This window comes from Prunus mume, linkage group LG4 (assembly GCF_029339155.1).
Source record: "Prunus mume cultivar Tortuosa linkage group LG4, ASM2933915v1, whole genome shotgun sequence".
NCBI classification, from domain to species: Eukaryota; Viridiplantae; Streptophyta; class Magnoliopsida; order Rosales; family Rosaceae; genus Prunus; species Prunus mume.
This window is the reverse complement of record NC_142701.1, coordinates 5,701,377-5,845,555: the sequence shown is the minus strand read 5'-3', so window position 1 is coordinate 5,845,555 and position 144,179 is coordinate 5,701,377. Positions and strand designations below refer to the sequence as shown.

The 144,179-nt window shown below is 38.2% G+C and overlaps 10 protein-coding genes, 2 long non-coding RNA genes, 1 other non-coding gene and 3 pseudogenes across 24 annotated transcripts in view; 7 read left to right on the top strand and 9 right to left on the bottom strand.

Annotated features, from left to right (window-relative positions):
• The window catches only part of LOC103328355 (senescence-specific cysteine protease SAG39-like), a 1,128-nt gene extending 1,020 nt beyond the window's left edge, over positions 1–108 (top strand). The window contains exon 2 of the mRNA XM_008230749.2: positions 1–108. This exon is cut by the window's left edge and continues 472 nt beyond it. Coding sequence (XP_008228971.2) covers positions 1–108 — 108 coding nt within the window.
• Positions 109–25,178: 25,070 nt separating this feature from the next.
• On the top strand, positions 25,179–39,284 carry LOC148917755 (uncharacterized). Of its 4 annotated transcripts, XR_016125780.1 has the most exons (7): positions 25,929–26,258; positions 26,361–26,579; positions 26,663–26,820; positions 26,940–27,016; positions 27,110–27,174; positions 27,460–27,612; positions 39,007–39,284. It is a non-coding gene; the product is annotated as an uncharacterized LOC148917755 (long non-coding RNA). The 4 variants fall into 4 exon arrangements; XR_016125781.1 differs by lacking the exons at positions 25,929–26,258; positions 39,007–39,284 and adding an exon at positions 25,179–25,447 and having other exon boundaries at positions 27,460–27,728; XR_016125782.1 differs by lacking the exons at positions 27,460–27,612; positions 39,007–39,284 and adding an exon at positions 27,305–27,436 and having other exon boundaries at positions 26,035–26,258.
• A 687-nt stretch (positions 39,285–39,971) lies between these two features.
• On the bottom strand, positions 39,972–41,504 carry LOC148917754 (uncharacterized). Of its 3 annotated transcripts, XR_016126409.1 has the most exons (4): positions 41,397–41,504; positions 40,575–40,679; positions 40,414–40,500; positions 39,972–40,242 (listed from the first exon to the last, which is right to left on the bottom strand). It is a non-coding gene; the product is annotated as an uncharacterized LOC148917754 (long non-coding RNA). The 3 variants fall into 3 exon arrangements; XR_016126407.1 differs by having other exon boundaries at positions 40,414–40,679; XR_016126408.1 differs by having other exon boundaries at positions 39,972–40,230; positions 40,414–40,679.
• A 4,081-nt stretch (positions 41,505–45,585) lies between these two features.
• LOC103344372 (senescence-specific cysteine protease SAG39-like) lies at positions 45,586–46,741 on the top strand. The gene is made up of 2 exons (XM_008247975.3): positions 45,586–46,027; positions 46,149–46,741. Exons 1-2 carry the CDS (start codon positions 45,601–45,603, stop codon positions 46,739–46,741), a joined length of 1,020 nt encoding a protein of 339 aa, XP_008246197.3. The 5' UTR covers positions 45,586–45,600.
• Positions 46,742–47,730: 989 nt separating this feature from the next.
• On the top strand, positions 47,731–54,001 carry LOC103342641 (senescence-specific cysteine protease SAG39-like; annotated as a pseudogene).
• Positions 54,002–57,168: 3,167 nt separating this feature from the next.
• Positions 57,169–58,342, top strand: LOC103342621 (senescence-specific cysteine protease SAG39-like). Its single transcript, XM_008246255.2, has 2 exons — positions 57,169–57,604; positions 57,713–58,342. The coding sequence occupies exons 1-2, from the start codon at positions 57,169–57,171 to the stop codon at positions 58,297–58,299; spliced, it is 1,023 nt and encodes a 340-aa protein (XP_008244477.2). The 3' UTR covers positions 58,300–58,342.
• A 454-nt stretch (positions 58,343–58,796) lies between these two features.
• On the bottom strand, positions 58,797–63,332 carry LOC103342622 (ketol-acid reductoisomerase). Its single transcript, XM_008246256.2, has 10 exons — positions 62,952–63,332; positions 62,483–62,575; positions 61,667–61,732; positions 61,369–61,509; positions 60,816–61,043; positions 60,618–60,735; positions 60,369–60,508; positions 60,119–60,286; positions 59,788–59,943; positions 58,797–59,352 (listed from the first exon to the last, which is right to left on the bottom strand). The coding sequence occupies exons 1-10, from the start codon at positions 63,237–63,239 to the stop codon at positions 58,984–58,986; spliced, it is 1,767 nt and encodes a 588-aa protein (XP_008244478.1). The 5' UTR covers positions 63,240–63,332; the 3' UTR covers positions 58,797–58,983.
• A 1,075-nt stretch (positions 63,333–64,407) lies between these two features.
• On the bottom strand, positions 64,408–66,873 carry LOC103342623 (ABC transporter G family member 10-like). Of its 4 annotated transcripts, XM_089049596.1 has the most exons (3): positions 66,099–66,873; positions 64,941–65,678; positions 64,408–64,673 (listed from the first exon to the last, which is right to left on the bottom strand). In XM_089049596.1, exons 1-3 carry the CDS (start codon positions 66,766–66,768, stop codon positions 64,561–64,563), a joined length of 1,521 nt encoding a protein of 506 aa, XP_088905722.1. In that variant the 5' UTR covers positions 66,769–66,873; the 3' UTR covers positions 64,408–64,560. The 4 variants fall into 4 exon arrangements, with proteins under 4 accessions (XP_088905722.1, XP_088905720.1, XP_088905721.1 ...); XM_089049594.1 differs by having other exon boundaries at positions 64,941–66,873; XM_089049595.1 differs by having other exon boundaries at positions 65,016–66,873.
• A 29,990-nt stretch (positions 66,874–96,863) lies between these two features.
• LOC148917753 (DNA repair protein XRCC3 homolog pseudogene) lies at positions 96,864–97,745 on the top strand (annotated as a pseudogene).
• Positions 97,746–99,875: 2,130 nt separating this feature from the next.
• LOC103342642 (uncharacterized) lies at positions 99,876–100,367 on the bottom strand. The gene has a single exon (XM_008246274.2). The coding sequence runs from the start codon at positions 100,365–100,367 to the stop codon at positions 99,876–99,878; it is 492 nt and encodes a 163-aa protein (XP_008244496.2).
• A 3,332-nt stretch (positions 100,368–103,699) lies between these two features.
• On the bottom strand, positions 103,700–108,516 carry LOC103342625 (anaphase-promoting complex subunit 13). 4 transcript variants are annotated; one of them, XM_008246258.3, is made up of 4 exons: positions 108,357–108,516; positions 105,351–105,491; positions 105,183–105,236; positions 103,700–103,994 (listed from the first exon to the last, which is right to left on the bottom strand). In XM_008246258.3, the coding sequence occupies exons 2-4, from the start codon at positions 105,424–105,426 to the stop codon at positions 103,933–103,935; spliced, it is 192 nt and encodes a 63-aa protein (XP_008244480.1). In that variant the 5' UTR covers positions 105,427–105,491; positions 108,357–108,516; the 3' UTR covers positions 103,700–103,932. The 4 variants fall into 4 exon arrangements, with proteins under 4 accessions (XP_008244480.1, XP_088907360.1, XP_088907362.1 ...); XM_089051234.1 differs by having other exon boundaries at positions 108,265–108,411; XM_089051236.1 differs by lacking the exon at positions 108,357–108,516 and adding an exon at positions 108,232–108,327.
• A 2,213-nt stretch (positions 108,517–110,729) lies between these two features.
• Positions 110,730–111,857, bottom strand: LOC103342645 (senescence-specific cysteine protease SAG39-like). Its single transcript, XM_008246276.2, has 2 exons — positions 111,413–111,857; positions 110,730–111,322 (listed from the first exon to the last, which is right to left on the bottom strand). Exons 1-2 carry the CDS (start codon positions 111,855–111,857, stop codon positions 110,730–110,732), a joined length of 1,038 nt encoding a protein of 345 aa, XP_008244498.2.
• Positions 111,858–116,470: 4,613 nt separating this feature from the next.
• On the bottom strand, positions 116,471–117,598 carry LOC148917752 (senescence-specific cysteine protease SAG39-like). Its single transcript, XM_089050555.1, has 2 exons — positions 117,154–117,598; positions 116,471–117,063 (listed from the first exon to the last, which is right to left on the bottom strand). Exons 1-2 carry the CDS (start codon positions 117,596–117,598, stop codon positions 116,471–116,473), a joined length of 1,038 nt encoding a protein of 345 aa, XP_088906681.1.
• A 4,961-nt stretch (positions 117,599–122,559) lies between these two features.
• LOC148917751 (senescence-specific cysteine protease SAG39-like) lies at positions 122,560–123,687 on the bottom strand. Its single transcript, XM_089050549.1, has 2 exons — positions 123,243–123,687; positions 122,560–123,152 (listed from the first exon to the last, which is right to left on the bottom strand). Exons 1-2 carry the CDS (start codon positions 123,685–123,687, stop codon positions 122,560–122,562), a joined length of 1,038 nt encoding a protein of 345 aa, XP_088906675.1.
• A 16,453-nt stretch (positions 123,688–140,140) lies between these two features.
• LOC148917749 (uncharacterized) lies at positions 140,141–142,508 on the bottom strand (annotated as a pseudogene).
• Positions 142,018–142,122, top strand: LOC148917750 (small nucleolar RNA R71). Its single transcript, XR_016126572.1, has one exon. It is a non-coding gene; the product is annotated as a small nucleolar RNA R71 (small nucleolar RNA).
• Positions 142,509–144,179: the final 1,671 nt, after the last annotated feature.

Below are 144,179 nucleotides of genomic sequence, written 5' to 3'. Positions count from 1 at the left end.
TGGGGCACGGATTGGGGTGAAGAAGGGTACATGAGGATGCAAAGAGATGTTTATGCAAAAGAAGGTCTATGTGGTGTAGCTATGCATGCGTCTTACCCCATCGCATAAATAAATTTACCATAAAAAGTAATACAAATACCAAGATATACTAGGAGGTGCTATGATGTGTATCAGCTTGTAAGACTTCATAAACACATTGCATCCGTTTAGCTTTGTTCAGCTAGAGCAACTATGAAACTGATGCTCATTAGCAGACAATATATCACAGTGCTTTAAATATTTAGCCTTAAGAACTTTGGCCCAAAGACCTTGGTCATTCTAAAGAAATCTCCAACTGGATTTAGCTAATAACGTTTGATTCATACAAGCAGCCTTCTTTACTCCCAAACCACCAGCACACTTAGACTTACACACAGTTTCCCAATTCACAAGATGCACCTTTGCCTTAACAAAGGCATGCCCTAAAGAAAATTCTTATTTAACTGATCCACCTTGTTACAAACAGAAGCAGGCAACATAGCAGTTTGCATAGAATATATAGGAATAGCAGAGGTGACTGATTGCAATAACGTGAACCTGCCAGCCATAGACAAAGTGTGGCTTTTCATAGAAGAGAGTCATTTTTGGACTTTATCAATAATTTCCTGATAAGTATCTTTGATAACTCTAGTGTGAACTAAAGGAACTCCAAGATAATTAGATAAAGGAGAACCATTAATAGAGGTAATATTCTAAGCCAAAACAGGACAAGTGTTATGGGACACACAAACCATAACTTTTCAAAACTGACCTTCTGACTAGAAAGGGAGCAAAAATCATCCAAACACAGCTTCATCACAAAAGCTTGCTCTATAGAGGCTTTCTCAAACAAAACCAAATCATCATAAAAAAATAAATGAGAGACAAAGGGCCCTCCTTGGCAAATCTGGATAGTCTTTCAACTTTGGTCAAGAATTTTCTGCAGAGCTTCCAAGTTTGGTCTCTTTGTCGTATACCACACTTAGGAGAGAAATCAGTTGTTAACTCATCATTTAAAATAGCTTTATACTGCACAGAACTAATACAATGCATGATGAGCTCCAAACTATTCCCCCAATACCAATTTCACAAACCTGTCTAATAAAAGACAAACTTAAATGATCATAGGCCTAAGAAAGATCAATTTTCCAAGTAACAAAACCCTTTGGTTCTTTAGCAATCTTGAACTTATCAAGCATCTCTTGAACAATCACAATATTATCAACTATATGTCTACCTAGCACAAAGTTGACTGGAGTGGGGCTAACAATTCTAGTCAAAATAGGATGAAGCCTAGAAACTAAAATCTTATAAACACTTTATAAAGAGTATTACATAAACTAAAAGGCCTTAGTTGAGCCATATTAAGAGGCCTTTCAACCTTAGGAAAAAAAGTAATTAAAGTATGATTAAGGTGCTTAGGGAGATAAACTCTGACAAAACAATCCTTAACAAGAGAAAGAATATCCTTAGAGCAAAGATTCCAATACTTTTGATAAAAAAGAGCAGGAAACCCATGAGGGCCATGCGTTTTCAACCCACCAATAGCAAATAAACTACTTTGAATCTCCACATAAAAAACCTCACCAGTTAACCTTGTATAATCAGAGAGTTCAAGCTGAGGAAAATACTGGGGAAACAAAGAATACTCATAAGATAAAGCAGGATCACTAAATAGCCCTTGAAAATAATGAATAACAATCTATTTCATACCTCCTTTCTCAGAAATCCACTCTCCAGCATCATTAGTCAACACTTCTAATTTATTCCGGTGCCTTCTAATAATAGTAGAAAGATGAAAAAAATTTGTATTCCTATCACCTTCCTTAAGTCAGGTGTTTCTAGATTTTTGCAACCAAAACATCTCTTCTTAACCAAGAATGAGATTATACTCTATAGTCAAAATCAGTTTCCAACTGACTAAGGAAAGGATTAAACTGCTTACATAAGCTTTTTTGAATACCAACAAGACGAGCCAAAATCCTTCTTTTCTGGTGAAAAAGTCACCCAAACACCTGTTTATTCCAATGTTGCGAGACTTTTAAACATCATGGCACTGTATTTAATTCCACAAACCATAAATGAACTCAAAAACTAGGATGACTTTTGACAGACTTGTCAGAGACAGAAGCACCACTCTGTGTCTAACCGATGGGCCCAGTCCCTGCTCAGCAGAGCCATCACTTGTAAGATGTGGGCACTCACTTTTATAGTGCCCTGCATGTCACTTGCAGGTAAACAGTCACTCTACTCCGTGACTAGAGGCACTAGCTTGTCCACGCCTCAGGGCAATCCCTCTGCCCATAGTTATGATAGGTGGAACTTCGTCCGCTCGAAGGATCTCTAGTATTGGCCATAGACTGATGTTCCAAGTGCGGCTCCAAAGTCAAGAGCCAAGACCTCCCCGCATGAATCGACCCACGTCCTCCGCACCAACCATTACCAAAACTAAATCGATTCACCTCTTGATGGAACTTGACTCACCACCAAAGCTGATGAATCCTCGCGGCGCCTACCAATACCTGCACCCAAAGCTGTACTTCTTGGCCACTCTATCCGCTTGGGCCAAGGCTCATGGTAGGATATGTGGTGGCAGTGACCACAACCTGAATATCAAACCATAGACCCTTTTCAAAGCGTGTACACTTGTCTTCCTCTGTGGTTACCAACTCAAGTGCAAACCTAGATAGCTCATTAAATTTATGCTCATATTCCAGTACGGACATTTGTCCTTGCTTCATGCAAGAACTCAGACTTCTTCACATTCTTGTAAAAACGTGGGTAGAATTGATCAAAGAATACCCTCTGAAACTTTTCCCAAGGAAGGGCAGATGGTTAGCATACCTTTTGGATGTCTTCCACCGCTGATAAGCATTCCCTTTAAAAGGAAGGCGCCAACCAACCCTATCTCCATCAAGGCCAATAAATCCTCAAATATCCGCCGACATCCGTAAGAACATCGGCCTCGCAGATCTGAACTACTATGGAATCTTTTGCCCCCATATATTTAACCCTCTTTATATCAGGCCCTCAGATTTCGTCTCCCTTGCAAGGTAGACAGTTCGGATGAACTGAGATAATAAATGTTGTAGGTCCAGCTCATTCCCTCCAACAGGTAGAGATGGTGATGGAGGTGGAGGATTTGCTCCCTATCTCGGAAAATGACCCCTCGTCCTAGGACGTCGATGATGCATGATTCTACACAAGGGAAACCATAGAATCATTAGTTTCAATAATGCAACAAAAGCGCAAAAGTCGGAGGAGGAAAGTGAACCTAATGATTCTATGGTTTCCCTTGTGTAGAATCATGCATCCTCGGCGTCCTAGGACGAGGGGTTGTTTCTACGAGATGCGAGCAAATCCTCCACCTCCATCTCCACCACTCTCTCCACCTCCATCACCACCTCTACCATCACATGTCGGAGAGCATGCTGGAAGGAATGAGCTCGACCTATGATATTTATTAACCCATTCACCCGAACCGTATCTACAGACCTTGCAAGGGAGACGAAATACTAAGGGCTTCGATATAAAGAGAGTTAAATAAATGGGGGCAAAAGAGTTCCATGGTAGTTCAGATTCTACTGAGGCCGATGCTTGGCTTACGGATGTCGAGCGGATATTTGAGGTTTTATAGTGCCCTGATGGAGATAGGGTTCGGTTGGCCACCTTCAGAAGGGGAATGCTTATCACTGGTGGAAGGCATGCAAAAGGTATGCTAACCTTGCTGCCCTTACTTGGGAAAAGTTTCAGAGGCATTCTTTGATCACTTGTACTCGCATTCTTAAGAATGCGAAGAAGTCTAAGTTCTTGCATCTAAAGCAAGGACAAATGTCAGTATGGAATATGAGCATAAATTTAATGAGTTGTCAGGTTTGCACCTCAGTTGGTAACCACAGAGGAAGACAAGTGTACACGCTTTGAAGAGGGTCTGTGGTTAGATATTCAGGTGTAGTCACTGCCACCACATATCTACCATGAAAACGGCTCAAGCACCGGATAGAGTGACCAAGAAGTATAGTTTGGTGCAGGTATTGATAGGCATCGCAGGGATTCATCGAACTTTGATGGGCAGTCGAGGGTTCATCAAAGAATGAATCAATTCTAGTTTTGCTGGTAGTGGTTGGCAGGAAGGACGTGGATCTAATTCTAGTTTTGCTGGTAGTGTTTGGCTCTCAACCAGATTTGGGCCGCACTAGACAGCAATCTATGGCTAGTACAACTAAAGATCCTTCAAGGCGGAGGAGTTCCACTGTCATAACTATGGCGTAAGGGACATATGAGGAGGATTGCCTCGGGAGGCGTGGCCAGCTAGTGGCCTAATCACTGTGGGTGACCTATTTCTACTATGGACCGGACAAGGCATTATAAGTGAGTGCCACATCTTACGGTGATGGCTCGCTGGGCGAGAGACTAGGGCCCATCGGGGCAAGCGGAGAGGACAGGTCGGACACAGTGGTGCTTCTTCGTTTGCGTGAGTCCTGCATGGTATCTAAGAAATTCGATTACAACAAAAACAAAGTTCAAAGGGAATTAAATGATGAAAGAGTCCTATGAAGGCTCAAGATTTGGAAGCACATGATCCGGCTCATTGCGGAGCTTAGTCCACTACTGTGGGGGCGCAAAACAGAAAAGTGTGAGTGAAGAAAAATAAAGTTCAGTTCAATGTAAACCAACATAATATAACCCCACCGTTTAAAAAACCATGCAAGAAATCCAAATGCATCCCAAAACAATCAAATACATAGATCAAGTTAAATCAATACCGGAGCCAAGTCCGAAATCCATAAGTAAACTTTGCCAATCAACCATTCAAACTTTATCTTATAAGTCTCAAAACTAAACTCTCGAAACACATGCCCGTTGGCACGACAAGTGAGGAAGTATCCTCATTGAGAAGCAAGAACGAATGAATATATATATATATATATAAATATGATAATTACCTAGTTTACCGGGAAACAATCCAACTGGGGATTGTTTGACTAGTCCACATGGAAGAGTCCTCAATTGACCATGTGGCTAGGGAACGAGCCGTCCAACTGGGGACAAACTCTCGGCCAGAGCGTATGGCGAATCCTCAAGACTTATGCGCTTTGTGTGGCCCTACGCATGCAGACTATCTGTTAAGGGTCCACGAACACCCTGTCAAGAGCATCCGAGTTCCAACATATTCAAGTATCTTCCATTTCAATTCCAAAGTTCCAAATCCAGGGAGGTACATAGGGTAGTGCTTATAGCACTCCAAACTGACATTCTATACTCATTTCTTTCCACCACCTCATCTCAACAACCCAAGTACCCCACACAGAAGCAAATATAGATAGAATTTCTCAAAATCCATACACACATATTCAAGATACTCAAATATGTCAAAACCCAAAATATATTACAAATGCATTATGCATAAATTTTCCATCATAAAACCATGCGTATTATTAAAAAACAAAGTCCACTCACAAGTAGTCCCACGCTGCTTGACCACGAAAGGGTCTCACCTGCTACGTATGCGTGGTCGGAGTATCTATTTCAGAGTATGAATATGAGATTAATACAAAGCGTTTCGTACGAGAACTTTGAATTAAATATCCTAATTTCCCAAGTTTCAAGTAAGTGCACGAGGAATGAGACGTTCTAAGATCCAACTACCCAATTCGGACGATGGAATAGCCTCGAAAGACAGTCGGTCAACTGGCGGTCAAACTTCACAATTCGGAACTAGGCCCGGGGACACACGACCTCCGTTTTACAATCTGGGAGTTCCTAAAGGTTTCACAAGGTCTAGGATTCATGTCCTGCAAGTTTGGTATGAAACGGACGGTCGGATCGCTCAAGATCGCACAACGGTTATTGTAAAACGCAAACTTTAAGGTATTGAATCGGAACATCCAGGGCTCCGATTCACGATCCATGAATTCCTACACGATCATAGGAGTGCCTAGATCAACATATATTACATTCAAGGCGAATCAACGGTTCGAACCTATCAAACCCGGATAACGCACAATGGCGAAATCATTCGGGGTTCAAGCGTTAACCAAATTGGAATCTAAAAGTACCTACACGCCGAGGACCGGAGATCATTTTAGAACATAAAACCAGTCCATTATCTGGACCACGGGCGCTACGCCTTGCAAACGCAGCGTGGGTGCCTTGAGTAATTTCTGGCGCGGAAAAACTCCAAACCGCCGCCAAGCTTCCTACCTAGGTGTAAAACCCCATTTGGAGTCACTTTTGTTCTTGGACAAACCAGAAAAATCACCGGAAGTTGTCGGAATCAGTGGCGAAACCGGCCAAAACTTCTATCGCTTATTTGACTACCAAAACACAGAAATTTCTCAAAACTAACAAAACTAGCAGCAAGAACGAGGTTGAGAAAACATACCAAGTTCGAAAAATTTGGTCGCCGGAATCACCCGAACGAGCTCCGTGAATTTATGGGTAAAACTGCCGGATTTTCGTAAATTCTGGCAGAAAGCGAGGCGGATGGGGTGACGAAGAGTTGGGATGGGAAGACTACGTCGCGCTAGTTCTTTCGGTACCAACCTTGTCGAGTTTGGTGGTCGGATGAGGACGGTGGTGCCTCAAGAGTTGGATGAATAGTGGGGAAGGGGCCTTGCATCGGGAGAGAGAGAGGAGAGAGAGAGAGAGAGAGAGAGAGAGAGAGAGAGAGAGAGAGTGTTTTCAGATTTATTAAAAACTAACTTTGAGGAAATTACGGTTATGCCATTGAACTTGTTTTGATCGTAATTTCTTTGTTACAACTCCGAATCGAGCGCACTACGTGTCTACAGACTCATCTCAGTACGATCAACGTAAAAATACCACTCGCTGCCCCAAAATCCTTCCAAATCAAAAAGTGACCGAATTACACCTACTCCGAGGGCAAAATTGGAGATTCAAATTTTAAAACAATTAATTAAATTCACAAATCCTTTTATTTTGGGTCAGGATGTTACAGACTTAACCACATTGCTTGGAATCTTAAAGGCATAGATTCTGTAGCGGGAAGATGGTTAGAAAAAAAACTTAACCATGATAGGACAATGATCAGAATTCACCCTTAGTAGATGAGATAAGTGAGCTTCAGAGAACAAAAATCTCCGATCAATATTAGAAAGACCTCTATCAAGCTGTCTCTAAATAATATCATCTTCATCCCTTTTATTACACCAAGAAAAATTAGCGCCAGAAAAACCCAAATCAACAAGATGATTCCGATCAATCCACTCAATAAAATGCTGACCACCAACATCCAAATTACCACTTTGCTTTTCCTCACCACAAACAATATTATTTAAATCACCAAGCAACAACCAAGGTAAATTACAAATAGCAGCCAACCCATCTAAATACTTCCAAAGAGAAGTTCTCACACTAGAACAAGGACTAGCATAAACTACTATTAGCAACCACCGTTTAGCATCCATAGTGACTAAAGCAGTAATGGTTTGACTCAAATGCGCAACAACTTGTAAAGAAACAGAACTTCCATTCCAAAGTAGCCACACAACCCTAGAAAAACCAATGAGATCTACAATATGATAATGAGAAAATCCCAAACTCTTTGCAATAAAGAGAGCTCGAGAACCACCAATTCTAGGCTCAAGCACAGCAAAAATATCAATACAATAACCCTTTTTTAAGTCCCTAATGGTACAGGCATACTTTACCTTGCCAACACCTCTCATATTACAAGAAACAATTATCATAAAAATGATATGTAAAAGGAGGACTAAGAGAGGTAAAACCTCATAAAAAACAACCTTTGCTTAGCCTCAACATCGTCGCACATTAAAATCAATTAACGTACTAGCCAAACCAACCGCATCACCAACTGAATCATGCTCATCCTCATTGGAAGCACCAGACGTAACCAAATGAGACTCACCCTCATTCAGCTCCATCTGACCAATATTAGGAGGCTCAGGGTCATGCAACACCACATTAGCACCTCGAAAATCCGCAGATGAAAAAGCAACATCCACATTAAAAGAGAACAAGCCATGAACATCATCTTGCACAAGCCAAATTACTACTATTATGCCAAAATCTACCTTTCCCAGTGTTCTTAGACCCAAAACTAGTCTTCAAACCCACAATACTGCTTTTCTCCAACTTAGCATTAGTAATGTCTTTCAAAGGTTTTTTGAAAACCCACACCTTAGAATCCTTAGCAAGAGAATTTCTCTTCCCAACCTCATTTCTGTTACTGATCTAGAACATATGGCCGAGTTGATTGAGGAACAACTAGACAGGTGCGCATGTCGTTGCACTAGCCGGTCTAGGGTTTCTCATTAGCTTTCCAAGCAAGTCTAGGTTTTCTCATTAGCTTTCCAAGTAAGTCTAAGGTTTCTCTTATGTAAAAGGAATGCGTTGGAGCATCTTAAGATTATTAATCTTATTTACTCAATTTCTCTAGTGGATTCCAGTTTGTTGGTAAATTCTGACATTGTTACTTGTAGGGTTATCGCTCGATCTCCCTACCCCTTATATCTCTCATGTGCCCTTGTGCAATCCCAGTATTGCTGGTGCCTAAGAAAGAGAACACATGGTGTATGTGTGTTGATAGTAGGGCAATCAACAAAATTACTGTCAAATACAGATTTCCAATATCGTGGTTGGAAGACGTGATGGATGTGTTGGACGGTTCTAAAGTGTTTTCGAAGATAAACCTTCGGAGTGGTTACGCTCAGATTCGCATCAAGCCGGGTGATGAGTGGAAAACTGCGTTCAAAAGCAAGGATGGCTTGTACGAGTTGATGGTGATGCCTTTTGGTTTATCAAATGCGCCAAGCACTTTTATGCATCTTATGAACTAGGTTCTTCATCCTTTTATTGGTTCTTTTGTTGTGGTGTATTTTGATGATATTTTAATTTAGGGTATACTAGTGATTTACCCCTTGAACTTGTACCTAACTTTCGATTGACCTCCTATCCTTTTTTTTATATATAGAAAACTAAGGATATGAACTTCTTTTTTTTCGCCAATTTCCCCCTATCGTCTAAATCTGCAACATTTCATCTAATTTGATGTTAAATATGAGGCCAAAATGGTCATTTTATACATTAAAAATAAATAAATAATGAAAAAAAGTAAAAACCAGAAAATTCAAAAAATACTCTCTCTCTCTCTCTCTCTCTCTCTCTCTCTCTCTCTCTCTTTACAGGTTTACAAACGAAAAAAAACCGAGGGGGAGGGTTAAAAAAAATAAAAGGGAGGCCGTGAGGGCAGGGGTGTGGGGTGGGGATTGGTTTGGTAGTGGAGGGTGGTGGTCATGGGGAATGGGAGGAGAAGAACCAAGAGGAGAAGGGTGGATTGGGTTTGGGGATGAAAATCTGAAGAGGAAGGTGGGGAAGGGTGCGTGTTGGTGGGGATTGGTATGGGAGTAAAGGATGGTGGTCATGGGGGAATGGGAGGAGGAAGGGAAGAGATGGAAGGGTTTGGCATTAGGTTTACTCTTTTTCTTCAATCTTTTCCAAAAAAATAAATTTTTAAAACGATTTAACTAAAAATGTAATGAAATGTTGAGAATTTAGATGGTAGGGGGGAAATTGGGGAAAAAAAGTTCATATCCTTAATTTTCTATAAATAAAAAAAAGGATAGGGGGTCAATTGAGAGTTAGGTACAAGTTCATGGGGCAAATCACTAGTATACCCTTTAATATACAGTCAAAACGAGGAAGAGCATTTGGAGAATTTGAAACATGTCCATCGAGTCTTGGAGGAAAACCAACTTTTCATCAACCTAAAAACGTGTAATTTTTGCACCAATTACTCTTTCTAGGTTATGTTATTGGCGAGGATGGCATTCAGGTGGATGACTAGAAGGTGCGGGCTATTACGGACTGAACAAGTAAGTGAGTTGAGAAGCTTTCATGGGTTGGCTACCTTTTATCGAAGGTTTGTTCTTAATTTTAGCACCATTACTGCACCCATCATTGAGTGTTTGAAGTAAGGAAAGTTTTAGTGGGGTGATGGGACAAAAAGAATCTCTCAAAAAGGAACTTTAAAAAAAGAAGCAAAATCTCATTATTGTTGGAGTTTCCACCCTCTTCTCCATCTACAATAGAGATCTTGTTTTATAATTTCCCTGGTCCAAAATGATGTCATTTTAGCCAGGAATTTAAAAAAAAAAATACATACTCGGCACATAGCGCATAGCTCAGCGCAACAAAGGAAAGGAACTCTTAGTGGTCATTTGTCGAACAGGTAAACTGCACAGCGGACTGAGCGGAGAGGCAACTTTCCTGCACTTGCAATGCTTATTCTGACGAGGGGAGGTGCAGCTGCACCTCCTTGCGCCTCTGTAAGTCTGTCACTGATTACAAGTCCCTTACTTGTATAATCTTTATATATGATGAGACCATTATTATTACAAGCTGTAAAATGCCTATCATGTTGTGTGTTCAAATCAAATTTTTATGATTCAAAATATAACTTTGAGGGGTTAAAAAATGGTCATTCTATCAATTCATTTGACGACGGAAATTGTTAATCGTCCTCAAATTGTAAATGGCAGAAAATAGCACTGTTCAAAATGGAAATTTACGAATTACTGCATTTTTGTTGATAGAAAGTTAAAGTGAATTTTAAATCGAAAATGACGAGACCATGACAATTAATAAAAAATACACAGCCTGACCATCATATATTCATATGGGAAGTTCCTTTAATATAACACAGCCTAGAATCCAATACCAGCATTAACGAGAACTCTACATGTCTTGTTTACCAAAATTAGAACTTTTTTTTTCTTCACATAAATTTGAGCTTCCTTTATGAAACAACTATATAAGATCTATTTCCTAAAAACCTCCACAGCCACCACCAACATATCCTCCACCACCATCATGTCCTCCGCCACCAAAATGTCCTCCACCACCAACATGTCCTCCACCACCAACATGTCCTCCGCCCCCATGGTCATGGAGGCCATGTCCACCGCCCCCATGGCCATGGTGGCCATGGTGGCCATGTCCCCAGCCCCCATGGCCATGGTGGCCATGTCCCCAGCCCCCATGGCCATGGTGGCCATGTTCCCCGCCCCCATGGCCATGGTGGCCATGTCCCCCGCCCCCTTGGTCATGGTGGCCATGTTCACCGTCACTTCCATCTCCTCCATCTCCGCCTTCTCCATCTCCTCCATCTTCGTCTCCTCCATCGGTATCTCTATTGTCTTCCTTCTTGCGAGACGATCTACCACAAGAAAGTATTATAGCTGAAATTACTGAAAGGGACATCAGGATCATACAAACCAAGTATAGACCACCACCAGCACTTGGAAGCAATACATCTGCATGACTACTAACACCTAGACCAACAAGGTTCCTAGCCATTACTGGTCGTGTTCTGGGAGCCTAACTTTGGGAGGAGGAATTTATTTATACATTCTAATTCCCATAAAAGATATTTAGAAGTTGAAAAAGAGATTCTATCTCCACCTTATATTACACTCCACATAGATTGCATTCAACCACTAAGGCTTGCGGGTAATTATGTTCACATGTTCGCATGTGCACATGTTTACAATAGACTATATGCTGTAAAGTCAAGAATGGAGTCCATAGAGACCATTACCTAATTGATTGAAGGAAAATGATTGACGTTTGTCTGCCAAACATTCGAGTGAAGTTAAAGGTTTGTGAGTGAACAGCCAATATTTACTGTAGTGCTCTTTGAAACTATGGTCAAATCTCACTTTACCTCTTGAAAGTTAAAAGTGACTTAGGTACCCCCTTAACCTGGTTTTGGTGGTTCACTTTGCCCCCCACTGTTAACACTGTTAAAATTCTGTTAAAAATGCTGATGCGACACAAATAGGGCCCGTTCTTTTATTAATATATATGCCATATAAGTGCCACGTGTGAAAAGAATAATAAAATATTTTATTTTAAAAAATTGTAAAATTACATTACTTCTCTCTTCTCTCCCCCTCTTTCTTTCTTTGTACCCAACTCCCTCTCCCCACCACCACTTGGGGTAGCATCACTGCACCACCAGCTCCTTCATTCCATCTAACCAGCTTCGCCGTCCAAAAATCCTCAAAACCACTCCTTCCGCAACCAAACCGGCCACCTCCAAAATCTCAATTTCTTGTTGAAATTTTCTTGCGTACCAAACGGAACCCAAAAACTCCAAATATTTTCTAAACCATAAAACAAAAATAAATTTTCATTTATAAACAAAAGGAGCGCCCCAACCCTCTTCGTTTTGATTTCTTGAATGGTTTTGGGTATTATCCCTCTTGATTTGTATGATGTTTGAATGGGTTTGGCTTTCGATTTGGGGCTGTGCTTTGCTGCTTAAAATTCAAGCACATAATTTCAGTAATTAAAATTCGGGTTAATTACTTAAATGGTCCTCAAACTTATACCCGATTTACATTTTGGTCCCTCAATTAAATTATTCGCTCAAATAGTCCATCAACTCTATATTATTCGGTCAATTAGTCTTACCGTTACATTTTGTCAATGTTGCCATTAAATATAAGGGCAAATTGGTCATTTTGTAAGTTAAAAATAAATAAATATTAAAAAATGAAATAAAAAGCTCTCTCTCTCTCTCTCTCTCTCTCTCTCTCTCTCTCTCTCTCTCTCTCTCTCTCTCTCCATTCCCCCATGACCACACCCTCAAGCTCCAACACCCAAACCCATCCCACAACCACCTTCCACCCCAGGCCCAGAACCCCAACTCATCCCAACCCTCCACCCAAACCAGCAACTACTGAGAAAAGAGAAAGAAAAAAATTCTTCCATAGACCCTCTCCCAACGAACCCAGAACCCCAACTCGACAACCACCCAAACCCTCTCCCCCTACCCCTTGATTTCCCTTCGTTGTTGAGAGACAACCACCCACCACCCACCACCCTCCTCCCTACCCAACAACCACCTTTCATCCACCAAAACATATTCTCAAAACGCCCAAAAATCCACACCCCATTACTATTTAATTTTTTTTCTTGATGTTGTAGTTTTGATCTTGTTGATGGTAATAGTTTACCAAACGAGTTGAAAGAGAGTGGTTGGGTCTTCGTGGTTGGTATGGTGGTGGGTGTGGGAGCCCAAAATAGTAGAGCCCACTACCTAATTGATTGAAGAAAAATGATGATGCTTGTCTCCCAAGCATTTGAGTGAACCAATAGGCTTGTAAGTGAACGACTAATATTTTGGCCTATAAATAGACACCTCCATCAATAGAGAATGGATCTCTCTAGAAAAAGAATGAGAGCACACCAAGTGAGAAAGAAAGAAAGTGATGGCAAAGAAGGGAAAAAGGAAGAGTGAGAGGAGAGAGCTGAGAGAAAAATTAGTGAGCTAGTGAGACTGTAAACACTAAAGATGTAGGCCTATTATTTTGCATAGTGAAAAGTTATTATTGCAGCTCTCCGAGGACGTAGGCATGGCCGAACCTCGTCAAATATTGTGTCCCATTCATTTTACGTGCAGCTCAATATTCCACATATTTCGTTCATTTTACAACACTATATGATTTTATGTGCTTAAAATTTTTTCTTCTATCCTTGCATGAGTACATACAAAAATTCGACATTTTTTTATATTGAAAAAAAAAAGTCCTAGTAATGTATCAGAATGGATTGAAAACCGTGTTCCAATTTAAATCCTAAAATATCTGGAATTCAGTATAACTTTCTATTCCAATTCGGATGTTTTTGGAATTTCAAATCTTATTCTAATTCAAAAAATTTGAATACGTCGGAAAAATTGAAAATTTTCAGAAAACATTAATATTGATGATTTTATATACTTAACTATGCTTTTAGCAAATAGCTCAACTGGACATTTTGTTAAAAGCCCAAATTAGGGAAATAAAAGAAGCCTAAAACGATTTTGACATTTGAAATTAGTACTTAGGTGACGAGGATTTAAATAATATTCAAACAAGACACGTCAAACTTCACACACTTTTGACCTTGACCATATACTCTTATGACTAGTCAACTGTCAGACATGAATTACTACAACCAAGAACATACACGAAGCATACCAAGATGTACCTGCAAGCCTAGAGAATTACTAGTGACACCCTAGGCACTCAGAAGGAGCCGTCATCTAGGCATTCCCTGTGCTAGCAACAACTATGGTGAAAGTGTGTGAAGACATAATAATCAAGTAAACACCTAATAGTAGAAAATGATGACTAGTCAACCGCAAGAACCCATACCCAGAAATACATGAACATCATGCGATGACTAGTCAACTATTAAGAACACAAGCCCAGAAAATTACCGAGATGCAAACTATAAATTATTTACCCAAAAACCCACCATTGGGAAAAATTGGGGGTCATCAACCGACTAAGCAATCCACTAAGTAAAAAGATTCTTAGAAACACTAGCAAGCTCAAGAAATCCTAGGTCTATTTAGAAAGATGAGCTATACCTCCTTTGTGCAATCTTCTTCTCCAGCTTAGCAAAACCAGCAGCTTAGTCCTTCATGGCAATGGCAGCTCATTCATCCCATGACACCAGCTAACTAGCTCTAACTCAGACAAAAACGAAATTTGGATTGAATGAAAAAATTACCAATTTCTTTAAGAAACCATACTCTTAAAGAAATCAATCTTGAATCTGACCTAGATATATATGAGAGAGTGTTTGATCTAGCAAGATGAAGATTTCATATTTCAAATGCAGTTTTTGAAATATCAATTTGGAAAACTCAAAGATGAAAAATATGAAGGTTTACTCTTGAGGAAGAAGAAGAGAAAGTTCTCTAAGAAGCTTTCCAAAACTCACCCACAAAAGAGACGGCTTCCAAATGAGGAATACTCACGTTTTTACACCAAAATTCCTAGGTTAGAATCATACAAGGTAGCAGGGAATTTCGCAGAATAGGACAAAAAAGATGGGTAGGATCTAGCTAGAAACAGTGAGCTGGAAAACCTACTAACGCAAAGGTTCAGTCATATGAAGGAAAGATGACTAGTCATAATGTTTAGGAATTTAGTGAATGCAATGTAATGCAATTTAAAATTTACCTTTATCAAATGCGTTGTTGTCCATCATAATGTAGCCAGATAAGAATACCTAGAGATGTAATTCTTAATCTAAACTAGACCCTGGGAAAATACAATGATTGTCCTATTACAAACTTGTGAAGGAAAACCAAAAGAAAATCACAAAATGTATACACTTACAACATTTCAAGCCTGCGTACAGTAGTAGGCTAGCCTTATGTGTTGGTAAAACTATGCTGAGGTGAAGATGTTTATAGAGTTGAAAGGATCTGAAGTTATGTTTGCAGTCAATGTGGGACTAGAACCACTCACAAAAAACTCCAAAAGCCATTGTTTGTTCAAATATCTCACGAGAGAATATTCACTTTTAGATCATTTACCCTTTGAACTTCCTTCTCTTTCTTCCTCGGTCCCTGTAAAATAAAACTTGAGTAAAAGACCACACCCAGCGAGTGTTGGCCATAGGCCTTCGGATGCCTAAGTTGGTTCAATTGAATCCTTAAGAAACAATAGCTAAAAAAGGGTACGAAGTTTTCTCTATAGGAACACTGGGTGGCTTGAGCCATATGGAGAAAATATGGAGAGAGGGGAGACAGCAAGAGAGAGAGAGAGAGAGAGAGAGAGAGAGAGAGAGAGAGAGTGTGTGTGTGTGTGTGTGTGTGTGTTTGTGTAGGGTTCTCGGGTAGAAATTGGATTACCTTGTGTGTTGAATGAAGATATGCATTTATAAGGGTCTAGGCATCTAGGTTTTTCAAAGAATATCTTGTTATTTGGAAGGAAGATATTCTTTCCCCAAATTGTAGAAATTGAGTCAATTAGGGATTTGATTGGGATCAAATCACTAATTGATGACGATATCTCCGAATTAGGATAATATCTTAATTCGGAGAACAGTCTCCCTTTAGGTCAAAGAATAGTCTCTTAATTCGGAGAAAGATAATATCCCATATTTAAGATAATATCCCTATTCTTCTTGTCCACTTGGAGCCTTGTGATTAGAAGCCAAATTATTTGAGCCTTGTGATTAGAAGCCAAATTATTTGAGCCTTGTGATTGGAAGCCGAATTCTTCTTGTCCACCGGCGCCCTATTCTTTGGGCTTTCCAACTACATCCGGCTTTCTCTTTGAGTTGGACTCCTTTCGCAAATCAGGCTCCCACTTGGAGTAGACTTTTGACTTTTCTTGGAGTTGGGCTCCTACGGGAACAGTCTTGTGATTCCTCCTTAATCTAGGATGCCCAACCTATATAAATACAAGGCTTCTCTTCACTCTTCTTCAAATTACAAACTTGCCTTCTCTACTTTCTTTCACTCTTCTTCAAATTGCAAACTTGTCTTCTTTACTTTCTAGCTTGAGAGAGATCTTATAGAATTTGTACTGCTTGTCGAAGAGAGGAGTTGTTGTGTATCCCAAGTTAAGTCGAGCATTTTTTTTTCTTCTTCTATTCTTATTCGCGGTGAGCATTGTTCGGGTGGGCCTGGCCTATTGTAGTTGTGATGACGGTGGTGCCGAGGTGGCTGTCACGGTGGCAATGGCTACCATGATTTATTCCTTTTCTTTTCTTTTCTTTTTTTCCTACTACGGTGAGGACTGGATGGTGTGAGCTACTGGTTGTCCTCGTGAGGGAGCGACTTCTACAAAAGGATGTGTTGTTTGTGTTTGATGACGAATGTGAGAAGGCGTTCAATCACCTCAAAGAATTGTTAACTTCAACACCTATCATTGTTCCACCAGATTGGAGCCTTCCGTTCGAGCTTATGTGTGATGCATCAGATTATGCTTTAGGGGCTGTTTTGGGACAACGGAAGGACAAGAAGCCACACGTCATCTACTACGCATCCCGAACCTTGAATGATGCTCAATTGAATTACTCCACCACTGAAAAAGAACTTCTTGCTGTTGTGTTTGCTTTAGATAAGTTTCGTTCTTATTTACTTGGTACTAAAGTTATAATTTACTCTGACCATGTAGCTTTGAAGTACTTACTCACAAAGAAAGAAGCCAAACCAAGGCTTATTCGCTAGATGCTTCTTCTTCAGGAGTTTGGACGTGGAAATTAGGGACAAAAGGATGTGAAAATGTAGTGGCTGACCACTTGAGCCGTTTGGTACATGAAGAAGACCTTCTACCTATTCCAGAGGCATTTCCAGATGAACAAGTGCTGACCATTGAGGTAAGTAAGCCATGGTATGCTGATATTGTGAATTATATTGTGTCTAAACAAGTTCCAAGCACCATAACTAGGCACCAACACGATAAACTTAAAAAAATTGCACGGTTTTATGTATGGGATGACCCTTATTTGTGGAAATATTGCCCTGATCAAATTATTCGTAGATGTGTGCATGATTCTGAGTTTAATTCAATCTTAACCTTCTGTCACACTTATGCATGTGGGGGTCACTTTGGTACACAACGCACAGCACTTAAGGTTTTATAATGTGGATTTTATTAGCCTACTATCTTTAAGGATGCTAGAACTTTTGTATGACTTGTGATCGTTGTCAAAGAACGGGCAATATAGGTGCAAAAGATCAAATGCCGCAAACCCCAGTATCTTTTCTGTTGAGATTTTTGATGTTTGGGGTATTGATTTCATGGGCCCTTTTCCTTCTTCACATGGTTTTAATTATATCTTACTTGTTGTGGATTATGTTTCAAAATGGGTGGAAGCAAAAGCCACCCGTACCAATGATTCCAAAGTGGTTGCAGATTTTATTAAAACTAACATATTTGCAAGATTTGGAATGCCACGAGTACTTATAAGTGATGGGGGCTCTCACTTTTGTAATCGGACCATAGAGGCACTACTTAAGAAGTATAATGTCACGCATAAGGTTTCAACACCTTATCATCCCCAAACAAGTGGACAAGCCAAAGTTTCCAACCGGGAAATCAAGCAGATCTTGGAAAAGACAGTTGGACCAACTCGAAAGGATTGGAGCTTGCGTTTGAATGATGCATTGTGGGCATATCGTACTGCCTACAAAACACCAATTGGAATGTCTCCTTTTCGGCTCATTTATGGGAAACCATGTCATCTTCCTGTTGAGTTGGAGCATCGTGCACATTGGGCAGTCAAGACTTTCAACATGAACATTGATGCCGCTGGACTTCATAGGAAATTGCAATTGAATGAGCTTGAGGAAAATTCGGACTGAAGCTTATGAGAACGCTCATATTTACAAGGAGAAAACAAAGGCTGCCATGACAAGATGATTCGTAGTAAAACATTTTCTGTGGGGCAGAAAGTGTTACTTTTCAACTCTCACCTTCGTTTGTTTCCGGGTAAGTTGCGTTCTAAATGGGGTGGTCCTTTTGTTGTTACTAATGTTTTTCCCTATAGTGCAGTCCAAATTCAAAGTTTTAAGACGGGACATGAATTCAAAGTGAATGGACACCGTTTGAAGCCATACTATGAGTCTTTTGAGGAGCATGTAGTGGAGGATGTACCCCTCCATGCCATTGCCCCTAGTAAAGCTTAAAGGGAGGTACCGTCCGGCTGGAAGACGTTAAAGTAAGCGCTTCTTGGGAGACAACCCATGTGTTCAAATAGAAAGAGAACAGAATCTCCGGGCTCTACAACTAGATTTGCTCTCTTTTACTCTTCTCTTTATTATGTTTACTTTGCTATGATTGTCTTGTTTGCTAGTTGTCTCTTATTACTTTCTTGTTTAAAGTTTTCTTTTGAAACATTGAGGACAATGTTTAGTTTAATTGTTGGGGGGGTAAACAGAGTGCTTTTCGTGATTTATTTTCAAAATTCACAACCTATCACTACTAATGTTGTTATTCACTATTTTAAAAAGTGTTTTCGTGCTTCATTTAAAAAAATTTTAAAAAAAAAAAAAACCAAAAGAGTCAAGAGTCGTTTTTGTTGTTTGTTTGTGTCTTAGGGTACCTTCCAACACAATGATGAGGATTTGGTTTTTAATTGCATGACTTTTAAAGAAAGTTACAAACATGGGTGGAAGTCTGATATGCTCTTTGGTTAATACTTAGTTATAGTTGTCAATTACGAATTCACATGTAATCACACAAAAAAAAAAAAAGATCATCAGTTTTTGTAACATGCTGGAAGGAAGGAACTCAAACTAACGCTACAACCCTGAGAGACTTGAGCCTGTTCTTTGTTTGGAGAGTTATTAATCTTGATATTCTTGTTTTCTAAAGTCGTTGCATGATCTCATTATTTCTTTGCTTGGTTGCTACTTAGAATGCTTTTTCATCTCTTTAGTTCCAAATACTAGAACTCATGCCCGTTCCATTCAAAGCATCAAATTGATTGCGTAACAAATAACAAGATGAAGTTGTTTAGTTACCATTCAGAGCCAAAAAGCCTTATCCCTTGCATATGCATTGTAGGTTTAACCCTTTTGAAGCCTTATTTAGCTTATTTTCTTTGTTAGCTTGCATTATCCCTACCAAGCCTAGTATAAGAATATCCATACCCTTGTTCTTAAAGAATAGTCAAGCATGACTTGTTGGGAATTCCTTTTGATTTACGATTTGCAGAAAAAAAAAAAAAAAACAAGTGTGGGGGAAGGATTTGTTCCTTTGGATTAGTGTTGTTAAAAAAAACAAAACAAAAAAAAAAGTGAGAAAAAAAAGAAGAAGAAGGAATATGTGAATCTGACCCTAAAGTTGTATAAATCTCCCCTTTGTGCTAAAAATTGGGTGCTGCAATCACAAGTTGAATTCCAAGTGTTGATTTCATTGCTCTGTTTACTATTACTTTAAGAACCTTTGTTTATCCTTAACCTTTCTTTGTTAGCCAATACCTTAGCCCCAATACAACCCTTAGACTTCTATCTTGATTGTTATGTGTTTCAATATGTGGAGTTTGAAATTGGTATGAGCTTATGGAATCCCTGGTTCTCGCTTCTAAGTAGTAGCATTCTGTTCATGAGATCATATACATGTTCGTATTAATAATTCCAGAAAGTGCTTTCTTTGTTATAACATATGTGAGTGCTAGTCTACACATTTACATCAATCTTCTCACATATACTTAGTATAGGGAGTGTAGTCAGAAAATCTGTGTGAAAATAGAGAGTACATCGAGTGAGGAATTGAGTGAATTCTCTAAGGCATGTTACCACTTTCAAATGTTGTTTTAATTGATTAAATGTGAGCTAGTGAGTGTTTACTGTGATTAAGTATGAGCTCGAGGGTAAGGATGGCTCAAATCTGTGTGAGTAGTGATTTTTAACATGTCATGTTTCATTGGAAATCCCTGAGGCAATTGTTGGAAGGTTTAGGTTTTGTTTTGTTTTCTTTGTTCTGCTAGGGACTAGCAGAAGCTAAGTGTGGGGGAATTTGATAGGAGCATATTTATGCGACTTTGCTATCTTATTTCTTTGCATTTACTTAGTTAATTCCCATTTATTAGAGTGATTTAGCTTATTTTCGTACTATTGTAGGTCCAAATGGCAAGATTGGCAAGAAAGGGCATTTTGGAGCATTTTAGAGCAGTTTTGGACTTGGAATGGATAGCATATGCATGGGCCAAGATGGATGGACGTTTTTGAAGTTCGAATAGGCTAGGAATGTGCTAAAAAGATGGGGAAATTAATTCAAGAATCAGCTTCTGGGAAGTAAAAACCCTAACTGATTTTATTTTATTTTACCTTATCCTAATCCTATTCGACCTAAATTCCAGCTGGAAAAGGGGGGGATTAATTTCATATTAGGAAACCTAAAAACCATAATTTCGTGGGTTTCTATTGGGCCCTATAATGCCGAAAGAAATATGCCAAACAAAACCCTAATTTCATGGGTTTCTGCTGGGCCGTTTACCCTAGATCTACCACATATATAAAGGAGGGGTTGCTGCAGGAGAAGGGGGTTCTTTTGGTGCCGTAGCAAGAAAGGAGAAAGGGAGAAGAAGAACTTGGCGCCGGAACCTGCTGCATCCATTGGGTTTTTCAGAGTTCTTCCCTTGATTAGTTCAAATGTTTATTCTAGATTGCTTTTCAATTATTATGAACATGTGTAACTGAATTTCTTCTTAGTTAGAGGTGAATTCGAAGCCATGGACATATGTTTTACATGAATTGATTACTTCCAGTTATGGTTTCATAAAGTATGAATGTGATTTACTTTTCTGTTTTATTGAGGACTTATTCTTGCATGTTTATTAAGGATGCATACTTAGTTTGTATGCAGGGATTTGATGCTAGAATATAAGGGAATTTCACCTAATCGTTATGAACTTATATTCATAAGTAGTAAAAGTCACTAGTCATGATTGCGTTAAGTAAATTCTTGGCAGGAGTATCATGCTTTTCATAGTTACAATTGCCTTGTCAAGGCTTATGATTTTCATAGAACTTAATGATCTTTGATATGTATCTCTATCATGTTGTTCATATAGGGAACTTGATAAGGATAATTTGATTGCGTCGCTGAGTCCAATTCAATGAACTTAGGAAAATCTGAGAGTTAATTAGTGCATTCACAATTAATTTGGGGCTTTGTCATTCATACTTTATAGAAAGAGTAACTGGAGATTGATTTGTGTGCATATGTTCCATGTGTGGAGAAGAATCCTCTAGCTATCCCTTAATCCATATTTCATTCACAACTTAGTTGTTTGCTGCTGTCAGTTTTACTTTAGTCTAAATCGTCCAAATTCCCCCCAATCATTGTTCCCTTAACTTAGTTTCCAGTTTAATAAGTATAATTTGTGTTGATTAGCATCCCTCCTAATCCCCGGAATAGAACGATCCCTACTTACTCGTATTACGATTACATAATTTATAGGGTTTAATTTGTGCGTTAGTTATTTCTCACGCCAAAATAGGACAAGTGTTAGGGAACACACAAACCATTAACTTTTCAAAACTGACCTTCTGACTATAAATGGAGCAAAAATCATCCAAACACTACTTTATCACCAAAGCCTGCTCTATAGAGGCTTTCCCAAACAAAACCAAATCATCAGCAAAAAATAAATGAGAGACAAAGGGTCCTCCTTGGCAAATCTGCATAGTCTTCCAACTTTGGTCAAGAATTTTCTGCTAAATTATATGGGCGAGCTTCTAACTTTGGTCTCTTTGTCATATACCACACTTAGGAGAGAAATAAGTTGTTAACTCACCATTTTAAATATCTTTATATTGCACAGAACTAATATAATGCACGATGAGCTCCAAAACTCTTCCCCCAATACCAAATTCACAAATAACCTCTCTAATAAAAGACTAACTTAAACGATCATAAGCCTTAGAAAGATCAATTTTCCAAGCAATAAAACCCTTTTCCCCTTTAGCAATCTTGAACTTATGAAGCATCTCCTGAGCAATCACAATATTATCAACTATATGTCTCCCTAACACAAAACTGACTCGAGTGGGGCTAACAATTTTTGTCATAATGGGACGAAGCCTAGAAACTAAAATCTTATAAACCACTTTATAAAGAGTATTACATAAACTAATAGGCCCAAGTTGAGCCATATTAAGAGGCCGTTCAACCTTAGGAACCAAAGTAATTAAAGTACCATTAAGGTGCTCAGGGAGATAAGCTCGGACAAAACAATCCTTGACAAGAGAAAGGATATTCTTAGAGCAAAGATTCTAATAATTTTGATTAAAAAGGGCAGGAAACTCAAGAGGATCAGGCATTTTCAACCCACCAATAGCAAATAAACTACTTTGAATCTCCACATCAGAAACCTCACCATTTAACCTTGTACAATCAGAGAGCTCAAGCTGAGGAAAATACTGGGGAAACAAAGAGTACTCATCAGATAAAGGAGGCTCACTAAATAGCCCTTGAAAATAATGAATAACAATCTGTTTCATACCTTCTTTCTCAAAAATCCACTCTCCAGCATCATTAGTCAACCTTTCTAATTTATTCCGGTGCCTTCTAATAATAGTAGAAAGATTTAAAAAAATTGTATTCCTATCATCTTCCTTAAGTCATGTGTTTCAAGATTTTTGCAACCAAAACATCTCTTCTTGATCAAGAATGAGATATACTTTGTAGTCAAATTAGTTTCCAACTGACTAAGGAAAGGATTAAACTGCATACATAAGATTTTTTGAATACCAACAAGATGAGCCAAAATCCTTCTTTTCTTTTGAAAAAGACACCCAAACACCTATTTATTCCAATGTTGCAGATGCCAAATAAGACTAGTAGAATTTTGAACAACATGGCATGTACTAGAATTCCACAAACCAGATATGAACTCAAAAAAACTAGGATGACTTAACCACATTGCTTGGAATCTGAAAGGCATAGATTTTGTTGCAGGAAGATGGTTAGAAAAAAACTTAACCATGATAGGACAATGATCAGAATTCACCCTTGGTAGATGAGATAAGTGAGCTTCAGAGAACAAAAATCTCCAATCAATATTACAAAGACCTCTATCAAGTTGTTTCTAAATAATATCCTTGTCATCCTTTTTATTACACCAGGTAAAATTAGCTCCAGAAAAACCCAAATCAACAAGATGATTCAAATCAATCCACTCAATAAAATGCTAACCTCCAACATCCAAATTACCACCTTGCTTCTCCTCACCACAAACAACATCATTAAAATCACCAAGCAACAACCAAGGTAAATTACAAACAGCAGCTAACCCATCTAAATACTTCCAAAAAGAAGTTCTCTCACTAGAACAAGGACTAGCATAAACTATTGTTAGCAACCAACTTTTAGCATCCATAGTAACTAAGGCAGTAATGGTTTGACTGGAGTGCACAACAACTTGTAAAGAAACAGAACTTCCATTCCAAAGTAGCCACACACCCCCAAAAAAACCAATGGGATCGACAATATGATAATGAGAAAATCCCAAAACCTTTGTAACAAGGAGAGCTCGAGAACCACCAATTCTAGGCTCAAGCACAGCAAAAATATCAATACCATAAGCCTTTTTTAAGTCCCTGATTGTATCGACACACTTTACCTTGCCAGCACCTCTCACATTCCAGGAAACAATTATCATAAAAGTGATATGTAAAAGGAGGACAAGGAGAGGGAAAACCTCATCAAAAAGCAACCTGCCCAGCCTCAACATCAGAGGCATCAAAATCACTCAACATACCAACCAAACCAACCTCACCAACTGAATCATGCTCATCCTCAGTGGAAACACCAGACTTAACCAAATGAGACTCACCTTCATTCGGCTCCATCTGACCAATATCAAGAGGCTTAAGGTTATGCAACACCACATTAGCACCCCGAAAATCCGTAGGTGAAAAGCAACATCCACATTAAAAGAGATCAAGCCTTGAACATCATTTTGCACATTAGAGCCTCGAACTTGCATACCCACCACTCCAACATTCAAATTACTATGATTATGCCCAAACCTAGCATTCCCAGTGTTCTTAGACCCAAAACCAGGCTTCAAACCCACAGTACCGCTCTTCTCCAACTTAGCATTAGTAATGTCTTTCAAAGGTTTTTGAAAATGCACACCTTAGAATCCTTAGCAAGAGAATTTCTCTTCCCAACCTCATTTCCGTTACTCCAGTAGACTTAGCAAAACCACTAGTAGGAGTAACCACTTGCTTCATAGGCTTATTAACCTCGTACTTAAAAGGATTCACAACTGGCTCATTTGCAAATTCAGTCTCTTGAGTAACATCACACATCTCATGGGTACGAGTTCTTTTCTCACCAATACACACTCCATCTTTACCAGATCCACTAGATCCAGCAGAAAAAACAAATTCCAACAACGGAGCTGCCACCATGAATGGTGGTACCTACCACTAGAAGCAACAGTAGAGCAAGGTGCGAGAGAAAAAACGTCTGGCTCTCAGAGCCCGAGAGACTCTTTTTCGAGGGAATCAAAATTGGTGGTGCATTTTTGAGTAAGACTGACTCACACACCTATTTTTACACCACCCATTTTGTTGTAGTAAAGGTTGTTTCTTTATCATCGCTTTATTGGCAAGCTCATAATAATCTCCACTCTTCTATCTCCACATTGTTAGTTTAGATTCAAAAGAAGCAGAACAAGGACTGAAGTAACTTGCGATACACTAAACAAAATTCCTAAGTCTTTGAGGGGTGTATTCAATTAGGATTCTAGAGTGTTTAAAAAGATTTTGTTTAAGTGCCAGATTTCATAGAACTTGATGGAACTTTAGAATTCGAATAGAACTTGATAGACTTTCAGAAGACTTCTATATAAATGGGAAATAGCCCCTAGTGCCACCCATTTTATAATCTTAACTAAAAATATCACCCCTTCCTAATTTTTGTACAACTACTACCTATAAATATAAAATTATTGTCCACTTATTGTACCCATATCAGTTTTTCAAAAATTGGCTTCTCTCTCTAACTCTCTTCGCTCTATCTCTTCGGCCTGTCTCTCTCCCACGTGAACCTCTCTCTCTTCGACGCAATCGTCTTTCTCCCTCAACGATGGCTGTTCATCCAAGCTTAACTCCATCGTTGACATCCACGAGGTACTGTTCATAAACACTTTCTTTGAAATTTGGGGTTTATGGATTTGTATGAAATTGGTTTAGGGGTTTCTTCCAAATTGGTTTAGGGTTTATGGGTTTGTAGGAAATTGGTTTATGGGTTTCTCTAGAGTCTAGGGTTTGGAATTGATGAGATATCTGATATGGGCTTCAGATTTCCCTAATTTATTTTTCTTTATTGTGATTGTGATTTTAGGAAAGGATTGGGTGATGGGTTTTTATTTTGGGTCATCTGATATGATTTTGAGATTGGTTTCATATCTATGATTTTGGGTGGTGGTTTTAGTCGAAGAGTACCATGTGAATAGGAGGACAAGGAAAATGGCCAGCAAGTGTGAAGGCCAAAGGTTGCAAAAAGGAGGAGCTTTCATTTAGCTCTTGCAATAATTGCAAGGGATTTAGCATCTTCAGAGTTGGTACTATGAAACGAATGTGTTGTGTGTGTTTACATAAAGGCAAAGATCATCCTAGTATTGTTGAAACCACCGACAAATTTGAGCCACATACAAATTTGTGTGTGAGCATTCTAATGGTCCATTTGTAAGAGGAGAGCCACATAAAAGTTTATGGACGAGTTAGTTTGTTTCAATTTGTTATCTTTGTTATCTTCTTCTTCTTCTTCTTCTAGGGATGAGTTAGTCCACACAATCCACTTGGGCAGAAATTTTTACAGAAATATATTGGAGGGTAGAGTGTAGTTACGTCAAGAACTTTTCTGGTCGAGGAGGGTCCTTACTACTATTGTATGCTTGAAATCTTGTTTGGGAGACTCTCACGACCTCTCTATAATCAGGTTTCTGAGTTTTTGACTTGAAAGACTCAAATTTTTATTATATATAATGGTTATACTTTTCAGCATGACAATTTTGTAAACTCTTCCTCAAATCACTGGCAGGCTTTGAAGAAGATCTCCAAGTTTGTGAAGACAAATATTCTTCCTGGGGCAATTGCAGAGGTTGGACTGCTTTGTTGTGCCTGCGTTCATTCTAACCCAGAAGAGGCAGTTACTCAACTTGTTAAGCCAATTTTATTGTCTGTTATATCTTCTTTAGAAGGAACACCAGCTACAGGATTTGGAGGTAGAGGAATGTGCGATGCCTCAGTTTCAACAAAGGTAGTTTCTCTTATGAATGTTTTAAACTATTTGCTTCTGTCTATGCCTAGATTTTTATTATGAACTTAATGCTTTCTTTCCAGGTCAAACCAACAATTTCTCCAGCTCTTGAAACAGCAATTGACTATCAATTAAAAGTATTATCAGTTGCTATATAAGTTATGGAGGTCCTGCACTTCTGCGCTACAAGGATCACTTCAAAGAGGCGATTATTTCTGCTTTTTAGTCCCCATCTTGGAAGGTCTTGTTACTTTGATGACTATTGTTCTCTCATGATCAACTGTTTCTTCCTATACATGTGTCTCTACATGCAATGCTCACTGAAATTGTTCAATGGTTTGAATGATTTTTTTTGGACAGGTCAATGGAGCTGGTGATCATCTTCTTCGATCCCTTCTTGGAAGCCTGATTCTTTATTATCCTATTGATCAATACAAGTATATTAACTTTTCTTGCTAGTTACATAATTGTGTGAGTACATACATTTTAAATTTGTCTGCCAAAGAAGAAAAATAATATTATTTCTTTAGGTGCATTTTGCATCATCCAAATGCTGCTGCATTAGAGGAATGGATCAGCACCAAAGATTATTCAGGTGATAACCCAATGGTGGCTCCCAAGTGTTGAAGAAGTTGAATTTGCAAATGAACTTTTGGACCTTCATTTTCGGTTGGCTTTGGATGATCTTTCGAGAATATGTGAAACTAAAGTCCATTCTGATCCAGGTAATTTTTTATGGTGTTATCTTCTTATTCTCGGAATACGATGCCTGCAAAATGAAATAAAGGAGCTTTTCTGGTAATGAACTTTACTTTTGGACACACACATGCACAATGAACTTTACTGTCTTTGATGTCATTTTGTGTTATTTGTTTGATAGGAAGGTGATGCTGCTGTTGCCGTCGCTGAGGAGGTGAAGAAGAACAACCATGTAGTAAGAAAGTTGGAGAAGCGTCAACAGATTTGCACCCTTTACCAACATATTGAAGAGCAATTTGGTGGTGGTCGTCTGTTGGCTTGTATTATAGCATGGGTGTTCGAGTGCTTAACAGTGTTTATCATGATTGCATCGCATGCCTTAACTCCCTCAGTTCTCTCTGGCAGCTGTCAGATTGTTTGAAAATAATTGTCCACTTATAATTTGTTGAAGACTCACCTTGTTATATGTCCATTGCCTTACATGGCACATAATGTGAGGACCGCCCAATTTCCCAAAAGCAGGCGGACCCGTCTTAGTGCCGACATCACACTGATGTCGGGCCCGCTACTAAAAATCCAAGACATCCTACCAACATTTTGGCGAGTCTTCTCTGTAAAATGCTCAAACCCAACAATATTCAACCTGCATAATCTACATCATAAATATATTCCAACTGCCAGCATGCTTTTAACATACAACAATCCAACATAAAATGGCCTCCGACCTCAAGTAGCAACCTAACATGGGCGATCACAGAGCATCTACAGAATTTGTTTACAACAAATAGTGGAGTAGAAAGAATTTACACAGACCCTAACAAGCGGCGAAAAGTTTGGAGCTCGCAACTGCTCGCCAACGCCTTCCAAAAGTGACTATTGCCTGGGGGGCGCAAAACAGAAATATGTGAGTGGACAAAAATAAAGTTTGCACTTTAAATCAACATAGTAACCCCACCATGAAAAAATAATGCTCTAGCATGCAGTTTCACAATTCATAATCAAATACTCTAAACACATCATCCCAAAATCCAATAAACCTCCAAATCTCAAATCCACAACTCATTTCCCAATAATATGCAACTCTCATCAACCCGTAAATACCCATATATAAATATATATATATATAGCTAGGACTTTAATATAATATATACTTCTCTCCATACTAATGTACCGGGGAAACAATCCAAGGGATTGTTGGTACGCAGGATTCGAACACTAACCCGCGTCCGGGGATGAGTAGTCCAACCGGGGGACGGAACTCCATAGCTCACACGCTGCACGCCAACGACACGTGTAGCTCACAAATCTCATAACAAGTCCTACGCGCAGACAGTATCACCACCCCACCGCCGCCAACGACGTGTGTGATGATACTTAAGCAATATACATACTCTTCCCATACGCCGGCACGCCAACGACACGTATGGAAAGTGTCTCACACACCGACATCGCCAACGACATGTGTGAGACCGCAATCTCATGGCCTTCCCACCCCACCGCACGCCAACGGCGTGTGTGGGAAGCCTAGTAACTAGGGAATGGTACTCCCTAACATACTCATACATTTCACAACCATCCCTCAAACCCATATTCTTCCACAATCTCACCACAACAACCTCTCATACTCTATACATAGACAATATAGATAGACATCCCAAAATCCATATCAACATATTCATCATACTCAAATATATATATATATATATATATCCATACTCAAAATATATTGCCAATACGTATAAGAATATTCAAATCCATCAACCAAATAATTATTAAATCAAAATCACCATTTAAAATATATGCACAAATCTTTCATCAATAAAACCATGCATATGCTTAAAACAAAGTCCACTCACAAATAGTCCCAAGCTGCCCGGCCCCGAGAGGGTCCTGCTCTGCGAATGGTCAATCGAAGTACCTATTTGAGATACGAACCCTTGATTAATATAACGTACTTCCAAAATAGAAGTTCACAAAAGGAAATACTTAAATCCCCAAGTTCCCGGTGCGTATACGTCCAAAGGAATATCCTAAGGTCGGGTTACAAGTTTGGGAATCGCTTCCCAATCGTACAGTAATCGCGATTTCCCAAACTTCAAATTATTGAATCGGAACATCCGGGACTCCGATTCACGATCCGCGAATTCCTATAGGTTTCTAAGAGTACCTAGATCAACATACTTCAGTTTGGAAACGATCCAACGGTTAGAACTTATCGAACCCGGATAACGCACAATATGCGAAATCCGTTCGATAGTCAAACGATATCCAAATTGAGATCCGCAAAATCCTACGCACTCGTGACATCCTAAGGATCTCATCAAGATGAAAAACAACTTCACCAGCCTTGCCCACGCGCCGCCACACGCGCCGGGGTGTAGAGAAATTTCCGGACGGACGGAAAATCTCCAATTACGAACCACCCTTCCAATCCTAGATACTACTCGACGAATGGAGCAACTTTTTCAACTACGGCAAGCGTCCAATTCGGACGGCAAGTGGCCGAATTTCACATTGAAAACCGGTCAAAACCTAGGTTCCAAATTCGTGAATTTAAATCAGAATCGATCAATTCCTATGCCACTGACCGGCTAGAACACGAAAATGGATGAGAAACCTCACCTTACAGCCGGAAATGGTGGTCGGAGGAGAGAGATCGAGCGGTGGAAGTTCACTCCGCAGCTTTTCTGCGTTTTCCGGCGAATCCAGAAGGTTCCGGAGCTATGCTTTGGCCGAGGAAGAAAGAGGAAGAGGTGGCGGTTCGAGCGGAACCGGTCTCGTCGGACGGGTGGTGGAAGTGGTGGCATGTGGTGGTTTTTTCTGTGAATAGTAACAGGAGGGGAAAATTGCAAGGGAGAAGGGGAGAAGAGAGAGAGAGAGAGAGAGAGAGAGAGAGAGAGAGAGAGTGAGGTGAAAATCGTAAATCTGATTTTTACTAAACCCTTCAAAATATTTACGGTTTCGCCACCGAACATATTGTGATCGGCAAAACTTCGTTAAATCTCCGATTCAAGCCTCTGCTTTGTCTACGGTTTCGTCTCAGTACCACCTACGCAACCACACCACTCGTGGTCCCAAAATCTTCCCGGATAAGAAATTGACCAAAATTACCCTTAACCCAAGAGTAAATTAATATTTTCTCTTAATTAAATTAAAATAGGAAATAATTGGAGTCGGGGTGTTACATTCTACCCTCCTTATAAAAATTTCGTCCCCGAAATTCACATACCTGTCAATGGAAGAGATAAGGATACTTGGCCCGCATTTGCTCTTCGGGTTCCCAAGTAGCTTCTTCAACAGTTTGGCTTCTCCACAAAACTTTCACTACCGGGATGGATCTAGAATGCAACTTCTGTTCTTTCCTATCCAAGATCTGTCTGGTTGTTCCTCATACGACAAATCTTCTTCTAACTCCACAGGTTGGTATTCTAATACATGGGAAGGATCTGGCATGTATTTCCGGAGCATAGATACATGGAATACATCATGAACTCGAGATAGTTCTGGGGGTAAGGCAAGTCTATAAGCAACAGGTCCAATTCGCTCCGTGATCTCATAGGGTCCAATGTAACGAGGGCTTAACTTCCCACGTTTCCCAAATCTCATCACACCCTTCCAAGGAGATAACTTCAGAAACACCCAATCCCCAACTGCAAACTCAAGATCCTTGGACCATTATGTCCGTGATAACTCTTGTCGGTCTTGGGCAGTTTTCAACTTTTCTTTTATCACCTTCACCTTCTCATTTGTTACTCGGATACTATCCACTTTTTCCAATTTCTTGTCACCCACTTCATTCCAACAAATAGGAGTCCTGCACTGCCTCCCATACAACGCCTCATAAGGAGCCATCCTAATACTCGAATGATAGCTGTTATTATAAGCAAACTCCACCAGGGCAAGGTGAACATCCCATGCATCTTTAAACTGTAACACACAGGACCTCAACATGTCCTCCAGTCTGGATAGTCCTTTCCGATTGTCCATCGGTTTGTGGGTGAAAAGCGGTACTGAACTGCAATCTAGTACCCATAGCTTCTTGTAAACACCTCCAAAATCGAGAAGTGAACCTAGGATCCTGTCCGATACAATGGACACAGGTGCTCCATGCAATCTGACAATCTCATCCACAAAAAGTTTTGCCAACCTTGTCAAAGGATAGGTCTCCTTGATGGGTAAGAAATGAGCAGACTTGGTAAGTCTATCCACTATCACCCAAATTCCATCATGACCCTTTGAAGTACGTGGAAGCTTAAAAACAAAATCCATGGCAATACGCTCCCACTTCCATTCAGGAATCTGAAGTGGTTGCATGAGTCCCGATGGCTTCTGTCGCTCCGCCTTCACTTGTTGACATATCAAGCATCTGCTCACATACTTAGCAATGTCTCCCTTCATATGCGGCCATGAATAATATGCCCGTAGCGTCCGGTACATCTTCGTGCTACCCGGATGCATAGTGTAAGTGGAACAATGAGCTTCCTCCATGATTTCTCTTTTCAGCTCAACATTCTTACTAGGTACACATAAACAAGCTCCTTTTACCAAGGCTCCGTCTCCCCTTATGGCATAATCCTTCCGTGTTCCATTTTCTACTTCTCCCCTTATCCTACAGAGTGTAGGATCTTTCAACTAGCCTGCAATTACCCGTTCCACCATAATGGGTCTCACGTGCAAGCTAGCAAGGATTCCACCTTGTTGAGTCATCTCTATTTCTACTCCATCTTTCCGTAGTTCCACCAACAACGGAAGATAGGCCGCCTTAATATGGGCTAAGTTCGCAGTAGTCTTCCTACTCAATGCATCTGCAACCACATTAGCTCGGCCTGGGTGATACTCAATCGTACAATCATAATCCTTGATCGATTCCAACCAAAGCCGTTGTCTCATATTCAGCTCCTTCTGGGTAAAGAAATACTTGAGGCTCTTATGATCCTTAAAATCTGACAGGTCTCACCATACAAGTAATGTCGCCAAATCTTCAGAACAAACACTACTGCAGCAAGTTCCAAGTCATGGACTGGATAATTTCGCTCATGCTTTTTGAGTTGCCTCGAGGCATAAGCAATCACCCGGTCATGTTGCATCAGAACACATCCCAATCCTTGCAAAGATGCATCATTCTAGATCACAAAGCCCCCCGAGTTATCAGGAAGAGCCAAAACAGGTGCGGTGGTTAACCGCTTCTTCAACTCCGAAAACTCTGTTCGCACTCTTCCGTCCACTCAAATGCAACGTCCTTCCTTGTCAACCGCGTGAGAGGTGTTGCTATCGAAGAAAACCCTTCCACAAATCGACGATAGTAGCCTGCTAACCCCAGAAAACTCCGTACTTCCGTCACACTTGTGGGTTGTTCCCAATTCACAATAACCTTAACCTTCTGTGGGTCCACATAAATCCCTTCCGTTGAGATTACATGTCCAAGGAACACCACTCTATCCAGCCAAAACTGACACTTGCTAAATTTGGCATAAAGTTGCTTCCTCCTTAACGTCCTCAATACCAACCTTAGATGCCTCTTATGCCCTTCCAAGGTCTTAGAATAAACCAAGATATCATCTATGAAAACAATCACAAAGTGATCCAAATAAGGTCGAAACACTCTGTTCATGAGATCCATAAATGCTTGCTTTGGAGCATTCGTCAATCCAAACGGCATCACCAGAAATTCATAATGGCCATACCGCGTTCTGAATGCGGTCTTGGGGACATCCTCCTCTCTAATCCTCAACTGATGGCATCCTGACCTCAGATCAATTTAGAGAAATACTTGGCATCTTTCAAGTGATCAAACAAATCATCAATCTGCGGCAAAGGATACCGGTTACGTCACTGTCACCTTATTCAACTGCCGGTAATCAATACATAACCTCATGGTCCCATCCTTCTTCCTCACAAACAACACCGGTGCACCCCATGGGGAAACACTAGGTCGGATGAAATCCATATCCACTAATTCCTGCAACTGAATCTTCAGCTCCCGAAGTTCAGCTGGTGCCATCCTATAAGGAGTTAGATAGATAGGATTGGTGCCTGGAAGAAGTTCAATAGTGAACTCAATTTCCCTTTCAGGAGGTAACCCAGGAAGATCATCTGGAAAGACATCAGGGAACTCACTGACAACGGGAATATCTTCCAGATTCAAGGTGATCTCTCGAGTGCCGATGATATGAGCTAGAAATCATTCACACCCTTTCTTGAGTAACCTCTTAGCTGTAATGGCAGAAATAAGGCAAGTAGGAGAATTCTACGTTCTCCCGGAAAATCACTTTAGGTGTCCCTGGACTCCAAGTGTCACTTCTTTACAGTAACAATCCAAGGACGCATGATGCTTCTCTAGCCAATCCATCCCCAAAATAATATCTAAATCCACCAATTCTAAAGGGATCAAATTGGCTCCCAACCACGCATCTTCTACTTGAACATAGCATTCTCTGAATACCCGGTCTGCATACATGACTTCCCCTGTGGGTAGAGAAATACTAAAACTTCCTGTCATGGGTGTCGGTCTCACACTGACATAAGGTACGGTTGTGTGCTACTGAAAGAATGTGTGGCCCCGGGTCAATTAAAACACGAGCGAGATAACCAAAAATAGGGATCATATCGGTAATCACGTGCGAGTGGCATGTGCCTCCTGTGGGTCATAGAGAATACCCTAGCCTGAGTGGTAGAACGCCCGGTGACCCCTTGAATTTCTGCCACTTCTTCCCTAGAAGATGACGGTGCCCTGCCATCTTGGAAGATCCCGCCGCAGAGGAAGTAGCACCACCCGACTCGATGTCTTGACCCATAATACCTTGCCCTGCTGGCCCGATCCCAGATCGGTGTATCACTGTGGTAAATCGATGGCAGATCCTCTTAGTATGCCCCACTGTCCACAAAAGTAGCATATTGGGCCTGCTCGGGCTTGGTTTACCTTGAATGGAATTAGGGCAATCCTTTGCAAAATGCCCCACCGCCTGCAATCGTAGCATGTCAACCCACCGGAGGAGTCCTAGGCTGTGCTAGACGCAGTCTGCTGCTCTGGCGAGTCCATCTTTGCCGGACGAGAACCGGATCTCCCACTACGAGGCGGATCCTCGTCCACCCGACCATCCACCACTAGCGAGTGGAACTAGATCCTCCTCTCTTGGATGGGCCCTGACTTGGGCCACCCAATCCTGCGCATCTCTACGGCGTCTTCCGTACCCATAGCACATGTCCTAGATACTGCACGGCAGAGCCAAAGCTCTCATGTTGGGATACGTCTTTGGCGGTGACCACGGACTGAATCTCCCATCACAAACCGCCTTCAAAATGTCTCGCACCGATCCTCTTGATAGCCACTAATTACGGTGCAAACCTCGATGATTCATTAAACTTATGCTCATATTCGGCCACCGACATTGATCCTTGCTTCAGATATAGGAACTCTGTCTTTTTGGCATAGCGATAGGAAGGTGGATAGAATTGATCGGAAAAGATTCTTTGGAATTCCTCCCAGGTAATAGCAAAGCTGGATTCTCATAACCCCTTTTTGCAGCTTTCCACCAATGATAAGCATTCCCTTTAAGCAGAAAGGTAGCCAAACGGACTCTATCTTCATCTGGGCACTCCAGTACCTTAAAGATCCGCTCCACATCAGTAATCCAACACTCAGCCTCTGCCGGGTCTGGGCTACCCATGAACTCTTTGGCTCGAGTTCATTCACCCTTTGATTTCGAACTTTCTGCACTCGCCTCCCATAAGCGGTAGTCATCATCTTGGGTAAATTGGCTCGGCACATGGCGCAAGTCCAAGGCATTCTCTCCGGCAGGTGGAGATGGTGGAGGAGATGGGCGGAGGTGAAGGAGGTGGTGACGGAGATGGTGGTGGAGGATTTGGGCCCCATCTCGACCACGACCTCGTGTTCTTGGTCGGCGAGTTGCCATGGTTCTACACAAAGAAACCATCAAATCATTATATCAACAATGCAGCAAAAGTGCAAATGTCGAAGGAAAATGAACCTAATGCTCTGATACTGTGACAGGACCCGAATTTCCCTAAAACCGGCGGACCCCATCTTGGTGCCAACATCACACCGATGCAGGGCCGCTTACTAAAAATCCAAGACATCCTACCAAAATTTTGGCAGAGTCTCCTCTGTAAAATGCTCAAACCCAACAATATTCAACCTGCATAATCTACATCATAAATATATTCCAACTGCCAGCATGCTTTTAACATACAACAATCCAACATAAAATGGCCTCCGGCCTCAAGTAGCAACCTAACATGGGCGATAACAGAGCATCTACAGAATTTGTTTACAACAAATAGTGGAGTAGAAAGAATTTACACAGACCCTAACAACTGATGAAAAGTTTGGAGCTCATAACTGCTCAACGCCTTCCAAAAGTGACTATTGCCTGGGGGCGCAAAACAGAAATATGTGAGTGGACAAAAATAAAGTTTGCACTTTAAATCAACATAGTAACCCCACCATGAAAAAATAATGCTCTAGCATGCAGTTTCACAATTCATAATCAAATACTCTAAACACATCATCCCAAAATCCAATAAACCTCCAAATCTCAAATCCACAACTCATTTCCCAATAATATGCAACTCTCATCAACCCGTAAATACCCATATATAAATATATATATATATAGCTAGGACTTTAATATAATATATACTTCTCTCCATACTAATGTACCGGAAACAATCCAAGCGGGGGATTGTTAGCTGGTACGCAGATTTCGAACACTAACCCGCGTCCGGGGATGAGTAGTCCAACCGGGGGACGGAACTCCATAGCTCACACGCCGGCACTGCCAGCGACACGTGTAGCTCACAAATCTCATAACAAGTCCTACAGCGCGCAGACGGTATCACCACCCCACCGGCACGCCAACGACGTGTGTGATGATACTTAAGCAATATACATACTCTTCCCATACGCCGGCACTGCCAACGACACGTATGGAAAGTGTCTCACACACCGACACTGCCAACGACATGTGTGAGACCCGCAATCTCATGGCCTTCCCACCCCACCGGCACTGCCAACGACGTGTGTGGGAAGCCTAGTAACTAGGGAATGGTACTCACCTAACATACTCATACATTTCACAACCATCCCTCAAACCCATATTCTTCCACAATCTCACCACAACAACCTCTCATACTCTATACATAGACAATATAGATAGATATCCCAAAATCCATATCAACATATTCATCATACTCAAATATATATATATATATATATATATCCATACTCAAAATATATTGCCAATACGTATAAGAATATTCAAATCCATCAACCAAATAATTATTAAATCAAAATCACCATTTAAAATATATGCACAAATCTTTCATCAATAAAACCATGCATATGCTTAAAACAAAGTCCACTCACAAATAGTCCCAAGCTGCCCCGAGAGGGTCCCGCCTGCTGCGAATGGTCAATCGAAGTACCTATTTCGAGATACGAACCCTTGATTAATATAACATACTTCCAAAATATAAATTCACAAAAGGAAATACTTAAATCCCCAAGTTCCCGGTGCGTATACGTCCAACGGAATATCCTAAGGTCGGGTTACAAGTTTGGGAATCGCTTCCCAATCGTACGGTAATCGCGATTTCCCAAACTTCAAATTATTGAATCGGAACATCCGGGACTCCGATTCATGATCCGTGAATTCCTATAGGTTTCTAAGAGTACCTAGATCAACATACTTCAGTTTGGAAATGATCCAATGGTTAGAACTTATCGAACCCGGATAACGCACAATATGCGAAATCCGTTCGATAGTCAAACGATATCCAAATTGAGATCTGCAAAATCCTACGCACTCGTGACATCCTAAGGATCTCATCAAGATGAAAAACAACTTCACCAGCCTTGCCCACACGCCGCCACACTCGCCGGCGTAGCGCGCGGGTGTGTAGAGAAATTTTCGGCGACGGAAAATCTCCAATTTACTACTCGACGAATGGAGCAACTTTTTCAACTGACAGCGTCCAATTCGGACAGCAAGTGGCGGAATTTCACATTGGCCGGCAAAAACCTAGGTTCCAAATTCGTGAATTTAAGCGTAAATGGATCAATTCCTATGCCACGACCGGCTAGAACACAGAAAATGGATGAGAAACCTCACCTTACCCGTCGGAAATGGTGGTGGAGGAGAGAGATCGGCTGGAAGTTCTGTCACTTCGCAGCTTTTCTGCGTTTTCCGTCGAATCCGAAGGTTCGGAGCTATCTTTGGCGGGAAGGGAGAGGAGAGGTGGCGGTTCGAACGGAACCGGTCTCGCGGACGGGTGGTCGGAAGTGGTGGTAGCGTGGTGGTTTCGTTCGTGAGCGATGCGAAGGAGGGGAAAATCGCAAGGGAGGAGGAGAAGCGCGGGAGAGAGAGAGAGAGGAAGTGAGGTGAAAATCGTAAAATCTGATTTTTACTAAACCCTTCAAAATATTTACGGTTTCGCCACCGAACATATTTTGATTGCCAAAACTTCGTTAAATCTCCGATTCAAGCCTACCGCCTGTCTACGGTTTCGTCTCAGTACCACCTACGCAACCACACCACTCGTGGTCCCAAAATCTTCCCGGATAAGAAATTGACCAAAATTACCCTTAACCCAAGAGTAAATTAATATTTTCTCTTAATTAAATTAAAATAGGAAATAATTGGAGTCGGGGTGTTACACATAAACTGTTTCCATTTTGAAGTTGAACTATTTCGTACACCTCCATATATAAACATAGTTGCTCTTTATGAACGTATAACAGTTTACTTGTTTGAAACGACGTGTTCGTTTCCACTGAATTCTACTCATTTTTGTATCCATTGTTGACATTTAGTCTCTGTGGTTTTCTTTGCAATTTATGTGATATAGGTATATTTCATTTCCTGCACTGAGAATCTGTTAGTGGACTTAGTGAAGCATACAGCTTTCTTATGATTTCTCAAATTAGTTTTGACTTTGTTCCTTTTAAATAATTTCTGCAGCAATTCTACTTTTGTGCTTAGCATTCTGTTGTTATTGGAATTTGAAACCTCATAATGTTTAGAAAGGGGTAAGATATACTTTACCCCCATGAACAAATGTGAAAAATCACTTAACACGCTTCCACCACAATATTAGAAAAATAAGTCCCTCGTTTGTTTAGAAATTTTCATTAATAGCTATTCTGTCAGTATATTTACCATTAGTACAGTTTTAAGGCCAAGTTCGTATGAGCAGATGATTAATTTGAAATATGTAATCGATCATTTTGCCCTCTGACTCAATCTTTGAAACATTGGTGTGGTGATTAATAGATGCGCAGATGTGCAATGCGCAGAGTGCATGTACAAATAATTGTACAGATTCGTTTGTTTACTTCCATGTGTTAGAAATCATGGTAATTTAACAGTTTTATCACAGAAAAATGAAGGTTTGGAATGCATAGAAGCCTGCAATATACACTAAGTATAGAGATGGTTGCCAAATATCATGTTGAGCACTGTGACCCGTGCAAAGTTAAACTGCATACATTAGTTTACTAGTTCTTTATCTTTTTGAAGATTCATTAGTTGTTCCAAAAATTAGTTATCCCTATTAGATCACATAATGTTTGAACTAATGGTCATCAACTCAATCTTGCCTTTGCTTGCTTGGAAAAGCTCTGCTGTTTACTTTGTTTTGCCAAAAAGTTTAATGGAAAGCTATCTATCCATTCCAAATTAAATTCACGTGTTCTTTGTTTTCCTTACAGGAAAATGGAGGTCAAACAATGGACATATGTCAAAAATGAAAAACAGAGGAAGTGTATAATTTGTTTATACCTAAAACGCAATAAGCTGGTGATATGTTGGTGATACAGTGGCAATACAGACACGATAAAATGGTGCTAGAAATTGATGTTTCTGTTTATTTTGGGCTTCTTCTTTTGTTTCATTTCATTTACTTAGCTTTAATAATTGGATGATTACGAGATGAATTTGTGTCAAGTATTAATACGACAATTACATATATGAAGATTAAGACAAACAACATATCGTATCACCAAACATAATCAAACCACCAAATGTAATCATCCTTTTCTTCAACCCATCACCAAGCATTTGCATATTTATTCATACCTTCCTTTTTTTGTAAATTTTTTTTAGTTGTTATTATTTTATAAAATAATTTCTTAAAATGTCTTACGGTGCAATTATAATGCACCTGACTGTCTGTTTTTGAAAGGCACGTTGTTTCTTTCTCGTCGTCATCTTCTTTTTGAATGAAGTAGGGCCTAAACCGTAAACCCATTGATGAGCCGTAGTCAATATACATACAATATAATAGCAATATTAGGCCAATATACATCCACTAGAGAGGTAATATTATGGCAATATAATAACAATACAACAACAATAGCATCACAATATACATGCAATAGGGTGGCAATATGCATACAATATGTATGCAATACAAAGGCAATATTAGTACAATACACATGCAATAGGACAACAATATTAAGTCAATCTACATACAATACACACACATCCATTACAGACTACAATTTAGACATGCAAAATAAATCGCTACGAACCCTAACAATTCAGACTACATTTTATTATCTTTAAATCTGTCGTCTAATACGTTCACAAGCTGTTATATAGGTTTTTGTTTCCTATGATTCTATACAATGATTTTAACTAGAAAACCAATTATAATGCTTTATTAACAGATATATATGCTCAAAAATTATTTCTTTCATAACACTTGAAAATTCAATTGTTATTACATAGTCAACCAATCTTTGCTCTATTACATACATACTTCCTACCTATAATTATAAATAATGGAGAGATCACAAATTCTACTAATTTGATCTTAACTTCATCAATTTGTTCTTCGGTGTATGAGTTAGCTCTCTCTTCTTGCACATTTTCCAAGCTGTTCTATTCTCCTCCCGCGTAGCAATATCAGCAACAACAAGTTATCTACATATCTAAAATCATAACTGCAGATGATTCTCAATTAACAAAGGGGAAAACCATTTTCTTTTATAACTTTGGTTCTGAAATATATAACAAAATGCAAAGACCTTTGCTTCTGAAAAGGAGCAAAAGTTTGTCAACCAATTCATAGTAAAAAAGAAGAAACTAGTGAACCTAACCAGAGAAATGCTAACCTGCAAAACCAACTCCAATACTTTAACCACAACATTAATACTTGAGATTTTCTTCTCATGGATTATGATTAGAGGATTTTCCAATTCCTATCAGCACATACACAAGTTTGAAGATAATCAGCATCAAGACATAGTTATCGCTGAGTCAAACCAAAACTTACACATTTCTGATTGTTCTGGTTGGTGATGAAATAAGGGGATATGTAGCCCCTGTCTAGCTTCATTCCCTTAACAACCTCCAACTCATTCTCCAATGTTTTCTCATCCTGCAAAAATTAACATAGTGTGAAGCTTACATGTTTTGGGTATCATTTAGGAATAAAAAAACTAAAATAAAATTATTTGCCCTCCAATATATTTCTGTAAAAATTTCATAAGACCCATACATACCTCACTTTAAAACAACAATAAAAAGAAGCTGTTATCATCTAGATTTCAGCCCTTGCAATACGGTAACTACACTAATATGCCTATGACAAATCTCCTAATACCAAATGCAAGAATCAATCGACAAAGAACAAACACATTTGTTGTTTCAGACAAACAAAATCAATCACAATACTTCAATTTCTACACAAAATACAGACGAAATCAATCACAATTCCAATTTCAGTAATCAAATTCAATTTAACATCAAAACTTACATATTCCCAACAATTAATTTTCTGGAGAAGCTGTTCTTGAAGAGGGCATGTAAACCCAGACTTCAAAACACCCAAAAATTGGACCAAAATGCTCAAACAATGGCCACCTAATGCCAAGACATGCTGTCATATTCAGAAAAGATGGTTTTGTTTGGGTTTGTTTAGGTTTGCAATCAGAACCCACAGCAGACTCTACAGTTGGATGAAAGGACCTTAGGCACCTCCCTTCACAACTGCATTAGAGCAAAATTGTTATTCACACCATAAATTATACGAAATTAATTTCTTTAGAGAATATATCCATCATAATCATAAGAATCAGTTAACACCATAGCATACCACAAGAGATCACCACCATCATCGCAGAAAGCACAGACAAAGCTAAACAGGCTATCAATGTCACTGGACTCATTTTCTGCATCATCAATCATATCATGTTTTATATGATCATCCACAAATATGAGATCTTTTGAATGCCCTGAAAATCAAAAGAATACACTTGTTCAAGACATTATAATTTGAACACAAAAGAATAAAAACAGAATTAATAAAACTCGGAGACAAAAGTCTACCAAAGGAAGGGAAAGAGATAAGCTGGAGAATATGACCTCATCAGATAGTTGCCTCTTTGCGGGCTTCTCTCCAAGAAAATTCACCAAAAACTCTTAAATCACAATTTGTCATTACAGTTAACTGTGCATACAGAGAAATATAGCATATATATTTCTATCAAATTCATTTTGATATAATAGCCAATGGATCACAGACAGGAAATAATAACCGACTGAAAATAAAACAAAGACAAGAACCAAGTGAAAGAAAAAACAAAGTAAAGAAAAGTTCTTAAGTTTCAACAAAGTTCACATAATGGAAAACTCGATTCATGCTGGTAAGATTCGGATGTTCAATCAAAGAATAAGCAGGTACTGAGCTACTTAGAGCTCAATATGTTAACGTAAAGGGTCGGAAATGAATGTTTTTCAAATAAAAAGTAAAACTTAAACATGTGGGAATAGAATGAAATAGTTATTTGCCTAATCCTCCAATTATAAATATTTAACTAGAAGTCTTAATCTGGTAAGTACCAACCATGAGGACGACAAGACCACACAACGTTCTCAACAGAAAAAACAATGATAGCTACCAATCACTGGGATATTATTGTTCTGCTCGAACAATTTGATATGATTGAGTCTTGATGAGAAGTTTCCGGCAGCTTATCTCAGGCCACAATCTCTGTGCACTCAAGAGGAATGGGAAAACTTGCAGCGGAACTATTAACTTAAATATCAAAATGAATGCATAAGATCATTTTAAGAAAGAAAAAACACGCACAGCCTCATTTTGGTGGTCCACTCTGTTTCCATCTAAATGGAAAGTGGTGTCTAAATAAACTAGGAATTTATTATTTCATTCCAGACATGCTGTTTTAGGAGTAAAGAATTATGACCAAATTCATTTTCAATCAATAGATGTAAATTAGATACTCTGGATAATAAAGTTAATGATGTATCCTGAATTATATGGAAAATAAATAATGATATGAAAAGCTTAAACATGACTGAAATACATGTTACAATTCCAATGACAATAAAAGAAGCCACACAGACCTTGGACCTTGCTAAGGTATCATCCCGTTCAACAGAATCACGTACCACAGAATGTGATCCAGCAGATCATTATGAGAACGCCTGACGTCATACAAGCTGAACATTGAGTGAAAATTGTCAAACTCTGTTCTAAGAAAACTAGCAAATAGAAGTATCAGATGTTTAAAGTTTTGCAAGTTACCTGAAAACTTTGGACAAGTGAGTACACAACGATTTGTAGGATGTTTCAGGATTTCTCTTCACATAATGAAGGAATTGAACCGTTATCAAGATTGACCGCACCGTGTCCTCAAAGCTCTTCCTCGGCTTCAGAAGCCTAAGCCGATTATTTTCCTTGGAGAGTACAAAAATCTCGGGCTTTCCTTGGAGAGTACTAAAACGCTAAACCAAATTCACAAAAACCCCAAATTTCAAAGAAAAGGTATATGAACAGTACCTCGTGGATGTCAACGGTGGAGTTACGCTTGGATGAACAGCCACCGCTGAGGGAGAAAGATGATTGCATCGAAGAGAGAGAGGTACACGAGGGAGACAGACGAGCCGAAGAGATAGAGCCAAGAGAGTTAGAGAGAGAAGCCAATTTCTGAAAAACTGATATGGGTACAATCAGTTCACAATAAAGATGTATTTATATGTGGTAGTTGTAAAAAAATTGGGAAGGGGTGGTATTTTTAGTTAAAATTAGCAAATGGGTGGCATTGGAGGTCATTTCCCATTTTTTAATAAACTTTCTTAAGATTTGAGGGGTGTATTCAATTACCGTGACGAAAAAGCATGGATCCTAGTAACAAAGAATAAACCCTAACCCCAAGCTAAACCCTAATAACAAGTAAAACCTGTAACCCCAAACTATACCCTAATAACAAGAAAAACACGATGAAGAAAAATCATGGAAAAAGAAAACTCAACGAGGTATTGATCAAAGAAAAAATAGGGAGCATACCTTCACAGATGGAGGAAGGAGGCTGCTCATCTTATGTTGCAGAGAGAAAAGCTAGGGCGAGAGAAAAACATCTGATGAAATACTTGGGGGGAGGTTGGATTTATTATGGTCATTGTTATTTCTAGCTCTCCCCTTAAAACCTACGAAAATTTATCACTTAATGTAATCCTTCCAAATATACGACCTTTTGAATACACCTAGATTTGATTCAACTTTTTTTATAATCCCAATTGAATACACCCATATTTGAATGGACTTTTTAAAAGTTCATACAAGCCGGAATTGAATACACCTAGACTTGTAAAACCTCTTTTAAAGTTTGTATAAATCCAATTTGAATACACCCGGATTTTAAAAATCTTTTTATACGCTTCATAATCCTAATTGAATACACCCCCGCTTTGTTTCAATTAACTTCTTTTAACTACCACAAAATTTCGTTCGATGTAGATGGCATAGTAGCACACTTGCAGGGAAATATGGAAATACCTATGTATCAATATAAATTCGGTTAGTTTACGGCTCTGATTGCAAAACCCATAAAATCCATTCAACTCAATATTTAATGATGGTGCACTCATTCAAACTAGAGGTGTCAAACGGGCTGTGCCGGGCCGGCCCATCCCATTTAAACTCGTGCTTTTAACGTTTTCGTGTCGGGCTGGACCGGCCCATTTAGTAAAATCATTGATCCCGGGCCGACCCAAAGCCCATGTCCATATTGAAACGGGCCGGGCTGGGCTCGTGCTATGCCCGTGCTCATGCTCATGCCATACTCGGGCCCAAGAACCAATTCATTTAATTTGAATTTTTTTTCACTTGATTTTTTTCACTAGATAATTCAAATTATAAACATTAAAAATATAATTAGAGGCAAGAAATGATGAACTATTTGAAAACATTAATCAATCAAACATCCAAACAATATGAAATGGCGAAGGGCAAAAAGTGTCCAACTCCACAAAGCCCACTTCAACTTTTCATCTTTAAACAACTTATTATTTTATATGTGAAAAAATTTCTTGCTTTGATTATAAGAGAAGCGCATACATCATATGTACTTGATTAGATATTAAGTCCAATGTTGTTTAATTAATTTGTAGTTGATATGTTTAATTAATTAAGGACCCAAGTAATTTCCCTAAAATGAAATACATCAAATATATATTTATGATTAAAAATATATATATAAACAATGACATTAAATGTCAAATTATTGCATTTTGACTTTTGAGAAAGAAAAAAATGTTAAGTGGGCCGTGCTTGAAGCGTGCTCGGGCCAAGCCGGCCCATGTCGGGCCATGGGCTGGCCCGGTCCATTGGACCTCATTTTTGATCCCGGCCCAGCCCAAGTTTTCGTGTTGTACTTAGCATGACCCATTAATATTCGTGCTCGTGCCGTGCCGTGCCTCATTTAAACGGGCTAGGCTCGTGCCGTGCTGGGCCGGCCCATCCCGTTTGATACCTCTAACTTAAATGGGGCTACCTCCTTAGGGCTAAAAAATTTATGCTTAGGGCCCAAAAAGAATAACAGGGCTAGCTGCCAATTTTCCTTACCAGGACAAACAAAAAATAGGCTCAAACTTAGCAGAAATCGTTATCTTCGAACGTAACAAAACAATAGTCAATGAGTTCTGCATATATAATTCTCAAATTATTGAAATTCAACAACAATAATGTGAAATAATTAAGTTTAAGATCCCATATAGTTTATGGTCCATTGTATATATATTTTATATATAATATCAAAATGAATTAGAGGTCAAATATGTGAGCTATATTTTAAAAATTAGAGGTCCATATCTGAACATTTTCTAGGGCACGTAGATTGCAGATCATTTTTGGGGGCACGGAGAGGGCATGGCATGGCCATTCAGTAGAATCAATATACTCTATAAATTGTGACCAGTCTACCATTTCGGTACACCTGCTCCTATCATTTACTTTATCAAATTCAAACCCCAGCTGCTTCTAGTACACCAGCTATATCATGGAGCTATGGAAATGTATTGGTTTCGGCTTGATCCTCATGTTCGGGGCTTGGTCTTGTGAAGCCACCTCTCGCAGTCTCCAAGATGCATCTATGTATGGGAAGTACGAGCAATGGATGACTCGTTATGGTCGCGTATATAACGATGTTAACGAGAAAGAGAATCGTTTCAAGATATTCAAAGAAAATGTGGCGTTTATAGAATCATCGAATAACGATGTGAACAAACCCTACAAGTTGGGTGTTAATCAATTTGCAGACCTTACGAATGAAGAGTTCAAAGCCTCAAGAAATGGATTCAAGGGGCATGAATGTTCCACAAAGACGACTTCTTTCAAATATGAAAATGTTAAGGCGCCAGTGCCAGCTGCAATGGACTGGAGAAAGAAAGGAGCTGTAACCCCCATCAAGGACCAAGGCCAATGTGGTAATTAATCGTCTAGGTTCATTATTATTAATCATTTATAGTAACACTATATACTCTTCTTTTGGAGTTTAGTAATATTTTTATGTTATTCTAACTACTATTAATTGCAATGAAAAAATAGGATGTTGTTGGGCTTTTTCGGCAGTGGCAGCGACCGAAGGCATTACTCAGCTTACAACTGGTAAACTGATCTCTTTGTCTGAGCAAGAGCTAGTTGACTGTGACACCAGCGGTGTAGACCAAGGTTGTGAGGGTGGCTTGATGGATGATGCCTTTCAGTTCATCCAACAAAACCATGGGCTTAGTACGGAAGCTAATTACCCCTACAATGGTGTTGATGGTTCATGCAATACCAAGAAAGCAGCAAGCATTGCAGCCAAGATAACTGGCTATGAAGATGTGCCTGCAAACAGCGAAAAAGCCCTTCTAACCGCTGTTGCTCATCAACCAGTTTCTGTTGCCATTGATGCTGGAGGTTCCGATTTCCAGTTCTATTCAAGTGGTGTCTTTACAGGATCCTGTGGAACGAGCCTTGACCATGGGGTTACCGCTGTTGGTTATGGCGTTAGCGATGATGGGACTAAGTATTGGTTGGTTAAGAACTCATGGGGGACAGAATGGGGTGAAGAGGGGTACATAAGGATGCAAAGAGATGTTGAAGCAAAAGAAGGTCTATGTGGCATTGCTATGGAAGCCTCTTACCCCACTGCTTAGCTTAAAATTAAACCAATGCCTACTATTTGGTTTGTAAGTAGTATGATATGTACTTGTATGTGTAAAATACTTTATAAGATATATGTACTGTGGCTGTAAGAAAACTTAGCCATTTGTGAAAAGCTTAATTTTAAAACATCAACAAATATTCCACTATCAAGTTACACTTAATTTTAAAACATCTATGAAAACTGCTGCACTCATTAAACATTTCATAGTTGAACCCTAACCTAATCATAACCCATTCCCTCGCCTACACTTACTGAGCTTAATTTTTGGTGCAATGAAGTACTTATTGCTTATTTAACAGTTCCCTCCAAGTTATTAGAGAAGAGAAATAGACAATTGAACAACGTAAATACTTTTGTGTGTTTTTAGCATTTGAGTATTGAAGACAAAAGGAATTTGCCAAAAAGAGACCGAAGAATTCCAAAAAACAATGAAGAAACCATCAGAGCATCTTGGACTTGTACGGCTCATATCAGAACTTAATTTTTCTGGTTGACCAAATAAGTTAGCATATAGTATTTTCTTTCTATTCAGAAAAGTTTAGGGGGAGGAGAGGCTACCACATCCCAGGATAGGGCATACCAATGCCTCTTTGAGGACTTACAGAGTAGGTCTTAGCCATTTTTTTGGTTTTTACAATCACCCACAAAGAGGAATTGTCAGCAACGGGACTCAAAGTCAAAAGAAATTTGCCATAAAGAAACTGAGGAATTTGTGAAAACAATGAAGAAACCAAGCGCATTTTCGACGTTTGCTATTGTCCTTCATAGCTTTGGGTCTATCAGCACATAGTATGAAACCATTTATTTACTATTAATCTGACAGCAGGGTTCATATAAGAACTTTTACGGGGCGACAAAATAAGATTGCAGATATTGTTTGGGGACTCCGAGATAGTAAGGTCATCAAATCACTATTTATATTGCACTTTGATTCATTTACTTTACCAAACCCTAGCTTCTCCCAGTACTAGCTATACAATGGAGTTCATTAAGCAGCTATGGAGATGTGTTTGTTTGGTCTTGATCCTTATGTTGGGGAATTGGTCTAGTGAAGCCACTTCTCGTAACCTCCAGGATGCATCAATGTACGAAAGATACGAACAATGGATGGTTTGTTATGGACACAAGTACAATGATGTTAATGAGAAGCATAAGCGTTTTGAGATATTCAAGAAGAATGTGGCATACATAGAATCCTCTAATAGTGATGTAAACAAATCTTACAAATTAAGTGTTAATCAATTTGCAGACCAAATGAATGAAGAAGTGAACGCCTCAAGAAATGGATTCAGAGGGCGTGAGTACTCCACAAAGACTACTTCTTTCAAATATGAAAATGTGACTGTAGTACCAGCTACCATGGATTGGAGAAGCAAGGAGCGGTAACACTATTGGTTTTTGGTATATTGAAAAACGTTTATGCAGAAGAGAGAAGAAAAACCAGAGAGAATGAGAAAATGTTATGTATTTTTCTATATTCAGGTCTTAGCAAAAACCTGCTCATATACATGACATAAAGGTGCCAAAATCAGGATCCTAAATTTTAGGATACAAGGACTCATCTCCTACCATTCATAATGATTGGAGGCTACGATTCTTACACCTAGGCTAGAGTCTGTTAACACAGACAGCTAAGAAACAGACAAAAAGAAACCAGCTGTAGAAATTATCCCAAAATAGCTAGAATAGCTAACGGCTACTTTCCAAAAGTGAAAGTTCTTCAATTCTTCATTCTTCTCAGGAACAATCTGCAGGATTGTCATCTGCAGTTTCTTATTAAGCTCAGTGAGTAGCTTAATTCTCAACAGCCTCTCCTAAGTTGCTTACTGGCTTAACTCCGAGTTTCAACCTTAGTTGATTACATCTGTCTTTAGGCAATGCCTTTGTAAAAATATCTGCAAGTTGTTCTTCACTTCTGCAGAATTTCATGTCAATCACTTCTTCTTGTAGAGCCTCCCTTATGAAATGATACCTCCTGTTTATGTGTCTAGTCCTTTGATGAAAAACTGGATTCTTGGCCATAGAAATTGCTGACATATTGTCACAGAAAAGAGGTGTTGCCTCAGTTTGCATTTCACCAAAATCATCAAGGACAAACCTTAACCAAATAGCCATGTGCTGTTGCCTCAGCTGCTGAGACATACTCAGCTTCAGCTGTTGATAGTGCCACTATATTTTGTTTCATAGAGGCCCAAGAGAATGCTCCACTTCCAAAGCTGAATGCATAGCCAGAAGTGCTCCTGCTATCATCCTCACTGCCTGCCCAATCTGCATCACAGAATCCAATGATAATTGTAGACTTATCCTTCACATACTCAATGTCATAGTTGAGAGTTCCTTGCACATATCTTAAGACCATTCTTGCAACTCCCATATGCTTCTTTGTAGGACTAGAAATAAACCTTAACAGCAAACTGGCAGCATATATCAAATCTGGTCTAGTTGCTGTTAAGTATAGTAGACTTCCTACTATCTTTCTGTAGAGTCCTTCATCAGCTAAGTTACTTCCATCCACTTTCTTGAGTCTCTCACCAGTAGGCAATGGAATGGATACTGGTTTGCAATCTTCAAGCCCAAACTTCACAAGCAAGGATTTGGCATACTTGCTTTGATGAATGAAAACCCCTTGATCAGTTTGTAGTATTCCCATGCCCAAGAAGTGATGAAGGAGTCCAAGGTCTGACATTTCATATCTCTGCATCATCTCCCTTTTAAACTCAGCAAGCATCCTCTCACTGTTTCCAGTATAAACAATGTCATCAACATAGATTGAGACAATGATTAAACCTCCTTCATTATCAGATCTAGTGTACAGAGTAGCTTCACTAATGCTTCTTTTGAACTTGCACATAGATAAATATGCATCAATCTCACTGTACCAGGCTCTAGGAGCCTGCTTAAGTCCATACAAGGCTTTTTTCAGCTTGTAAACCTTGTGACTTGCATTTTTCAGTTCAAAACCACTCAGGCTGCTCTACATATACTTCCTCATCAAGCACACCATTTAGGAATGCTGACTTGACATCTAACTGAAACAACTTCCATCCCTTTTGTGCTGCAAGAGCAATGAGAGTTCGAATTGTGCCTAACCTTGCAACTGGTGCAAAGGTTTCATTGTAGTCAATTCCAGGTTTCTGTGCATACCCTTTTGCTACAAGTCTGGCCTTATGTTTTTGAACTGTTCCATCCAAATTAAGCTTGGTTTTAAACACCCACTTCACACCTATAACAGGTTTATCTGCTGGTCTCTCAACCAATTCCCAGGTATTGTTCTTCTCTATCATTTCCAACTCAGCATTCATAGCTTCTTGCCAAGCTAAATCACCAGCTGCTTCTTGATAGTTCTCTGGTTCAATGATACACATGTGGCATCTTGCATATATGTCTTCCAGAGTTCTCAACTTCACTAGAGTAGAGCTAGGTGTAGAAGCTTGACTGTTATTTCCTACTGAAACACCAATAGTTGTGTTTGAGTGAGAGCTGCCACCATTATCAAACTGAGTTGTTTCAGTTTGTTCTTCACCAAATTCAATTTCTGTTTCATTTCCTCCAAGGTTGAATGGTATTGGAACAGATTCCTCTTGATCACTCTTCCAATTCCATGCCTTGTCCTCATTGAAAATTACACTCCTTGAGAGCACAATTTTCTTAGATTGCAGGTCATACACTCTGTAACCCTTTTCACAGCTTCCATATCCCATAAAAACTCCCTTTCTAGCCTTGTCATCAAACTTCTGCCTCAAGGGTGATGGAACATGAGTATAACAGATACAACCAAACACTTTCAGATGCTTGATTCCTGGCTTTCTTCCTGTGAGTGCTTCAAATGGTGTTTTGCTTAGTACAGATGTTATAAAACATTCTGTTTTGGAGATACACATTTGTACTTACAGCTTCTGCCCAAAAAATCACAAGATTGCTTTCTCTGTCATCATGGATCTTGCCATCTCACATATTGTTCTATTTCTCCTCTCAGCAACTCCATTTTGCTGAGGAGAGTAGGCAATGGTTAATTGCCTCTCCATTCTCATGCTTGCACAGAATTCTTGAAACTCATGTGAGGTATATTCACCACCTCTATCACTCTTTAGTTTTTTCAAACTAAATCCACTTTGCAATTCAACAAAGGCTTTGAATTTCTTGAACACATTAAAGGTATCAGATTTGTTTCTGAGAAAGTATACCCAGCACATTCTTGAAAAATCATCAATGAATGTGATGAAGTACCTATTTCCACCAATTGACTCATTTTGCATTGGTCCACACAAGTTTGTGTGCACTAATTCCAATGGACAGCTTGCTCTCCATGCTCCCTCTTTGTCAAACTTCTCTCTGTGATGTTTTCCTGAAACACAACCTTCACACACATCCTTCATTTCAGTTAACACAGGTAGTCTAGCCACCATTTCCATCTGCTGCATTTTTTTCATGCTAACAAAATTCAAATGTGCAAGTCTTCTATGCCAGATCCAAGAATCTTCAGTCACTGATGCTTTCCTAGCTGCAGGTGTCATAGATTCTAGTGAGATAGGGAAGCATCTATTTCCTCCCATGTCCACTTTAGCTACAACATTGTTGAGGCTGCCATCATCAAAAATAACTACCATGTTACCCCCAAATAGGACATAGTAACCATGCTCCATCATTTGGCCTACACTCAATAGATTCTCATCCAAGCCCGGAACAAGCAACACTTCATGTATATACCTTCTCCCATGTTGAGTTTCAACTACTAGAGTGCCTTTTCTAGTTGCTTTACAAGATCTCCAGTGCCCATTTTAACTTTGCAAGTCACAGTCCTGTCAATGTTTATTAACACAGACTCTTGAGAAGTCATGTGGTTGTTGCAGGCGCTATCCACAAACCATACACTTCCATTTTTCACACTTGCAGAGTGGCAAGCATAGAACATGGTGCCTCTGATTACCTCTTCCTCCTTTGCACAGTTAGCCACCTGCTTGTTGCCTTCACAGTCTTTTGAAGTATGACCAAACCTATTACATTTTCCACATCTAGGTTTGCCTTTGTGCCTGCACACACCAAAATGATACTTCTGACAGACTTGGCATTGTGGTTTCACACTTCCTTGATTGCTGCTACCTTGCTTGTTCTGAGAATTGAAACTATTGTTCCAATTTCCTCCAGCATTGTTATTCCAGCTTGAGCCATTGTTATTTTGAGACCAATTTGATCCCTTTTTGTCTTGTCCCTGCCACTTTTGATTTGGTCTACTCTGTGAGCCCTTATTAGAGCCATGAACTTGGTTATTTCCAACCTTGAGGCTACTAAAAGCTCTCTCAATTCCAGTCACTTTATCTCTTTCATCATGCAAGTCTTCCCTTTTATCATAAACTTTGATAGAGGCAATGACCTCTTCAACTCTAAGAACATCAAGGTCTCGAGTTTCTTCAATAATAGACACAATGGATTTATATCTTCTACTTAGACTCATCAAAAGTTTTTGCACAATTCTTGTTTTAGTCACATCTTCACCAAGAGATTTCAGATTATTCACAGTTCCAAAAAATCTAGCCAAATAGCTATCTAAGCTTTCACCATCAGTCATTCTCATATACTCAAAATCTGCTCTAACAGCTTGAAGTTTTACAGCTCTTACCTTTTTATCTCCTCTGAACTCTCTCCTCAAGACATCCCAAGCTCCTTTTGCAGTCTTTTCATTTCTGATGCGAGGGAAGAGCTCATCAGTTAAGGCTCCTTGAATGAGACTCAGTGCCTTGGCATTTTTGATTCTGTCTTCTCTGGAGATAGTAGGTGCTTCCGCTGGAATTTGCTCAGCTTCACTTCCTTCACCTCCAGAGTCTTCTTCCTCCTCAATAACTGGCTGAGGTTGTACTCCGACCTCAACTACATCCCATAGATCATGTGCTATGAGGATGGTCTCCATTTTGACAGCCCAAAAATCATAGTTTGCACCATCAAACTGTGGAGTTCGTAGATCTCCACCTGAAGAACCTGATCCCACCATTTTCCTAGTGAGTCTTAGTGAACCAAACAATAAAAGAGCAACCTTTATCCCTTTTGGGAATTTTTCAGGAAGGCTCTCTCTCTCAGAGCTCACGCCCCTCTCGAGTCAAACCAGGAGCTCGATACCATGTTGGTTTTTGGTATATTGAAAAACGTTTATGCAGAAGAGAGAAGAAAACCAGAGAGAATGAGAAAATGTTATGTATTTTTCTATATTCAGGTCTTAGCAAAAACCTGCTCATATACATGACATAAGGTGCCAAAATCAGGATCCTAAATTTTAGGATACAAGGACTCATCTCCTACCATTCATAATGATTGGAGGCTACGATTCTTACACCTAGGCTAGAGTCTGTTAACACAGTACAGCTAAGAAACAGACAAAAAAGAAACCAGCTGTAGAAATTATCCCAAAATAGCTAGAGTAGCTAATGGCTACTTTCCAAAAGTGAAAGTTCTTCAATTCTTCATTCTTCTCAGGAACAATCTGCAGGATTGTCATCTGCAGTTTCTTATTAAGCTCAGTGAGTAGCTTAATTCTCAACAAACACCCATGAAGGACCAAGGCCAATGTGGTAAGCCTCTAATTTTTTATTTATAAGACAATTATTCTTCTTCCGGAATACTTTCAATTGTTTTTGTTCTAGATACTATTTAATTGCAACAAAACTTATATGTGCAGGAAGCTGTTGGGCTTTGCAGCCGTGGCAGCCGTTGAAGGAATTACACAGCTTACAACTGGTAAATTAATCTCTTTAGAGCAAGAGGTGGTTGATTGTGACACCAATGGTGGAGACCTAGGATGTGGCGGTGGCTGGCCTGACGGTGCCTTTGAGTTCATCAATCAAAACAACGGCCTTAGCTCCGCGGCTAGTTACAACTACACGGGTGTTGACGGTAGATGCAACACCCAAGCTACCCACGCAGCCAATATAACTGGCCACGAAGATGTGCCCGCAAGCAATGATGAAGCCCTTCTTAAGGCTGTTGCTAACCAACCTGTTTCTGTTTGCATTAATGCTGGAGAAAACGATTTCCTATACTATACAAGTGGAGTCTTTGCAGGATCATGTGGACTAGAAATGGATCATTGTGTTACCGCAATTGGTTACGGCGTCAGTGATGTGGCACAAAGTATTGGTTGCTGAAAAACTCATGGGGCATGGATTGGGGTGAAGAAGGGTACATGAGGATGCAAAGAGATGTGTATGCAAAAGAAGGTCTATGTGGTGTTGCTACGCATGCGTCTTACCCCATCGCGTAAATAAATTTACCATCAAACTAATACAAATACCAAGATATCCTAGGAGGTGCTATGATGTGTATCAGCTTGTAAAACTTCATAAACACATTGCATCCGTTCAGCTTTGTTTAGTTGAACTAATGGTATTTCAATTATATTGAATTTAACCTTTTTTTAGGATCTCTATATAGCAAAAAGCTTTTTCCTATCAAAAGGGAAAATATACGACCCTACTTTTTTTGGTCAATCGCAGTTCATTCATGCCCCAAAACTATAGGGAGAAAAAACACAGAGATTACAAGAGCCGAAAAGGCCAATATGAACAAAGAACAAGAAGCACATGTGGGATGGCAGTTCAAACTAAAAACCAGTATAGTCTAGCAAAATGAATCTTCCTCATCACAAAGCCAAAACAAAATACAAAACAAAAGCAAACAAAACCATGCAAAGGGAACAAGGACGACACCAACATAGCCACAAAAGATACACTTCCCTCACACAAATCAGCACCTCTGCACAAACAAACCCACCAGTTTGCGGCCGAGAACAAAATTTCTCCAAAGTGCAAAAGTTCATCAACACAAGAACATCCATCCAAGACTCACAATCTCCATCAAGGCCGAATCCGCCTATGTACCATAGAGAAAACAACAACCATTCCAACCATGGTATATCCCAAAAGACCAAAACCAAGGGTGGAAGATGGTGGTGCAAACACCAAAGCAGGAGCCATAGCAAGAGCTCTATACACTTTCCAATAAATATGCGAAACTTCGCTTGTAGAAGTAGTTGTTGTAGCCCAATGGAGAGGACTGATCCAGAATAAGAAGGCAAGAAGAGGAGGGGATGTAGAGGAGGAAGTAAATCTGTTTGTAGGGGGTGTTTGGCGAGGAACGGGGGACTCAAACTCTGATTGAGACATTTAAGCTCAGTTCTGAGCACAAGGCTCAAACAACCACCACTATGGGGAGGGGCCACCAACTCTTAAGAGAGCCACAGGCACAGCCAAACAGGCTCTTGCCAAAAATAAAAACACCCACACCAAGAGAAACCAATGTAGGAGAGATAGAGAGGTAGCAGAGCAAGAGAAACCATTATATTCTTATGTCATTTTTCATTACATCTCTTGCCTTGAACATTAGTTAGTATCATTACAATTCATCACCTAAATCAATCCCAAATGTGCTGTCCAATCTAGGTTAGAAATCAAATGGTTTCATCTTATGTTACGAAATGTGGTCTAAGACAAGAAACCTCCATCAAATCTACAGCCTAATATTGCACAAAAACTATGAAACGCGTTGCTTAGTACACAAGCTAATTAAAGCTAAGGAGATTATCCTATTTCAGTTATTTCATTCGTTGAAGACTCTCTGAGAAAATCAACAAATATTCCACCATCAAATTAAACATAATTTAAGAGTTATCTACACTCATCAAACTTCCGATTGGTTAAAATGGAAGGAATTGAAACATTGACGTAACTTAATCCTAACTCAAACTTTAATTGTTGCCAAATGTTGCATTGTCTTATGAAAATCTTGCTGTATCCTTCATTTATATCTAATAAGATAGTGAATAATGTGGTGAGCCCTCAGCTCAGTATTATTGAAGAATGAAACGGTTAAGGGATGGCCACTGTTTTTGAGGTTGGAAAGAAGCTTCATTAGTACGGATTTCGAACTCAATTTTTGGTGCAATAAAAAACTTCTTGCTTATTTTAACAGTTCCCTGCAAAGTTATTAGAAAAACGAAGTAAGCCAATTGAACAATGTAAATAGTTTATTTTGTTTTTAGCGTTTGAGGCCTTCACTGCAACTTCCTTCACGACAAAAAAAAAAATCGACAAAACAAATTTGAGCATTCTTCTTGAAGACAAAAGGAATTTGCCAAAAAGAGACGGAGAATTCGGAAAAAGAATGAAGAAACCATCAGAGCATTTTGGATATATATTGTCCTTCACAGCCATCAGCACTTATCATTACTTAATATTCTTCTGGCTGCACGGCTCATATATATCAGAACTTTATTTTTCTTCTGGCCTACCAAATAAGTTAGCAGATAGTAATTTCAATTACTATATAAGCTGTGATCAGTCTCTACTATTTCATTATACCAGCTGCTCTTTAATTCATTGACTTTACCAAGTCCTAGCTGCTTAGCTAGCTACAGGCTATACGATGGAGTACATTAATCAACTCTCTGGTAATGTATCTGCTTGGCATTGATCCATTGAACCTCACTTTGTCAGCCTCCAAGATGCCTCAATGTATGGATGGTTTGTTATGGACACGTATATGCTGCCATTAATGTGAAGGAGAAACGTTTTGAGATTCGATACCTTCAAATATAACACAAGATTTGTTCAAAGAATTCAGCATATAATTCTCAAATAGTTGAAAAGTATAACAAGAGAATGAAAAAAGCAATGTAATGGTCCCCAATAAAAAAATTCTAGCTCTGCCCTTGTCGTTTGGTATATAGCTAGAGTTGGTGAATAAAATGGTGAGTAGAAGCTTTATTTGGTGTAATGGGACAATTTAATGATTACAATGACCTAGGCTTTTGAGGCTTTTGAAGTTGGAACTTAATATTGGTATAAAGATGCATTTGAGGGTAATGCTCATTATGTCTATTGATTAGGTGTATTTTTCTTTGTTTATTAATGAAATTCACTCGTACCGTCGAGTTTTTAATGTAAATTTCGCCCGGATGGCTTTCGAATTTTGATCCACCACTCATATTGGGTGCAATATTCCAAAACTTGTTGCACATTCAACAGTTTCCCTGCAATGTTATTTGAATACAGAAACAGCCAATGAAATAATGAAAATAGTTCATATATTTGGTGGTTGCTGTCTAGATCATTTCACAACTTCACTGGAAATGTCTTCTTCAAGTCAAACGGAGTTTGCCAAAAAGAAAGTGAGGGATCTGTGAAAACAATGAAGAAACCATGCGCATTTTGGACGTGTGCTATTGTCCTTCATAACTTTGGGTTCCATCAACACATAGTAGAAACCATTTATTTACTATTAATCTGACAGCAGGGTCATATAAGAACTTTTACTGGGGGACAAAATAAGATTGCATATATTATTGTTTCGGGTCACCGAGGTAAGTGAAGTCAATCAGTATATAAACTGCTCTCTGATTTATTTACTTTACCAAACCCTAGCTGCTTCACAATGAACTTCATTAAGCAGCTGTGGAGATGTGTTTGTTTGGTCTTGATCCTTATGTTGGGGACTTGGTCTAGTGAAGCCACTTCTCGTAACCTCCAAGATGCATCAATGTACGAAAGATATGAACAATGGATGGTTCATTATGGACGCGAATACGATGATGTTAATGAGAAGCAGAAGCGTTTTGAGATATTCAAGAAGAATGTGGCATACATAGAATCCTCTAATAGCGATGTAAAGAAATCTTACAAATTAAGTGTTAATCAATTTGCAGACCAAACGAATGAAGAAGTGAAAGCCTCAAGAAATGGATTCAAAGGGCGTGAATACTCCACAAAGAATACTTCTTTCAAATACGAAAACGTCACAGTAGTACCATCTACCATGGATTGGAGAGGCAAAGGAGCTGTAACACCCATGAAGGACCAAGGCCAATGTGGTAAGCCTCTAATTTTTATTAATAAGTCGGAATTATTCCTCTTTTTGAATATTTTCAATTGTTTGTGTTCTTGATGCTATTTAATTGCAATAAAACTGATATATGCAGGAAGCTGTTGGGCTTTTGCAGCAGTGGCAGCCGTTGAAGGAATAACACAACTTACAACTGGTAAATTAATCTCTTTGTCAGAGCAAGAGGTGGTTGACTGTGACATCAACGGTGAAGACCTAGGATGTGGCGGTGGCTACCCTGACGGTGCCTTTGAGTTCATCAATCAAAACCAAGGGATTAGCTCCGAGGCTAGTTACAACTACACAGGTGTGGACGGTAGATGCAACACCCAAGTGACTCATGCAGCCAATATAACTGGTTACGAAGATGTGCCTGCAAGCAACGAGGAAGCCCTTCTTAAGGCTGTTGCCAATCAACCTGTTTCTGTTTGCATTGATGCTGGAGAACACGACTTCATGTACTATAAAAGTGGAGTCTTTGCAGGATCATGTGGACTAGAAATCGATCATTGCGTTACTGCAATTGGTTACGGTGTCAGTGACGATGGCACAAAGTATTGGCTACTGAAAAACTCATGGGGAACGGAATGGGGTGAAGAAGGGTACATGAGGATGCAAAGAGATGTTTATGCAAAAGAAGGTCTTTGTGGCGTAGCTATGTTTGGATCTTACCCCATCGCATAAATAAATTTGCCATCAAACTAAATACAATGCCTAGCAGCTGCTATGATGCGTATCAGCTTGTAAAACTTCGTAGTCCGTTAACAAACTACCAGTTTCTATGACTGGAAAAATAAAGTTGTCGAGCTTCTCATAAGTTCAATTAAAATTTAATAAAATTGAATCTAACCAATTGTGCTTTAGGCAGATTCTTCCGTCATTTTCATTACAACTCATGACCTGGGCCAATCTAGGAAAAAATCAATAACTCCCGGGCTTCTTGTGTATGAGCCTACTAACTCAACGGTATTAATGGCACTTGCAACAATAAGAAATGCAACTTTTTAGCAAGTCAACTTCCACTTGACTAATAAACTAGGCCTTCAAAGGAACCATGGCCTAATTTGGTGGCCTTTTCTCTTCCTCTCCTCTCTGAAGCTGCATCATAATCCAATAACCAGACCTTCAAAGGAACCACCATGTGCAATAACATCAACTTGGACTCGGAAAGGCAAACACCATTAATAATTTAACTACTTATTATTACGCACAATCATTAAAACAACATCCAGCATCAAACACAACTTGCAATCCGATAAAAGTACACATCATGATGAAAACACAGAAACTAGGTAGAACTACATCACACCTTAATATTTCGCCAAACAGAAATTTGTAGGCCAACACGGGCAGTAGGTTCTTCAAGTTCTAATTGCTAGATTGACGCAACTCTGGTCGCACAAAGTCTGCATCAGCAGGCACTGAAATATCAACTGTAGGTCTCAGTTCGGCGCATACTTTAATGGCTCCATGTACTGGATCTGACATGAAGTTGCTGATGAGGTCTTGGTTGATGGGTGCACCATTATCCACAGAAACCAAGGCCTGCTGAGTAAGAATGTAATCAAATCTTGGAGCCCATTTCCTAGATCCTAACCGAGCTGTTGTTGAACAATTGTCAACCATGAAGGCAACTCCCCGAGCATGCATAAAAGGATTCAAAGAATCCACAGACTCAATAACGCTTTCATTAATGATCTCTGAATATGAATGACCCTTCTTCCTCAAGACTTCGATCTGGATGTTCATAAAGCAAGGGAAAGAAATAAGAGTTCAAAACACATACAGCAGAAATCCTCCCAAGTTACTAACAACAGCATTTATTTCTCCACAAAAAGCAACAGCATTAACAGAACTCTAACCAACCAATCAAAGTTCCCTTGAAGAACTATATAATGGAGGTTAAAGTTCCAAGACACCAAAGAACCAACGATTTACATCATGATTCATCAAATCTATGCGTTCATCATTCACCACAGAACCAACAGTTGATAACCTTAAATAAGCATTTGAGGATAGATTTTTTATTTTATTTTTACTAGATATACTACACTTTGAGATCAGGACAAAAGGAATATCCTCTTAACATTCAAGCAATTTTCAGTCATCAATTCCTTTATCTCCTGCTTTAAACCTTACATTCTTACTGAATCAAGGGGGTTAGGCTCATACCTGCGCCATCATTAAGGCAACAAAAACACCAGCAGTGAAAGGGTATAATGGGCCTAGGTCACCAGCTGGCCGTGTTGCTCTGACACGCTCCCCGACTTTCCACATGCGGGTCTGATCAATTTTACCCATTGGGAATGCAGGCAGACCATCCTTCTCCTGTAAACAAAGGTAACTTCATTATCATTTGCATAACAACAATATTACTTCAATTATATTCCAAAGAACTAGGAGGATCATAAACTTCAAAATAACAACAGTCAAAATTCAACTTAGAAGAAAAATCAAGCTGTCATCACAATAACTAATAGTGAAAACATATGGGCGAACGTACATAAAAGCGACGCCCAGCCAAGACAACACTACGGATCTCACTACCACTGGCTACATCTTCATAGCATTCATACAAGATGTCCATGCAAGGATAGTATGAGGCACTATATGCAGTCTCAAATTCCTTTTTGCCATCTTCAGACAAAGAGTTGTATATCTCCAGCATGCCCTGTTGGGGAAAATAATAAAAACAATCACTTCAAATTCATATACAAAAGCAAGCATGAATGAAATTCAAAAGTGGGCAGAACCTTAGTCGAGATGGTCCTTGACACAATTCCAGTTACGCATTCTACAGTGTTTTTATAAGCCAAATCTTCACTCATTCCATTTTCAGTGTATCTTCTAAACAGGGACTCCACAATTCCATGAACAGCACCAAGTAAAATGCCTACAATACAGAGAAGCAGAGATAAAAATAACATGAGGAATCAAGTATACTGGATTCAAAACATAAGAAAAAAAGAAACAAAGATACAATGTAGGAAAACCAAACTTACCTCGCTCGCCAAAGATGTCACTTTTGTATTCCTGCTCTAGCGTAGTAGCAAATGTGAAAGGAGAACCAAGGGCAACCGACCAGCCAAGGGCCACATCTGTGGCTCTGCCATCAACATCCTGTACAAACACAACACATTTAGTATCTAAGAAATTAGTTATATGAGAGAGAGAGAGAGAGAGAGAGAGAGAGAGCTGACCTGGTGGACTGCAAAACTGGAATTAATTCCCGCACCATTTATCTCTTTTCCTTGGACATAAAGTCGCCTTACAGATGGACCCATCCCCTTTGGACATACAGCAATTACACTGATGTTCTTGGGGAAGTCAAGACCCACTGACTGCAAATGCCCTAAAAGGAAACCATGGGAAAGGCCCAGTATACTATTGGGCTTCATGTGTGAAAATACTTTCTCGTAATTATCAGCCTGCAACATGAGACGAAATTAAACGCTGTTAGCAGATACAGGATGCGATATTACATCACAAAAGGCCTTCAAACAAAAAAGACATGGACGCGTAATGCATTATGAATTGTAAGAGGAATCAGTATTTTACTTCAATCTTAATCCTTTTTCCTAAGTGACTCATCAGTAAGTACAACCAGTAAGAATTCAGAGATGGGGAGACAGTTGAAAATGGTAATGGAGTAGTAGACCCAAAATTATTTTAGCAAAATGATCAGAAGCACCAGCCCAACTACAAGTTACAGCCAATAGCAGGAATAAAATTTCAAAAGTACAATCAACAGACCTGAGCAGAATCAGAAATGAGTAGCAAAACGAGATCACTGCCCGAGACTGTTTCCCATATATCACCCAATGTCCCATTCTCCTCGGAGAAACCAGATGCACGAGCTTCAGCAAAAGAACGGGAACCCTTCCTGAGCCCAATCTGTAGGTAGCAGGAGATATAAAATTTATATATATTATATTAGAAATTTAGTTTACTGCAAAAAGATTGGAAAGCAATTCAATAATTTTAAAAATAAAATAAAAAACCTTTTTTTGTACAAAATGGAATTTTATGAGTAAAACAGGAAAGAAATTACCTTGACCACAATATCAGACTTTGCTTCAGCTAGAGAATCTCTTAAATTCTGAGCTTGAGCAGGTCCCTAAAGAAAAGAAAGATAGGTTAAAGACCCAAATAATGTATATTGACAGACAGGAACAATAAACATTCACATTTTACAACAGTGAAAAATGCATGATTAATTACGACCCTGGTCGCCCTTGTTCCTTAAGCCCAGGTTATTTGAAAGAGGCAACATCAAGGTCAAACACTATGCTAGAGCAGAGTCCGTAAGCAATGTAGAATCTATGTTCCATCACACTACACTGAAACACGACCCCATAAAACCACATGCACCATAGTCTCAGTCAGTTAAACAATCCCACACTGGCTCACAAACTATTCCTACAATCCAACCTAATTATGGCCCATCCATTACACCTCCATCCTCGCCCCATAAGGCCACTATTGATAAGAGGCAACATTAAGCTTATATACAATAACAGGGTTCTAGCTTGTAATACAGGATTTCGACAGCAAATAAATATATTGATACTGGATTATCAAACGAAATATATTTGTACAATAGTAAAAGGAAAAAGGGAAAAAAGTGACACCTATTCGACATGCATCTCTTTATCTGCAACTCATGATAAAAACACCAACAATTTCCAGTTACTCAAAGTAAGTGGTTTCAGTTTTCACTTTCAAACTTAACCTTATGGGTGTACGCACATAGGGAGAATAAAAAATAAAATAAAAAGCAATGCAGACCCCAAATATTAATCATGCAACTTCAACAAACAATACCATTTAGTAAATAGATAAAAGGAAATGAGAGCAATCCATTCACCTGAGAACCCCAACCGATAACACCAATCTGTTTAATACCCTTGAAAGCATCGGGCAACAAATGGAACAGATCTCGCCCTCCTCTCACAATAAACTGCAGTCAGAATGAACCCAAACGATCATTCAGGAAACCCATATGGAAATCATTTCTCAAACAATATGAATAATATGCATGTATCAACAATAAATACATAAATGTGCATATATTCATATATGTGGAGCAATACTTTAGCATTTTGCCCTCCTTTTCCATTCTAGAGAGCGTATTTTTTGGTCGACCATTGAGGGATTTCCTTTTTCTTTTTTACTGATAAGTATAGAGAACATGCAAACAAATGCTCAGGCGCTATAAAAAATTTCCCTTTTCTCTTTCCCAAACTCATTTATCAAAATCCAAACATAACCCAACCACCCAATATGTAGATTAACTAAACAAACTCAGAAATGTATTTTATAATTAGAAGAGAGACCTCGTCGTGACCAGCGAGATTGATCTTCTCCTTCTTGAAAACAGAGGTCTCGAAATCGAGAGACGCCGGGGGCTTAACAGTCGGCATTGACACCATACGAGCTCCGAGAGCCGAGCCGCCGCCGGAGACACTGTTAACACCGCGTGTAGCTTTGGCTATGAGAGGGTTTAGAGTCTTCGACACCACAGAAGAAAACCCTAGGCTGGACGGAGCCTCGTGGGTTTTGGATGCTGACGACAATTGTAGAGCAGAGAGGGCTGGGGAGAAGGTGGAAGTAGCCGCCGACATTGAAGACTGGTACACACAGCAAAAATGAAGCAGAGAGGCAGGGAGGGTGAGAGTGGGTACTTAAGCACGCTTTTATAGTCGAGGCGTTCGTCTGTTTGATGTGGCTAACGTGCGCCGGATGCTTAAAAACGTTTTTGCTTTTGTCTTTTTGGGAACGGGTGGTTACGGGATAAAATAAAACTCCTCCACCTCATGTGTGCTATTTAAATTCCACACTTTTTTTTGTTTATCTCGATACTTCAATATTAAATTCTTAAATTTTATTATTGTGTAAAAAGAAGAAAAAGGTCATCCAAAAAAACTCTTAAGTTTTAGAGTATCTCCAAGTGAGATGTCAAATACCAAACATCAAATTTAAATTTGATGGTGATGTGTGACATTTACACGCTTTTTCAAGCTTTGTCTATTTTTGATTATTCGAGTTTGCAATCTTAGTTGGGATGCCTATGCTAGAGTTTATTCGATCATGCGTGATCGTTAGTGGAGGCGCACCAGATTGTCTTAATTTTGTTGTTCGACCGCTCCGTTATTGTAATCGCCTTTGGCTAGTTTGTTTTAGCCTTGTGGTAATAGTTTTTTTGAATTATGAATCTGCAATCATAGAATTTCTCAACCAAAAAAAAAAAAACTAAACCAAACCCAAATAAACACCTAAATATATTAGGTCCCGTTAAAATGGAACTCATTTCGCATCTATGCATTTCAAAACCATTCATTAGTCCAACTGTTTGGCAAAACAAATGGAAGTTATTGATTTTAATTTAGGAATTCTATTTAAGAGTTTAAACAAACATTTTTTATTTATACAAGTTTGATTGAAAAGGGAGTATATATGATCATTGATTTGCAAATTAATACACATAAATTGTGCCCACGGTCTACAAAATAGGCTTACAACCCATATGCTCACATAAACCTTATAACACTCGTAAATTAGACATTATTTTGCATCAGACATAACCATTGAACCAAAAATTAAAGACAATGACATGAGATTGAAGAAGTAGTAAACGACAGAAATGTCTAAATTTGACAAACCACAAACCATTGATTGGAGAAATCCCAAGAATTGTTCTTACAAATAACAGAAGATAAATGAATTAATCCAAGAAGAAGATGCAAATTACTAAATGAATGATGATCTACATCGACAATTACAGAACGCAGAATTCATTAAAAAAAGGACAATAAAATTGCAAAAATAAAGTTGAGAAATCAAAATAATCCAACAGAATCAGAAACGATGGAACAGAGGACTCTGTTTTTTGTGTCATGTGTTCCGAGAAGCAAACTTCCTTGCTCATGCCTTAGCTAATATAGATTATGGGCTGTCCCCTTCCTTTCTTTGGGAGACTGGGCTCCCTCTTTCTGTTGCTCCTGCTCTCTTTTTTACCTCTTTGCCTGCGTGCCCGCGAGGTTTTGGTTTGTAACTATCTTTTTCGCATAAAAAACAAAAGAAAAAGAAATGCAGGTGAAGTGAACATTCTGGGAAGCTGTGTGAAATGAAGATTAAGCACCCAAATAAAACAAAGTATACCAGGCATATGCAATTGCTTACAAACACCAACATACTTTATTAAGTTCCAAAAAAAGAAACAAACAGATACATTATTTTTTTTTTGGTGGAAACAAACAGATACATTAGTAAACAGAACAAGATTTGTATTTTTTTTGGTCAACAAAAGACTTGTAACTACTTACTGATTCTGTAAGATCTGTACCACAGAATCAGAAAACCAAGCCATCTGTAACCAATGATGAAACCCAACATTATACCTAAGTTGATCCACTTCTGTGATGGTTTCAGACCTTGCTGCATCAAGAACCAGTCACCATACAGAATGCAGTCTCCTCCAACACTCTGCAAACATCTCCTTCTTCCCTGCTCTCCCCCATACTCATTTATCAGGAAACACTCAAGTGGGTACTTAAATAAACTCAAGTAGTGCATGAAAGTCCAGTAGCTGGGAATGTCCTCCTTTGGGATGAAAAACCCAGAAAATAGAAAGAAGGAACCCATAAGCCCTGCCACTAAAGATGTTCCCATGATGAAGTTCGGCACTAGAGCGCTGAAGCACGCAACCAAAGAATTCGACATCAAAATGACCATCCACACCACCAGTGAAAAGTAGAGAAACCCATCAATTTCCCTTCTTAATCCAACCAACCAGTAGACTGGGGTAGCATAGAGAAGAGCCACACCTAATAGGAAAGGAAGGAATACTAGAGTGTTTGATATGACATAAGAAGAGATTCTATAAGCACCTCTTGAGGTTTCCCTCATCAATATTCTCCTCTCTTGCAGGTAAATTGGTAGTCCTTCAGTTGCGGAAGACATCAAGAAGGTGAGGCTGAAGGCAAAAAACCCAATTTGTGTTTGTAATTTAGCTCTTCTTGGGTCATTAGCAGCATTCATAAAAATAGTACCCAGCACAAATCCTGCAAGTAAAGCTTGCATTATTCTCGCAGCGAAAAGCTGTTTGGTTCTACAAATAATGTTGGAGAATCTATGGCCCAGTATGAAAACTTCCTTGAACAGAGGATTGGCATAGAGGACTTTGTCTTCATGAACGTTACCTATGATTGAATTTGGTCTAACATGCTTAAATTCTCCTTCTATTTCAACATATTCTATTTCACTTTCTTCAACATGTATGATCAAGTCTTCCATAACTTCAATAGCAAACTCAAGCACATTAACTTGCAGAGGAATGGAATGACCTGCATATCTAAGCCGTTGCTCTAGCATATGCAGGGGTCCATTGTGAATCACAGTTCCATTTGATAGTAATAGAATTTGATCTATTAGCTCAAGAATTCGAAATCCAGGTTGGTGGATGGTTAAAACAACTGTCTTACCTTGTGTTGAAGCCATAGTTTTAAGCAACAAGGCTACATCAAGTGCTGACGACGAGTCCAATCCTGATGTAGGTTCATCCAGCAAAAGAACAGCCGGATCATGTACTAGGTCAACTCCAATGGAGACTCTGCGTTTTTCACCGCCTGATATGCCGCGGTTAGATTCACTACCAATTCTTACATTGGCAACATGTTGTAGTCCAAGCTCCCTTAGTAGCTCACTCACTCTAGCCGTGGCCTTTTGGTGCCCACCATGGAACCTTAAACGAGCACTGTACAAGAGTGTTTCTTCCACAGTAAGAAGTGGGAAGAGGGCTTCTTCTTGAGTGACATAACCTGATACTCTCCGAAAATGTTGAGCATTCATTGGCTGGTCATTGACAATAACTTGGCCAGCAGTACTACTACTTAGAGGGATCATACCAGCTACTATTTCTAGCAATGTTGTCTTTCCTGCTCCGCTTGCACCCGCAATAGCTGTGATCTCTCCCGGTCTAGCTTCAAAATCGACATTCTTCAAAATGTATGCTTTAGGGGTCACCTCCCTCTTGAACAGCCACTTGAACTGATCAACTGTGGAAGATAATCTGTAACAAAGTTTCTTGGTCTTAATTCTGTATTGGGTTTTCTTGTCAGTCATGGTATTCTGTGCCTTTGTTAGTAACACCATTGAGAAAGAGAAGAGGTAAGCTCTGAGATGTGTGGAAGAATTAGAGTAGAAAAGATGAGTTAAAACACTGAACTAGCTTTTCTTTGTACACGCCACTCTCATTGCCCAAATATGTAAGTATGCATGTTGTATGGTTAACTTCTTAACCCTTTTGTAGTATTTTCCCTTGTTAGAGAATAATTAGATCAGTTAAGGAAAACTGGTAGACTATTATATTCTTTACTAAACTAGGCGTAGAGGAACATTAGTGACTAATAAAACTTCCTATGTATTTTTGACAGTTTCAAAAACGCTTTTTTCAGGTGAAGGGAGACTGAGTACATGTTTGGTGCAGAACTGTCTCATCCATGTGACTTCTGTGGGTAAGTGAGAGTTGCAGTTATATATTTAACTGAGCAGCTGTTAAATGGGAGAAACACTTACATGAAACGGGGATAACGCTATTTTGTTATCCCTGGCCAATCACAATATGTCACGCGTGATAACTTTTCCACGTGGCAGTCTGTGATTGGTCGAGTATAGCAAAATAGTGTTATCCCCGTTTCATACAAGTTTTTTCTGGTTAAATAGGCCTTTGGTGATACCAAGGATGGGGATAAGATTTGGGGCTCCATTTATTGCCAAATGAGGTGATATTATGTTGATGTGTGAGGTACTAGATTTTCCTATTTGGGAGTTTTTTATGGCAAGATTTTAATGAGGCTACATTTTCGAACCTGAATTCAGTATTTGTGGTTGTATGTTTTCTTGGTCTTTGCTTGAAGGAAAAAAAAGAACAGGAAAGGTTGCTGTGTGAAGTAGTTTCGTGCTGGTAAATTTACAAGACCAAATCTCAATGGTGATTTTAGGTTAAATCATGTCCCTTAGAGGAAAGAAAAAAAGAAAAAGAAAAAAGAGAAATGGTTTGTGAGGTTGAATTGTGAGCTATCACATTGGACTCAGTAAAGGTATAATAATGCACACTGATTTCACCAATAGCATGACCCGGGCCACTACTAGTACTACTCACCTACACAATGACATTGCGCATGAATTGGAATTCATATAATTCATAAACGAAAATCCAAGTACCAACTACCAAGAGTAGATGAGAGTTGACCATGGAACCCTCTCATGAAACCCGAAGAAGATGAAGTGTTCACCACGATTTTTACCTCCGGCAGACGAGTTTTCTGGTAATGTGATCGAGTTGATCAGGTTGGTGGATGGTAAAAACTGGGCGAGTCAGCCATAACTAAATGCTACTTAAACAAACCAACAATAACTTGCACGGATAATTGAGTGCTAAAAAGGATTAAGGTTTGAGGGCGAATTGTAAGCAAACTCAACAAACAGTTGAAGCTGAGTCAAGAGAACTTTCCCTATTTATGGGAAAAGCAACAAGTAGCCAAACTTAACCCACAATGGAGCAACGCTACCCACTAACTCAGGCTTAGGGATATAAATGGGAAATTTGGGTCCTGGGCGTGGTTCAATGGCTCCATATTGTACCAATTTTAGGTAAAAACAAGAAAGTTATTAAATAGGATTTACGTGAATGATTCCGCTGTGGTAAAGATAAAGGTATTAAATATAGTTAGTTTCTATCGGAATTTATAAAAAAGCAAGGCTTGGCTCGTTAAACTCCTCCTTAAAACCAATGAAGTTTTAACAGTTATCAAATTTCAGCAACATTGATATAGTTGGATAATGCTTCCCTCCTTGTCCATAAGGAGGAACTCCTCCTTACCTATAAATGTGGCTCAACCACAAACTAACACTTGTCTTTTCTTTTAAAATTCTTGAAGATGCATTTATTTTTCACTTTAATTATTCTAACAAGATAGAACATGTTAGATTATATTGAGCCACATTAGTAGGTAAGGAAGAGTTCCTTCTTATGGGCAAAGAGGGAAGTATCATCCCATAAAGTTTTAACTTCACGACGTAGTAAATTTTTTACACGGCGTTGAATTAAACAAACCAACGTGGTTAGAGTTAAAGATACCGTCATAGTATTGAACATGAAATAAGTCGATGAAAGTATATTTTACGACGTTGTACATGTATTTAAGACGGCGGTATTTTGTACTATACCACCGTGGATTTTTTTGAAATTATGCGACACCGGATATGAGAACTTGGTCGTGGTTATTTCAAAAAAAAGACGGCGGCTGTCTCTTTAAACCGTCGTCTTTACTTTCTACGTCGGTGGATTCATACCTTCTGCCGTTGTTTGTTGGCTCCGAGTTTACTTTGTAGAAAACCTTTTTCAATAAGACGACGGTTTTTAAAATAGGTGTGTTGTGTTTTAAAAACAACCACTGGATTTCCCATTTTTTAGGTGTTTAAGTTATTCTTACACGGCGGTTTTATAAAACTGTCGTCTTTTCAAAAACAACGACGGTTTTCGTTAAACCGTGGTTTTTTTCTGGTCGTCTTTTTCACTTTTTGTAGTAGTGTCATGGTTGTTTCTAACTAATGATTTTTCTCTTTTTCCTCTGAGAATGTGAAGGTGAAAATGTCCCACATTGGAAAGTTAAGAAACTTAACAAGGGCTTATAAGGTCATCTCCAACCCAGCAGGCCAAACTAAAAATATCCTAAATTTTAGCCCAATTTCTCTCTCAACCTAAGAAAAATAAGGGGCTAAATTTGGGAAAACCCAAAAGTTAGGTGGAATACCAATCCAGCTATTTCCTTGACTGAATTTTTTTTTTGTGTGGAGCCCACTGAGCCATGATGCGGCCCACATGCAAGGAGGGGCTGTGTTGCAGATGATGTCATGCGCTGGTGTTGCAGTGTTTTTTTTATTCTAACAGTAACCCAAATCAACGATCTAGATTAAATCCAAGCTATTTAACAGTAAAAAAAAAATATTCAACAGCTGAAATTTAAATCCAACAGTCAAAATAATATTTTAAATTAATCTAAATCATATCCAATCCGAAAACTCACTCCAAATTCTAGAAATACCCACTTATTTCTCAAATAAAATTATACTTGTAGAATTTCATATTTTTTTAGGTCAGATTGTTCAAAAATTTAAATTATGAAGTTATTTAAAAATATTAAATGAAGAAAAGTTATCCATGAAAAAAAATAACTTAAATCATTCTTAAACAATTAAAGTTGCGGATTTAAAATGGTTTGAGTCCAGGCAAAACCCAAATAGTTACTTTTTAGAGGGGAGAAATTTGGGTTTAGGATCAAATGGGTTGGAGAAGGCCTAAGGAGTTGGGCTACTGCCCCTCTTGCCAATTGATTTTGGGGTGCAATCTAAACTTCCTTTATGGTATCAGAGTGGGTTACACACGTACGAAGGCCAATGACCACACATGCTCCACATCACTCAATATTTGTTGTGCACGTGTTAGGCTTGAAGTGTCGCCACACGTTCATGGGCTTGTAAGAATGTAAAGGTGAAAATGTAACATATTAGATAGTTGAGAAACCTAAAATGGCTTACAAGAATTTAGACTACTCCCCTTTTTCTTCTTGGTCAAGGCCTGAAGACTTCTGTCTTACCCTCAATTCATGCAATAACATTGTTCCTCTTCGCTTGTTCCACTATTAATATGAGGTACAAGAAATTAAGGGGTGCTTTATCTACTTTCACTTGGTAGCAAACACACTACCACTCTTATAGTTAAAGTATATTATCCTTACTTCACAGGCAGCGAAAGCATCTCTATGAACTTGATGGGACTCAGCTCGGATTGCATTAGACACATATCCAAGGTCTAGCAATGGCACTCAGCTCGGATCGCAACCAATGTGATGGAATAAGATGTGAAATTTTTTGGCTTCACAAGGTCATCTTTCTCAAGAACAATGAATACTTGAGCTAGGCAACTGAAACCAGTGTGGTTATGATCAAAACTTAGACATGGCATCTTTAAAACATAGTTTTAAACATCAATCATGAAACAAACACATTCAATCAAGAATGATGGCTTGTTCGAAGTAAATCTATGTGTATTAAACCATACTCATAACTCACAAGGATTCAAGAGATGGAATGAACAATTGAGGGCCCCTTTGATAACCATTTTAGTTTTCAGTTTTCAGTTTTCAATCCATTTTGGATGGCTCAACTCATCATTGCATGTAAATCTCTTAGGGTGAAATTGGTCTGACCTAGCAACAATTCTTCTCTCTATTTACAGAATAACTGTTGAATCTTCAGAAGAAAACAAGACAAAACATACTTGGACAGCCCATGAACAAAATGGAAGAATAACCTTCCCCAAAACTCAATTCGTTCTTTGCTTCTTTGACTTTGGCTCTTCTTCTTCTTTAGGTTCTTTCTTAATTTGTAATAAAGACTTGTCGTCAACTCGCAATTCTAGAAGTTCAGCTTTTGCAAGTGGATTGTCCAAAAGGACTATCTCATCACTTTCTTCATCATCTTTTCCAGACAGTTTCGCAAGCTCTTCCTTAAACTTAAGCAAAAAAGGATTCCCAATCATCAACTCCTCGGGCTCTAACTTTACTCGTGGGTTGGCAACAAGCTTCATATTAGACTGTAACACTGGCTCCTAATTCTTGTAATATATTCCTGTTAATCTGCACTTTCTTTCTGCAAACAAGGAAGAAAACAAAGTTATTTTGAGATCTTGAAATGACAACTACTTTTAGTACTAAATGAGCATACCCTAAAGCATGTATAGCTGCCGAATTATAATTGGAGGGAAAAACAACTAATCCAAACAGCAAAACGAACAAATCATATTATTTCATGTTTTTTATGAAATAAATATGCACATTAGTGTTCAATAATGCTAGAGGCACAACATAGTATACATAGGCATATAAACCGATAAATCGATCCACATCCGATAAGCATTCGATTAGGATGATATTGATTCATTTTCAGACTTACAGAAAACAAATAATAATAATGAAAAACCTCACTAGACTTTCTTTTTATTACTTTAAGTGTATTCTCAATTCATATAAAACACACACACACACTATGCACACCCGCATCCATCTAGCACGAGGCCTTTTGGGAGTTCACCGGCTTCGGATTCTTAGGAACTCCGAAGTTAAGCGAGTTGGGGGCTAGAGCAATCTCAGGATGGGTGACCCACTAGGAAGTTGCTCGTGAGCTCCCAGAAACAAAACCGTGAGGGCAGAGAGGGGGGCCCAAAGCGGACAATATCGTGTTAGGGGACCCACTGGGAAGTTGCTCGTGAGCTCCCATAAACAAAACCGTGAGGGCAGAGAGGGGGGCCCAAATCGGACAATATCGTGCTAGGGAGTCGGGTCGTGACACACACACACACAAAATCTCTTATATTAAATCAAATCGGATCAACTTTAATTCACATTTGATTTGTTAAGCAAATGGGATATTGGTCGTAATCGGATTTTCACATTGACAATCTTAATTCATCTCCCATTACCGGGTTTGAATTGGGTTCAGATCAGACGGGTCTTTACTCGGAGTAGAGCATTAACTTTAAAAAATTGATGATTTGATACCACTTTAGCATCAAGCGAACAAGTCTATGTAAACGAGAGAACTATACCACTTTAAAAAAAGAAAAAACAAGAAAAAAGCATCACCACAATTATATCTCACATAACTTGAATTTCCAAATCGTGTATCATATCCTCTAATTTAATTACTTCAAAAGATTTAATTAATTTTCTTTATTTAAATGAAATGATATATTATTGCTCAAAAGAAATCGAAGGCACTATGATTCTCAAGAAAGCATCATAAATAATCGGGAGGTGTTTCAACCCAAGTACAAACATTCCCGATATGAAGAACAAAATGATCTAGATGATGAGAAACACCATTGACTTGACGACGCATATTAATTAATTAAACATTATAATGAAAACTAAAACTAAATTAGAGAATTAATTATTCAAAACTTGAATCACATAATCTATTAATTAAGTAGATCTCATGAAATCTAACCTTGGTTGACGGACCCTTGCTCACCACAACCAAGATTGTCACCGGCACCGAAACTGTCACAACGACAGTGCGTCTTCCCACTAGTTAAGCTACCATCAACCCTTCTTCCTCTTTAAATATTTTTTTTCTTTAAATGGTAACTTTTTTTTTTTAGTTTTATACTTCTTTTCCTTCTTTATTATTCATCATCCTAATTGGCTCATGACAATTCATATCTGGCACATATAAATTGTCCTTATCCTTTGACTAAATTTTGACCGCCCACTTGGCAATGTTTGAATGACATGTCACCCATGCACTGGCAGACCTGGTTGTATGCCTGGGTGGGACTCACCCCATATACACACACAATATATATATATATATATATATATATATATGATAATTTGGTGATAAAGTGCTAAGAATTGGAATAGGATTACTAGTGGTGAAATTAGCCAATTTTTTTATTTAATTTATCTGAAAATTGAAATTGAAAATTTTATCTTGAATGTAGGAACCCGAAAATTTTCTCCTAAAAATGAATAGTAATTGCCCTTTGTCTTAATTTTTCAGGGAACTACTATTCATGTGAATAACACTAAGGGCTGGATAAGGCAAAAGCCCTTTTGGCGGCCACCACATTTAGTCGCTAAAAGGTCAATTTTCTTCGTTGAAGGGTATAGAAAGAGTTCATATATGGGCGTTTCGCCAACGTCAGGAAAGATTGCTTTACTGTTATCGGAGCTGTGGTGGTGTGCCATATGCAAAGATTGGGTATGAGAGGATGAACTAGGGAAGTAGTAGGATGGAAAAGGAGAAGTTGTTCATTTATAGTCCCAAGATCCAGCAACGAAACCCTTGGATTGCCAAAACACAAAAATTGTAAAATGACGTAGTTTTATAAATTAGATTCGTAGCAAGCATTTGCGGGGGACGAAAACACTTAGTGGCCAAATCCCATAAAAGTGTTTGGACGTGAATTTACATTCGGAGGCGATTCAGGAAAACTTAGAGACAAAACAATTTTGTTGCGTCGAATTTTGGAGTTTCGCACCCACCCCACTAATAAAAGGGGTGACCAAAAAGGTGTTTGGTGGCAAAATCATGGCCTCGCCGCGAAAGAATTTCGTCGTCTTCCCTAAATCTGTCTTCGCTATTTTCCGTTCATTGAACACTTCATACATGCCTAAATCTAATGATACATTTGGCGACCAACCTTTAAAGTTTTGTCTCCCATTACCCTTTTAAGTGACTAAATAATGTAAGTCATTGAAAGTTTTGGTCGCAGAAGATGATTTTTCTTTTAGTGACTCTTTGCTTCTCCTTTGTTTTACCGTGAATTTAATTCTAACAATTACAAGTCCAAACTTTTAAGTTTTGGTTGTTTTATGGCTTTTAAATATTTCTTTCATAAAAATTAGATTTGTCAGAATTAACTAGTGTTAGGATTTAACTTGAGTTAAGTAACTAGAATAGGATTAGAATAGTCCTTGTGGGAACGAGTATTTGTGTGCTATATTATCTTATGGTTCATACACCTTGAGAGTTTTATTTGAGTTTGGATTTAATCTATTTAGTTGAGTCTAAATTATATACAACAAGTTTTTGGTATATAGACAATATGTGCCAGATTTGTATAAATATCCCTTAAAGAAGTAGAGAGTTGAATTCTAGGGTGCTTCATAGGTAAGATATTGTGCAGAAACACTCCAAGACCTTGTCGTTGATGGACTATGCGACGGACACACACACAAAGCCCTTGAGAATTAAAACACACACACCAAAGAGAGAAAGCAAACACACACAAGAAGACAAAGATTTATAGAGGTTCGGCCTCCTGCCTAAGTCCTCTTGGTGATCACCCGAGAAATTCACTTGTATGTAAGAACAACTTTGGTTACAATCAAGAACCCCCTTAGCTCTCACAAGAACCTAGTTCTATTTTCTCTCTTACCCTTTGTTCAAACCCTTGATGCACTTGAAAACACCTTAGAATTCCCCTTTGAATTCTCTTGTGTCTCTCTCTTGAAAAATTCTCTTTTGAATTTTCCTCTCTATTTTTAACCTAGCCCTAAAAGTCCTATTTATAATGCATAGGACTTTTGCTACAAGTTAACTAGGAATAGGAAAGTAAAACCCTATTAAATTAACTAGGAATAGAAAAGTAAAACCCTATTAAATTAGGCTAGAAAACCCAAAATAATAAGAAAAACTATCCTTAAACCGCCAAGGATCCACGCTAGATTCACGACATCCGCTCGAGCCCTTGGGACTGAGCAAAAAATAGACCCTTCTGCCACTCGAGCGCTTGCACTTCCGCTCAAGCGTGAGAGCTTAGAAATAACTCATATGCAGCCCCTTTTTCTGTTGTTTCCTCTTCCTCCTTCCGCATCTATGGTGAGCCAACATCAAGAATCTCCACCTTGGCAAACCATTAATCACTTATGAACAATTGTTGGCTCCTAGAACATCTTCAATGTCTTGGAAACCATTCTAGTAATTCCCAAGAGCTCCACCATGGCAAGAAACCTCTTGCCTCAACGCACCTTAAGTGAGAAGGTGCTCCACCTAATGCTAAACTTGGGCCATCAGACCTCTTGTGTAGAAAAGAGATCCCCATGCTAAACTCTTTGCTCATCACCTTCCTGGAACCTTGAATTCTTGACATGTCTTGATACTCAAACCGCATACCAACCCTTATTCTATAAATCCCTATGTAGACACCAACTTTGCTCTTGGATTTATGAACTAACTCTTTTGTTTTCATCAAAGCACTCATCCAAATTTCTCACTTCATACTCCCAAAGAACTCTGAAACATAGTTGAATCTTCTTTGTCCATCCATCCAGAACCTGGGGACGGTTTGATAAATTCCTTAGGCTTGGACCTTACTTGTGATGAAGGCTCCACTCAAGTAGAACCCTTTGTGAGTTTGTTGTTGATACCCACCTTCTTCAACCCTTATGTCAAGCTCCACCGGCCTTAGAGTCCCTTCCACGATCACCTTGGTAAGAAGCATCTATCGGTTGTCACCAACCCAACAACATTCTCCCCATCATCCCTTGTCTTGACTTCACCTTTATGGACCTTGTCCTTCTACTCCTCCACTTCTACACTTTGAAATCAAGCAACCTTGATGATAAATTGTTAATCATACAACCTTGATTAACCTTCCTTGCCCAATTAGTCTTGAGCATGCTTGTAGCTTCATTCCGTTGCACTGACTCCTTAACAATTAGATCCCTTACTCGTTTTTCTTTGGTATAAAGCACTTCCTTGGTAGAATTTTCTGCTTTACCTGTAATTGTACCCCTCCAAAAGCTGATAAACGTTGTTAGGTTGAATCACCCTTCTCATAATCACCACTGAATCTTGTGTGACTAAGAGCTTCCTTTATTTGGCCTTGATATGAATACCCTTCTCTATCTAGAGCGCCAAGGAAAATAAGATTCCTTCTTAGTTCTTGTACATGGCCTCACCTTACTAAGGCTCCTAACAACACCATCATGCATCTTGATCTTCACAATTCCCATGCCCAAAACATCACAACTTGTTTTATCTCCCAATGAAATCTTGCTACCATTCCTTTCTTCATATGTATCAAACTTCATTCTATTTGAGCACACATGAAACGAATAACCTGAAAGTCTAGAATCCAAACTGAAGTAGAACTCTTACCCGGAGAATGTGCCACGACTTCCCTAATTTTGTCTTTAATCCGTAACCATCAAAAGTTCTTCATCGGTGTCATAACAAGTTGACATGTTTGCTGCGCCTGAACTTTCAGCATTCTTCATCTTTTTCAGCATCTCCTTCCATATCGGACAATTCCGCTTCCAATGGTCCTTGACCAACACTCGAAGCACCATTTCATCATCCTTAGATCTAGAATTCCCACCATTGCTCGACTTGCCTCTGCGCTTGCTTGAATGACCTCGTCGTCTGGTCTTTGCCACAAGACCTTCACCTTGAGGGCTATCTCCAAAAAGTTGAAGCATCCTATCATGCGTCAATATGTCTTGCATGACCGCTTCATACTTCAAAGTTCCCTTGTCGAACATAAGCGTCATACAAAAGTGTTTATAAGATGGAGGCAAGGATGTCAATAACATCACGGCCTTGTCTTCGACTTATAATCCATTCTTTCCAATCTGCAATACACTATTAAAGGCACTAACATGCTCCATCATGTTTACGCCCTCCTCCATCATTAATAGTGGAGCTTCTCTTTCACGAAGAGCTAGTTGGACAATGATCTTGACGCAAACAACTCTTCAAGCTTCTCCTATGTCTGCTTCGCGGTATCTTCTATCACATTACAGAACACTTCATTAGTAAGGTGTTTCCGCTAATCATCTAGCAAGCTCATCTTGGTCTTCCCATTCAGTGTCCATTATGGTGTCCGGCTTCTTTTCCTTGCCTACTAAAATGAAGCTGAGACGTTGCTGCTTAAGGACGTGCTTCATCCTCGTTTGCCTAAAGCGTGAAGTTCTCCGCTACCAGTGAACGGCTCAAAACGACTTTGTACTTGACACATGTTATGATGTCTTGTTTGGGAGCTTTGTCCCTCATTGCCTCCTTGTTGCCCATCATTGTCAACACACCACTGCTCTAAGACCTAGGCTACTGATACCACTTGTCGTGCATAAACACTCCAAGACTTTGTCATTGATGGACTATGTGATGACACACACACATAGGAGAGAAAACAAACACACACAAGAACACAAAGATTTATAGAGGTCTGCCTCCTACCTATCTCTTGGTGATCCACCCGAGAAATTCACTAGTATGTAAGAATAACTTTGGTTACAATCAAGAACCCCTTAGCTCCCAGAAGAACATAGCTCTCTTTTCTCTCACCCTTTGCACTTGAAAAACACCTTAGAATTCCCCTTTGAATTCTTGTGTCTCTCTCTTGAATTTTCCTCTTTATTTTTAACCTAGCCCTAAAAGTCCTGTTTATAATGCATAGGACTTTTGCTACAAGTTAAATAGGAATAGGAACTAAAACCCTATTAAATTAGGCTAGAAAACCCCAAAATAATAGGAATAACTATCCTAAACTGCCAAGGATCCGCGTTGAATTCGCGACATTCGCTAAGTGCCTACACTTTCTGCTCGAGCACTTGAGATTGAGCGAAAAATTGATACGCTTTGCCGCTCTAGCGCCTGCACTTCCGCTTGAGTGCTAGAGCCCAGAAAAAACTCATATGCAAGCCCTTTTTTTTATGTTTCCTCTTCCTTCTTCTGCATCTATGGTGAGCCAACTTCAACACTAGAGTCATTGTAGGTTTTGGATCCTTCATCTATTTAATATGGAATGCTGAGGAGAGCTTATCAAAAGCATCCATTAGAGTTGGTGTATTCCCAATTTCAACTTAATTAAGATAGTTTTCCTTTCAGTATTAAGACCTTGACAATTTTCTAAAGGTCCATTATTTTCAACAAATTTTGTAGTTTTATAAACCTAGTAGAGAACTCTAATTCCATCCAACCATTCACAATATATTATGTGCAAACTCCAAAAGATTACCATAAAGGATGCAGATAACTCAATTATATATTGTGGGTGTGCTTTCTTACTGTAAAAGTATCTCTGTAAATATCAGATTGTTTGACTGAAACAAAAAGACCCACGCAAGGGTTTAGATATTAACAAAATATATATCAACTAACATAAAAACCCCTAAACTTTGAAGATCATTTCAAATTGGTACCTTGAGCTTTAAAGACCCTACAAACTCATACCCAAATTTATGGAAACCCTACACTTAAGTCCCTCTATTAGCAAGACCGTTAAGAATTCTGTTAAATGGTGATGCAGCAAAAAATGAATCACACTTTTCCGTGTTGATGTGGACTCCATGTATACCTAAAAATTTTAATTAAAAATTATTTCATTTTTAAAATTAATTAAGTTCTAATGATCAAACTATCAAATAATCAAATAACATAAAAAATTAAAAAATTTCTAACCCATCCTTTTAGTTATTCAGCCCTACCCTGACACTAACCCACCCTCCCCACACCCTTCACTGTCGTCATTTTAGTCCCAAACTCTTTCCCTTCGTGACCTACCAAAATCCCAACCCACCCAGTTTCAAACAGCACACAGATCTGTACTGTCGAGTGTATTACATCAACAACCCATCGTTTGAGTCTGGAGTCAAACCATAAGCTAATTTCTCCCTCACCCATTTTTTCGTCGTCGTCGTCTTTCTCGTCCTCCATTGCATCTCCCGCATCCTCCATGCCTTCCAAGCTTTCACTTATGGAGGCCGCTACAGTGGTTGATCTTTCGGGTTTGGATTTTCATATCTGATACCAATGTTATTTCCAATTGATAAGAAAAATGTTTCAATTTTTTTATGGATCTAATGAAGTAAAAAGGAAAAAAAAAAGAATATCTTATCGTTTAAATAATCTAAGAAATTGGTTAATCTCATTGAGCACCTACCTTGTGTACACATTGAAATTTTAGTGAAATAAAATTCACTAATTTAGAGTCAATAGTCAAAATTCAAAATTTGATTAGTCAAAGCTCACTGAAAGAGTCGTTGTTCCACATAAAGTACACGTGGCACATGACTCGTTGAGGCAAAGATGACTTTGGAGATGACACATATGCCAGCATCCAAAAGCTCCATCAATCAAATCAGCAGTTCATATGACAAAAAGAGAGATTATCCTTAATTGGTCATTTTCCCAAATCATGAGTTAATTGCCTTAAATAAAGGATTTTGACTTAATAAGGAGCTAAACCAAATTAAACTTGAACCCTCCTTAAAAACCTAACTCGTTGTCTTCTTCTGTGAGTCCCAAAGAAAAACTCCACATAGGGGGGAGGAGGAAGAAGCTTCTTTGCCCTTCATCTCTCCTCGCCTTTGAGGTTTACAGAATAAGACCATGGGGCATTTTGAATAAGATGCGATTTGTGGTGATTTCTTCTAAGCATACTAGACTAAAATTCCTTGTCACCCCTTTTAGGCGTTCTTAAGAAAATCCATTCTCCCAAAATCCGATCTCTAATGCTGATCATGTTCTCTAAATTTGGGTCAACATCATCTTTGACGGAGGTTGTTGCAAATCACCCAATTGTTCTTTATCAATGTAGTTGTTTTCGTTTCTTTGTTAGATCTTATGAGCATGTAGATCGGTGGAAACCGTGTTTTCCCCAGATCTGTTATAGATGTGGTGGTGGGTGTGGCCGGAGACGACGCTTCTTTAGATGGTGGTTATGGTAAGGATCGTTTAGGCTTATGGAGTTGTTGTAGGGTTTTGGTTATGTTGGGTATGTGGGCTTTGTTTGGGCTTATGGTTAATTGTGGTGATGTGGGCTAAGTAGTTTTAGTGTGGTTTTTGTCCACTTTAGTTTTATTTTTAACATGTTAATTTGTTGCCCTCATGGGATTGGTAGTTTAGATGTCATGTTAATGTGTTTGATTGTACTGTTGAACTTTATTCGTTGATTAAAATTTTATAAATATATATATATATATAAAAAAAAAAAGGAGCTAAACCAAATTAATTGGTTCAATTTAAACAAAATCAAAATACATCCTACAAATCAAAGGATTCGGATGGTAGATTCCATATCAAGAACCAATTCTTTGTCAATAAATACTAGGCTCTCATTCAAGAAAAAGGACCCTAAAAAATAAAAAAAATTAAAAAATAAGACACACTTCGGAAAACTAGAAAGATCTCTAGCCAATGAATTCGTTAGGCTTGTAGAGAATTACCAAGTACAACATATCTATTTTGTTTCTTTCACCACTAAAGTCAAAGACTAATCACCATGTGACACTACTCGTGGTCTTATATAATGTGCTCGATATCAAGTGGTGATGGCCCTCGACCAAATCTCAAATTCCGATTCAAGATCAAGTGTTTGCCACCCTTGAATCATACAACACTCTTGGAGATCAAATTAGAGGATTTTCTTTGTTAAAGAATACCCACATTGAGATTGTAACCTTAAATTCAATCAATGCAAAAATTATTGTGTACGCATGTTCTTGTCTCATTTGTCATCGCAAGATTTACATGTGTTTACAACTTGTCCAAGTGTCTCCACGCGAATGACACAAGACAAGTTATCCTTTAAATTGAGTAGACATAATATGCACCTTGTGGGGGAATCAATCTCGACTGTGGTCTAAAAAGAATTCTACCCTGAAACTAAGAAGGAAAAGGAAAGGGTTAGCCACACATCGTTGTGGTGTGAGCCAAAGAGCCTCCGATGCTAAAGTTAGAACAAGAGCTTTAAGCAAAATAGGGTTTCTTAGTTCAATGAACAATTAACCTTCTCCATGATACAGAGTTTGGCATATATAAGGCTATGCATTGACTATTTTATCGCAGTGAGAGGCTATATGTTGAGCATTGATTAGGCATGTCAAGACCCTTTAGTTCACGGTATGTATGGGAGACACGAGCAATGGATGTCCTGTTATGGACACAAATATAATAGAATTTTTTATTTATTTATACAAGCGATAATGGAGGAGGGGAGTTCGCTCTCACACACCATTCTAGGAAAATGTAGCCTATATAGAATCTTCCAATGACGATGCAAACAAACTATACAACTAAGGTGTCTCAAGCCCAAAATAAATACGATGGGCAGAACTTGGGTGATTCTCAACCAACTGAAGTAATCATGCCTTCGTTCTTTAATTCCTCTACATAACAAGATGGAGAATTGTTCCCACTAGCTTGCTCCCCATTTCATTTTGAAAAAGAGACCTTCAACTTCAGTTCATTCGTCGCGTGGAAGAGAGACCAGAAGCTTCTTCTTCTCCTTGTTCTGCAACTCGTGTCTCGTACGCCTCCTTAACATGCATCTTTCAAATAGAAACATAAGATAACTGTGTTTGATGATGTACAAAATCAGACATGGAAGAGTTGGGAGAGAAGGAAAAGGAGGAGGGAAAAAAAAGAGATTTAAATTTACAAAATTACCCATGTTCTTAACAGGTTAAAAGGTATTCGCAAATGACATTGACACGACCCGTTAACTTAATGGGTGGCTAACTAGTCCACCCATTTTTCAACCCGACCTCTTAAGCCCAACCTAAATATTGATTTTTTCATGTGAATTCATATTGTTTTAGCAAGTCATGCACAATATTGTCATATCTATTTTTAGCAATAGCATCAACATGAAAGGATACTCACAACTAGTAAACTGGTCTCTACGTTTAAGCAACAACTTGGATATGCTCGTTGGTTATGGAATCAATTATTATAGGACTAAGTATTGGTTAGTGAAGAATTTATGGGACATAGAATGGGGTGAATAAGGTTACATAAGAACGTAAAAATATGTTGATGCAAGTTGATGGACTTTGTGGCATTCTGATAAGACCTTGCTTTCAATCTCTAATATGTAAGTTTCTATAGGTCAACTACAGTCCACTAACCACGTCATAGGATTTTGGTCACGATCCAACAGTCGGATCCTCGTCAATTGCTCAATTGGACGACAATCAACTAACCTAACCCTAGAATCGCCGATCCAGCATATCTCGAACCTGCAATTCTAGATCCGTAAGTTTCTACACACTCCTGGAGATACAAGGAACTACATATCCCAAGATGGGACTGATTTGATGGTCTGACCGTTCTTGATCAGAAGTTTACCAAAAGACCACAACTTCTATAGGTAAAATGGTAATTTTACACCAAAGTTTCAAAATTTTGAAAGGAAAATCGGGACAAGATGTTACACATTGCTATGTCTATGTTCTTACCTCATTGCATGATTTTACCATAAAATCAAAGTCAATTCCTAGTATGGCTTGTAGGAATTGCCTTATGTATGAAACTAATAGGGTTAACATAAAACTACCCGAATTTTGGGTTCGTTTCAAATTAGTATCCAATCTTTAAAATCTTGCAAAAAGGTACCTTAAGTCACCAAAAACATACAAATTCATCCCACCTGTTAGCTAAAATGTTGGTCAAATTTATTAAATGACTACGGAAAATGTGTTTCCTCACTATTTACACTAATAATTGTTCCGCGTGGAAATTTTTTTTTATAATTCATTTTCAGTTAAATAAGAAAACCTATATCTCCTTCTTTTTCTCCCCTTCCCGACTCACTCTTCTCCAACGACCATCCCCTCCACCTCTTCCATCCCTCACCCAATCTTCTCCGATGACCATCGCCCCACCTACCTTCTCCCCAGACAAATTTCTCCAGCACACCCATTGCCATGACCACCCAAATCTCCTGCCCCCACACATAGGGATGGACAATTTTCTCCGTGGAGTAAGGGTCTTTGCTGGGGATTCGACCCTAATAGGTTGGAGTATGAAGGATGAAAAACATATATGGGGACGGAGTATAGGGAATTTTTTGGGTATGGTGTTCAGAGAGGGGCGAGGATGGTATTTTAATCCCCAACCCAAACCCTCTCTGTTTAGAATATATATACATATATTAAAGTGATTATACTGACTAAGTTTTATATTTTCTATTATTATATTATATAATTTATATAATTTATTCAAATCTTAAGCCACACTACTTGATTTATTTAGTTGAACTTCCAATCCATATATAAACATTCTTATAAGTATATATTTTATATATTCATTATCTTGACTTAGTACTTTTGTTTTTTCAACAAAGTAGTTATATATTGATTTTTTCTTCTGTAATGGGGCAGGTCGGAACCCATTCCCCAATGAAGGTGGGGATAGGGAATCCCAGATAAGAATTTTGCGGGTATGAAGGTGGAGATGGAGGAAAAAATCTTAACGGGAATGGAGATGAGAATAACATACCCACCCCCGATTCGACCCATTGCCATCCCTACCCACACACACACCAAAGCCTCCTCGAAAAATAGCCCCAAATCCCCCCTCCGTTGCCCCACCCATGTTCTCATCAGCCTCCCCACTCTCTCTCCAAATATTTCAACATGGCAGACCCTAAAATGAACCACAAGTGCAAATAAAATGAACCCAAATTTTTCGAAAGAAAACAAATATATCCCTAAGCCCCTGTTGTACTTGTTGTAGCCCTGGTTTTTTCAATGAAATTTCTTTAGGTTTAGACCAAAAAAACAAAATAATAATATTTAACGATAGAAAGATGGGAAATATGCTGATATAATCACTTTTCAAAACCTGTATTCTCAAATGATCACTTTAAAAATCTTATTATGATATAATCATTTGGGGACTTGAAATTACCTAAGTACCCTCCATAGAAAAAAACATTATTGTAACCTAACATTTTAGACTTCTCTCTAGCAGCTCTCTCAGTTCTCTCTCTCTTCCTCTCTCTGTCGCGAAAGCCATCTCATTCTGCCATCTCTCTCTTCTTAATAGTGAAACCCAACATCGACTCCATCATTGAGGCCTCTGTTCCGAATCAGCTATAGTGGCACATTTTCCAACCACGAAGGTGAACTCCATTGCCGACGTCCAAAAACTTGTCATGTTTTATGGTGTACTTTTGTAAATGTGTGCGAGGTTTGTATAAGATTTGTTTTGTTTTGATTGGTTTCATTTCCTTGATTTACTGTTGATGGTGATTTTGTTACTCTGTGTGGATTTTGTCGAAATTGGTATTTGATTGGGCTTCATTAACTGTTTTGGAATTTCATGTTCATCCATGTTGATTTTGCAGTTGCAGTAACATTTTGACGTGTTTAGTTTGTACACAGAGTCCATAACTATCAATACTGATGTTTCATGTGTCCCTACTGTATTTCATATGACTACACCTGTATATAACTATGGTGATGAGTAAATTTTAGGAGGCATTGATTGATTTGGGGTAGTAGTTTTAGCCATTTGGCCCAAACCCTGTATGAAGTGGATCCCTAGAGTCATGAAATTGTTTTCACACTTGGGTGGTATTTGGTTTCTAGATGGAATGGAATGTAGATTTGGTATAAGGGAATGTAGATAACAGTACACTGTGGTGAGAGTTAGAGAAGTAGAAAAGAGACTCAAATTTGGTTTTGTCATATGTATATACATATATTTAAATGACCTTAAAAGTATAGCTTTGAGTAATGTACGTATGGAATATGGGTAACTAATGATCCATATGTATGATGTTGTTGTGCAGGGAAATCAAGAATGGCTTGTAAAGCTAAGCTTATGATTCCTGAGGATGAAAAGTATCAAGGAAGACGTTAGCCCTTTCACACTCAAGGACCGCCATTACAACAATAAAGTTCTACAGAGGTTCGAGGGCGTTGTTTTGGTCATCTATTACGATAAAGGACCTAAACTGGACAGCACAAATTATCCACAGGTTGTTGATGAGGAAGGCTCATCCTAAGAGTGTTACACAGGTGAATGAGATAAAATTCATTGTGGGTAACAAGTTGATACAATTCATTACCCAACACTTTTACCTCATCACGGGGCTAAGGTTTGGAAAGCTCCCTTTCATTCCGAAGGCGACAAATGAAAACTGCTCGTTGAAGTGAAAATACTTCAGCACCAATAAACATTCCACCATTTCAGACCTACACACTGCCTTCATCAATTGCACAGATGATAAGGATGTGGTAAAGCTTGGAATGGTCTATTTTGCCGTTTTTGTGCTATTGGGTACTGAAAAGCATGTGAACATTGACATGCGCTATTTGAAGTTGGCCAAAGACCTAGAAGAGTTTCGACAAGGTATCCATGGGGTGCCGTGTCATATTGCGATGACAAACGCTTCACTTTTGAGGGCAGTCTGTTCAAATTACCAACGAGTTAAAGTGCCCCCAAAAAAGAAAAATAACCAAAAAAGATGGAAAAAGAGCACATACAAGAATGCCAAGTGCTAGACCGAGAGAGTACACCATAAAGGGGTTTGGCTTCGCTCTTCAGGTGAACAAATATTTACAAAATGTTGTAGTTCATTTAAATACACTTACATAGAGATTGATGTTTCATTGTTCTAAACAGATTTGGGCATTTGAAGTCTTCCCAGCATTGGAAGCATTGCATTTCGTGGTGCATGAAAGACAATGGGCACATCCCCCAAATATTACATTGGAGGACCAACACGGTGGCCCGTTTTCGCGACCTCATGAGTCAAGTTTATGAAAATGTTGAGGTTAGTTCAATTCGTAAGGATCATGTTATGCATAGGAAAATGTAATAAGTTCACTGATTTATTATTTCTTTCAAATAATAATAGGTTGATGTGCAACTTCTCCGTCCCACTAATATTGAGAAGCAACAACCTTACTGGAGTTGGTGGTGATGCTGAGAACGATGAAGAAATTGTTGAATTGTTTGGGGATGAGGCCAAACAAAATACCAGCAGTTCCAGTGAAGCAACATACAAGGAAGTTAAGGACACAATCTACCCTTCCCTCATCTTCTAAGGTGTAACCTTGATCTTTTTCCAATATTGTGGTAATTATTGAATTAAAAGTGGTTGTATATAATCAGTTTGTTCTGAAAATGTAGAGAATACGATACGACTGAAGTGCGAATATTTACTGTTGCATTTTAATTTATGTAGCACAAAGTGTCTTTGACTGAGTTGCGCAGTTTGAAGCATCAATTACAAAGCAGTAAGGATGAGTTGGCAAAGCTACGCACTTCAAATTGAGGCCTTAGGAACAGAGTGCACGAGTTGGAAGGGATTGTAGAGAAGAATTATTTGAAGCAAGAGAATGGACTGTGAAAAAAATAAAAAGGCTATTCGCGATTTGACCCAACACAATTGCTTCAGTCGAACACTATTTTAAGGTGGAGATAGAGGAGTTAAAAAAAAACCAATATGGTGGAGAAGTGGATGAGGAAAGTGTCTACTCCTCAGATGAATGAAAGAGGGCAGAATGAGATGTCACCCTTAAATGAACCTATTAGTCCGACTACAACAAAGGCTGAAATGGAAGCAGAAGTCTGTGGTGATGGAGTGGAAGCGTTCAGTCATGCATACACAAGGGGCTCAAATGGAAGCAGAAGTCGATGGTGATAGAGTAGAAACCTTCCCACCATGCATACAGAATGGGCTGAAATGGAACAAGAAGTACCCGGTGATACAATGGGAGCCTTCTCAGCCATGGAAGTTGAAGGCGCTGAAATTGAGACTTTAGTTGGGGACAAACAAGTGTAGCAACAACCTCACAAGGTTCCTAGTTCTGAAGAATGTGAAGGTTCCTAGTCTTGAAGAATGCCAACCTTCCTACTCCTGGAAGATGGGGATGGGTATAGAGTTATTTCGAAATTTATTTTAAATTTGTTAAGAGGATTGGAAGAAGACATAGAAATAGAGGCGGTGGGAGGCAAGCTGAGGCCTCGCATGAAAACCAATTTAACTGTGGGTGGTGATGAAGGGAACAAAAAAGCTACTGCCACAATTCAGAAACAAGATGCGGGAGGCAAAGGGTGCAGACTGAAACGGCCAAGCGACAACATTGTTGAGTCCATTCACCGATCCTACAAGAAAAAGAGGACGCTTACTTGATTTAGATGCACCGGCACCCGAGGCACGTTTTGATCCGAAACCGAAGTGGCCATGGACGATGTGAATGCAGTAATACAAAGGTTTGCAGGGCTTGGAAAAGTGACATCATGTTAGGATTTTGAACTTGCCAAAACAAATATACATGTTTTTTGTACTATGCAGTCATGGACAATAACTATATCTAGGTAGCTATAATATACATGTGTAAGTCCTTGTCCTATTCTAGTGTTACAATTGTTGAAGTATTAAAAAATTTACCCTAGTGCAAGTTTTATGTTTGTAATGTGGAGCTGGAGCTCGAACCATTTGTAGTTGGGACAGATTTTTTTACAAACTTTTAGATGAAACTACATGGATGAGTTCGAGGGTAAGAATTGAAACGCTGCTTTATTCCTATGAATTTATTATTTTATGCCCTTGAGTATGTGTCATTTGTTGTTGTATTGAGGTTGTTGTTCTGACCTCAAATATCAGTACCGTGGACATGGCGATGTTTCTAATACGCAAAAGACAACTTTGTCATCCCTTAGTGTTTAGAACGGAGGGGACTATTGCCGATTTTTTTTTTGCAGGTATTACTGTGTACCCTTTTTTTTAATACAAATTTATAAATAAACCCAATCCTAGACATGTATTTATAAAAAAACCCAAGCACTATTTAAACATAGAAACACACCCAAAATCAACCCCAAAGTCAACTTTTTGGGTGTGTTTATAAATGGGTTTTGAGTGTGTGTAATGAAGGGTTTTGGGTGTGTTTATAAAGTGTTTTGGGTGTTGGGTTTTTTTATAATTTCAACCTCCATTTTGGGTGTTTTAGTGAAACTCCCTTTTTTTAATTGCATTTGTTGCATTCGGTGGGAGTAATGTTGTTGGATGTGTTGGGTGAATTGGTTCCTGTTTATGTAACGTGGCATTCACCCTTGTTTGCAGCAATTTTTATAGCCGTTGACAACGCCTCGTACGAAACGAGTTATGAGGACACAAGCTGCTTCAAGGACCGTTAACCCTCCACCTAACTACCTCAGAAATATACAGCACTTTGTCGACGGTACATGGCAACATGGGTATGCGCAAGCTTGGACAAAAGTGCGCAAGGTCTATGTCCCATATAATGTTCGATAAGTGTCATTGGGTGGCTGTAGAAATCCACTTTGTCAGACATACTGTCACTGTGTATGACTCATATACTGCTTTTACCTCCAATGCGATGCTTGGTAGTTATATGGAGCCTATTACCCATACGCTTGCACAGGTGCTTTACGAAATGCGGTTTTATGAGAAATCGGAGGTTGAAGCGGTAAAGAAAAAGGGGATTGACATGTCCAAGTTTACCCCTTTCATAATTTGCAGAATTCCAGATGTTCCGCAACAAAGTGATGGGTAAGCTGTCTTCATTTAATGCAATTTGTGGATGTTGTGCACTTCTAATTCTGTGTACTTCTTCGGTGGACAGTACCTCATGCAGCATTATGATAGTTAAATTCATTGAGTATCTAAGTGACGGCATTCCTTTTCATACCATTGACCCTTCCAAGTTTGGGTACTACCGATTGAAGCTTGCAATCGAGGCTTTCAGGGGGGAAGCCTATGTATGAGGTAAAACTCCAAATCTCACCTTATTTTAATTAACTATCAAGTACTGCCTTAGAAATTCAGTATTAATATACATCATTTTAATACGTCTTCAGTATTGTGAACAAAAATAATCTGAAGAGTATAAAATGAGCCAAAATAATATTATTTGTGAATTGAGTCTTCATTTAATACAACTGATATTATTTTGGCACCATGTCCAAGTTTGATGAACAAAAATGCCTAATTTTGTGCATCAAAGTGTAGGGTACTCGGTTTTTGAAAACTATAGATGGTAACGTACATCTTTTGCACATGGCATCTCATTTCAGTATGTCATGTTCATTACGAGTGGTTAATACAATAACTTATTACAATTAGTAGTTACAATTTTGGATGTTAAATTTTGCCTTTATTTGAATGCTGTTGTGGCACATGTGTCTTATGTTGGGCATCCTTCCAGGTTCATACACGCATTGACTTCACTGAATCTGTGGACGTACGTGAGAGAAGTTGCAGGCTATTTCCTCATTTTGTAAACGAAACCTAATGTGATGTTTCTTACTGCCACTATTTTTGAAATTTACAAATGTAGATCAAGTGTTGTCATCATTTTGTAAACGAAACCTAATGTGATGTATTGCCTTACATGCCACTATTTTTGAAATTTTGTACAAATGGCAAATCAAGTGTTGTCATTTTGTGGTAGGAATATGGTCCTTTTCTTCATTTCTCTAACGTAATTCCCCACTACTTGTAATCCATACCACAAGGGATGTACTAACTTCTCCTATCTTACAATGCGTTTTTTGACATTATGTAGTTCACATGTTTGGTACAACTGTATATTTAATCAGATGTACAGGTTATCTTTCATGGATGTACAAAAGTCGCCCATCCTTGTTAATGCAACACGGTAAAAACAGTTTCATCTTTGCATTCCAAAAGTGTATTCATGTTCATTCCCAACTGTATTTATATGGATTTCATATAACCACTGGCTTTCATATGTAGTTATTTTCGGGTAATTGGATATAAGGAAACGGAGAGCTTTGTGAAATGATAATTCTATTCTCGGCGTTGTGAACTGGTGTTGTAAAACCAATATCTCCCCACACAATAAAGTAGCAAAAAAACAGCAACATACGTCAATATGGTGCCAATATGAGGACAATAAACTTACAATACGCGCACATCCAATTGACAGTACTTTTAATTTTTACAAAGTTATAATTTGCCACTCATCCGTTACAATACGAGTAGCAAGGCGTAAACAATTCATTCACATGCACTACTACAAAAAGTGATTCCAAAGACGACCAGAAAAAAACGACGGTCTAAGTGAAAACCGTCGTTGTTTTTTAAAAGACGACGGTTCTATAAAACCGCCGTGTAATAACACCTTAGACACCTAAAAAATGGAGATTCAAATGATTGTTCATAAACAACGACGTACCTAATTAAAAAACCGACGTCTATTTGAAACAGGATTTCCGCAGTGTAAAATCAAAGCAAATAAAGAACGGCAGAAGTTATGAATCGACCGACGTAGAAAGTAAAGACGACGATTTCAAAAAAAGCCGCCGTTTTTACGCAGAAAATAACACGACCAAGTTTTTGTATAAGGCGCCATATAATTACAAATAAATCCACGGCGGTAAAATACAAAATATCGCCGTATTAAATTAATGTACAACGACGAAAAATAAAAATATATCGACGTCTTTCTCATATAGTTCTACGACGGTATCTTTAAATCTCACCACGTTTGTTTTTCATTTAACGACGTATTATAAAATTTAACGTCGTATTTATTCCCTTTATACGTCATACCTTATATTTAAACCGTCGTCTTAATATGAATTTTTTTTATCAATTTATTTCTTTGATTTTGTTATCATACGTCATACTATATGTAAAGATGACGATTTTTATAAATAAAAACGTCGCCTATTATATGTAAAGATGACGATTTTTATAAAAACCGTCTGTCTATTATATGTAAAGATGAAAATTTTATAAAACCGCTGCGTCTATTATATGTAAAGACGATGATTTTTATTAAAACCGTCGTCTATTATGTATAAAGATGACGATTTTTAAAAACCATCGTCTATTATGTGTAAAGATGACGATTTTTTAAAACCGTCGTCTATTATATGTAAAGATGACGATTTTATAAAACCGTCGTCTATTATATGTAAAGATGACACTTTTTATAAAAACCGAAAAAACCGTCGTCTATTATATGTAAAGATGACGCTTTTTATAAAAACCGTAAAAACCGTCGGCTATTATATGTAAAGATGACGCTTTTTATAAAAACCGTCGTCTATTATATGTAAAGATGACGATTTTTTAAAAAGGGTCGTCTATTATATATAAAGATGACGCTTTTTATAAAAAATGGTCGTCTATTATATGTAAAGATGATGATTTGTTATAATAACCGTTAAATCATGATTTTTCATTTATAACCGTCGAAATTTTTTGTCCCGTTACTTTATCTCTGAATGTTTATTTTTTTCGATTTTTGGTGTAAATGATCTCAAAGTATAAACAAACAAGTTTGACGGTTGGATCGTTGAAACTAGTTTCTTAGAATGCGTATGCCATCAAAACAATATATTCACTAACAATTAAGAGTTTATTTATACTTTCGTTAAATATAACATAAGATTTTGTGGTATCCGCTAGTGTAAATATTTTAAATTGAAGATCAAATTCAGTCATTGTATTCATATAGGGTCAAGGATCAGTAGCGGTAAAAAATCATCAAAATCGGAGTTAAAATAACCGTTAAATCATGATTTTTCATTTATAATCGAAATTTTTTGTCCCGTTACTTTATCTCTGAATGTTTATTTTTTCCGATTTTTGGCGTATATGATCTCGAAGTATAAACAAACACGTTTGACGGTTGGATCATTGAAACTAGTTTCTTAGAATGCGTATGCCATCAAAACAATATATTCACTAACAATGAAGAGTTTATTTATACTTTCATTAAATATGACATAAGATTTTGTGGTATCCACTAGTGTAAATATTTGAAATTGAAGATCAAATTCAATCATTGTATTCATATTGGGTCAAGGAGTGTAGCGGTAAAAAATCATCAAAATCGGAGTTAAAATAACAGTTAAATCATGATTTTTCATTTATAACCGTCGAAATTTTATGTCCCGTTACTTTATCTCTGAATGTTTATTTTTTCGATTTTTGGTGTAGATGATCTCGAAGTATAAACAAACAAGTTTGACGGTTGGATCGTTGAAACTAGTTTCTTAAAATGTGTATGCCATAAAAAAAAATATTCACTAACAATTAAGAGTTTATTTATACTTTCGTTAAATATAACATAAGATTTTGTGGTATCCACTAGTGTAAATATTTTAAATTGAAGATCAAATTCAGTCATTGTATTCATATAGGGTCAAGGAGTGTAGTGGAAAAAAACGTCTATTGTATGTAAAGATGACGCTTTTTATAAAAACCGTCGTCTATTGTACGTAAAGATGATGCTTTTATAAAAACCGTCGTCTATTGTACGTAAAGATGACGCTTTTATAAAAACCGTCGTCTATTGTACGTAAAGATGACGCTTTTATAAAAATCGTCGTCTATTATATATAAAGATGACGCTTTTTATAAAAAAACCGCCGATATTATATGTAAAGATGACAAATTTTTTTAAAAAGCGTCGTCTTTTAAAACACGCTAAAAAATGGCCGCTTAAGTGAATTCGCGCTGATAAATTTTCAAATTTTCACCCGTCTTTGAAAATCTTATCTCTCATTAACAAGCGTCGTCTTTTAAAACACGCTAAAAAATGTCTACTTAAGTGAATTCACGCTTGTCAAATTTTCAGATTTTCTCCCGTCTCTGAAAACCTTATCTCTCCCTCCTTCTGCACTCTCTAAAACACCCTCATGAAACTCTCTACAAAATCATCAAAAGATCGATATCAATGAAGGAGTTGAGAGATTAAGGTCTTAGCAAATCCATAAGATGTAGAGGGATGTTCTGTATTTGAGAATCAAAGCTGGTTGAAAGGTTTGATTTGAAAGTCACCTAATCTCTTAATACCCTTTTATATCTTGCTAGTGAATTCTGGATTAGTCTCTTTGCGTTTTGGTATGCTCTTTGTATCCCTAATTTCAGATTTTGTCTCTCTTGATTTGTCTGATTTGTTTACATATTTTTTTTATTTCTGGTTTCTTTTTAGATTTTCTGATTTGGTTATCGTGAGATGAGAAGGAAGCTTGCGATTTATAACTTTTTCTTTTGCAGGATTTCTATGTGAGTCGTATGTTTTTTGTTGTTGAAAATTTGCAGGTTCTCGATGGTCTTTTTTATGCTCATTTTACAAGTTTTCTATGGAAATATGGACCAATGGTAAAATTTCTCTTCCACCTAATTTTTTATGTTTATAATCTTAGCTTCTTCTTTTTCTCTCTTTGTCATTTTCATTTATTTACAGGGATGATGGAGGAGACTTCAGTTGTGCATCATTTGTATGTTTGGATGAGGAATGCTTGGATTAGGAGTACGTAGGTCTTGTTAGGAATTATGTTTGTTGTAGAATAAAGATTGGTTAACTATGTAATAACTATTGAATCTTCAAGTTTTATGAAAGAAACTATTTTTGATAAAGCATTATGGTTGGTTTTCTAGTTAAAATTGTTGTATAGCATCATAGGAAATCAAAAAGCATTATTGTACGTAAAGATGACGCTTTTTTATAAAAACCGTCGTCTATTGTATGTAAAGAGGACGCTTTTTATAAAAACCGTCGCCTATTGTATGTAAAGATGACGCTTTTTATAAAACCGTCGTCTATTGTATGTAAAGATGACGCTTTTTATAAAAACCGTCGTCTATTGTATGTAAAGATGACGCTTTTTATAAAAACCGCTGCGTCTATTGTATATAAAGATGACGCTTTTTATAAAAAAACCGTCGTCTATTGTACGTAAAGATGACGCTTTATAAAAACCGTGCGTCTATTGTACGTAAAGATGACGCTTTTTATAAAAAACCGTCGTCTATTGTATGTAAAGATGACGCTTTTTATAAAAAAAGGTCATCTATTGTATGTAAAGATGACGTCTTTATAAACAATCCACGACGGTTTTCATAAAAAAATCGTCATCTTTACATACAATACACGATGGTTTTATTAAAATAGTCATCTTTCCTCCTATAATTAACGATCTTTACCTCTAAACAACGACGATTTTCTTTAAAAACCGTCATCTTTACTGATAAACAACGACGGTGAAAAGCCGTCGTAGTTTGAAACTCAAATAGACGGCGATCGATTTCAAGAACTGCGAAACCTTTTACACGACGGTGGTTTCCCGTCGCCTATTTCGATTTCTGTAGTAGTGATGACAGCAACCCCATAAAATGATTCCAACCTGCACTTAGGTTGACCTAGCTGGTCTAACCCTTCCCAAAATCCAAATGTTTACAAGTCCATCAATAGATCCATGTCCTTACTCTTCTCCTCGCTGCTGCACAAGGCTATGATCAGCATTCCCTGTCCACACATATTCAGCACCTCCCACACACTAGCAACATCTATTTCGCTCCAATTATAGTCTAGTGAGAACGACCGGAAGCATAATCTCAGCACATCTCGAACCCATTGTTAAAACATTCAAACCATTTCATGGTTAAATTCTTCAGATTCAGTGAATTTTTTGACAAGCATCTTTCTTTGTTTCTTCCAATTTGTATTTCAATGAGGCTAACTTTGCGCTTTCATTGTTTGACTTTTCTCCAACATAGGCTTTGTTCAACTTGTTCGTCAAGTTTCCCATCACCTGGCCATGAATATCACATTTCATTTCCCACCAATCCGTAGCCCTAGACAAATTATTGGAGGCGATGCTTGACTTCAAATATTTTGTCTAGCGCCTCCAATATTTGTCTAGCGGATCATTGTTGTCAGCCTCACTTCCAAATGAAGTGGGGTCATTATTTGGAGTCCCAGCTGGAGATGGGAACGGCACATGCCATGGCTGGTGTCCCTGTAATCGACATGGTCGTTTGGAGGGGCAACGTTTGACATCTTCAAGCATTCGATGGGGCAAATGCACACATATAGCCTACAAAACAAAACACGTTAGATTCAATTTGCAGTTATGATTTGTTAAATAACAATATGGTGAGGTTTAGTATAGCTTTGGTGTCTTATATGTAGGAAGTACTGTTTTATATTGAATGAAATGAGTAAGTTAGCCCCTCTTATATAGAGGAAGTACTGTGTTCTATATTGATTGCAAACAGTGCATTACACGTCATTGTGCACACATTACTCTTGTCTATCAAGTAGAAGCATTGTAATAACCCTTTTACAGTTGCACTAAATGGGAGTAAAGGTATGTCAACATTGACATCATGGTCCATACAAAAATACACACCTCAACAACTGTAAATACACAAAAAACAGAAAAAGAAAAGAAAAAAACTATATACTATATTAATATTTCAAGGTATATAACATCGGAATAATAGCTTACTAGGAAGTTCCATAATTCTCAATTTACGAAAACTAGAGAAATGTTTATAATTTAATAAGTATTCCCTAAAAATGAAGAGAATAGGAAATGTCGATATGACACAAGTGAATACAGAAACAATGTCATATATAGTTGCTAGCCATTTTTTTAATTCAAAGAAAATGCAATATGCCCGAAAAACACATGAACATATTTGCAAAAAAATGGACAATTCGGAATATCCCGAAATATTAAAAAAGGGAACTCATATAAAGGAAATTGGAAGAAAGCAAAAAGGAGATTTCAAACGCAAACAATTTCCTGGTCCACTTGTTTAAAAGTCAAAATTGGTACATTGTGAACTGACCGTACTAAGAAATTGGGACATTTTGTACTTTTATTACATGAGGGAAATTTTTCAATCAGAACAAAAGGAAAAAATTGGAATACAACAAGGATCGTATACAACAAACAGCAACCAATGTGCACCAAATAGTGACATACCCAATTACACAAACCCCAAGTCTGACGTCCCGCCCAATAACTCCCACCAAAATATCCACCCAACAACTCCCACCAATAACTCATGCCACTTGCTAACTCTCATTTACTTCTGGTCATTATTACCTCCCACTATTTAACTATAACCCAGCTGCATGAACCACCATATTTCCATCACATTAACTCCTGTAAACCTCACACCTTGCGCATAAATTTCACTCACATCAAAATAACTTCCAGTTTGGGACACACTAATTCCTACACCAACCCGCACTAAATACTCAACAACTATGGACCCAAACCCCACACCAAACCCGACTGTTTCCATTATCTGAAGGAGGGGACACTAAACAGCTACCAAATCAGCACCATAAGTCACTGCAAACTTGGTCCATGGACTGCAGCAATGTCGAGCCAACACCATATTTTGGAAAAATCTCCACGCAAGACATAGTTTCAAAAATTATTGAGGGCCGAGCTAGGTGGGGTGTCATAAAGAATCACACAATTTCGGTCTCGTTATCAAGCCAGGATGCATCTCCTACATATAAAGACTGTGAAAGCTAAAATTGTAAATGCCCCTACAACTAGCTTGTCGATTCGAGGAATCGAGAAATGGCTCAATGAAGCAAAAACAACTGAAACCGGTTTCGAATCGTTTGGAAGTTTGCAAAATTGTGGATCCATAGAAGGAAAGTAGGACAATATCACTATGGGAGGGGTCATGAATTTAATAGGTCGCGGTCGCGCAATTAAACGGTACGCAAATCCGAATGTGACCACAGACAAAAGGTTGGACTTCTAATATTACTTTGGACCCTGTCAAATGTTGTGGAGACAGTGTGTACAATGGAACTATGAGGTGGCCTCTTTTTGTATTATATAAGTATGAGGTGGCCTGTTTATTTCATTTGTATTATGTAAGGTTGAGATGCCCTCTTTTGAAATTGGTTTTGTATTATGTAAGTTTGAGGTGCCCACTATTTTTATTTTGTATAATGACAGTTTGAAAAGGTAGTACATGTAATTTCGATGCATTATTTTGTGTTCTTAAGTAGACGGGTTCGTTTATGGAAACAACATGAACCTTGCCTGTTAAGGGACTCATGTTGTATATATATACAAGGGATGCCTTTCGAATGTATCCCACTAAGACAACAAAGATGACACCACAAAATCTCATGCTGTTTCCTCTTACAGCCCCTAATTTAAGCATTGGATGCCCAATTCTAGATGCCTGTTTGGGCGGTGGGATACCATGCAACTCCATAACATAATTGCTAGGAGAGAGCGGTTCTGGGAAGATGCAACTTTGTCTCCAACTCACAGTTCGAGCTTAACTCCCACATGGCCATGGTGGACTAGGAGGCTCCTCCCTCTACGTATACACAGAATTCAGCTTCTCATTTCGTCGATTGCAACAACTAGCCAAGGTGTATCAGGCATCACACCCCAACTTGATTGGGGTAAACCCCTTGGAAGACATTTATGTTCATATCGTTGATGATGCACAACAACTCATCCATGTCCTTGAAAACATAGAAACATTTATTGTCATTGATCATACATGCTTATCTTTGAAGCTCATTGTCATTGATTCCATTGCTGTATTGTTCCAGTCACAGTATGACAAAACACCCTCGGATTTGTAACGCCGATATGAAATGTTTTTCACTATTTCAGGCAAGATTGAAGGCTTTAGCAAACAAGTTTGGGGTGGCAATGCTTTTGACAAACTAGATAGTGGATTTCATTAGCCCAGATGATGGAATAAATGGGGTGAGATTGGGAAACTTGGAGTGCTTGCATACATCAGGTGGACGGTCAGTCCAGCGTTGGGACTGGCTTGGGCACATTGCGTCAATTCAAGGGTGTTCTTGTCAACACATGAGCACTTCGTTGGGGGGAACATTCCTAATCCTACTTCACCAACTATGTCTTGTAAAACATACAGGAGACTTCATCTTTTATTTGCCCCACATTTGCCCCCTGCATCATCTAAATTTGTAATCACAAAAGAAGGGGTTATGGGAGTATCAATGTAATTGCCTCCAAATACCAATGGAAGCGATTTTATGTTTACAATCCATTGGTAGTTACCTTCCCCATAATTACATTTTGTACACACTTGTAAAATGACATTGCAAAACCAATACGTAAGACGGTATAAGTATGATATAATACGAATAGTAAGCGATAATAATACACAACTTACAATGCAAAGCCAATAAAAGTACAATATAAGGCAATATAAAATAAATAAAGTGCCACTATAACATCAATAGCTCAGCAATGTATGCCAATCAACAAGCAACGAAGGAAGGCATGTACTGTATTTGCAATTGTATACCATGTCATATTTGTAATACATTAAGGGTATGACTCAAAAGTAAATGCGGCTGTGGGCCTGACCGTTGACAATGGAAAATATTTAAATTAAAAAAATAAATTACCGGGAAGAAAATTGACGTGGAAGGCGCAACATCACATTTTGGATCCTTATTCAGTTCATTATTCATGTTGGTGCGCTCAGAAGGTGTTCCCTCCACTTTGTGCACACACAAGTAAAACCCATTGAATACAAGCCCTTTTTAGCAGCCTCAATATCGCAGATCTTGAACAAGAGTTCATAAAGACTAAATAAGGAGATGAGTAGGAAGAGCCTCTGTAGCGGTGTGGCTGAGTCAGTCAAGTCTCGGTTGCACGCTTAAAACTCAGCTTCAAGATCTCAAGGGGATATGGAAGAGGCGAGTTCACTATGTTCACGGGTCTGCTACTGTGGGAACGTTGTCAAAACGCATACATCATGGATAGTTTCTCATCCTGGAAGGAGGTTTCAAGTATGTGGAAGGGTAAGCTGATTGAGTTTATTTTTGTGGTTAGGATGCTGAGATTTGGGATTGTCGTGGATTAAAAAACTGATGGTGCACCTATGCGTTGCAATAAATTGTTTTCGTTTATGCAGAAGAATGGATGCACATTTTGGGAATGGGTTGACCCAGAGATGTGTGACAGATCGAAGCACATAATTCCCGGTTTGCTTAGGAAAATAAATCAGTTGGAAGAAGAAAAAACTGTGGAAAAGGCAAGATGAAAAACCCATGGTTTTGGGTATCTCTGTTCACGTTTGTAATAGTATTTTATTTGTTGTTTGCCAAAAGTAATGGGAGGTGTGGTCGTCTACAGTTCGTAAGTTAATGTTGGTTAGGTATTGGATGTAATGGAAGAGAAGCGATGTATTTTAGATCCGTTATGGCAGACATGGTCCTTTTGCATTTCCTATTAATTTCCAATTGCAATTCAAAAGGCATTGCCAATATTGTGCACCTCTCTAATTTTGGGTACGAACTCTAATGTACCTTCAATCGTCATGACAATGAATCCACCTCAAACATGACAAATAACAAAATAAACGACGGTCACTCCCCTCCCAAAACTAGAACCATATTACGTAAAACAATAGCACAGTTGACCTTGTAAGTGGCCCACATTTCCCCCTTGCGTCATCTGAAGTTGCAATGACAAATGATGAAGTACTACCAAGTGTCACGATAATTGCGTAACAAATGCATTTGAATGAGTTTTATGTACGAGATGCATTTGTAGTTGGCCTTCTAGGCCCTTTCATTTTGGACACACATTTTACTTTGCGATACAGATATGACTACAAAAAAGGTACAATATAATATGAATACAGTGGCAAGAAAAGTGCAATACCATGGCGTTAATATAAATAGACAATCTGTAGCAAAGGAAAACAATATAAGCCAATGTCACTAAAATCACAACACACATAACACCAGATGCAATACAAGTGAAGTTGAAATGAACGGTACATAACAACCCAACAGAAATGATAATTTGTAAGACACATGTGGCAGTGGAACAGTATTTTGCAGCTGGTTTGATTGTGACCCGTGGCACCATATGTTCAACAATGTGTACTAATACTGGCCGCTCATTGAAAGGGACTTGTTATCTTGCGTTTGTAAGGCTGCCATGACCGTTGAGTTAACCGACTCTCATGCTTGTAACATCACCGAAGCTATTCGTCAACTTACCAGTTGATGAAAAGAGACATAGAAACTAAACAATTGTCACCTCTACGCAACCTGCTGCTTGTTGGTGATGGGGACAAATTGTTTGCATGTATTTCGGTAGTGGCCCTTCACACCTCACCTTGAGCATTTGTTTTCACGCCGGTCCTCTCCTTTAGAAGGTATTCTTTGTGTTTTACGACGCCCTAGCATAACCTTAGAAAGAGGAGGGAGGATTTTTATATTGTTCAAATGTTCAGGAATAACCCATGTCCCTTGAGGTGGTACAGGATAAATAGATTCAGCATATGCAGCTGCCCATGTTGCTCGTGGGTAATACGAAGAGGCCAAGGAGTCGGGGTTCAATTTCAAGTGTCGACATACCGCAATAACATGCTTGCACAGGAGTTGCTCTAAGTCAAACTTCCTGCACATACAACTATGGTTTTGCAAGTTCACCAGACCGTTCGTATCACCATCCAGAACATTATACTCCTCATCATTGATTTTGACCACATTCATACTTGATGCAGCTTGTAACATCTTCCTTAACTTCTTTTCGCCTAAATCAGGGCACAACGTAGATTGACATTTCCTTGCTAAATCTCGATGTTGACTAAACCAATACATAAGTAGATTTGTAATTTCGTCGATCAAGTGTACCACCGGAAGCATACTCCACAATATTTGTTGTCATCACATTATATCATCATCCATCACAATGGGCTCGAGACCACTTCTGGAGGCCTGCACGTACTAGATAAGTTTGCACTCGATCATTGTTTATCATGGAGAAGTGACGATTGAACTCCCCCAGACGATACGACTTGGTTGCCCTTACAAAATACCCCAATATAGGATCCCACTGCTTCAAGAGAAATGAGGCTTTCATATTGCCCTTCAAGTGATAACAGCAAATTCCATGTGTTGCCCCAGGAAAAACTTTTTTCAACCCATTTTGTATGCTGACATTTTGGTCAGATATAACAACAAGATTCACACAATCACCAATTGCATAATGTAGTTTTTTCAAAAACCACTCCCACGCTGCATCCGTCTCCAAATCTCTAATCCCAAAGGCAATAGGATATATATTACGATTTCCATCAAATGCGGTCGCAACAAACAAAACACCTTTATACTTGCACTTCAAATAGGTAGCATCAACTGCAATGACGAGGCGCATTGACGACTTAAATCCTCTTATGCATGCACCAATTGACATAAAAAAAATTATAAGAAGTGGTCGGCTGCATCAGTCTCAATGTATGTCAAAGTTTCAGGATGTGTACACTCCAATTCATAACAATACGAAGGGAGAAGGGAATATGACTGTTCTGCAGACCCTCTAATTGTTTTGAAACCTAACTCTCAGCTTCTCCACGCTGTAGCATAGCTTATGGTCACCCTAAAATTTGTTTTGACATCTTTCTTGCTATCAGCTAGAGTATAAATGGTGCCTGAATCCTTCAATCTCCAATTCACAATGTCGGACAGCAATCCAGTCGTAGCTTGAGGATGGTGACTGGTTACATACCTTAGATCACATTCATGAAATGGATCGTATTTAACAACCCTAAACTCATGTACTCCAACTTTATATGCCCGAACTTGCCAAGGGCAAGAAAGCTGCCAACAACGAACACAAAACCGACGCTTCCCAGATTGGACGGTTCTCAATCGAAAGTGGCCTCTAATTGCTGCCAAACTTATAGTTTTTAAAAGGGAAACCTTTTTTGGAAAACCTCGGCCAACCTTAAAATTTGCTTCCCAATTTATGCAACAAAGGCCTCCACCATAATCAATATGTTTCAAACTGTGACCATGCATCAAATCAATCCGGCTTGTCTGCATTCCAGTCGAAATTGATTGTCGAGAAGGTTCAGATTGCACTTGTCTACACTACACAGTGGAGGGTTCGAAATTGTTGTCCCCATGATGATGCATATTTGGCGCAGAGTACGGTTCCTTTTCGGTGCTAGGTTCACACAAATCAGCAACTATGTTTTCGACACTTTTAAAATTAACATCTTCAACCCAATCCATCCAATTAAAACCATTTCCACCATTTTCAGTTTCGTTGTCCCCAATTACCTCATTTCTATGTTCCACACCAAATTTAGCAAGAGCATTGCTACTCTCAATGCTTACATTGCCATTGCACCCTTCAATACCATGACCTATATTTTTCAAGCTTGCTATTAAAGGGGTTACTTTAGAGGCCATAACATCTGTGTTGTACTTTAGAAAATATTGAACATCATTATTGTCTTCAACCCTTATGTGCTTATAGACAGATGAGGATATAGGAACTGAATACTTCAATGTGACAATGTATTTGTTAGGATATGCATCCATGATCTTATAAATGAGCTGACTGAGGTTGGGAAATGTTATGTTCCGTGACACTATTATGCCTTTAGCCTCCCCACCTTCATAACTGTCAATGTTATCCTTCCGAAACTTCCATTGTAGCATACCAATATTACGACAGTATCCATTTCTGCAAATAACATCAATAATGACTAGACCGATTAATAACATTTACCACAACAATTGGGTCCAATAATCACATACGCAACTATCATTCCACTACTCGTATCATCTTATCAATCCACAAATCTTCAATTTCAAATTGTAGCTGCTTCAACAACAAAAATTTATTATTTTCTCTATTTTCTCTTATTTTGTATATATGTCTGGGTTCCAAGTTATTAACAAACTCAACTAAACATACCATGACAGCAAGATGCCCCCTCTAAGATATAAGGGTTTTAAACAAATTTAAACACCTTCAACAGAAATATCAAGTTGTCATACAAAATGAATTATGCAGTATAATATCAAACACCCTCAACCTTACTCAAAAATCATTTTGTATCACAACCTGTGCAATATAATATCAATTACCAAATTGGAAACCAAAACACACAAACTAAGCTTCTTACCAAAACAAACCCACAATGGCAAGAAATTCCCACTCAAATACCTCAAATTCCCTAGTTAAGCATCTAAATTGAGGCTAAAACTAACCTAACAAACCTATTTTTAGGCCACACAAAGTTAACATATGATTTTTCTGTGTGCTGTTATTTTGGCCATTATCAAACACATTGCACTACATTATACAGAATTCAGTCAATTTTAAACAAAATTCAAGTTCACCACACAGATCCCACTACAGATAATAACAAAAACTATGAATTTCATCATATCAGAACTCCTTCAAATTGAAAAATTTAGCTTTTTTGCCCATGTGTGGAGAAAAGGGGATAAACGAATTTATAAGACACATACAGTACAAAATCAATATCAGAACTCACCTCCGTTCACAACGACGACGAAAGTCGCCACTGTGGCTTCGCTGTGGAGTCGCGACAATCACTTTGATGTGAAGGTCAACAATGGAGGTCGTGCCTTGCGCCGGCTTCGCTACGGTCAAACCAGTCAAAATTTTAGGCCAACTGGTTTATGACGATGGATGGGTAGCGAACTAGAGCTGCTCAGTGCTCGCAACTTGGAGTTCAGCCACTATTTGGGAGACTGCAAAAACAAGGAGGAGAGGACTTGGGAGAAGTTGCCTTTCATAAACGAAGTGCTAAAGAGTCTTTTATATGGAGGGCACTTAGGTAATTTCAAGTCCCCAAGTGATTATATCTTAATAAGATTTTTAAAGTGATCATTTGAGAATACAAGTTTTGAAAAGTGATTATATCAGCATATTTCCCTAGAAAGATTGGCTTTTCATGGAACAATTAAACAATTTGAAACCATGGGTTTGCTTCTATGAGGTTCCTTCACAACTCGAGATGGCGCATATCAAATCAGCCGCACAAATTTAGAGCTTTCAACACTAGAGGTTAGTGGTTGCGGGGCTGGGCAAGGGGAAGGGCAGGGGCCTCGAATCTGAGACAGACGGAGAGACAAAGATAACAATCAACCCATCCACAGAAAAGGCAAAGTTAAAAATATGGTCCAAGCCTAAAAGTGTTTTTAAGGAAAAATAAAATATGCTATCTGTTTACAAAATATACAGAAGATTATAGCGCTGCACATGATCAGCTTCACGTCAATAAGATAGCCTCCAAAACCTCATATTCAACAAATCCAAAGGACAATGGTTCAATTACGTTTCGAAAGAAGGCTGTACTTACACAAATTCTTATGCCATAAAATAAATAAAATAAAATAAAAATCACTGAGAACCTAAAGCAAGGTCATGCCAACCATCTGCAGCAACTCGTTGAGTCTCCTGATCTGATCAATGAGAAAAATTGGAAAAGAGAAATCAGTAGGAAGAAAAAAATTAGCCCCAAGAAAATGCAATAATAGTCCACAGATAATGGCCAAGCTCCAAAAATCCATCCCGTTCCCTAGAGTTTACCTGACTTTTCGCGGTAAAGTGGGTGATAGACATACAGAATTACATGGACCACAGCAGCAAAAGTAATGATATCAAAGTATAGTAGGATATTCATCGAAATATTTCAGACAAATGAGCAAAGAAATAACTGCCCTAATAGTTAATATGGAAAACTGATGCAATACCCACGGAACACCAGTGCCACTTCTTCCTCTGCCCCAAAAACCCCACCATCCCCCTGGCTCTCCCAAAAAAATGGAATACGTATATTGTGATGAGTTAGTAATTTCAGAACTTTGCAATGGGAGTCCTGCGATCAGTTTTTTGGAATTCCATTCAATTTCCTGTTGAGAAAAGTCATGTATCAAGCATGTGAGCAGTAAATTGATCTATTCAAGTGTCTCTCCTTTCCCACCATCTCTTTCTCTCTCATCACTCCTTTGCTCTTCTCTGAATGTCCAAATTAATCAAATTCTAAAGTGGTTCAGAAAGCAGAAATGGAGGAATTGAATTTCATATGGTTTTTATCTTCAAATCTCCTAGGGTAGAACTAGGCTTGTATTCCTACATGTGGGATTGAAGCTCCATTGCTTGTGCTCCCCATGCTTGAATCTATCCCTATTGCCCAAAGAAGTATTAAAAAGCACATATTCATAGCTGGAGTACCTACACAATCCATTGCTAAAACTGTAAAAAGCTTAACACCATTATGTCATCCTCGAACCCATTCCATGACCCAATGTGAAACCCACTTCTTCACTCTATGGCCCATATCAACCACAGAACCCCCCTTGCTGGTAACAAAGAGTATACTGAAGAGTTAAACATAAAGACCCACAACTAATTTGCGAGAGAGAGAGAGAGAGAGAGAGAGAGACCCAAAACCAATTTCCGTGAGATCCGTGAGAGAGAGGGACAGCTGGGAAAGAATTCAAGACTAACACAAAGACAAAACAGATTTGGCGGATAATTGAATGGACAATGCAACAGTGTGAGAGTTTAAAGAGGATCAAATCTTTTTTTTTGGGGAAAAAGGGACTCGCGGGGGTCACAAAAGTTTCTTAAAGTATAAACAGACGTACTTGAATCCTCGGTGTCATCAGTCCGTACAACAAGCACTGGTGGAAGGGGAAGTTCTGCAATAAAAAAAGACAATTTTAACAATTGAACGAAAAGAATTAATGAAATAAATACTTTTCCTTCAATGAATGCATGAAAGTGCATATCAAAGGGGAAAGGAAAAACTATACCATCATCAGGAAGAGTGCTTCTCATCCATTCTTCATCCACAATATCTATGAGTATACCCGGGTTTAACTCAGCCATTTGTTTTATACCCAAGGAAAATCTAATCCAGAATTTTTGTGCAGTTTGAACTAGTATTGGTGTATCTGTAAATGAGAAACATGAACTAACACATTAATAAAAGACATACATTGGGTAGGACAAAAGAAACAGAACCAGTATATTACACTTGCCAAAACATGTTCATGATACATGAGCAATCTCCAAGACCGATGATAATATCTCAAACAAACTCAAGCTAATGACATCTAACTAAAAGCAGCAATTTCATATCATGATGAATTACTGGGTAGCTTAACCTTGCAACGTTTTCTTTTTCTTTGTCTTTAAAAAATATGAAATTAGGAATGCCATTGTTTTGGAAATATAAGGACGCAATAAGTGGAGGATACAGAAAAAGAAGCAACATTATACCCACGTGCCCTAGCTCAGGTGGTAAAGTAGCCTAAAATAGAAGTTGTAATATTTCCAAGCACGGAAATGAATTTAAAAAATTAAAATTCAAACACATTCGGCCTTCATTTGAGAACAGCCATCAATCACCAAAAGTAGCATCAGGATTATAAATTTAAGAAATACATCCAATTCCCATTGGCCCAGAATCCAGATTCCAAAGAAGCAAATCTCTATCTTTAGATATTTCCTGTGTTTATAATTATATGTGTATTATCCAGCAAAATTAGCCTAAATGCCCCATTGTCATTGCTTAGTGCTTACACATGTAGGACAGGCACAAAACTTATAGAAAAGAAACCACTCCAAACCGCCCATATTTAAGTAGCATGAAACTTACAGAATTATTTTTCTCTGTAGTTTATTTGTTTCATGCTACTTAAATATGTTTTGTGCCTGTAATGCTTGCCCTTTACGTTCAAAATCTGTAAGCTAAAAAAGATTCTACTTCAAAAAGCACACTAATTCTGTTGTGCTTTCATATTGCATGGAGGTGCAATCATCAAATAAATGCTGAATTAAGAATTTCATATATCCCCCTTCCCCTTCTCTCCCCTACCAAAACGCAGGCATTTGTCACTCTCGACAATAGCCGAAGGGAAAGATAAAATTTGTATACTCAAGCATTTGTGTGAATGCATACAGACAGATATGGCCTTTGGATATAAATATTTAATGAATCAATTATTACCATAGCTGCAAGAAATATCTCTGAAACACTAAATCGCCTGTTATGGAACAAATGAGACATTCTGGCTCTGTATGATACCTATGGAAAGATAAAAACTTTACCAGGAAAGACCTAACAGGCAATAAAGCAATAGACCCGCATTATAGCTTATGCTAGATGTCTACGGAAGCTTTAAAGATTTCAAGTCTAGTCGATTCCCGGATGCTTTCCGTCACTCAAAATGACACTAAGTTGTTTATAAAAAATCAATTTTAGCAGAGTTACACAAAATCTCCGCCAAAATCATTAACAGTGTGCTACATGGAAACCATGTCATAGTTTCTGTTGGTGAACTGAAGAAATCATACAAACTAACCAACTGATTAGAACAGTAACTTTCTCCAATTACCATCTGTATATCACCTCAAACAAGGAATAACATTAGGCACCATGTCATAAGGTTTGAGGGGTATGTCACATGATTGCCTTGATGAAATAGAAGTTAAAAATTATTGACTGGACAACAGCCTAAAAAACAACCAACACGGAAGACTTGCATATACATGGATAGAGTATAGGACAATTAATTTGTCCCTATGGAAAATCCTATCGTTATATGACTGGAAGTCTTAGCATCCTATAATTACTTTCGAAGCAAAACCAAGGCCTAGTATTTGAGAGACCTAATAAATAATCAAATAAAATATAAAACCAAAACCCATTTCATGAAGCAACAGCATTAACGATCCTTAACTTGAAATGCAAAGCAATCTATCTTCAATTAATTGAACCCAACTAGAGTAAAATGTTCAATTAATTTACCAATCCATTTACAGTTAATGGAACCCAGATAGAGTCCTTCAATTAATTTACCATTCATCTCTCATAATGCAGAAATTCACTCCACAGAGAGAGAGAGAGAGAGAGAGAGAGAATCAGAGGATACAGAGCCAGGAAACTAATAGAAGTAGTTCATTTTCCAGCTATCTTCATACAGGGACCAAAAACAAAAGCGCCACTCTTGAATTTGATTATCAAGATTGGAACCGTGAGAACTAAACCGGTAGTTTCAGCTATCCACAACAACCGAATGCGTCAAAAGAAATATGAAGCAGAGAGGTCCATATATGGCACCCTCACTACATAATTTCGCATCGACATTCAGGGTTATTATCAAATCGTGAAACTATGGTCAAATTTTACTTTGTCTCTTGGAAGCCAAAGCGGCCCACTTTACCCTATTGACCAAAGTTTGGTGTTCCATGTTTCCCCTACTGTCATATCCATCCAAACTCGTCTCTGAACCTTTTGGGCTTTGTTTGATCTGCTTAACATTAAAGTGGTAAAACAAAACCCAATATTTCGTCTCTGTAGCATGCACTCTGATTAAAATCAATGTGAGCAAAAAAGAAAACCAAAAATTTGATTTCTCCAACATAGAACCAGCAACCCATATAGAACATACACCCATCAATATGTTTGCATCACAGATTCACGATTAACATAACACTAATTAAAAGTACAACAATCCAAAAAATATATTTAGACTCTAAGAAAAATGCGGCAGCCAGAAACCGAATGCGTCAACCCAGAAATTTAACTTACAAACCAAAGTTAAGCATCCAGAAAACTGCCCAAACCACAAAACAAAAACCTGAACCAAGCAAACAACAGAAAACCCAAAATCTAATTAAACCTTTTACCAGTAATCGAAAAAATTGAAGTTGAACACAAACCCAAAATTGCACCCGAAACATGAAACCACAGAGAGAGAGGTGAGAGGAAGAGAGAGCGTAGATGGAGAGTGAGGGAGAGAGTGAGAGCATACCCAAACTTGCAGAAGATGACAAAGAGCAGAGAGGCCTCAGAAAAACACTCGTTCGGTGACCATTTTGCTCAAAGAATCACAGAAAAGCGTTTGGGGTTTTTTTTTTTTCATTTTGGTCCTATAGTTTGTCGATTTATCATTTTTGTCCCTTTATAGGGCATACTAGTGATTTGCTCTCTGAACTTGCACTTAACTTTTAATTTACCTCCTATCCTTTTTTTCAGAAAATTAAGGATATGTACTTCTTCTTTTTTTGCCAATTTCCCCCATGCCGTCTCAATCTACAACATTTCTTCCAATCTGCAGTTAAATATGAGGGCAAAATAGTCATTTTCATGTTAAAAATAAATATAAAATGAATAATAAAATAAATTAATGAAAATTGAAATAATACTCCTCTCTCTCTCTCTCTCTGGTTTTCTTGCTCTAGGACTTTGAAACTTCAATTTCTATTTAATGGGTTTGGGGTTTGGAGGACTAGTTCATGTTGTAGTGGAAATTTAGCTGGAAAACTTTCACCTTGGGTTAGAAAGCTCATTGAGCTAAGAGTTTTATAGCTGCCTTACAATGAACTAAGTTGATTTTGGGGTGGTCTGGGGTGGATCTCGCATGGGTATTGGGCTAGGGTACGGGTCTCAGTTGGGGAGAAAGAACATGAAGAGAGAGAGAGAGAGAGAGAGAGAGATCTGAGGGTGATGGAGATGGAAGGGGAAGAAGGGGAAGGGGAGGGAAGGACGGCTAGGTTCTTCAAGTTGGGGAGGGGTTGGCTCTAGGTTTACTATTTTTCTTCAATTTTTTCCAAAATAATAATTTAATCGTAAAATGGATGAAATGTTGAGGATTTAGACTGTAGAGGGGAAATTGGCGAAAAAAACAGTTCATATTCTTAATTTTCTATATATAAAAAAAAAAGAATAGGGGGAAATCGAAAGTTAGATACAAGTTTAGGGGGTAAATCACCAGTACACCCTAATTTCAATTTTGTAAATTTTATCCTGTAATTTCCCATTCGGAGGAATTTAAGGACGCATTTCATTTTCTATCAAATCTTTCCCAATTCAGTTACGTACGTGTCACTCAGGTGGAGGGGTATGTTCGTCCATTCTAGCCAAATTACTCTGAAATTCCTCCTAATTCCCCAAATTTCAATCCAAAGATACAACTTTTTCAGAAACCCTAAGTCCAAAAATCATGTTGAAAGTGAATGGGAAAAGCTCCAGCTTGTGTTTTACCATTGGATAGTTTGATTGGACCAAAATACCCCTAAATGCTGGGGGCATGTGGTCAAAACTCAATGGAATTTGAGAAATTTTACACAAATTCAATTTTTTCCTTGAATTCCTTCGAATGGAAAACTACAAGGATAAAATTCACAAAATTAAAACTACGGGGAACCAAAGTGATAAAATCAGTAAATTACAGAGACCAAAGAGTAACCTTTTGCCTTTTTTATTTATTTATGTTTTTTTTTTTGTTTTCTAAAAGAGTGTGAGTAATGAAAGAAAAAAGAACTTTAGGAGTTGAGTATTATAATTTTGGTTTAGTTGTTGTCTTGCCCTTGTTCTTTCATTTGAATCTAACCCTCCTCTTGCGATCCCAACTAAACTTTGCCAATTGTGCTTTTACTCAATGTGTGTGTTTGGGGAAGAAAAATTCTCAACTAACCACTTGTACGTCATTCTAATTAGCTCTTATTGTGTCATCATTTTTCCACTTAAAAATACAACATGGTTTTTTTTCTCTCTAAAATGTAATGTTATAATGGGCCCATATGTCAATAACTATTAACATACTCACATGACATGAACATTTTAGTAATTTGAGCAATTAAAAAAATTATATCACAAAAAGTTAAAAAGGAACTAAAATGTGCCCATCTATGCCTCATGTGCCCATGGACACCTAAATTTTTGGGGCCCTATTTAACGTTTATACAATTTTATACAAATAAAAAAAATACTGCTAGTTTAATAAATTAGGCGTCCATGAGTGACTTTCAAACATTGATGCAGTTGATGCTCACACATGTTTCCTAGGCTAATAAAGATTGCCCCAAATATGGATGTACTAAGTTACATAATTACATGGTTTATGATATACTAAGTTACAGAGTAATATGTGTGTCTTGAAATTATTCTTATTTGGAGTTGTAGCTAGTTTAAAGTTATATATTTTCCTTTTGATGGTGAAGGTGTGCTTCGCTATGTATTTGATTCCAAATAATTTAGTGTTGGTGGAATTAGGTATGCAACGTTAATACACAACTAAATGAAACTAGAGAAGTTTTTGCAGCTTTATATTAAACTTTCCAGTTTACTTACAGATACAATCTTCATTAAGTATTAGTTTCATACATATTGCAATACCTACAACCTATGCAGTGGGGTAAGAGGCTTCCATAGCAATGCCACATAGGCCTTCCTTAGCATCAACATCTCTTTGCATTCTTATGTATCCTTCTTCACCCCATTCCGTGCCCCATGAGTTTTTCACCAACCAATACTTAGTCCCATCATCACTGACTCCATAACCAACAGCCGTAACACCATGGTCTAGGCTCGTTCCACAAGTTCCCGTAAAGACACCACTTGAATAGAATTGGAAGTCAGAACCACTAGCGTCAATGGCAACAGAAACAGGTTGATGAGCGACCGCGTTAAGAAGGGCCTTTTCATCGTTTGCAGGAACATCTTCGTGGCCAGTTATCTTGGCTGCAATGTTAGCTTCCTTCTTGGTGTTGCATGTACCATCAACACCATTGTAGGGGTAGTTAGCTTCCGTGCTAAGCCCATGATTTTGTTGGATGAACTGAAAGGCGTCATCCATTAAACCACCCTCACAACCTTGGTCTACACCTTTGGTGTCGCAATCAACAAGCTCTTGCTCAGACAAAGAGACCAGTTTACCAGTTGTAAGTTGAGTAATTCCTTCTGTAGCTGCCACTGCTGAAAATGCCCAACAACATCCTGGATTTTGATTGCACAAAAAAGCAGTTAGAATAACAGAAAAAAATAATAAATTCCAAAAGGAGAACATGTAGTGTTTCTCTAATTTACCACATTGGCCTTGGTCCTTGATGGGTGTTACAGCTCCTTTCTTTCTCCAGTCCATCGTAGCTGGCACCGATGCCGTGACATTTTCATACTTGAAAGAAGCCGTTTTTGTGGAACATTCATGCCCCTTGAATCTGTTTCTCGAGGCTATGAATTCTTCATTTGTAAGGTCTGTAAATTGATTGACTCTTAATTTGTAAGGTTTGCTTGAATCGGAGTTGGAAGATTCTATATACGCAACATTTTCCTTAAATATCTTGAAATGCTTTTCCTTCTCTTCATTGTCGGTATATACCCGCCCATAACGAACCATCCACTGTTCGTGTCTCCCATACATGGATGCATCTTGGAGACTACGAGAAGTGGCTTTAGAAGACCATGCACCCAGCATGATGATTAACACCAAACAAGTACATAATTTGCACAGCTGCAGGTTAATGGACTCCATGGTAGCAAGTGGAAGCAAGTAGAATTTGATAAAGAAAAGGAATTAAAGTGTAGGTATATGGAAATGGGAGAGTCCTCCGCAGTTTATGTAGAGTGTTTCCTCGCCATCTCCGTGCCCCAAAAAATGCTCTGCCATTAATCTTCGTGACCCCAAAAATGTTCTGATATGGATGTATAGCTTATAATATAAATATGACCATTGGTGTAATTCCTTGGATGTGTGACGATAAGGTATTGGTCATAATGGGCCCTACTATTTACGGTCGTCCTTTTGTGCATAGTGTTCACAAATTTACCAGTCGGATCCTAAACTAAAAAGGATCATTTGCGGACCAATACACGTACCAGAATATGCTTGTTATTTTTCGTAATTTTGATAATTAAATGCTGAATTTATGATTTAATGTTTTTTTAAAGTCCGATATTAGTTGGGTGGTGCATGATTGTAGAATACTTCTGTCACAGTTACAAGGCCGTTCTCTTGCTTTTGTAGGTCAGGATTTAGCGGTCTATAGATTAACTCGTTTTGCTTTGTCTTTAATTGAAGTATCTTTATAGTATGAGAACTCTCCTAATATCATACAAGATGTTTTCGTTGAAAAGAGTTTATAATTTATATTTGCTTCAATAAAGTCGTTTTCTTATATTTTCTTATGTTCAAAGTGGTTTTCAATTGCTCTATAGTCTATATATGAAAGTATTAGACACAATAATCACATGTTTATCTTGCAGAAAGCTGTTTGATTAAATATAAAATGTCTATCTAGCATTGCAGATAACCTGTTTGATTAAATGTCACTGTAGACTATAGAGTTAATTGACGGGTATGAAAACCACTATTGTTTTCTAAAAGAGTGTGAGTAATGAAAGAAAAAAGAACTTTTGGAGTTGAGTATTATAATTTTGGTTTAGTTGTTGTCTTGCCCTTGTTCTTTCACTCGAATTTAACCCTCCTCTTGCGATCTCAACTAAACTTTGCTAATTGTGCTTTTAATCAATGTGTGTGTTTGGATAAGGGAGTTTAAGGACTCGTTTGAGAGTGTTTCTTCTCGAAGCGGTTATGTTAGTAGCGCTTATGCCAGTAGCGTTTATGACATGAGTGTTTCTACAAAGAAGCAGTTTGTTGTTTGGATGTCACATTTAAAAGTGTTTTTACACTACATAAATGCATTTTTTATATTTTGTTGGGTGTTTGGCTGACACAGTAAAAGCACTTTTAAAAGTACTTTAAAAAAATTAAAAGAATCCCAAAATATTATAATAAACAAATAAAAATTCACAGGATCTCACCCAAGAAAGAAAGTGTGGGAACCTGTAAATATATATATATATATAATTATTCATACTACATATTAATTATTTATTAATATGAATTTGTTTTATTTACATATTTATTTGTGAAGACTTATATGTTATTATATTTTACGCCTGTTTTCCATGTGTAGAGACTTAGAATTGGTTTTAATCAAATTATCATTGCCATGTCACCTTGCATGCTAGTGACAAGTGGTGTTGTGATATCATTGGGCAAAGGTGGATGGCTCACATTATTCCCTTACTTTTCTATCTTATCTTTTGGTGGTGTTGTTGTGATATCATTGGCCACAGGGGGATGAGTCACACAAGGATTAAAATATCGGGCCTCCAATTTACGGATATTTCAGGGATATATCATTATCATTTTAGGTATTCGGGAAAAAATCACCAAAAATGACAGATATAGACATTGAAACACAATTTTGGTGTAAAACTTTCATAAATGTTATGTACATTATCAATAAATGTATTGAACAAATAAAACTCAAAATTTACTAATAATAAGATATACATATGATGAAATATAAGTGGTATATAATGCGCGTTAATGAAAAGTTGGAAAATAAACTGTTGATTAGAATGAAAAAAACCATGCATAAATCCATAGTTTGTTTAAACATTAGATTACAATTTAGATAACAGTCCATCTACATAAGTGAAGAGCTCCTATGAGGTTCAAACAATGAGGAACAACCATCCAGATTCATACAATAGTCATACCAAGTCATATAACCCAAGCAGTTTGTAAGCCATGTTTGAACATGGTACACATAGGTCTTTCTTGAGTTCCGTACTGTCCTCCCATACATGGGATAGTTAGGATTAACCCAACTAGTAGGTCCATAATCTGTTTTATCATCTTAAACTCCATAACTAGTTCCACTATAATCAGACATGACATAACCATAGCCATCATAAGATTCATTTGAGTTAGTACTAGGTCTAGTTTCTATGCTCATAGATCCAAAATTGATCGCCATGTCCTCTTCAGATAAATTGGAGGTATGTGGGCAGTGGATTGTGCAAAGATTCTTCATATTAATAAATTATAGGATTATGGGCAAGGATTAGCTATTTTTGGGTTTCAATTTGCTTCAATTGCTTTCAAAATTTTTGAATTTTTTTTGGGTTCTGTTATGGGTATCGGGAAATATCGGGGATATTGGCAAAATATCAGGGATATTGGCAAAATATCAGGGATATTGGCAAAATATCAGGAATATCGCATTTATCGGGGGATATATCATCGATACAGGGAAGATACGGCCTTACCCCCCAGATCAGAGTCGATAGTTGAAAATACCGATATATCGGTGTACTGGCTGATATTTCAATCCTTGTAGTCACATTATTCCCTTAGTTTTCTATCTTATCTTTTGGTAGTTTAAAATATTGTATATATAAATATTATTTGGTTGCATCCGTAGCCTCTCCTATAAGTATCATGCTTACTTAATTCAATCATTCATTCTAATCATTTAAGATAGATTCCTACCATGAAGTAGTGTTAGAGAGAGAGAGAGAGATATATATATATATATATATATATAAGGAAGAAAAAGAAACAAGATGATATGAAAATCATGGGTTTATTCTATTTACAAACCTCTCTCTACTTTCAAGTCAAGCATGTCTAATTTGTGGAATACTTCACACAATATATATTATTTGGAGTTTTTATGAAATATGTATTATTCATGGAACATGAGAACTTCAGTGACGGGGTATCCGAAGGATAAATGTGCCAGACGGGAACATAGGGCAGTGAGGCCGATAAGGGTCACGTACTGGGTACAATTTGTGAAGGATAACCAAGACATGAAGTAATGATGTGATATGATTTGGATTGTGTATCTTTTTATTATATTTTTCTAGAGTGTGTAAAATGACATCGTTTGACTAACACATTATATAATCTACTCACTGAGCAGTGGTTTGCTCACCCCTCACCTATTTTGTTTTTTAGATCGATTAGTGGGCAAGACAAAGCCGAAACCAGAGAAGTTGGATTACTTTAAACAGATATCACTCTAAAGTAATCCAACTTATAATATATATATATAATGGTAATGTATTTTAAACAATTTTTCGGTCTTTTTATTTATTTCTTTCAATTCACTCACCCTGATTTTGGAATATTCTTTATTTTCCAATCGGGACGTGACAAAAAGGATAGTGTTTCGTTTTTAATAGGAGAGAAAAAAAAAGAGAAAAAGAGAAAGAAAGGGTATTTTGGCATTTAAAAAAATTAAATATGGGTATTTTCGGCATTTTAAAAGTTTTATTAAAGAGAGCCAAGTGCTTCCCTTGTTTTTGTCCTGCAGCGCTTTTAAGAAGAAGCACATTTCAAGTGCTTCTTCCAAAACCACTCCAAATGCTTTTGGATCTCACCTAAAGCTCTTTTGCAATTTTTGCCAAATACCATTTTTAAAAGACAGAAGCGCTTTCACCTGTTTAAAAGTGCTTTTCACTGTTCCAAAAGCACTCCCAAACGAGCCTTAAATGACCTAAATAGAAAATTAGAGCACCATTACAACTACGTATATTATACAAAAACCTTTAGAGAGTCTATTTGGAGAAGAAAAATTCTCAACTAACCACTTGTCCTTCTAATTAGCTTTTACTGTGTCATCATTTTCCCACTTAAAAACACAACATGGTTTTTTTTTTCTCTCTCTAAAATGTAATGTTATAATAGACTTATATGTCAATAAAACAATTAACATACTCACGTGGCATGAACATTTTAGTAATTTGAGCAATTAAAAAAATTATATCACAAAAAGTTAAAAAGGAACTAAAATGCGCCCATCCATGCCTCACGTGCCCATGGACACCTAAATTTTTGGGCACCTATTTACCGTTTATACAATTTTATACAAATTAAAAATAATTGCCATTTAATAAATTAGGCGTCCATGAGTGACTTTCAAATATTGATGCAGTGAGGCTCACACATGTTTCCTAAGCTAATAAAGATTGCCCCAAATATGGATGTACTAAGTCACATAATTACATGGTTTGTGATATACTAATTACAGTGTGTGTCTTGAAATTATTCTTATTTGGAGTTGTAGCTAGTTTAAAGTTATATATTTTCCTTTTGGTAGTGAAGGTGTGCTTCGCTATGTATTTGATTCCAAATAATTTAGTGTTGGTGGAATTAGGTATGCAACGTTAATACACAACTAAATGAAACTAGAGAAGTTTTTGCAGCTTTATATTAAACTTTCCAGTTTACTTACAGATACAATCTTCATTAAGTATTAGTTTCATACATATTGCAATACCTACAACCTATGCAGTGGGGTAAGAGGCTTCCATAGCAATGCCACATAGGCCTTCCTTAGCATCAACATCTCTTTGCATTCTTATGTATCCTTCTTCACCCCATTCCGTGCCCCATGAGTTTTTCACCAACCAATACTTAGTCCCATCATCACTGACTCCATAACCAACAGCCGTAACACCATGGTCTAGGCTCGTTCCACAAGTTCCCGTAAAGACACCACTTGAATAGAATTGGAAGTCAGAACCACTAGCGTCAATGGCAACAGAAACAGGTTGATGAGCGACCGCGTTAAGAAGGGCCTTTTCATCGTTTGCAGGAACATCTTCGTGGCCAGTTATCTTGGCTGCAATGTTAGCTTCCTTCTTGGTGTTGCATGTACCATCAACACCATTGTAGGGGTAGTTAGCTTCCGTGCTAAGCCCATGATTTTGTTGGATGAACTGAAAGGCGTCATCCATTAAACCACCCTCACAACCTTGGTCTACACCTTTGGTGTCGCAATCAACAAGCTCTTGCTCAGACAAAGAGACCAGTTTACCAGTTGTAAGTTGAGTAATTCCTTCTGTAGCTGCCACTGCTGAAAATGCCCAACAACATCCTGGATTTTGATTGCACAAAAAAGCAGTTAGAATAACAGAAAAAAATAATAAATTCCAAAAGGAGAACATGTAGTGTTTCTCTAATTTACCACATTGGCCTTGGTCCTTGATGGGTGTTACAGCTCCTTTCTTTCTCCAGTCCATCGTAGCTGGCACCGATGCCGTGACATTTTCATACTTGAAAGAAGTCGTTTTTGTGGAACATTCATGCCCCTTGAATCTGTTTCTCGAGGCTATGAATTCTTCATTTGTAAGGTCTGTAAATTGATTAACTCTTAATTGGTAAGGTTTGCTTGAATCGGCATTGGAAGATTCTATATACGCAACATTTTCCTTAAATATCTTGAAACGCTTTTCCTTCTCTTCATTGTCGGTATATACGCGCCCATAACGAACCATCCACTGTTCGTGTCTCCCATACATGGATGCATCTTGGAGACTACGAGAAGTGGCTTCAGAAGACCATGCACCCAGCATGATGATTAACGCCAAACAAGTACATAATTTGCAGAGCTGCAGGTTAATGGACTCCATGGTAGCAAGTGGAAGCAAGTAGAATTTGATAAAGAAAAGGAATTAAAGAGTAGGTATATGGAAATGGGAGAGTCCTCCGCAGTTTATGTAGTGTTTCTTTGCCATCTCCGTGCTCCAAAAAATGCTCTGCCATTAATCTTCGTGACCCCAAAAATGTTCTGATATGGACGTATAGCTTATAATATAAATATGACCATTGGTATAATTCCTTGATGTGTGACGATAAGTTATTGGTCACAATGGGCCCTACTATTTACCATCGTCCTTTTGTGCATAGTGTTCACAATGGACCGGGTCCTACTATTTACCAGTTGGATCCTAAACTAAGAAGGACCATTTGCGGACCCATACACGTACCAGAACATGCTCGTTATTTTCCGTAATTTTGATAATTAAATGCCGAATTTGTGATTTAATATTTTTTTTAAGTCCGATATTAGTTGGGTGGTGCATGATTGTAGAATAATTCTGTCACAGTTACAAGGTTGTTCTCTTGCTTTTGTAGGTCAGGATTTAGCAGTCTATAGATTAGCTCGTTTTGCTTTGTCTTTAATTCGAGTATCTTTATGATATGAAAACTCTCATAATATCACACAAGATGTTTTCGTTGAAAAGAGCTTATAATTTATATTTGCTTCAATAAAGTTGTTTTCTTGTATTTTCTTATGTTCAAAGTGGTTTTCAATTGCTCTATAGTCTATATATGAAAGTATTAGCCACAATAATCACATGTTTATCTTGCAGAAAGCTGTTTGATTAAATGTAAAATGTTTATCTAGCATTGCAGATAGCCTGTTTGATTAAATGTCACTGTAGACTATAGAGTTAATTGACGGGTATGAAAACCACTATTGTTTTCTAAAAGAGTTTGAGTAATGAAAGAAAAAAGAACTTTTGGAGTTGAGTATTATAATTTTGGTTTAGTTGTTGTCTTGCCCTTGTTCTTTCACTCGAATCTAACCCTCCTCTTGCGATCTCAACTAAACTTTGCTAATTGTGCTTTTACTGTGTTTGGATAAGGGAGTTTAAGGGCTCGTTTGAGAGTATTTTTTCTCGAAGCGGTTATGTTAGTAGCGCTTATGCCAGTAGCGTTTCTGACATCAGTGTTTCTACAAAGAAGTAGTTTGTTGTTTGGATGTCACATTTAAAAGTGCTTTTACACTACATAAATGCACTTTTGATATTTTGTTGGGTGCTTGGCTGACACAGTAAAAGCACTTTTAAAAGTACTTTAAAAAAATTAAAAGAATTCCAAAATATTATAATAAACAAATAAAAATTCACAGGATCTCACCCAAGAAAGAAAGTGTGGAACCTGTAAATATAAATATATATATATATATATAATTATTCATAGTACATATTAATTATTTATTAATATGAATTTCTTTTATTTACATATTTATTTGTGAAGACTTATATGTTATTATATTTTAAGCCTAGTATGAGATTATCCCTTTAGTTGAAAGATGACAACATTCTTGTTTTCCATGTGTAGAGACTTAGAATTGGTTTTAATCAATACAAATTTATAAATAAATCCATTCCTAGACATGTATTTATAAAAAAAACTCAAACACTATTTAAACATAGAAACACACCCAAAATCAACCCCAAAATCAACAATTGTATTTTTTGGGTGTGTTTATAAATGGGTTTTGAGTGTGTGTAATGATGGGTTTTGGGTGTGTTTATAAAGTGTTTTAGGTGTTGGGTTTTTTTATAATTTCAGACCCCATTTTGGGTGTTTTAGTGAAACTCCCTTTAATCAAATTATCATTGCCATGTCACCTTGCATGCTAGTGACAAGTGGTGTTATGATATCATTGGGCAAAGGTGGATGACTCACATTATTCTCTTACTTTTCTATCTTATCTTTTGGTGGTGTTGTTGTGATATCATTGGCCAAAGGGGGATGAGTCACACAAGGATTAAAATATCTGCCATGCATGTAATATCGGGCCTCCAATTTACGGATATTTCGGGGATATATAGTTATCATTTTAGGTATCGGGAAAAAATCACCAAAAATGATAGATATAGACATTGAAACACAATTTTGGGGTAAAACTTTAATAGATGTTATGTACATTATCAATAAATGTATTGAACAAATAAAACTCAAAATTTACTAATAATAAGATATACATATGATGAAATATAAGTGGTATATAATGCGTGTTAATGAAAAGTTGGAAAATAAACTGTTGATTAGAATGAAAAAAACCATGCATAAATCCATAGTTTGTTTAAACATTGGATTACAATTTAGATAAGAGTCCATCTACATAAGTGAAGAGCTCCTATGAGGTTCAAACAATGAGGAACAACCATCCAGATTCATACAATAGTCATACCAAGTCATATAACCCAAGCAGTTTGTAAGCCATGTTTGAATATGGTGCACATAGGTCTCTCTTGAGCTCCCTACTGTCCTCTCATACATGGGATAGTTAGGATTAACCCAACTAGTAGGTCCATAATCTATTTCATCATCTTAAACTCCATAACTAGTTCCACTATAATTAGACATGACATAACCATAACCATCATAAGATTCATTTGAGTTAGTACTAGGTCTAGTTTCTATGCTCATAGATCCAAAATTGATCGTCATGTCCTCTTCAGATGAATTGGAGGTATGTGGGCAGTGGACTGTGCAAAGATTTTTCATATTAATAAATTATAGGATTCTGGGCAATGATTAGTTATTTTTGGGTTTCAATTTGCTTCAATTGCTTTCAAAACTTCTGAATTTTTTTTGGCTTTTGTTATGGGTATCGGGAAATATCGGGGATATCAGCAAAATATCGGGAATATCGCACTTATTGGTGGATATATCGTCGATATAGGGGAAGATATGGCCTTACCCCCCAGTATCGGAGTCGATAGTTGAAAATACCGATATATAGGTGTATTGGCCGATATTTCAATCCTTGGAGTCACATTATTCCCTTACCTTTCTATCTTATCTTTTGGTAGTTTAAAATATTGTATATATAAATATTATTTGGTTGTATCCGTAGCCTCTCCTATAAGTATCATGCTTACTTACTTCAATCATTCATTCTAATCATTTAAGATAGATTCCTACCATGAAGTAGTGTTAGAGAGAGAGAGAGAGAGAGAGAGAGAGAGAGAGAGAGAGGAACAAGATGAAGAGCGTGTGTGTTTATCTTGCAATATTTCATACTTATTATGGTGAGTGGGTTATGTAATATGTTCTAAACGTTCTTATTTTGTGATAAATATGAAAATCATGGGTTTATTCTATTTACAAACCTCTCTCTATTTTCAAGTCAAGCATGTCTAATTTATGGAATACTTCACACAATATATATTATTTGGAGTTTTTGTGAAGTATGTATTATTCATGGAACATGAGAACTTCAGTGACGAGATATCCGAAGGATAAATGTGCCAGACGAGGACATAGGGCAGTGAGGCTGATAGGGGTCACGTACTGGGTACAATTTGTGAAGGATAACCAAGACATGAAGTAATGATGTGATATGATTTGGATTGTGTATCTTTTTATTATATTTTTCTAGAGTGTGTAAAATGACATTGCTTGACTAACACATTACATAATTTACTCATTGAGCAGTGGTTTGTTCATCCTTCACCTATTTTGTTTTTTAGATTGATTAGTGGGCAAGACAAAGCCGAAACCAGAGAAGTTGGATTACTTTAGAGTGATAAACTGTTATTTATATCTTGTACACTTGTAAGATTATTATAATATATATATATAATGGTAATGTATTTTAACCAATGTTTCAGTCTTTTTATTTATTTCTTTCAATTCACTTACCCTGATTTTGGAATATTCTTTATTTTCGAATCGGGACGTGACAAAAAGGTTAGTGTTTTGGTTTTAATAGGAGAGAAAAAAAAAAAGAGAAAAAGAGAAAGAAAGGGTATTTTGGCATTTAAAAAAATTAAATATGGGTATTTTCTGCATTTTAAAAGTTTCATTAAAGGGAGCCAAGTGCTTCCCTTGTTTTTGTCCTGCAGCGCTTTGAAGAAGAAGCACATTTCAAGTGCTTCTTCCAAAGCCACTCCAAATGCTTTTGGATCTCACCCAAAGCGCTTTTTGCCAAATACCATTTTTAAAAGACAGAAGCGCGTTCACCTATTTAAAAGTGCTTTTCACTGTTCCAAAAAGCACTCCCAAACGAGCCTTAAATGACCTAAATAGAAAATTAGAGCACCATTACAACTACATATATTATACAAAAACCTTTAGAGAGTCTATTTGGAGAAGAAAAATTCTCAACTAACCACTTGTCATTCTAATTAGCTGTTACTGTGTCATCATTTTCCCACTTAAAAATACAACACGGTTTTTTTTTTCTCTCTAAAATGTAATGTTATAATAGACTTATATGTCAATAAAACTATTAACATACTCACGTGGCATGAACATTTTAGTAATTTGAGCAATTAAAAAAATTATATCACAAAAAGTTAAAAAGGAACTAAAATGCGCCCATCCATGCCCACGTGCCCATGGACACCTAAATTTTTGGGGACCTATTTTAGGCATCCATGAGTGATCCATTTAATAAATTAGGCATCCATGAGTGACTTTCAAATATTGATGCAGCGAGGCTCACTCATGTTTCCTAAGCTAATAAAGATTGCCCCAAATATGGATGTACTAAGTCACATAATTACATGGTTTGTGATATACTAATTACAGTGTGTGTCTTGAAATTATTCTTATTTGGAGTTGTAGCTAGTTTAAAGTTATATATTTTCCTTTTGATAGTGAAGGTGTGCTTCGCTATGTATTTGATTCCAAATGATTAAGTGTTGGTGGAATTAGGTATGCAACGTTAATACACATCTAAATGAAACTAGAGAAGTTTTTGCAGCTTTATATTAAGCTTTCCAGTTTACTTACAGATACAATCTTCATTAAGTATTAGTTTCATACATATTGCAATACCTACAACCTATGCAGTGGGGTAAGAGGCTTCCATAGCAATGCCACATAGGCCTTCCTTAGCATCAACATCTCTTTGCATTCTTATGTATCCTTCTTCACCCCATTCTGTGCCCCATGAGTTTTTCACCAACCAATACTTAGTCCCATCATCACTGACTCCATAACCAACAGCCGTAACACCATGGTCTAGGCTCGTTCCACAAGTTCCTGTAAAGACACCACTTGAATAGAATTGGAAGTCAGAACCACTAGCGTCAATGGCAACAGAAACAGGTTGATGAGCGACCGCGTTAAGAAGGGCCTTTTCATCGTTTGCAGGAACATCTTCGTGGCCAGTTATCTTGGCTGCAACGTTAGCTTCCTTCTTGGTGTTGCATGTACCATCAACACCGTTGTAGGGGTAGTTAGCTTCCGTGCTAAGCCCATGATTTTGTTGGATGAACTGAAAGGCGTCATCCATTAAACCACCCTCACAACCTTGGTCTACACCTTTGGTGTCGCAATCAACAAGCTCTTGCTCAGACAAAGAGACCAGTTTACCAGTTGTAAGTTGAGTAATTCCTTCTGTAGCTGCCACTGCTGAAAATGCCCAACAACATCCTGGATTTTGATTGCACAAAAAAGCAGTTAGAATAACAGAAAAAAATAATAAATTCCAGAAGGAGAACATGTAGTGTTTCTCTAATTTACCACATTGGCCTTGGTCCTTGATGGGTGTTACAGCTCCTTTCTTTCTCCAATCCATCGTAGCCGGCACCGATGCCGTGACATTTTCATACTTGAAAGAAGTCGTTTTTGTGGAACATTCATGCCCCTTGAATCTGTTTCTCGAGGCTATGAATTCTTCATTTGTAAGGTCTGTAAATTGATTAACTCTTAATTGGTAAGGTTTGCTTGAATCGGCATTGGAAGATTCTATATACGCAACATTTTCCTTAAATATCTTGAAACGCTTTTCCTTCTCTTCATTGTCGGTATATACGCGCCCATAACGAACCATCCACTGTTCGTGTCTCCCATACATGGATGCATCTTGGAGACTACGAGAAGTGGCTTCAGAAGACCATGCACCCAGCATGATGATTAACGCCAAACAAGTACATAATTTGCACAGCTGCAGGTTAATGGACTCCATGGTAGCAAGTGGAAGCAAGTAGAATTTGATAAAGAAAAGGAATTAAAGAGTAGGTATATGGAAATGGGAGAGTCCTCCGCAGTTTATGTAGTGTGTTTCCTTGCCATCTCCGTGCCCCAAAAAATGCTCTGCCATTAATCTTCGTGACCCCAAAAATGTTCTGATATGGACGTATAGCTTATAATATAAATATGACCGTTGGTATAATTCCTTGATGTGCGACGATAAGGTATTGGTCATAATGGGCCTACCGTCGTCCTTTTGTGCATAGTTTTCACAATGAACCCTACTATTTACCAGTTGGATCCTAAACTAAGTAGGATCATTTGCAGACCAATACACGTACCAGAACATGCTTGTTATTTTTCGTAATTTTGATAATTAAATGCTGAATTTATGATTTAATGTTTTTTTAAAGTCCGATATTAGTTGGGTGGTGCATGATTGTAGAATACTTCTGTCACAGTTACAAGGCTGTTCTCTTGCTTTTGTAGGTCAAGATTTAGCAGTCTATAGATTAGCTCGTTTTGCTTTGTCTTTAATTGAAGTATCTTTATAGTATGAGAACTCTCTTAATATCATACAAGATGTTTTCGTTGAAAAGAGCTTATAATTTATATTTGCTTCAATAAAGTCGTTTCCTTATATTTTTTTTTATGTTCAAAGTGGTTTTCAATTGCTCTATAGTATATATATGAAAGTATTAGACACAATAATCACATGTTTATCTTGCAGAAAGCTGTTTGATTAAATGTAAAATGTTGATCTAGTATTGCAGATAAGCTGTTTGATTAAATGTCACTGTAGATTCCATTTTCATTTCCATCAAGTGTTCACGAAAATACAGCTTTATCTCAATTCTCTTTAATGATCTAACGACTAATATTGAAAATAGACACTTCTAATCCGGTGACGCTTACCCAGAAAATCCTCGTCTTGGGCACTCACGACTTCGGATTTGGTTTCCTTCAACTTCAACTTCAAGTCTGTGGCTGTGGGAAACTTGTTCTTAATACGAATCTTCAATGCATCTGCAGGCCAAGGATCAGAAGATGCTACTGCTTCAGAATCAGTACCAGAGAAGTAGCAATTCGGCTTTCTTGATTTATTTAACTCTGGAGCTTCTTCCACTTCTTTCTGTCTATTATTCTCTCCATCTCTGCACCATGCACCAGTTATCTTGAGAACCATATTTGATTTCCTTTTGGTTCCTCCAAGCAGTTCCCAAGATTGCTCTTTTGCTCCTCCCAAGTAATTGTCATTCTCCTTCTTGGATTCTTTCAGCTTTCTCTGTTTCTCCAACTTCAGATTCAGAGCCTCTTCTTCCTCTTCTTTCTGCACATTTGCTTCATTCTTCATCAACCCATCTTGGTTACTTGGCACAGAAACAAACACTGCATCCTTGGATTTCTGCGACTTCTGAAACTTGAGCAAAGATTGATCCCCAATTCTCAGCTCCTCAAGCTCTACCCTTGCAAATGGGTTTTCAAGAAACATTATCTCACTCCCCTTCTGATCATCAATTGGGGTAGCTTCTTTCAATTCCATGGTCGCTTTTAGAACAATCTTTCTGGGCTATCTTCTAATTTCGTCTTCTTCTTTTAGCTTTGTTCTAAACTGAAATGTAACGCCATGCACCCTGTGCTAACAGAATTGAGATTCTTTATAACTGCTTTCTGTGCTATATGGATCAGATAGAGGAGTTTTGGAGGGAAAAAACCAACCGATCGAAACAGGTTCTGGGCTTTTATGGACCAAGCACACTTCACTAGTGCGCCAGTGGTTGTGTTGTGTGTGTGTGGATCAAGCGAAAGATTTCTCAGAGTTGGTAAAACGATTTTTAGAAAACTTATTTGGGTAGCATAAGATCTAAAAGTTTTAATTTCGCATGACATGTTCTTCACAACAATTCTGTTGCTTGTGTTTGTCGAATGTCATCTATTTGGTCCCTCTCAATTATGTTAGTGGGATGGGGTTTGTTCCGCACATTTCTTTGTATTTTTACTGTTAGAGTTTTTGGTTGTGGCCTTCTTTTCCGTACAAGTCTTGTCATTTCCAAAGTTGGGAGCGGTTATTAGCGGTTTTATTGGGTGTTTTCAACTTCAACGGATAAGTTTGGAGTAGTTATTTGTGTTCTTTTAGTTTCTTTATTTATTAGTTATATTACTTTTTATTTTTTTTTAGTTTGTTATTTAACTTTTTGCTTGTTTTTTCTGATTTTGTGTTTCGTTGTAGGCAAGCTTTTGGTGTCGCCAAGGTTTTGTTGGTGTGCACATCGAAGGGGTGTTCAGCCTTCCTATTCTTTCTTCTCTTTTCTTTTTATTTCTCCTTGAGTTGTTCAAGAGCGAGTGTTTTCTAAGATCATGCATTTGTTCATATCTCTCATGTTTGGGTATTGGATAGTATTGGCTCGTTCAGTGCTATCAATTGTACACTCTTATGGTGCTTATTTTTTTTTTTTTATACAAATTTAATTATACACCAAATCTTAGACATAGTCTTATAAAGAAACCATATACCATTTAAAAACTATAAACACACCAAACCCCCACCCCAAAATCAAAGCTATCAATTTTTTCAATTTCATAGCTATTTTTCAATTTTTGTGTGTATGTGTAAAATACCTATATTGCCCTTGTACTATGAATTTGAAAGAGAAAAATCAGATTTGCCAACTGTTAATTTTGATATTAATATTAAATTTCCAAAGAACCAAATCAGATTCATTTTCTCCTTTCTCGCTGGTGCTTTTTCAGTGTTGGAGCAAGAGGGGCTTCCATTGAATTTCAGTCTCAAGTCCAACTATATTCTTCATCTCTTATCTATAATTTTCAATATTTCGCTTCGATTTCTTGTTCTAGAATTGTGCTTCTATTCTTTTCTTTTGTTATTGTTCGGGACCTCGAATGAACCTCGATAAGATCTCCTAGCTCTACTCCTCATGTTCGAGCTCTACTTATCTTTCGCCACATCGTCATCTTCATTGTCGTCGTTGTCATCATCATTGTAGTTGTTGTCATCATCGTCGTCGTCGTCGTCGTCGTCGTTTGGTTTGGACTTGAGATTTTTGATATTTTGCTTCAATTATGTGTTTCTGTTAGGATTTTAGTTGATTTTCGGAATGTATTTTAAGCTTGGATGATCGATTTATCTTTTGTTACTATTTCAGTTATGGATCTCATTTTTGTTTAACAATATACTTCTATGACAGAGTATTAATAAGATAGTTCTATGATAGAGTATTAACAATGTACTTCTATGACATAGTATTAACAAGATAGTTCTATAACATAATAGTATTAACAAGATAGTTCTATGACATAGTATTAACAATGTACTTCTATGAAGAGCCCCTGCTTTGTTTTTGCAAATTTATTTTTTAATAATTTGTTTGGGTTTTATTATATAAAAAATCTAGGCTTAGCTTGTTTTGAGTTGGTCTATTATGTTCTTTCTTCATCCTTTCTTTAGTAGACATAGATTAGAAATAGAAACATGACAGACATTAATAAACGTGACAGTAAACTAGCAGTGTTATTACCCTATAAGGGTAGACATGCATTAGAAATATGATGTCATAGAAAACTAGCAGTGTTATTACCATAGACTGGAACATTACAAGAGTAGACATGCATTAAAAATATAATGTCATAGAAAACTAGCAGTGTCATTACCCTAGACTGGAACATTACATGGGTAGACATGCATTAGAAATAGGATGTCAAAGAAAACTAGCAATGCTATTACCTTAGATTAGAACATTACAGGGGTAGACATACATTAGAAATAGGATGTCATACGAAACTAGCAGTGTTATTACTCTAGACTGGAACATTACAAGGGTAGACATTCATTAGAAATAGGATGTCATAGGAAACTAGCAGTGTTATTACTCTAGACTGGAACATTACAAGGGTAGACATTCATTAGAAATAGGATGTCATAGGAAACTAGCAGTGTTATTACTCTAGACTATAACATTACAACCATTAATCAACATGACAGTAAACTAGCAGTGTTATTACCCTAGACTAGAACATTACATCCATTAATCAACATAACAGTAAATGTGTGGAACATTACAACAATTAATCAACATGGCGCATTAATGAAGCTACGGTTTTTAAGATGTTTTTTATGTAATGAATCGTTTGGGCTTTTTTTTTTTTAATAAAATTGGGTTGGGTTTGTTTTGGGTGCTTTTTAAGTTTTTTTGTGTTAGGCTTCTTTTAAGTTCATCAATGACAGTCACATAATTTATAGGAACTTCAACACCAATTTCTTATGTAGTAAATGAGTTTTGGGGGTGTTTCTAAAGTGCATTCTATGTGAAGTTTTTATATAACTCCAGCCCCTATTTTGGGTATATTAGTGAAGCTCCCTATTTTTTTTTTTTTAATAAATAAAGCATTTCTCCCAACAACAACAAAACTTTGGTTAATGTGGCGAGCAAAAATGCTCCCGTTTCAATATGACAATTGTTTGAGCAAAATTCTCACAGAAGAATATTCGCAAGAGATTCCTCACCCTTCGAGCTTCCTTCTCTCTCTTCTTCCTTGATTTATATGAAAAAGGTTGGAATAACCACACTCGGAGGTGTTGGCCAAAGGCTCTCCTATGCCTAAGTCAGTTAGATGATCTTAAGGAAGATATGAAAATAACAGAGAAGGTCATAGTTTTCTCTCATATGGAGAGTTGGGCGGCCTTAGCTATGTGTGGTGGAGCGTGGCCATGTGAGGAGAGAGAGAGAGAGAGAGAGAGAGAGAGAGAGAGAGAGAGAGAGAGAGAGTGTGTGTGTGTGTGAGAGAGTGTGTGTGTGTGTGTGTGATTTCTCTAGGTTTTTAGAAATATGTTGTGTGGCCATCTATTTAGGCTCCTTGTAGGCTAGGGTTTGAAGAATAATCCTTATTTAATTAGGATTATTCTTACCCAAAAAAGATGATAGGCATTATGACAAGACCCGACCCAAATTCCACTTTGGAATCTGTGTTGAACCCTGCGCGTGTCCAACACCTAGCATGTGTCGTGCACACTTGACCAAATTTCCCTTTTAACTAAAACTCAAAAAATCTTTTAAGGTTTGACTTCTGCTGAAAAATCAGCAGAGTCTCCCCTGCAAATTGCTTGTTCCCAATAATTACATCTGTACAAAATGCATTTCATATACCCACAAGCTTTCAGCATGCACAATGTCATAGCACACACAATCCATCAGTAAATCTGTGTGGCCTCAGGCCTTATAGAAATCCTAGGGCAATATCAGAACCTGCTAATGAATTTAATTTGCAAAAATAGCGCATTTACAGTAGAATATCCTACATAAAGGAAATGGATGAGTGGTGCATCATGAATGCCCGGTGGTGGTGCCCCGGTTACTCAATTATTGCCTAGTGGCGCAAAATATTAAAAGCGTGAGTGGACAAAAAGAAGTTTTGCAAAATATAATATCAACAAACTAACCCCACTGTTAAAACCATTTGAAAATTCATTTAATCCATGTTCTATATTCGTACAAAAATCAAGCATGCATATTTATATTCATATAACTGGCCATACATCCAATCAATTCACCAAAACCATTTGAAAGCATTGAAAAATAATAATTCCTTTTCACCTAGGTGTACCCCTCATAAATCCGTCAATTCCATGATTTTTCTATTTATTTCCCACATTATATCGTCAATTTCAAGTGTTACATAAGCAACACTTCCTCGTAGAACTTGAAAACACAAATTTAACCCGAGCCGCATTCCTCGCATAACTCAGGAGACACTTGGTCAACCTGAGCCGCATTCCTCGCTCCTCATGGTCCAGGCATCCCTAAGACTCGTGGGGCAAATGTCAAACGCATGCTGACTCAACCGTAGGCAACTAGGATGTCCGTGGACATCATTATATCCAAAGGCAACATTTTGGGTACCTATGGTGGTTTAAAAACCTATCCTATAAGATTATAATATTATTTTTCACTCAATCCTTAAAACCTGTTACCATTTCCTTTTCTACTTTCCAAGTCATTCACATTTAATCATACCAAAATTTTATAAAAGCATTTGAATTCAAACTGTATGCTTGGAAAACAAAAACCATAAACAATTCATTCATGATCAATTAATAAAACTTTTACTGCATAAAATTCATTTATAAAACAAATGTCCACTCACTGTGCCTCTGAGCTGGCCTAACCCTTCGAGGCTCCTTCCTGTGTGTTTAGTGGAGCCCAAGTACCTATTTAAGCGATTAAAATATTTAATTAATAAAATAACTCAACCACAAATATTTAATCAAAACCCTGACTCTCGGCCTTAAAGTGCATGTGCATAACTAAAGAAAGTTCCTACGCCCATTTGGAACAGTTCTGACAGTTTGAATGGTCTGAAAAGACCCGAGATTAAATATACGAATAAATTCTTATATTGGTCAACCCAAACCCCTTGGGGTCCACAACCTCCGATTAATAATCCGAAAGTTCTTATAGGTTCAACAAAGTTTACTAAACATGGCCTGCAAGTTTAGTCCAAATCGAGCAGTTGGATCGCTCATGATCGCACGATTGGACGGTCATAGTTTTACATAATCTTTGAACGATTGAATTGGAGCATATGGGACTTTGATTCTCGATTTGCAAGTTCCTACACGATCCTAGAGGTTCCTAAATCAACATATTTGGAAATATAGTCGATCCAACAGTCCGAACATATCGAACATAGATATCGCCTAATATGTAAAAATCCGAGCATACCTTCGTGCTCAGGACGACATGGGGAACATTTTAGGACCAAATAGGTCACCCAACCCTAGCCCACATACCACCACACGCGATGGCAGTGCGTGGGTGGCCTGAAAAATTTCAGTGATTGGAAAATTCTCAAAACACCCAACAATACATATACCTACATGATTAGGACAACTAGTGGAGCAACTTTTGCACTTGGTCCACGGCCAAAAAGTGGCCGGAGCTATCGAAAATTCAAGCCGAAAACCGGCCAAAACTTAGATCTTGAACCGAGCTTCAAAACTTCAAAATTAATCCTAACCAAGCTAACCATCAGCTAAGTCATGTTGAAAGGATGAGAAAACATACCTGGATCGACAAATCTGGTGGTCGTAATCATCAGAAACGACGACTGAAATTTTCGAAAGAAATCCGCGGTTTTGGAGCTACCGCCGCACCGTGGTTGCGGGTTTCACCGAGAAGGGTAGGTCGAGAGAGGAAGTCTAGTGGTTCTAAGTATGGTCTCGAGCGGTGGCTAGACGGAGGAGCTGCAGGTCAAAGAATGGCCCGTTGTTGCGTTCGTGAGAGAGAGAGAGAGAGAGAGAGAGAGAGAGAGAGAAAGAGAGAGAGAAAAAGAGAAACTGTTTGCTTTCAAAATCTGACTTCGAGATATTTACGGTTGTGCCACTGTACTTCCGTTGATTGTAACTTCTTTGGTAAAACTCTGATTTGAGTCCACTACGTGTCGATGAACTTGTATCAACGCGCTCTATGCAGCGGTGTTACTAAAATCCCCAAATTCTTTCCAAAGAAAAATTCAATTTTAAATCTATTAAAATATTCTTGGGGTAAAATTATCTTTTACTCAAATAATTTAATAATTGAATATTAATTTAGGAACATGATATCACACATTAATCAAAGATATTTGTGGGAAATCGGATCCTTGATTTAAGGAGATATTCTTATCTTAAATTAACGATAATTCTCTAATTTAATAGTATTAATTAGGGTAATCAATTGACTTAAGGAATATTCCTTTTTCCACTTGTCATCTTCTTATTGGCTACCGAAATATATGTTTCCACAAATGGCCCCCATCTTTTGCATGGCGTGTATGTGGCAGGGAGGAGATGTGAAATACTCTTCGGGCTTTCCAACTGCTTTTGGGCTTCCTTTGTAGGTTGAGCTCCTTTTGTGAGCTAGGATTCAAATTGGAGTAGGGTTTTGACTTCTTCTTGGAGTTGGGATACCCAACCATTATAAATACAAGGCTTCTCTTCACTCTTCTTCAAATTGCAAACTTGTCTTCCTCTACTTTCTAGCTTGTGAGAGAGATCTTAGAGGAGTGTACTACTTGTCGAGGATAAGAGTTGTCATGAATACCAAGGTAGGTCACGCTTGTGTTTTTTTTTTCTTCACGATGAGGGCTGGTTGTTGTCATGACAGATCAAAGAGGCCGCGATACAAGCAGTGGCTGCCGTCATGGTTCCCTTTTTATTCTTCTCGACGCAGGCCAACTAGCTGTGTGTGTATCTGCCACCGCAAGATAATCTGGTCCCTGGTTAAGCCAAAGTTGCGAGGTGGTGTTGCCGTTGTTAAGTAGCAGCCACGGTTGTTTTATTTTTTTATTTTTTCCTAGAGCTAATTGCACCGTGACCTGTTGGATAAGGTGTAGCTCGGCTTAGGCCGAGGAGATGCGTTGGCGACTAGGGTCGCATGGCCCTCTCCTTTTGGTTATTTTTGTCTTTGCGCTGCAATTGAAGGTTTTCCTACTTGCGACTTATGTTTTGACTCGTAATTTGACTTGTGATTTTTTCCTTTTTAGCAGTTGCTCAGCAATCATGTCATCTCGAAGGAAGCCAATCTTCTGGTTTGCAAGTGTCCATGTATTCATGTGGTGGCTCTAAAGTGTATAAAAGATTATTCGTGGTGAACTTTCATCTTCTCACAACTAAGGCTCAGTTCTAGAAGTGACATGCCATCTTTACCTCTGCCATACCTGACAATGTACATCTCAGGTTGGCAGAGCCTTGAACGAATAGTGTGGCTTACACAAACCCAATGGATCCGGATATGAGGATCATCAAGTTCCGCCCATTCTACTTCTCTTTGGGCTTCCTATTCCAGATGTCGCGGTTCTTCAAGAAGGTGTTCCATATCATGGGGTGTGCTCCTAATTAGTGTACTCTGAATATCTACCGGGTGGTCATCTGCTTTGAGCCTGAATCGCTTCTTTTTGCTGGCTTGACCTTGCGGGAGTTTTTCTATTTCTTCGACGTGAGACGCTGTTCGACAGCCTTAGCACCAGTGATCATGTGTGGAGCACTAACATGTTGGAGGTCAATGAAAAGTGGGAAGGCGAGGCAGACAATGATCCACGAGTTTCCATTACCTACTGCCATGGTATATCACAATCTATAGATCTGTTTCAATTTCATTTGAAATCTTTAATGGGTGGCTAACTGACTTCTGTCTTCTGTCTGCAGAGGATGACATCCTCAAAAAGCTCGATCTCAACGAGGACATGGCTAAGGTTTGTCAAGCCATGAACATCCCTACCAGGTTTCGTGAATGGCGTTGGTTGTTGAGTGAATATCAAAGAAAAACAGGTGGTATGCCGCCAACTAAAGACATTGAGAGGTGGAAGCTGCACTGTCCGATTCAGATTATCTGCTTGATGAACGGGACAAGTCCTCGACCGAACTCCCTGGAAAGATGAAAGCTACTCCCAAGCCTTCCAAAAATGATGTTGTAACCTCATGAGCAAGATACGTATCTCTGTTAAGAAAGAAGCTGAGACTCCCTTCTAATCTAATAAAGTATTCTTTGAATGAGGTATCGCCTGCTTATAAGACTCAAATGAGAGCTGCTCCTACGTTGTTTGCCAACTTCAAGCACCTCATAGGTGCGGACATCAAGAAGATTGGTGGCATGCAGAACATTTAGGACATTCTGCTTAAGTATTCAACTGAAAAGCCCAAAACCTGTGATCTTCCCTGCAAGGATGTTTGCCCCAAGTCTTGTTCATCTGTAGAGAAGCAAAGGGCTGCTAACATTCCTCATAGGAGTTCGAGTCGTCTACATCAGTTGAGGGATGAGGATCAAACTGAAAGAGCTGCTCCTCTGCCTGGTGAGCTCACTCCATCTGTTGAGTAACGAGCAGTCAAGCATAGAGCTGATTCAGTGTCGTTGACTCCCTTGAAGGCGAGGATGATTGTGGCTAAGAAGTTTAGGGAGTTGTCTGCTCAAGCGAAGGGTCTTTTAAATGCCCGACCTGCTAGTCCAAAAGTTGATAAACTTAGCTCTTCAATGGATGCGTTTGTGTTTAACCTGCTCAAGACAAACTTTCTATCAAGCATGTCAGCTTGCGCCAAGCTAGTTGATCATATACATCAAGACTTTCCTTGGAGAAGCATAAGGAAGCGGTTGTTGCTTTGCTTAAAAAATGAGTAGTTTTTGCTATTGACACCATCAAGAACTTGTTTGTTGTTGCCCCTTCTTCTGCTCAACTCAAGGAGTTAGAGAAGAAGAATGTTGATATGACCAGCATGCTCTCAGCCGAGTAGGCCCATCATGAGATGTCTGACTTGAAGAAGACGTGTCCGTGCTGAAGAGTTCTTTTGCTAAAAAAGATAATGAACTTAACTCTTTTATGCTGCCCTACATGAGCGAAAAGAGGTCTACTTTTGTCTCGAGCATAAGTATGCCGACATGACCCATAGTTATGACAAGCTGTTGGCCAAGTATGACGCCTACCGTGAAGCTGCAAAAAAATCCAGGTTTGAGGCTATCATTAATGCATACAAGTTGGGCCACTTGGATTGCAGGAGTGGAGCCGCTCCTTATCATTCCATTGAAGATGAAAATGTCGAGTTGTTCTGTCCTGAGATGTCCCATACTCAAGATGTGCAGATTAATGTTGTAGACATAGAGGTAGTCGAAGAGCACATAGCTGATGAGACTACAACTCATGAGTTTGTAAGAGGATGATGCTAAAAAGGGAACAGTGATGAAATGGCGGTTGGGGCCGTGAGAGCGGTGTCGAGGTTGTTGAGCGACGGCTGCGGTGATGAGCGGTGACCACAACTAATCAGTGAAGTTGAGGAATTGCTAGCTCGAGTCGCCTACAGTCTCGTAGTAGACGAAAGCTTGTTTTATTTTTTCATGCTTTTTTGCTTTTTTGCTTTTTTGTTGTTGCAATAATTGGTCTTGGTTTTCCATCCCCTTTCTATTGAACTTTAGCCAATTGGTTACTTTTGCTATGAAAAACTTCAGCTATTTCTTTAACTTCAATTTGCATTAAGTCTTGTGAACTACTTAAGTGACCCGCTAGAGTCTTGACTGGGCATCTCCCTTAAGATGCTTGAATGTTTACTAGCATCTCTCTTAGGATGCTTTTAGATGTTGTTCCACATCTCCCTTATGACGCTTTTGGAATCTGACTTGCATCTCCCTTAAGATTCTTTTTGGCAATTGTCATGTGTCTCCCTTAGGACACGTTTGGATGATGGACTGCGTCTCCCTTAGGACGCTTTTGGTAATTTTCCTGTATTTTCCTTAGGACGCTTCTTGGATGATGGCATGCATCTCTTTTAGGACGCTTTTGGCAGTTGTCTTGCGTCTCCCTTAGAATGGTTCTTGGACGATAGTCTACGTCTCCCTTAGGATGCTTTTGGCTCTTCTCTCGAACACTTCATTGAATAAAAACTCAAACTTATGGTGATGTTTATTGTGATTACATCGCTTTATTGAATGGAAATAAATGGATGAACAGCTTTAAAAAAACATGGAAGTAGCTTTTTCTTCAACTGCAGTGGAGATGGCCCGGTCGCATGCTAGGGACTAACTTGGAAACCGAAGGCTTCACGGGTAGTACTTTTAGAGGTGATGGGCATTCAATTATCTCATAATTTCGTTTCCCTCCAAGGTCTCAATCGTATAGCTTCCTCTGCCCTAAGATCAGCTGATCATGTAAGGGTATTCCGAATAGGTTTCATCTTCTTCAATCCTTGCCTTTGTGCTGAAATGAAGGCTTTTCTAAGCACAAGGTCCTCAGGTTGGAATTGTCTAACTTTGGCTCTCTTATTATAGTAAGACATCAACTACTTGAGCAATGACATTTTCTCATTCTTCTTCAACCAGGTCAAGGTTGACCTTCATCTACTTGCAGCTTTTATCAATGTTGCCCACCTCGATACTTATGGACGAATAGTGATATGTGGAGTAATAATTGCTTCAGTTCCATAGGCTAAGTAAAATGCGGCTTCGCTACTTGATCTTCTTTTGGTAGTGCAATAAGCCCATAGGACTACGGGTAGCTCATTAACCCACTTTCCCTTGGCACCGTCCAATCTTTTCTTTAGGTAGTTTAGCATGATCTTCTTGTATGCCTCTACTTGGCCATTGCCCTTCGGATATCTCAAAGTTGATAAATGTTGTTTAATGCTACACTTGACAAGGAATGCAATGATATGCCTTCCAATGAATTGGGACATGTTATCTTTGACCAGCAACTGTAGGCAGCCAAACTGGTAGATGATGTTTCTCTAGATGAATCGTTCCACATCGGCTTCTTTAGTAGGTGACAGAGCTTTAGCCTAGATCCATTTAGTAAAGTAGTCGGTGGCTACGATCATCTTGTCCTTCTTGGCATGAGTCGGCAACATGAAAGATGGAGTTTGAATCACCTTGGCAAGGCCGCCAGCTCGATCTTATTAGTGAATGGAGAAAAGCTCACTTGGTCCATCTACTTGCGCAGGGCATCCTTCAAGTCTCGAAGTTGGTCATTCACGAGCCTCTCAACATCCTCTACTCGCAAGGCTTGCAGCTCACGTTGATGTCTCCCATGACATGGTGATAGGCTTTTTAGTACCTGCGCAAACAGGGTTAAAACTCCTACAAAACTTGCAAGAATGACAAGGTTATCGTAGTATAAATGATTCTCGCAAGGTCGTTCTCCGCAGGGATTATTAAATAACTCGTAGCAACCAAATTCTAATTAATTATTGCAAAAGAGAAAGTTGAGATGTTTGATTTGAAGACCTTAAATTAAAAGGAATTTAACTAATAAAAATAAGGCAATATGCAAAATTAAAGCTAAGAGCAAGAGAAACAGTTGTGTTTTTAGAAATCAAATTAAGAAAGCACTAGGGATCCGCCGTCACCTTAACAATTCTATATAGTTCCCCCAATTACTTATGACCTATACATGCATATTTCGAAGGTTAGGTATTCCTAATATATGCCTACTTGGACCCCCAACATAGAGCGTATATCACACATGCAATCCGTCTGTGGTATTCGGATCAAATCTAAACATACATGACTCATTAAGTTCTATGAAACCTTTTGAAAAACCATGCAACCCTTAAGACGTGGTATTCATCCTAAGTGAACTTGCACATATTAATCACAAGAAGCCTTCGTCAATTTCAGGGACCGACCTCCGACCAAAACTGCATCAAATTACTTTTCTAAACATCCTAATGGTGATCAAGCATCAAGACACTTAGATAGTTTAACCCAGTGATGAATAATTCGAAAACCTGCATGCATATAATCATAAGCAAATTGGACAGAAACTACATATTCTTGCTAAGGCTCGTGGCCTCACCCTAGCAAAAGAGAGTTAGTTACGCATGTTCACAATTGAAATCCAAGAAAATATCATTAAGAAGAATAAGAATGAAAACACTTGAAAGTCGCAAAAATCCAAAACCCTAGCAATTGCTCCAAAAGCCAAAAAGAAATAAAAAGAAGGAAGTCCTCTAAATTGCTGTGAAAAATAACTTAAATACCTCCTAAAACCTAGCTGCCCAATCCCCACAAGGAAACTAGGTTAAAATAAGATAATACTAGGATATAAAATCCAAATTGGATTAGGAGAATCTGCCCAAATCTGCCCAGCCACGTTTTGGTCTCAAATCTCCTCCAAATCTGGCCCAAGATAGCTCGTTTTAAAGATAAAAACGTTCCGAACACTTCTCCAGAAGGCCACGAACCCATCTGAGGTCATCTTGGGCTCCAAAACACAATAAAAGCCCAAATCGTCATTATTCCAGCACCGCGCACTGCTCCTTTATTTTATCGCCAGAAAATAACCGCTTGGTAGAAAAGTCTTAAATTTTGATACGATCAAGCCAAGTGACTCACGAACGTCCTCCAACTGGAATTACTCCAAAATTCGTCCATTTGATTATGTTTTGCTCCAGAGGGAATCGAAAGTCCTATATTGGAAATATAATTCAAAGTATCAAAATTCTTCCAAAATATTAACCAAACTATATTAAAAATGGGGTTAAATATATAATATAAAATATGCGCATCAAAATACCCCCAAACTTAGCTTTTTGCTTGTCCTCAAGCAAAACAAGACTCAAACAAAAATAAAAACTTAACAAACTAGACACCTAAATAAAACTTAACCAAGACAAAATTTCCACCTTCAAGTTGCAATCCATAGCAAATTTTAAAAACTAGAACATCTTTTCAAAAGATCCAACTAATCCCACCACAGAGTCTAAGCTATTTAGAATCAATTAGAAAAGAATTCACAAACTTCATTCGGTGTAAAGTGAACCATCATAGTTAAGGAGACTCGACTAAAACCCTTACCTCTTATCCCTCTTATTCAAACTTCACACACTTACTTCACACATTTTTTTCTTTTTCTTTTTTGACTTTTTTTTTTTTTTTTTTATTTTTTATAGTAACAGTAGCGGTTGTGCAATGTCGGTTCCCTTAAGCTTTCGATCCACCCCATATAGCGAGCTTTAGGTCAATGACTCCCAACCCACTAAGGCTTTAGGGCACTAGGTGTAGAACACCCCTAAGGACTTATTAACTCAAGCTGGAAAGGCTACAAAACCAACTAACCACCCTGCCTCATGCCAAAACTCTACCGTTTGACTCAAGAATCACTGCTGATTAGGCAGGACTGGCCCGGTTACTAGCAAAGCTTCGGGTGAGGCAATTATTACTTTATAACACATACTAACTTTATTTTTTATTTTTTTATTTTTTAAACAGAAATTAAAACACACTGAGACAAACATTAAGTATTTCAATCTCACTCCCCACAAACCATGTTGGTGTGATGTGTAAATTTCAAAGTATAATTCATGAATTAGTGTCTAAGCAACAATAAACAGAAAAGACTCTATTGTGGGACTAATCTTCACCATGTCTATTTGTTCTAAAGTGTAAAATAATCCATGGATATTAACTTAAAAACGAAAATTTTAAACAAGACTAAAAAAATGAAAAATCTAAAATTTACTTTCCCACCCCCAAACTTAAAGCACACATTGTCCTCAAGGAGTGGAAAATAAATAGGCGAAACAAAACAGAAACCAAATGACTAACTCCTAGAAAATAGAGGCGAAACATAAAAGAGAAAGAAAATATCCTAAGAGAAGAAACTAGGAAAGACAAATAGTAAAACAAGAAATGGAAAATAGAAAAACAAGGAACGGAAATAGAAGAGGAAGGAAAATACCCGGAACTGGACACTTTGGAGATTCGAAGGCAGGACCAGGGAGCTGGGTTCGTGCAAAGAGGCGCTGACCAACTCCTCCAACCCCACGCTTTTGTCATATGTAAGCAACAGATACAATATAATGGGATAGTAGCTGCGGTGTCAGTTCCTTTTCACAAACTGAGCTGTCCACTCCATCTCCATTGTTTCTTCGTCATTTCTCTCAAACCCACAGTCCCTCTCGTCTTCTGTAAACTCCGAAACCAGCAGCTCTTTTTTCCTCACCATCCTCCATAACTCCGTAAGGTGATGATTGATTGGACCGGAACAAAGCTATCTCATTGTTACCCATTCTTCTTCCCGGCACCCACTTGTGGCTATCTCAGAGACACGCGGATCTCCTTTGCCCATCCCCATCTCTATTGGTTGCGAGAAAGTTAGAAAACGCAGCTCGTTGTGGCTCTCATCCAACTGAAGGTAAGATTAATTCAGAATTTATTTTGGGTCCTGATTTGGGAGCTGTGGTTGATGTATAGATGTGTGTGTATAATTTCGACATGTGCACAGTGTAGGAAGGTTGCAGATCCAAGAAAGCGATCAGCACACAAGCTCAAAGGACAAAACGCACAAAGCCACGAGGACCCCAATCCGTGCAGCTCATAGGTAAAATTTGAATCCTCGCAAATGTTGTTGTTGGAAATTTGGTAGACTTGCTCTTGGGTGCATGATTCCAGTGTAGACTTGCTCTGGGTGCGAGATTCCACCTAGGATGTTTTTGCTTTTGATGTTTCTGCTGATTGTTGTGTCTTTCCCGAGTGTAGACTTGCAGTGCGAGATTCCAGCCTAGGATTTTTGCTTTTGATGTTTGCTGCTGATTGTTGGTTGTCCTGCATTGAATCAAATATGTGTTAGGAGTAGAAAGAAAATAACTAGAAAAGGAAAAACAGAAACAAATATTTTTGTATTTTTTTGTTTTTGTTTAGTTTTAAAAATAAAAGAAGTAAAGAGTTTAGAAAAATTGGGTTGCCTCCCAATAAGCGCTTTATTTTAAGTCTGTAGCTAGACGTTGCGAAGCCTGGTGGTCGGATCACTGGTTCCTTCAGAGTCGTGACTCGCGTGCAATATCGAAGGGTGTCTCCACGTAGGGTTTCAGCCTGTGACCGTTGACCTTGAATGTGTTGCCTTCAGCTTCATTAGTGATTTGAACTGCTCCATGAGGAAAAACTTGAGTCACCAGGTAAGGTCCAATCCATGAGATTTTAATTTCCTGGAAATAACTTGTGCCTTGAACTGAATAACATAACCTTTTTCCCTGGCCGAAATTCCTTCCGCAAAATTTTATTGTCATGAAATGCCTTAGTTCTTTCCTTGTAGATGCGAGAACTATCATAAGCACCTTGATGAATTTCCTCTAGCTCATTTAACTGCAATTTCCGCTTTTTCGCTTTTCCCTTGCTGAGCAACTTATCTGTATTTGAACTTGCTTGAAAGCTGGCTTGAACCATATTGTCTACCACATCAATGTGCATACATTCCTGCTGTTCAGCAGGACGTTTTGCTCCTTCAAACAAATTAAAAACCACAGATTGGTCTTGAACTCGTAAAGTTAATGTTCCAGCTTCCACATCAATTAAAGTCCTAGCTGTTGCCATAAATGATCTTCCCAAAATAATCGGAGTTTGCATGTCTTCATCCATATCCAAAACCACAAAATCTGCAGGAAGATAGAGATTATCCACTTTAATAATGAGGTCTTCAATAATTCCTCTAGGGTAAGCAACTGAACGGTCCGCCAGTTGTAGAATAACTGATGTAGGCTTGATTTCTCCGTGTCCTAGTCTCTGAAAAACAGAAAAAGGCATTAAATTAATACTTGCACCCAAATCAATTAAAGCACGTTTAAAATTAGAATTTCCAATTGTGCATGAAATTGTAAAACTCCCTGGGTCTTGTTTCTTTGGAGGCAATTTATGTAATAAAAGCTACTGTATTCTGTAAGAATAACTTTTTCAAAATCCACGAGCTTCTTTTTCTTGTGCAAACATCCTTTAAAAACTTGGCATAAGATGGAATGTTCTTAATTGCATCAATCAATGGGAGATTGATCTGAACTTTGGCCAATGTCTTCATAAAATCTATCAACTGTTGATCTTTAACTTTGGGCTTCAACCTTTCGGGATAAGGCATTGGAGGCACATAAACACGTTCTGCAGTTTCTGCAGCAATTTTTGCACTTGTTTTCAGATCTGCCCATAGACTCTGTAGAATCTATAACAATATCAGATTCTGCAAAATTTCTGAATCTGTTTGTGGTGTGATGCTGCCTGCGAATTTCCAACACAAATTTCACCTCTATTGTCATAACTTTTACCCGAACGTAGAACTCGAATTGCCTTACAATCTGCGCCTCCTTGGATTATGTTCCGTTTGGCTAGAAATGTACCAGTGCTCTTTCGAAACTTGGAATGCAATCTGCCCCATTTGTTTTCTATGTTTTTCACTTTGTTGCTGCAGATTTTGGAATTCTTGACTGGTGGCATTTGCTAATTTTTCAATTGCAACCTCCCAAGCGACCTTAAGTGATTTCTTTATACTGTTGTTGAAATTGTGGCCTTGCAGGCTGATCTCTGTCCCACTTAAAATTAGGATGATCTCTCCAACCCGGGTTGTAAACATTTGAATACGGGTCATATCGTGGACGCTGAAAATTATTAAATGCATTGACTTGTTCCGCTGCAAATTCCGGATAAGCATCTTTATGCGGACAGCTCAAAAAATCATGGGTTGTCACATTGCAAATGCTACAGGCAGCTGGTAAAGGTTCTTTGTCAGACAACTGTGAACCAGGATTCTTTGTAATAACATGTCAAATTTTGCCTCAAATCTTTCAAGCTTTTTCTCCATTTTTTCAATTTGTGCCGACATATATGGAGAACCATTAGATATCTCAAAAACAGACCTTGATTGTGGTGCTCAACTGCCCATTCTGTGTATCTGCTGCCATTTTTTCAAATAATAAACAAGCCTCTTGTGCAGTTTTATCCTTGTATGATCCTCCGCATGAAGCGTTGACAAGAGTTTTTGTTGTCATATTTAACCCTCTGAAAAATATATGCACGTGATCCGTACTGCTAATACCAGAATGTGGACATTTTCTATTCAACTCTTTAAACCGTTCCCACGCCTCATGAAACTCTTCATTTGGTTTTTGGGCAAAAGATAAAATTTGAGTTCTCATGTCGAGAGTCTTTGAAGCTGGATAATACTTGTTTAAGAATTTTTCACTGAGTTGGTTCCAAGTGCTAATGCTTCCAGATGGAAGTGTGAGGAGCCATCTCCTTGCTTGATCTTTCAATGTGTAAGGAAATAGACGAAGCTTAATAGATTCAGCTGAGAATCCTTTCACCAAAATATTCTTGCATCCCATTAAAAATTCTGCAATGTGCATGTTAGGATCATCGGTTGATAACCCATGAAATGTAGGTAGAATACTCAACATGTGATGCTTGATTTCGAATGTAGACCCTTCTTCCACTGCTGGATATGTAATGCAACCTGGTATGTTAGTGGCATGAGCTGTTAAAGAATTACCCAAAGGATCACCACCTCTGGAATAACAAAAGCCATTGTTTACATCTTGTGCGAGGTTCTCGAATATAAAGACTGCAGAAAAGTCCCTTGCAGTGAAGGAACCCACAGCAAATTTTGCTCCCTGTGTCTCCTCCTTAAAGATTGCTCAGGTTCGGATCAAACGGAAACAATTGTTGAATTGCTGAACGTGTGCTGACCATGCACAAATTGTAATCTGCCTGCCTTGCTGTGATCTGCAAAAATAAATAAAAAGCGAAAATTATTTCTTTTTTTTTTTTGGTATGTATGTACAGACAATAATTAATGCAGAATCTGATTAGAACGAATTATTTTAAATAATCCCAACGGCGCCAATTTCTTGATAGGCTTTTTAGTACTGCGCAAACAGGGTTAAAACTCCTACAAAACTTGCAAGAATGACAAGGTTATCGTAGTATAAATGATTCGCAAGGTCGTTCTCCGCAGGATTATTAAATAACTCATGTAGCAACCAAATTCTAATTAATTATTGCAAAAGAGAAAGTTGAGATGTTTGATTTGAAGACCTTAAATTAAAAGGAATTTAACTAATAAAAATAAGGCAATATGCAAAATTAAAGCTAAGAGCAAGAGAAACAGTTGTGTTTTTAGAAATCAAATTAAGAAAGCACTAGGGATCCGCCGTCACCTTAACAATTCTATATAGTTCCCCCAATTACTTATGACCTATACATGCATATTTCGAAGGTTAGGTATTCCTAATATATGCCTACTTGGACCCCCAACATAGAGCGTATATCACACATGCAATCCGTCTGTGGTATTCAGATCAAATCTAAACATACATGACTCATTAAGTTCTATGAAACCTTTTGAAAAACCATGCAACCCTTAAGACGTGGTATTCATCCTAAGTGAACTTGCACATATTAATCACAAGAAGCCTTCGTCAATTTCAGGGACCGACCTCCGACCAAAACTGCATCAAATTACTTTTCTAAACATCCTAATGGTGATCAAGCATCAAGACACTTAGATAGTTTAACCCAGTGATGAATAATTCGAAAACCTGCATGCATATAATCATAAGCAAATTGGACAGAAACTACATATTCTTGCTAAGGCTCGTGGCCTCACCCTAGCAAAAGAGAGTTAGTTACGCATGTTCACAATTGAAATCCAAGAAAATATCATTAAGAAGAATAAGAATGAAAACACTTGAAAGTCGCAAAAATCCAAAACCCTAGCAATTGCTCCAAAAGCCAAAAAGAAATAAAAAGAAGGAAGTCCTCTAAATTGCTGTGAAAAATAACTTAAATACCTCCTAAAACCTAGCTGCCCAATCCCCACAAGGAAACTAGGTTAAAATAAGATAATACTAGGATATAAAATCCAAATTGGATTAGGAGAATCTGCCCAAATCTGTCCAGCCACGTTTTGGTCTCAAATCTCCTCCAAATCTGGCCCAAGATAGCTCGTTTTAAAGATAAAAACGTTCCGAACACTTCTCCAGAAGGCCACGAACCCATCTGAGGTCATCTTGGGCTCCAAAACACAATAAAAGCCCAAATCGTCATTATTCCAGCACCGCGCACTGCTCCTTTATTTTATCGCCAGAAAATAACCGCTTGGTAGAAAAGTCTTAAATTTTGATACGATCAAGCCAAGTGACTCACGAACGTCCTCCAACTGGAATTACTCCAAAATTCGTCCATTTGATTATGTTTT

Excerpts from the sequence above, each read along its gene's own strand:
- LOC103344372 (XM_008247975.3), top strand. The coding sequence starts at position 45,601 with ATGGAGCTATGGAAATGTATTGGTTTCGGCTTGATCCTCATGTTCGGG. Across the intron at positions 46,028-46,148 it reads CAAGGACCAAGGCCAATGTG|GATGTTGTTGGGCTTTTTCG; the intron begins GTAATTAATCGT and ends ATGAAAAAATAG.
- LOC103342621 (XM_008246255.2), top strand. The coding sequence starts at position 57,169 with ATGAACTTCATTAAGCAGCTGTGGAGATGTGTTTGTTTGGTCTTGATC. Across the intron at positions 57,605-57,712 it reads GAAGGACCAAGGCCAATGTG|GAAGCTGTTGGGCTTTTGCA; the intron begins GTAAGCCTCTAA and ends TGATATATGCAG.
- LOC103342622 (XM_008246256.2), bottom strand. The coding sequence starts at position 63,239 with ATGTCGGCGGCTACTTCCACCTTCTCCCCAGCCCTCTCTGCTCTACAA. Across the intron at positions 62,576-62,951 it reads ATCTCGCTGGTCACGACGAG|TTTATTGTGAGAGGAGGGCG; the intron begins GTCTCTCTTCTA and ends TTCTGACTGCAG. Across the intron at positions 60,509-60,617 it reads TGACATCTTTGGCGAGCGAG|GCATTTTACTTGGTGCTGTT; the intron begins GTAAGTTTGGTT and ends TCTGTATTGTAG.
- LOC103342623 (XM_089049594.1), bottom strand. The coding sequence starts at position 66,768 with ATGGTGTTACTAACAAAGGCACAGAATACCATGACTGACAAGAAAACC. Across the intron at positions 64,674-64,940 it reads GTACAGATCTTACAGAATCA|ATAGTTACAAACCAAAACCT; the intron begins GTAAGTAGTTAC and ends TATGCGAAAAAG.
- LOC103342642 (XM_008246274.2), bottom strand. The coding sequence starts at position 100,367 with ATGTATTGGTTTAGTCAACATCGAGATTTAGCAAGGAAATGTCAATCT.
- LOC103342625 (XM_008246258.3), bottom strand. The coding sequence starts at position 105,426 with ATGGCTGAGTTAAACCCGGGTATACTCATAGATATTGTGGATGAAGAA. Across the intron at positions 105,237-105,350 it reads AAGCACTCTTCCTGATGATG|AACTTCCCCTTCCACCAGTG; the intron begins GTATAGTTTTTC and ends TTTTTATTGCAG. Across the intron at positions 103,995-105,182 it reads TGATGACACCGAGGATTCAA|ATCAGGAGACTCAACGAGTT; the intron begins GTACGTCTGTTT and ends CTCATTGATCAG.
- LOC103342645 (XM_008246276.2), bottom strand. The coding sequence starts at position 111,857 with ATGGAGTCCATTAACCTGCAGCTGTGCAAATTATGTACTTGTTTGGTG. Across the intron at positions 111,323-111,412 it reads CAAGGACCAAGGCCAATGTG|GATGTTGTTGGGCATTTTCA; the intron begins GTAAATTAGAGA and ends ATCAAAATCCAG.
- LOC148917752 (XM_089050555.1), bottom strand. The coding sequence starts at position 117,598 with ATGGAGTCCATTAACCTGCAGCTCTGCAAATTATGTACTTGTTTGGCG. Across the intron at positions 117,064-117,153 it reads CAAGGACCAAGGCCAATGTG|GATGTTGTTGGGCATTTTCA; the intron begins GTAAATTAGAGA and ends ATCAAAATCCAG.
- LOC148917751 (XM_089050549.1), bottom strand. The coding sequence starts at position 123,687 with ATGGAGTCCATTAACCTGCAGCTGTGCAAATTATGTACTTGTTTGGCG. Across the intron at positions 123,153-123,242 it reads CAAGGACCAAGGCCAATGTG|GATGTTGTTGGGCATTTTCA; the intron begins GTAAATTAGAGA and ends ATCAAAATCCAG.